Source organism: Malania oleifera, chromosome 10 (genome assembly GCF_029873635.1).
Source record: "Malania oleifera isolate guangnan ecotype guangnan chromosome 10, ASM2987363v1, whole genome shotgun sequence".
Classification (NCBI taxonomy): Eukaryota; Viridiplantae; Streptophyta; class Magnoliopsida; order Santalales; family Ximeniaceae; genus Malania; species Malania oleifera.
Genome location: NC_080426.1, coordinates 67,222,150 through 67,366,328, shown reverse-complemented (window position 1 = coordinate 67,366,328; position 144,179 = coordinate 67,222,150). Strand labels below are relative to the sequence as shown.

General features: G+C 36.2%; 1 protein-coding gene across 2 annotated transcripts; it reads right to left on the bottom strand.

Moving 5' to 3' along the window:
* Positions 1-57,403: 57,403 nt before the first annotated feature.
* Positions 57,404-126,677, bottom strand: LOC131165940 (uncharacterized). 2 transcript variants are annotated; one of them, XM_058124120.1, is made up of 5 exons: positions 126,324-126,677; positions 97,947-98,044; positions 86,264-86,340; positions 57,979-58,058; positions 57,404-57,890 (listed from the first exon to the last, which is right to left on the bottom strand). In XM_058124120.1, exons 1-5 carry the CDS (start codon positions 126,586-126,588, stop codon positions 57,883-57,885), a joined length of 528 nt encoding a protein of 175 aa, XP_057980103.1. In that variant the 5' UTR covers positions 126,589-126,677; the 3' UTR covers positions 57,404-57,882. The 2 variants fall into 2 exon arrangements, with proteins under 2 accessions (XP_057980103.1, XP_057980104.1); XM_058124121.1 differs by having other exon boundaries at positions 57,988-58,058.
* Between the last annotated feature and the right edge of the window lie 17,502 nt (positions 126,678-144,179).

The window sequence follows — 144,179 nt, the reverse complement described above, 5'->3', positions numbered from 1 at the left end:
ATAATCTATTCCCCTTACCTGTTCCTAAAAATCTTCCTACGACATTCCCTAGAACAAACCCTAACTTTTTCCTTAAACTTGCCGAGGAGAGAGGAGCCAGCAAGCTGAGAGGAGGGAGAGAGCGATCAGAGAGCAAGAGAGAGCTCGGGAGGGCTTTAGAGAGGGAGAAACACAAGAAAATTAGAGAGAGAGAGAGAGAGAGAGAGAGAGAGAGAGAGAGAAAGAGAGAGAAAGAGAGTTTTTCTAAAAAAATGAGGTCACTCTTATTTGTAGGTATGCTGGCTCGAACAAAACCGTTAATAGTTTCCTAAAATCGTCGATGATTTGGTCTACACCAAACCAAATTTCCTATTTTCTTTCATATTAGCTCTCAGTTGTTTGTAACCATCGATGGTTTTCCTAAGATTTTCCAAAACTATCGATGGTTTGGTCTCATACCAAACTGTGCTCACCCAAAACCGTCGACGATTTTTCTAAGATTCCTCAAACCGTCAACAGTTTGCTCTTTGTAGCAAACAGTTCCCTTTCTTTTCTTTTCCTTTCTCTTTTCTTTTCTTTTTCTTTTCTTTTCTTTTTATTTTCATGGTTCGAGTTCCTACAACATGTGGTTAGCACACACCCCTAGGAGATTAAAAGATCAGCCAGGTGCTCCTCGGGACCAGCCCTCGCAACTAGAACAGCTATCCAATGATATTATGGCAACCATTGAGAGTCTTGCGATGTCTTTCAATGAGTTCGGGGGATCCATAGATGCTCGCCTTACATCTATGTAAATATAAGTCAAGGAACTTGCAGTTTCTTCAGAGAATAGGTTCATCGATATTCAGAACAATTACATTGAGCTTGAGAATGGAGGCCAACTTCACCATAATGAATGACCGCTTCAATGACTTGGACGACATTGATAATGAGACAGGGAGGTATCCCATGGACATGAGTAGTGATGAGGCGGCATCATCTGATGGAGGGCCCCACGATGGAGAGTCCTAAGAGCTACATCTGAGGGGGAGCAGAACTTTAAAAATTTTCAGCTAATGAACAATTTGAATTTTATTATGGGTCTGTAACTATATACATTTTATCTTGCTTTCTTCTATTTTTACTGCATTGCACTATACATCCTTTTTGCTTATAGTTTATGTTATATGATGGATGGATTTTTTTTTATTTTACTATGAACTGCTAGATTGCATGTCGTTTGATCTAAATGTCACCTGCATGGCTGATGCAGTGACTTGTGAATTGCATGTTGTAGAAACAACTAGGTTATTTGGTGCATACTTTTTGTGATCTGCGGGATGGAAAATGATCTATTTACAGACTACATGCTGCCAAAATTTTGTTAGAATAGATTCTTTCTAAAAATGATCAAATTTCATAAACCATGTGCAAAATGATTATGATATGCTGCATGCTAATTTTTGAAAGGATGAGTGAATGACAAATGAATATTGAACTTTATCCTTATATAGTCATTGCACATTTGGGGAGCTAAGCTCCATTTTATCATTCCTAAGTCTGCTCTGAACACCTCGAACATCATATCTTGTTTTAATTGAATTTAAATTAATATGGATTGTTCTTGGTATGAACACCTAGTATGACTTAACTTCAGTTTTCTGTTGCATGTGTATTCTAAATAAATGATTTTTCTGGTTGGATACAAATAAATTAATAATTATCCAGTAAAATTAGGTTAAAGATTCAAAACCAATTGTTTATACTAATTGACATATTTCAGCACTTAAATGCATCTAAGCTCGTATTCAAATAAAAAGGGGGAGTCTTTTAAAATTAAGTTCTATATGTTTATGCTCACTCACATTTTAGCTTGGATTAGAAGTGTATTATGGCATGGTTATTTAAGCATAATAATTTTCTTGAAAATTTTGATTGAACATTTATTGCTTAGCCTCACATCTTTGGTTCAGTCATACGATCTTGCAATTAAATTGTCTAATATTTAGGATCTACATGGTTGCTCTTTCTGGTTAATATATGAATTGTTCTTAAATTGTTTACCAGAAAAGCATAATTTGTTTGAACCTTTGTGCTAAAGTTTCTTTTTCAGCAAGCATAATCCCTAAAAATTAATGTTGATATTAAAAGGGTAAATTTTTTTTCAAAAATTCATGACATTTGCTACTTGTAATTTCCTAAATCATTTTTTGTCATGAAAGTAAAAAACTTAGCGGCTTTGCTTGCTTAAATAGTCTTCTTTACAAAGGAGATATTTTTTTAGCCCTTTTGTTTATGACAAAAGGAGGAGAAGAATTACGAGCAAAATTCTTAACTCTTTTCTTACAAAAGGGGGAGCAGATACAGTGGCCTTTGCAACTGCCTCCTATTCTTTTATAATTTGGAAAATGATGAACCATGATATTGCAAAATTGAAATCATTTTTGTATCGTGTAAACTTCTTGCTTTAATTGAATATCTTTTATTGTTAGCTTCAATTCTACATGCACATTAAACCAAACTAAACTTAAATGCTAAACTTAAAAAATTCAAGAGTCTTCATTTTGAATATGCTTTGAAAAGTAAGATGTACCCCCAAGAGGGGGGTGAATTGAGATTTAAAATTTTCTTTGGAAACTTTAATCTAGTATAATCCTTTTAAGATAATTACAATCACAACTCAATTTAACTTGATATTGATATAATTATTATCAACCACCTTATTTATATTACCCAACAATCAAGTCAATATATTTGAAAGTCACTGAAGATCTCAACAAACTGGCTTTAATAGAGTAATTTACTTTATAAGATTAAACTAGGCAACTCCACAAGTACAACCAACTATCCTTTGTATGATTAGATAATGTCTCAATCTAATTTAATCTTGTATGGATGAACAATATCAGTTTTTCAAAATTCCTTTCAGTTGTGATATTCAAAATCATAGAATTACTTCTTGAATATGTCAATCCAATCAACAAGATAAGCTTGATTTTACAATATGAAACAAATCAAAAATTTTAGCAAGCTTTTAAATCTAGTTTCTGCAAAGATCAATCAAAGTACTTCCTTTTTGGTTTCCACAAAGATTAATCAACGTACTCTCGTTACAATTCCCAATCACAAGTTAATTTTCTCAAATTAAACATTCATCCACGCAATTTATATATGTGTAGGAAATGAAAAAGATTTAGGGAAAGAGAGAGACATCGGGATTTTTACGAGGTTTGGCCATACTTGCCTACGTCCTCACCTTAGGCAACACACCTAAGGATTCCACTATACCACTTCTTTACGTAAGGAGCAAACCTTTACAACAGTCCTTCAATAGGATAGAGCCTTCCTCTCCAAGCAATACCCCATGCTCGGTACACTTCTTCAAGTAGGGTGAAGCCCCCTCTCCAATCGATACCCCATGCTCGGTACAATGATTCAAACAACCTGAACCGTCAAGAAGACAAGAAACAAATTTGGTGTACAAAGGCACTCTCAAAAGAGCTTATTAGTACAATTGATTAGCACAATATACTTCAATCAAATAACAATATAAAGAATTTGAAGCTTTAAAAGTATATCATCGTGAGCTTCTTTCTTGATGGAAAGAATTTAGAATATGCTCAGAAATTTGAGAGAGTTTCCCAAGACGGGGGTGAATTGGAATTTTAAAAATTCTTCCTAGGTTAAACCAGATATCAGTAATACACAACCTAGGGTCTTTCTAAGCATATACCAATTGTGTAGATAAAAATAATATGTGAAAATTAAATCAAGTGCAGCATTCACAATATATCAAATATAACATATATGTGAAGGAATATAAAGTGTTGGAAATTAAAAGTAAACACACGATATGTTATCAAGGTTCAACCAATACTACCTACACCCTCGCAAACCCAAGGATTACCACTATTGCTCACTTAACAGGTGAAGCGGCACCGTTTACAACACCAGGTCAAATTACTAAGACTAACCTCAACCTTTACAACCTCTTCTTAAAAGGGCAGAGAAGATGTTGAATTTTTGAGTCTGATCCCTAGTTTTGATCATGACAAACCACAAGTTACTTATGTGTGCACTCAGTACTCGAACAGGTCTTTAATTCAAACACACATATAAGACAAGGAAATGTTAGCTAGAAAGGACATATTTTATGAAGTTTCAGAAGAGCAAAGAAGAAGAAGAATTATTATTTATTTTGTATAATGCATTTTGTTTCATTATTTGGTCTGTAATATTGTGGTCTGTAATAACTGCATCACAAGCATGATAGGTTTTTTTGCTCAAAGGTCATAGTCTAACCATAGGGAAATCAATGACCTTGGAAAAGACTTCAGTCGACTGACGCCAGGTTTTTAGGCTAAATTAAAAAGCTTAGGTCATAGAATGACCATAGGTCTCCATGCACATAATGAAAAATGCCTAAAAGATTAAATATCACACTTACAATTATAGGGACAAAACTTATGAGGCCAATCAAAACATAACATGAATTTTGAAAGGGCTTCGAGCGACCGAATTTAGAAGGTTAAAACAGTTCGGGCGACCGAATTTTTAAAGAGTTAAAAAGTTGATTGGGGCTCGGGTGACCGAACCTAAATTGAACTAACTGTTCTTGATCAACCGAATGCTTAAAAGCCACTTTTCCACTGACCCCGGTAGCCTAAACGCTAAGTTCAAAATCACCCTAGGCGACCAAATTATGAAGTTTGGTAGACCAAACTGTTCACCAAGCAACCAAACCTTGAACATTTGGAAAATCACCTTGGCCCAGCCACCCAGACTCACCCTCAGGCACCCGAAGTCAAAAAGTTAACTTTTCTCTATGTGTCTATTCGAGCAACATTCCCTAAGGACCAGGCAACCAAACTCTCAGGTTACCCTATTTTTACCATGGTTAATTAAGTGTAATTAGAATTAAAAACTCAATTAAATATTTTTAAAATCCCTAATTTGTCCCCCAATGGTTATTTTTGGTTAGACTCTATATATACCCCTTCATTACCCATTTTTAAAAAAGAGATTAGGAAGAAAAATCCTCCCAAATAAATCTTGTGTTTTATTCATTATCTTACTCTCTTATCTTTATTATTTTGAAATTTTTTTTAAGAGAGCATACATTTTGGGCATTTATCTTAAAAATCAAAAATCACTTACTCTCCCCTTTGTTCATTTTTACAAATTATTTTTGATAGTGATTCTTGAGTCCTTCCCGGGTTATTTCCTTGATATATATTTGTTAGGAAACTCTTCTTAGCTTGTGAATCTTGAACACTCAATTGCAAGATTCAAAGACTTGTATTGTGCATTATTTGAAAAATATTTTTGGCAAACAAAACCCTAAATATCTGGTTTGCTTTACATTTGATATATATTGTTGAGGTATTTGATTAGGGTTATTAAGATTCTCTGATTATTCATATTTTGAATATATTATCTTGAATCAGAAATCTCACTTACTCACACATAAACATATAGATACACATTTTATTGTGAGTTGATATACTGTATTATCAAGATCTCACTTGAGCTTAAAATCCTATCATACGTGAGTGCACTTTACATTTTCGCAATTTGGATGAACCCTGATAACATATTGTGTGTGCACTTTACATTTTCGCAATTTATTTTTCGCACCTATATGTTATTTTTTAATGCTCTGACTATTTTACACATACACTTTGAATGATTGTGAATCACTGAGAATTGTTTATTTGTTTTAATATCTGCATAGTAATTCATCTATTGAATTGGTTTATGTTCTAGACAGACCCTAGGTTGTGGTATACTGTTGTTGGATTAGTTATACTTAGGCATAAATTTTTTTAAACACCCAATTCACCCCTTGCCCCTCTTGGGAATACACCAATTCCAATAGAAGACCCACCTCAAGCCATGCCTGAATTATAACCGATCCTTATGGGCTAGATCGGCACCCCCTCAGGACATGCCTAGAATACAACAATGATATAACATTTACATACAATTTCAATGCTTCTCCAATAAGCAAATATGTATCGATATGCACAAATAATAACCAATGCACTCACAAATAATAGTATTTAATGCTCAAGTGAGATCTTGAAATTTTGATTTAAGATAATATATTCAACAAGTGAATATTCAAGGTTACCTCAAAACCCTAATCAAGTATCACATAAATATTTTATCAAATATAATCATAGCATATACTTAGGGTTTAAGCTTGCAATAGATTTATCAAAAGAAGTGTGCAAGCTTTCGAATCTAGCAATAATGATGCCAAGACTCAGAAGCCAAAAACACAATTTTCCCAAACATATATTTATATGTGAAATATTGTGGGAAAATCACACAAACAATTACTCTCAAAACTATTTTCAAGACGTATGGTATTGTGAGAGTATTTTACCAAGGAAAATGATTTTGAATTGAAAAGCAAGGTGTAGTCCCAAGAGGGGGGGTGAATTGGATTTTAAAACTTTCTTTTAATTCCTTTTGAGAATTCTTAAACTTATTTTATTTCTTTTAAACAATTCTTGACTTGTTTGTTTAACTCTTTAATCACAAAAGAACTTAGATTCTTTTATCCAATCAACAATATTATTGCTTAGCCAAACAAGTAATCAATCATTCAACCAAATAGCCAAGTCAATCAATCAATCACAAATTAAAGTAAACAACCAAACCAAAATTAACACATACACCACTTTGGCAATGTAAGCACTTAAAATAGTTTGTTTGTTTATATAAGCCCTGTATATATGAAATTTGTACTTGCTCATATAAAGCCTTGTATTGATTGTTTTACTTCTTCAATACGATGTGCAATACAATATCCAATCAACACAATATCTACACTCTTCTCAATATTCAGAACTTAACTAAACTCTCGGTTAATTTATCCTTGGGTTGTTAACCAAGTAACGTACTCCCATATGGTTTCCGCAAGGTATGGTATAACCAACGTACTCCCTTTCAGTTTTCGCAACCCAAATCAAAATTAGACTTCAAGTTTACTTGATTTCTATATTACGTAGTATTTATGATTATCAATTAAACCATCCATGCAATTTAAATATGCTGAAAATAAAGAGTAAGAGAAAGAGAGAGTGAGACAGAGATTTTTACGAGGTTCGGCTTATACCCAACCTACGTCCTCGCCTTTGGCAAACCACCAAAGGATTCACTAAACATGTTCCTTTAACAGGTGGAACAAACCTTTACAACACTCCTTGGTTAAGGCTAGAGTCCACCTTCTCCAGACGATGTCCCCTCGTTCGGTCACTCCTTAACTAGGCTAGAGCCCGCCTCTCTAAACAATATCCCCTTGCTTAGCCAATGATCCAAACAACCCTTGGAATCGTAAATCTACAATATACAAATCAAATATTTGTGTACAAAAAATTTGCTCCTAAAAGAGTTGATTAGTACAACAATTCAGAACTATACTTCAAAGTAAAAAAAAATATGGAAATTAACTTGAAGCTCAATGAAGTATATCACCAATTAATTCTTTCAATGATTGAAAGATTTAGAATTTGTAGCACAATTCTGGTGGAAGACGATCAGCAAAAACTTAGTTGAATTCGTGCAAGTTGAGAGCAAGAGAGAGCCATGAGAATTTGAGAGCAATTGAGAGAGATTTTGAATTTTTGCAGAATTTGAATTCTTGGTGTATTGATTCAGTGATCTTTGAGACTTATTTATAGACTTTAAAAGTTATGTAACTTGATCCCCAAGTGACTTGGAGTATTCCCTAAGTTTTTACAAAGTTCGAGCCCCAAAGCAAACCATTTAAAAAATGTTTTCGTTGAGTTTTTAAAAATTCTGTTCGAGTGGCAGTCGCCAGCCATGTTATTTTTAAAGGGGTTGTAGGGACAATAGGGTGAAATTTTCTTACCAGGACATAGCCAGTCGCCTGTCTTGACCACCCAGGCGCATGTCATGGTTCAGGCAGTCTACTAGTGGAACACAACACTACTATTAGCTTCGAGTACCCTTCTGTATTTTGGTCATAAATTTTTCTATATAACTTGAAATTTGACAAACTTGGTGTCAAACAAAATCTAAGAGAAAATCCTACAACGTTCATGTTGAACACTTTTTAAAATAAGGAGTTTTTGATAGAGAAAAATACACCTCAATGCGAATGTAGAAAAATTAACAACATTTGGAAAATCCTCTTTTTGGTGCTTTTCATTCCAAAAATGATTCTAACCTCTTTGAAATAATTTTTGACCGTATAAAAATATTTTCCAAGTATGTTAAAAGGTATCTAGGTCCAATAAATTAATCTAAGAGCTTCATGAATCGATATTGAAATTCTTTGAAGTACTTACATGAAATTTCAGACTCTTTCGAATTTTTAATTCTTGAATTCCTTGAGGTCTTTATGCTTGCTTCATCTTTCTTTGAGCTTTCATCAAGTTCTCTTTAATCCTCATGCTCTCATGATCTTCATGCTTTATCTTTAAATCCATTTTTGAATCCATGCTTTAAGCTTCATATAATCATCCTTCTTTGAAGTATAAGCTTTCATGAATTCTTTTGAAGACTCGATCTTGCATTCATCATTGAATCCTGAAATAACATCACTTAACCAAATATGTTAATTTCTACTTATTTGTTAGCATCAAAATAAGATGTTAAGCCTTGTAAGGCCAACATGAATGATGCACAATAACACAATCAAATCTTCCTACACCTTACAATTGATTTGCAAGTTAGGAGAACTAGAAAAACAAACTCTCTATTTCAAAATTATATTTGCTAATAAATATGTAAGAGAGTACATAAATAATATGTTTAGAATATTAAGTATATAGAAAAAGAAGTATAAAAGGTTTGAGAGAATTTTTGCTAATTACTTTTGCTAATCTACTTGCTAATCAAGGCAAAATGAGGGGGTATAAATAGATATCCCTCAAATTTTGACCACTGGTGACCTATTGGGGATTTTGAAAAATTTTAATTAAAAATTAACCCCAATTACCCTTAATTAAACACAGTAAAAATAAGGCAACCCGAGAGTTTCGGTCGCCCAGTTCCTCGGGCCATTCACCCGAATAGACACACAGAGAAAAGTCAAGATTTTGAGTTCGAGTGCCTGAGGACGAGTCCGGTTGGCTGAGCTAAGGTGATTTCCTAAACATTCAAGGTTTAGTCACCTGATGAACTATTCGATCTTTCAAACTTCATAATTTGGTCGACCGAGCCTATTTTGAACTAAGCGTTCGGTAACTGGGAATAGTGAAAAAGTACCTTTTAAACATTTGGTCGACCAGGGACAGTTAGGTCAATTTAAGTTAGGTCGGCCGAGCAAAGTCAAAAGTTGATTTCCTAGTCGTTTGGTCTACCAAGGCGTTTATAGAGCTGATGGTTCGGTCGACCGAGGTCTCTTGAAAACTTTTCTTCTTCTTTTGACCTTATATGATTTAATCCCTATTTGTATGAGTTTGCAATTTTGGCTTAAGGGACTTACTCATGATGTGTCCTATGGACAATCATGGCCTTGAGAGCTAACCCCAAAAATTCGATGTCGATCAACCAATCCCTAAGCTTAATCTATGGTCTTGAGCATTAAACCTATCATGCATGATGCAATTATTACAGAACATAATAAATTACAAACCAAAGAATAATAAATGCATTTACAAATAAATATGAACACGTCTTCTTCTTTACTCTTCATATTTCCATGGAATATGCTAGAAGAATGTGCTCTTTAAGTTCCTTCTGGCTTCCATTCCCTTTGTTACATGTGCATGTTAAGATATAGACATGTTCAAAGATTAGATGCACAGGTGAGAAACATGTGCTTTTTCAGCATCAAAATAGGGATCAGACTCAAAAATTTAACACTCTTAAAAGAATTGATTAGTACAATTGATTAGCACAATACACTTCAATCAAATAACAATATAAAGAATTTGAAGCCTTAGAAGTATATCACCGTGAGCTTTTTTCTTGATGGAAAGAATTCAGAATATGCTCATAAGTTTGAGAGAGTTTCACAATAAAACTCAATAGAGAATTTCATAACATATGTGAGCAAGAGAGCTTTCAAGAGTATTGTAGGCAAGGAAGCTTTGATTGTTGTGTCTTCCTTTTTTGTGTATTGAATCCTTTTTCTTGGGGGGTATTTATAGATGTTTACAAAAGAGTATTTCGTCTTCCCCAAGTGACTTGAAGTGTTTCCCAAGTTTTTATAATATTTAGAATTCAAAAACTCAATTTTGGAAACTTCCCGTTATTTTTAAAATTTGAATTCTCGAAGAGTCAGTCAACTACGTACGAAGGGTCAGTCACCTGGATCATTCAAAACACTAATAATTTCAAAGGCAGTAGGGTGTCAGTCGACTGGGTCATTAAGAGTCAGTCTCTTGGGTCCTCTCGGGTTCTCTCAAATTCCTTCTATTTATTTTGTCAGTCGTCTGGGCCATCTCAGTCAAGCACCTGGACAGACCAAAAAAACTGATTTTCCATTTTGTTTCAAAAAAAATTTTGCTCTTTTGCTTTCCCCAAAGTAATTTAAAACTTTTGAAAAATATTTTTCGAGGTTTTTCAAAATGTGGTCTCTAAGTCAATGAGTTTCCTAATAAGTTTCAAATCCAATCATATCATCATTTAAATGAAGTACTTACATAGAAACTCTCTTAAGACTTTAAACATATTCTAAGCTTGGAGTCTTCATGCTTGTCATTGGTTGAGTCCATCTTGTCTTTAAGCTTCAATTTTCTAAGCTTTCATCAAGTCATCTTTGGAATTTATGCTTTCATGTCCTTTAAGCTTTCATTTCCTGTTCATGTATTCTTGCAATGAGCTTCATGATTACTTGAACTTGATCTTTTTATAAGAACTTTTGAGCTTGATCTTTTTATGAAAGCTTTTGAGCCCTGAAATGTATTTTAGCAAAACATATTAAGTTTCTTTAGTCTGTTATCATCAAAATAATATTTTAAGCCTTGTAAGGCCAACAATTTCCTCCTTTTTGATGATGACAAACAAGGAGCAAAAAATTGAGTAAGCCTTAAAAAGGCTCCCCCTTACAATAAGCATCATCTTAACAATATTTGCAATGTAAGATCAATTTCAATATCATCTTCATATATCAAGATTAGCTCAATATCACATTATGTCATAATTCAAGATCAATTATCATGCTCATATATTTTATTTCATAGTTGAGCCAATATACATGCTTAGGTATGTAGTGTCATGCTGAATTTTTGCCCAAAAATTCTCCCCCTTTTGACATCAATCAAAAAGAGTAAGATATTAACAAAAATATATAAATTCTAAGGTAAAGAGCAACCATAAACAAAAGTATATATCTAGTGAAGGCACAAAATAAAAACTTTGCATTCATTATGCATAAAAAGATAGACAATAAGTCCCAAAATAGCATGAAAAAATACAAACAATTATATATCAGAATTTTCAATAATCTCCATAAATCATGATTTCATAGCTTAACAAATCTAACTCCTCCTGAATGAAATGTATTTCATGTTCAATAAATTCATAATTTCATTCTTGAAGGACAAACTATGTATCCATGTATCGTATGAGTGTAAATATCATGTGAAGCTATCATCTTTCTCAATCATGCTTTTAAATTCATCATGTCATGCTCATGGTCAGTTTGCTAAATTTTCTCCCCTTTTTATATCAACAAAAAAATAAACCAAAATAAATATTATGCAAAGGTGATAAGGACCAAAAATTTTGCATTTAAATTACAATAACAAAGTTCATAATCCAACATATATTTCAATCATAACATGATCATCCATCACTAAGATGGTCAAGAGAAAAACAAATAAAAGAGCTAAGCACAACAAAATAATATTTCAACCCAGTTTAGTGTTTGATTTCACAAAAAATATGTACATCTTGCATTTCCATCATATTTGTATGCTCATGCTCATGCTTTCTTCAAACACTTATCCTCATTCCTTATTTGAAATTCTTATGTAATAAGCTCAATTTGTTTCAGATTTTCTTTCTTTTGATTTCAGATAATTCTTTTGCATATGAATGCCAAAATTCATATGGCTTTTCAAATCTCAATACTTTCTAAGTTAAGCCTTGTACAATCCATTCTTGTATTTATTTGTTTCAATATTATAATTGATAATAAGCTCATAAACTCTTCTTTAAGATTTTCCATACCTCGTTTAATATCCTTGTATTAATTTTGATCAAGTGGCTTTCCATATATTGAACAAGGAGAACTTTCTTCTTATATTTGAATTTGGCTATCTTGAATCTTGTAGATTATTCCTAATATCTTTGGAGTCCTTAGTTTTTGAACTAGGCGTTTAATCTAGGCACCCATACTTTCTTGGGTCTTGATGGAGAGTTTTCTTTTACTTTCCAAACTTGTTTAGCTTTCACACCCTTTCTCTTTAATGGACATTCAAACTTTATGTGTCCTTTCTTCTTACATAGGAAGCATGTGGTGTGAGTTTAAGCATTTGAGGAGGTGCTAGGATAGTCTTTGGAGGCTTTTGCAAAGTACCCCATGTAGAGGTTCTTTTTCCTTGTATTCTCAACTCCATTGAATCCTATGCCTTCTTTATCCAAAGACATTCTTTGTGATGCAATCATTTTATCAAAGTTCTCCTTTCCTTTAGAGAAGTTGTAAATTATTTTATTTTGATCCTCAATTTTACTTTCAAGGCAAAGTATTTCTGAATCTTTTATTTCTTTGCAGTTTGCTTGCATACTTACTAGCTCTTTAGCCATCTGATTTATTTTTCTTTCAAGTTCACCAATGACTAGGTCCTTTTCTTTTTTAATAGAAGTTTGAGATCTTGAATCTTCTAGTTCTTTCATTACTTTTTCATTCTTACTTTCCAATCTCTTGATTTTTAAATCCATTTCTCTTTCAGTAAGATTTTTAGATTCTAATTCTTTCATTATAGCTTCATTCTTATTTTTCAATGAAGTGTATCATTTAGTCATATTGACTAGAATCTTATGAGCCTTGAATAATTCTCTTTGAAGTTCTTCATAGGATTGCATACCCTCATTATTGGATTCATCAGATGAATCATCACAAGAATCATTAAATGATTTGGATGAGGAGCTTTGTTCTTCATCGTCATCCCATGCCATAAAGCAAGTATTAGCAACCTCTTGGTCACTTGATTCACTATCTAAACTACTTGTCCTTATATTTTCCCATGTAGTGGCCTTCATTGCCTTTTTCTTAAGTCATGGACAATCCGATTTTATGTGTCCATCTTTCTTACAATTATAACAAGTAGGGAGTTCATTTTTAGTTTCCATTTTACTTGTTTCCTCTTCATCTGATTTGGAGTCCCTGAATTTTCTTGTAAATTTTTTCTTCTTTCTAAGGATTTTTGTAAGTTTCTTGGTTATGAAGGCTATATCATTTACACCCATCACTTCTTCATCTTCATCGCTAGAGTTTTCACTTGAGGCTTTAAATGCAATGAATTCCCTATTTTTAGATTTTCCACTTATCGGCATCTCATAAGCAAGTAGAGAACCTATTTATTCATCTAGGGAGGTGTTTTTCCAATTTCTTCCTTCAGTTATTGTAGTGGCCTTAGGTTTCCAAATCAGTGGAAGTCCTCTAAGAATTTTTTGGATCATTTCATATGTTGAGTAATTCTTTCTTAAGGCATTGAGGGATTTTATTATATGGGTGAATCTAGTGTACATACTAGTGATGGTTTCATCCGGATTCATCCTAAAAGCCTCATACTCGCTTGTGAGCATGTTGATTCTGTTATCTCTAACATCAATTGTTCCTTCATAGGTTACCTCTAGTTTATCCCATATTTCTTTAGCTAATTTACATGCCATGACCCTATTGAAATCATTTACATCAAGAGCACAATATAGAGCATTCATAGCACTTAAATTTACTTACAACATCTTATGGTCATTGTCACATTTTTTTTCCTCTTTAGGTATTTCTTTGTTATCTATGCTTTTGGTAGGGACAAAGTCACCATGTGTGATGACTTTCTAAGTTTCCAATCCATGGTTTGTAGGTATATTCTCATTTGTTGTTTCCAAAAAGTATAGTTGACGCCGTAAAAGAGGGATGGTCTATAAGAGGATTGACATTCGGCAAAGGGAGATACACCTAGGTGTGCCATATAAATCTTTATATAGCTTCTAAATTAAAATTTACTATAACCCCACTCTGATACCAATTGAAAAGTAAGATGTACTCCCAAGAGGGAGGTGAATTGGGATTTAAAATTTTCTTTGGAAACTTTAATCTAGTATAACCCTTTTAAGTTAATTACAATCACAACTCAATTTAACTTCACAACTCAATTTAACTTGATATTGATATAATTATTATCAACCACCTTATTGATATTACCCAACAATCAAGTCAATATATTTGAAAATAACTTAAGATCTCAACAAACTAGCTTTAATAGAGTAATTTACTTTACAATATTAAACCCAGCAACTCCACAAGTACAACAAACTATCCTTTGTATGATTAGATAATGTCTCAATCAAATTTAATCTTGCATGGATGAACAATATCAGTTTGTCAAAATTCCTTTTAGTTGTGAAATTCAAAATCAGAGAATTACTTCTTAAATATGTCAATCCAATCAACAAGATAAAATTGATTTCATAATATGAAACAAATTAGGAATTTTAGCAAGCTTTTAAATCTGGTTTCCGCAAAGATCAATCAACGTACTCCCTTTTTGGTTTTCGCAAAGATTAATCAACGTACTCTCATTACAATTTTTAATCACAAGTTAATTTTCTCAAATTATCCACGCAATTTATATATGTGCATGAAATTAAAGAGATTTATGGAAAGATAGAGACACCGGGATTTTTACGAGGCTCGGTTATACCCACCTACATCCTCGCCTTAGACAACACACCTAAGGATTCCACTATACCACTCCTATATGCGCAGAGCAAATCTTTACAACACTCCTTTAATAGGATAGAGTCTTCCTCTCCAAGCGATACCCCACGCTCGGTATAGTCCTTCAAGTAGGGTGGAGCCTCCTCTCCAAGCGATACCCCATGCTCGTTACAATGATTCAAACAACATAAACCGTCAAGAAAACAAGAAACAAATTTGGTGTACAAAGGCACTCTCAAAAGAGTTGATTAGTACAATTGATTAGCATGATATACTTCAATCAAATAGAAATATAAAGAATTTGAAACTCTAGAAGTATATCACCGTGAGCTTCTTTCTTGATGGAAAGAATTCAGAATATGCTCAGAAATTTAACAGAGTTTCACAGCAAAACTCAGTAGAGAATTTCAGAACATATGTAAGCAAGAGAGCTTTTGAGAGTTCTGTAAGCAAGGAAACTTTGATTGTTGTGTTTTGCTTTTTTGTGTATTGAATCCTTTGTCTTGGGGGGCATTTATAGATGTTTAGAAAAGAGTATTCCATTTTCCCCAAGTGACTTGAAGTGTTTCCCAAGTTTTCATAACGTTTAGAATTCAAAAACTCAATTTTGGAAACTTTCCCTTATTTTTAAAATTTGAATTCTCGAAGACTCATTCGACTGGGTATGAAGATTCAGTCACCTGGATCATTAAAAACACTGAGAATTTCAAAGGCAATAGGGTGTCAGTTGACTGGGTTGTTACGAGTCAGTCGCCTGGGTCCTCTAGAGTTCCCTCAAACTCCTTTTGTTTATTTGTCAGTCACCTGGGCCATCTCAGTTAGGCGCCTGGATAGACCAAAAAAATGATTTTCCATTTTGTGTACAAAAACGTTTTGCTCTTTTGTTTTCCACAGAGTAATTTAAAACTTTTGAAAAATATTTTCTGGGGTTTTCCAAAATGTGGTCTCTAAGTCAATGAGTTTCCTACTAAGCTTCAAATCCAATCAGATCATCATTTGAATAAAGTACTTACATAGAAACTCTCTTAAGACTTTAAACATATTCTAAGCTTGGAGTCTTCATGCTTGTCATTGGTTGAGTTCATCTTGTCTTTAAGCTTTAAATCTCTAAGCTTTCATCAAGTCATCTTTGGAATTTATGCTTTCATGTCCTTTAAGATTTCATTTCCTTTTCATGTATTCTTGCAATGAGCTTCATGATTACTTGAACTTAATCTTTTAGGAACTTGATCTTTTTCTAAGAACTTTTGAGCTTAATCTTTTTATGAAAGCTTTTGAGCCCTGAAATGTATCTTAGCAAAACATGTTAAGTTCCTTTGGTTTATTATAATCAAAATAATATTTTAAGCCTTGTCAGGCCAACATACTTGAAATATATTGAATATCTTTTAGGATTTATGCATATTCTTAGGGGGAACCTTTTCAGGCTAACCCAATTTTGTTTATGTGTTTGTCATCATCAAAAAGGGGGATTATTGACTTTTTTTAGTCCTATCCTTGTTCTGAATATGACAAAGCACAGCATCTTATTTGTTTTTCAAGTGTATACAAGTCTATCTTTACAAAAAGCACAGATGATGATGCAATATGAAAGTCCTAAAAAGCTCATAGATGATTATATTCCATGGCGTATTCCATAAACATTAGGAGAGCAAAGCTTGAAGACTTTTTTTGTTTTAAGTTGTAGTAGTAATTAGGTTTCAATTGTGCATGCATACTCATATGATTTAAATTGAAACTTTATCATGACCATAGATTGACGTCAGGAACCCTGGATTTTAATGAAAACCTTTTTATGCTCAAAGTTAAACTTACGCAAAAGGTTTAAAATGATTTTAAAGTCAAAGAGAGGCCTAAAACTCAATTTTGTTAAGGCCTGATTGACCAGCTGTTAAAGCCCAGTTGATCGAATACTACACTTGGCCAATTTTATAAAGACTTAGCAGACCATATGTTTCATCCCAGTCAATCGGACTAACCACACGGGCAATTTACAAAGGGCCCAGTCGATTGGCCTCTCAAAGGCTTATTTGGCCCAGTCAACCGACCTTATGAAGGTTGATCCGGAAAATCGAATCATAGTGCCTGGTAGATCGAAGTTCGCGTAAAGGAAAAAATCGCCCTTTGTTCGGTCGACCAGACCTCGGGCTTGTCGACCTGACCTCTCGGGTTGAGCCAATTTGAGCTCCCAGCGATCATGAACATTTGAATTATAATATTATTAAAATGCCTAACAGTTATATAACTACCATATTTTGAAATTGCCTATAAGTACTTGGCCAAATCACTTTGCAAAGATGAGAGAAATATATTGAAAATATATTTGATTGTTGTTTGCTTCCCACTTACATATATTTGATTGTTATTTGCTTCCCACTTACACTTTATACGCTTTGTTGAAGATCAAATCTAATTTTTTTATCATACTCTTCTTTTGAAAAAAAATTTTGGCGAAAAACTCTTAAGTTATTCAAAAGGGCTTAAGCATATATCTAAACTCATATATATTGCTTGAAAGCCTTCTTATCTTTCACATTTCAAAAGGTTAATCATTGTTTAAAGAAAACCCTAGTTTCTCCTATTCTTATCCTTGAATACATTATTGGGAGAAAATATTTTGGGTTATTCTTAAAGAGTTTTGATCATATATTCATTTCATATATACTTGCATGACAAGCTTCTCATATTTGATTTTACAAAGTTCGGTTTTAAAATCATTTTCATACTCTCACTTTTTACTTGAAAAATATATTTGAGTGGAAAAACCCTAACTCTACTGACTTCATTTTATAAATCATTTGAGAGTGCATATAATCTTTCAAATTGTACATTTTAGCTTTTGAGAAGCATTTTATTTGTACGAAAAATTTGTTTTCAAAAAGTGCCCTTGGCGGTTCGGGTTGTGAATCGTGCTAAGTGAGGGTACATTAGTTAGAGAGGTGACTCTGCCTTGAAGGTGTGGTGTACGGTGTGATCCGTATGGAGTGAGGGTATATCACTCAAAAATTGGGACACTACCTTATTGAAGGAGTACTAAGCATAGGGTATCACTTAGAGAGGAGGGCTCCATCCTATTTGAAGGAGTGTGTAATGGTTTTGCTCCAACCGGTTAAGGGAACTGGATAGTGGAATCCTTAGGGGGTTTGCCCAAGTGTTGACTTTTTCAGTCCGATCCCTGCTTTTGATAATGACAAATTGCAAGTTACTTATATGTGCACTCAGTACTTGAACATGTCTTTAATTCAAACAAACACATAAGGCAAGGAAATGGAAGCCATAAAGGATGCAAAGCGCCCACACTCCTAGCATATTTTATGAAGTTTCAGAAGAGCAAAGTAGAAGAAGACTTAGTGTTTATTTTGTATAATGCATTTTGTTTCTTTATTTGGTATTTAATATTGTGGTCTATAATATTTCCATCTGCATGCATGATATGAATAAGCTCAACATGACCATAGATTGACCTTAGGGATCACCCTTCGATCAACCTACACCGGATATTTGGGACTAAGTAAAAAGACCTTAGATAGACCCTAGGTCCTTGCACAAACATTTAAAATAATCCTCACTATCAACTATGTAATCAAGGGTGAACTTTAAATCATAAATAGGACTTAATCTTAAAAGTGTAAGGGTTTCGGGCTTGCATGTTGAAAATGCCTAAGTCAACCGAATGTGGAAAATTCAACAGTTTTGATCTGTCTTCGAGCGATCGAACCGATTTGAATTAACTATCCTCGGTCGACCAAACTCAAATCCTCGCTTTTTCCAATGTCCTAAGACACCCGAACTCCATGGTCATTTTGACCTCGGGCGACCAAACTAAGACGTTCAAAAAACCGAACCTAGGTTCAGGCAACCAAACCTCGGACACTTTGAAAATCGCCTTGACGTCAACCACCTGAACTTAACCCCGGGCACCCAAACTTCAAAAGTAGCTTTTTTATATGTGAGTGTTCGGGCGACCATACCTATAGCTCGGTCGACCGAAACTCTCGGGTTGCCATAATTTTACGGCGGTAATTAGGGTTAATTTTTCATTAAACAATTTCTAAAATCCCTAATACGTCCCTAATGGTCAAAAATCTTCCTGACTCTATATATATCCCCTCCTCATTACTCATTTTTATTATCAAGATTAAAGAGAAGATCCTTCCAAAATATTTTTTGATTCTTATTCATTTTTAATACTCTCCCACACATTTTTTTTTGAAAAATCTCTTTTTAAGAGCATATATCTTTTGGACATATTTTTAAGCAATCATTCTCATATACACTTCTCTTTGCAAATTATTTTAGGAGATATTATTTGGGTTTTAGATCTTTGAAAAACACCTATTGAATATCTTGTATTTAGATCAAAGATCATCATTATTATTTTCTCTCACATTTTTACATAAAAATATTTTTGAGAGAAAATCACACATACTTGATCTTATATTTCATATCATGTGTGAATGTATTTGAACTTCATATCGTACATCATCTGCTTTGTAGAGAAGCATGCATTATTGTGCAAAAATTTTTTTATTTGAATTTTGTTGTATGCCCGACATATGATCGGAAGAAAAAGACTAGCCCTGTCAATAGTCTCGAATTGCTAAGACTCAGTTAGGAGAGTACCGGATTGGTTCAGACCCAGTTAGGAGAACTAGGTGCACCAGCCTGTAAGGTGTTGTATTTGGTGTCGCTCCACCCGCAAGTGAGCAACTAGTGGAATCCTTTTTCTTGTTAGCTTGAGGCAGGGACGTAGGCAGTATTGACCGAACCCTGATAACATTTCTTGTGCCTGATTTTAATTTGTGCAATTTATTTTCTGCACTTGAATGCTTATGTTTTTAATATTGTGAATTATTGATAAATACTGAGTCAGCTTTAATTGTTTAAATATTTGCTCAGTTATTTACCAGTGTGATTGGAATTGCACAGACAGACCCTAGGTTGCGTAATACTGCTAATTTGGATAAACCTAGGAGGAAATTTTTTAATATCCAATTCACTCCCCCCCCCCCCCCTCTCTTGGGAATACACCAATTCCAAAAATTGGTATTAGAGCCTCATTGCATAGACTTAAACATTTTTTTGCAAAAGATAAAGATGGCTCACATTGGTGTATCTCCATTCAAAGAGGGACAGTCACCTGCTAGTCTTCCATTATTTTGTGGTGTTAACTACACCCACTAAAAATTTTGAATGAACATTTTCATAAAAGCTATAGACTGGAGGGCTTGGCAGGTGATTGATAAAGAAATTTTTGTGCCAATAGAAAATAATAATAGTTTAATGCATGCAAATTCACATGCCATGGATTTACTGTATTGCGCTTTAGATTCTAATATTTTGCTTGAGACTTTGGCATGTGCAAGTGCAAAGGATATCTAGGATGAACTTGAAAGAAAATATGGAGAATACCGGGAGAATGAGACCACCACTCAGGAAGTGGTAAATAATAGGAAAATTGCATTAATAGACAGAGAGGTATATGTTCCTGTCTTAGCCTCTATAGATGATTCTGTTGTTGAATGCTATGATATGTCAAATGCTGAATCATCTGTTAAATTGCATGATAATTCTTTTGATAATGCATGTGATGATTCTTATGGAAAATATTGCAATATATTGTATGTTGAATCATCTATCAAACTTTGTGATAATACTATAAATGATTCATGTGATGCTTATTGTGAAAAATCTTGTAAGATGAATCATATGTTGAAGTGTTTGATGAAAGCGTGCCCTTGAACAAAGAACTAGAATGTACTTTATTTAAAATGCATAAACTTCTAGTTAGGATGTCTAAGCAATAAACAGTCTTCAAAAATGAGAATAAAAGGATAGCAAAACAATTAGACGAATTAAAATATTATTATGTTATTCTTGAGAAGAAAAAGATAGAGAAGGTTTCAAAAATTATCTGCTTAGAGAAAGAAACAGATTATTATTCTAGAGATACACTTAAAGTTATAAATGAAGAGAATAGTCATAATAAATCCTTAAAATTTAAGAAGAAAAATCTTTTCAAAAAGGATTTAGGATTATCACATGATTCCCACAGTCATGACTCAACGAGCAATCATAAGAATTGTAAGTGTTGGTCTTACAATCCTTAACATCCTATTTTGATGCTAATAAACAAGTAAAACTTAACATATTTGGTTAAGTGATGACATTACAAGACTCAACTATGAGAAAGTAAGGTCAAATGTTCAGAAAGATTCATGAAAGCTTATATTTCAAAGGGGAATGATCATATGGATTCAAGGATGATTTAATAAAGCTTGAAGAAAAGGATCGCATGGAATGTTTCAAAAGCTTACATCAATTCAAGTGATCAAGAATGAAACCAAGATGAAATTCAAGACTTAATGGACTCAAAGCAAACAAGTTCATATATGAAGACTTCAAGGAGTTCAACAATTTAAAGTCTATAGGAACTATTATATAAATACTTCAAGTATACTCCAATATGAATGTCCTTGAAGCTTATTAGGTACAAGAGACCTAGAGACCTAAACTTTAATCTTGGAAAATATTTTTTAAAGCAAACAAATCAAAAATTCAAGATTTGAGAAGCAAACAGAGTTTTTGCAAAGAAATCTTAAAAATAGTGTTTTTGAACTAGACAAAAGTCTCACTGAAAACCCTCAATAGGCTGACATATTTACTGTTTTTAAGATGGACAGACATAAGGTCGTCAGGCTACTGACCAAACCTTGACAGGCCCTGACCAAAAGTGATAGGCTACTGCCACGCAGGAAAATTCAATTTTTTTATAATGGTAAAGTTTTTAAAATTAATTGCTTGGGGCTCAAATTTGTCTAAAACTTGGACACTACTCCAAGTAAACTTGGGGATCAAGTTAAATGCTTTTCTAAATCTACAAATCGCCCCCAAGACCATTTATTTTAAACACCAAGCATCAATTTCAGCCCTTAAACTCTCTAAATTGCTCTCATCTTGCAAAGGCTCTCTTGCTCACATATTGCACACGAATTCTACTGAATTTTGCTGACTTTCAATCACTGAGTTTGTGCTTTAACTTTGAATCTTTCATTCATTGAATTAATCGGTGATAAATTCTCTTGAGCTTCAATTTCATTTTCATATTGTATTACTTTGAAGTATATAGTTTGAAATTGTACTAATCTTCTTTGTGTGACAAAATTATTGTACGCAACACTTGTTTCTTGTTTCTTTGACGAATCCAGGTTGTTGGATCGTTGGCCAAGTGTGGGGTATCACTTGGAGAGGTGCAGCTCTAGCCTATTGAAGGAGTGGCTGAATGTGGGGTATCACATGGAGAGGTGATGCTCTAGCCTATTGAAGGAGTGTGTAACGGTCTTGTTATGCCCGAAAAGGAACTGGTTTAGTGAATCCTTACGTGGTTTGTCTAAGGCGAGGACGTAGGCTGGGGATAAGCCGAACCTCGTAAAAACCGGGTCTCACTCTCTTTCCCTTAGTCTCTTTAAATTCCAACAAACATATAAACTGCGTGGATGATTTAATTTCTTAATCATATATACTACGTAATTTGTAAATTAAGTAAAAGTAAGTTTAATTTGATTTTGGGATTGTAGAAACTGAAAAGTAGTACGTTGGTTGATCAATACTTTGCAAAAACATCAAAGGGAGTACGTTGATTGGTTAACACCCAAAGACAAATTAACTAAGAGTTTATTTAAATTTGAAGTTGTTAGGAATTTGAGTTGTGGCTTGCATTGAAGAAACAAATTACATTCACTACAGGGCTTGAATCAAATACACAGGGCTGCAAAAGCTGAAAGTTGAATCTTATATCTTGTTTAAATGTATTATGGTTAATTGGTTTTGTTGATTGATTGAATGATTGTCTGGTTGTGGATTGAATAAAAGAACATTGAATTTTGTGTGATTGCTAAATCAACATGAAGTCAAGAAAGCTTTGAAAGAATTTAAAAGAGGTTAAGATTTCATAAAAGGTTTAAAAGAAAATTTTAATAACCCAATTCACCCCCCTCCTCTTGGGACTACACCTTGATTTTCAATTGGTATCAGAGCGGGGTTGTAGCAAATCCTAACTAGTAGCTACATAAAAATCTAGATGGCATGAATAGGAGTAGCTCCCTTTGGAGAGGGTCAATCCTCAACTAGGCCTTCTATCTTTTGTGGTTTAAACTACACATTTTGGAAACAGCGCATGAGAATCTATTTGACAAACCATGGATTGGAAAACTTGGAAGGTTGTCACACATTGTGACCTTATCCCCACTAAACTTGTAGATGGCAAAGAAGTACCCAAAGAATAAAAAGAATGGACCGATAATGACCATAGGATGTTACAAGTAAATTCAAGTGTTATGAATGCATTGTATTGTGCCCTTGATATGAATGAATTCAATAGAGTCATGGCATGTATATCAGCAAAAAAAATTTGGGATAAATTAGAAGTAACCTATGAAGGTACTATTGTTGTAAGGGACAATCAAATCGATATGCTCACTAACGAATATAAAGCTTTTAGAATGAACCCGAATGAATCCATCACTAGTATGTACACTAGGTTCACCCACATAATAAACTCCCTAAATGCATTGGGAAAAACATACACCACCTATGAAATGATCCAAAAAATTCTTAGAGGGCTGCCACCTATATGGGAACCAAAAGGCATAACTATAACGAAAAGAAGAAACCTTAAAAACACCTCCCTAGATGAACTCATAGGTTCTCCCCTCACATATGAAATGGCAATGAATGAAAGAAGTAAAAAATCTAAAGCTCAAGAATCTGTTGCATTTAAAGCCTCAAATAAAGACTCTGGTGATGAAGATGAAATGGCAAAGAATGAAAATGAATTAGCCTACGTATCCAAGAAGCTAGCAAGAATTCTTAGAAGGAAGAGCAAATTCACAAGAAAAGTTAGGAACTCAAAATCCGAATCAGATAAAGAAGAAACCAATACAAAGAAATCAAAGAATAAAATCCCCACATGTTATAATTGCAAGAAAGATGGACACATAAAATCGGATTGTCCACTGCTCATGAAGGATTTTAAAAAGAAAAAGAAAAAGGCAATGAAGGCCACTACTTGGGATAATCTAAGTACAAATAGTTCCAATAATGAATCAAGTGACCAAGAGGTTGCTTGCTATATGGATTGGGACAATGAGGAAAGCTCCTCATCCAAATCCTTAAATAGTTCTTGTGATGATTCAGCAGAAGAATCCAATAATGAGAGCATGCCATCTTATGAAGAGTTACAAAATGATTTATTCAAAGTGCATAAGATGCTAGTCAAAGTAACTAAACAATATACTTCATTGAAAAACAAGAATGAAGGAGTTATGAAAGAGTTAGAATCCCTTAAACTTGCTACAAGTGAAAAAGATTTAAAAAACAAGAAAATAAAAAAGAAGAATGAAGCTATGGCGAATGAATTAGAGTCTAAAAATCTTGCTGAAAAGGAAAAAGATTTGAAAATCAAGAAATTAGAGAGTGTTGGCCTTACAAGGCTTAATATTCCTTAATATCCTGTTTTGATGCTAACAAACAAATAGAACTTAACATGCTTTATTTAAGTGATGTATTTTCAGGATTCAATGATGAATGCAAGGTTAAAGAATTCATGAAAGCTTGTACTTCAAATAAGGATGATTATATCAAGCTTGAGGCATGGATTAAATCTTGAAGATCATGAGAGCATTGGCATTAAAGAAAAAGCTTCAAGAATAAAAGCTCAAGTGATCAACATGGAAAGCTCAAAGGTCAATGAAGCTCAAAGTCTGAATTAGTGATGAAAGATCAAGAGAGATAAAGAATTGAAGGATCACATCAAATTCAAGATCTTTGAAGCTCATCAATAAAGAGAAATCAAAGCAAAGAAGAGGCAGATGAGTCTTTAGGACAAGCTTTGTAAGTACTTTAAGTTGATTCAAGTATAAATATTCATTTTGAAGCTCATTAGGCAAAGAGACTAAGAGGCCTTAGTTTTAAGACTTAGAACTTATTTTTCAAGGAAAACCAAATTGAGATTCTAAGTCAAAATAAACAAAGGAAAGAAAATAAAAAATGTCTTAAAATAAGAAACAACTACTTGGCAGATGATTATCTGTCTATGGACATATGGCTGACATATTAAAGGAACTTAAACAAGTAGGCAGAAGCATGACAGACGACTATCAGGTACTTGACAGATGACTGGCAGTGCAAAATGAGACAACTGCGTAGGTTTTGTTAGACGATTGCCACCCTTCTAGTTATGTTTAAAAACTTGATTGTTCAATGACAGACGACTGCCACCTGATGACAGGAAACTGCCACCTTACTGTTTGAGAAATGTATACTTGAAATGCAAGGACAGACAACTGCCAAAGACCACATAATCATTTGGCTCGCGGCAGATTTTAAAATATTCAACGGATATATTTTTGAAATTTCAATTACTTGAGGCCCAAATTAATATAAAACTTGGACCCTACTCCAATTGAACTTGGGGAATGAGCTAGATACCTTTCTACATCTATAAATACACTTAAAATACATTGATTTGAAAACAAAGAGAACGCCAAGAAATCAATTCAGCAATCAAACTCTCTCTTAAGCATTTTGAAATTGTAAAAGATCTATATTGCTTACATCTTGCACGAAGTTACTGAAGTCTTGCTGATTTTCTCATTGAGATTGCGCTTCAAATATAAATTCTTTCTTCCATAGAAAGAATCATATGGTGAAACATTCCTAGAGCGTCAATCTGAATTTCGTATTGTGAATTTACTTTGAAGTATATTAGTTTCTAAATTGTTGTACTAATCAGCTCTTTGAGGAGCAAATTCTTTGTACACAAATATTTGATTTTTATTTTGTAGATTAACGATTCCAAGGATTGTTTGGATCATTGGCTAAGCAAGGGGATATTGCTTAGAGAGGTGAGCTCTAGCCTAGTTAAGGAGTGACCAAACGAGGGTACATCGTTTGGAGAGGTGGGCTCTAGCCTACTGAAGGAGTGTGTAAAGGTATTGTTCTGCCCAGTAAAGGAATAGGTTTAGTGAATCCTTTGGTGGTTTTCCAAAGGCGACGATGTAGGCTGGGTATAAGCTAAACCTCGTAAAAATCTCGGTCTCACTTTCTCTTTCCTTTACTCTTTATTTTCAACACATTTAAATTGTGTGAATGGTTTAATTGATAATCATACAAACTATGTAATTTGGAAGTTAAATAAAGTTAAGGTTTAATATTTGATTTGGGATTGTGGAAACCGAAAGGGAGTACGTTGGTTAAACCATTCTTTGCGGAAACCATACGGGAGTATGTTACTTGGTTAAACACCCAAAGACAAATTAACTAAAAAGTTTATTTAAATTCTGAGTTGTTTGGAAATTAAGTTGAGGTTTGCATTGAAGGAACAATTTCACATTCACTACATGGATTGGTTCAAATTCATATTCACAGGGATTATATAAAAAAAAACAAACCATCTCAAGTTCTTATATTACCAACGTGCTGCGTATTTTAATCTTGGTTTGGTTATTTGTTTACAAATTGTGGTTTGGCTGATTGATTACTTGATGATTGAATGATTGTGTGGTTGTGAATTGAATTAGGAAATAAGCTTTTGCTGAAAGATTAAAAATCAACAAGTTAAGACTTTCTAAAAAGATTTAAAAGAAAATTTTTAAACCCAATTCACTCTCCCCCTTGGGACTACACCATGCTTTTCAATTGGTATCAGAGCGGTGTTATAGCAAATCTTAATTAGTAGCTATAAAAAGATCCTGATGGGTCACTTAGGCGTAGCTCCCTTTGGAGAGGGACAATCTTTAACTAGGTCTCCAATCTTTTGTGGATACAACTATACCTTTTGGAAAAAAAGAACGCAAATCTATCTTCAAACTATGAATTGGAAAGTTTGGGAGGTTGTTATGGATGGTGACCAAATTCCTTTTAAATTAGTAGATGGAAAACAAGTTCCTAAAGAGAAAAATGATATGACATGCTTAGATCATAGATGTTGCAAGTTAACTCAAGTGCCATGAATGCCTTATATTGTGCTTTAGATGTCGATGAATTTAATAGAGTAATGGCTTGCAAATCAGTTAAGGAAATATGGGACAAGTTAGAAGTTACTTACGAAGGCACTATAGATGTTAGGGATGATAGGATTGATATGCTTACAAGTGAATATGAAGCTTTTAAGAAGAAAAACAAAAAGGTCATGAAAGCCACTACTTGGGACAACATGAGTACAAGTAGTTCAGAATATGAATCAAGTGACCAAGAGGTTGCTTATACTTGCTTTATGGCATGGGACGATGAGGGAAGTTCCTCATCCAAATCGGTTAATGGTTATAGTAGTGATGAATCAAATGATGAAAGCATGTCATCTTATGAAAAACTTCAAAATGACTTATTCAAAGTACATAAGATGCTAATCAAAGTAACTAAACAAAATACTTCATTGAAGAATAAGAATAAAGGTATAATGAAAGAGTTAGAATCCCATAAGATTGCTGAATATGATAAAGATTCAAGAATCAAGAAAATAGAAAGTAAGAATGAAGCTATGACAAAAGAGTTAGAATATAAAAATCTTGTTGAAAAAGAAAAAGACTTGAAAATTAAAGAATTAGAAAGCAAGAATGAAAAGATGATCCTTCGATCCCTATCCTCTACGGTATATGAGAAAGACATATATATATATATATATATATATATATTTCTGAATTAGAGGATAAAATAAGAAAATTATCACTAGAATTAGAGAAATCACAAAAGAAGGTTGATAACAAGAAAGACATTGAAATAGATGATCTCAAAAATCAAATTGAAGATAAAGAAAGGATCATTTATAACTTTACAAAAGTAAAAACAAACTTTGACAAAATGATAGGCTCACAAAGAATGTCTCTAAATAAAGAAGGCATTGGTTTTAATGGAATTGAAAGTATAAGGAAAAAGAATCTTTATGTGGGTTATTTTTCGAAAACATCCAAAGATTATACTAGCACATCCTCTAATGCCTACACTAACTCCATATACTATCAATGTAAGAAAAAGGGGCATATAAAGTTTGAATGTTCATTCAAGAGAAAGGGTGTGAAAACTAAACAAGTATGGAGAATTAAAGAAACATCCTTTATTAAACCAACCGGACCCAAGAAAGTATGGGTACCAAGATGAAAGACTATTTCATAAATGAAAAACTCCATGGATTAAGTCATCCCCTTTAAAAATTGAGAAAGTAACTTAATTCATGATCAACAAACAAATTAGTTGAAATACAAAAACTTAAAGATGAGTTTTAGAGCTGATTACAACAAATTCAAAATGGCATTGTTAGCCAAAATCATAGGACTTTTTTTTCAAGGCTTAACTTAAAAAAAAAATATTAAGAAATATCAAATTTAACTTATTACATAATTACCTTGATTAAAAAAAATTATTTGAGAATGAAAGCCTATATGCTTCTTGCTTACATGCCTATATAATATGCTATATGCTACATGTGTATGACTTGACTTGACTTGACTTATATTGACAATTTATGGCTCATTATATTGAAAATTTGAGCATGAGATTATTGAGCATAAGCATGAATTCTGATATGAGATTAATTCTTGACCATGTATGCTATTGATGAATCACATGGATAAATTTACTGCTCTTTATATTAATATCTATGAGTTATGAAAGATATAATAGTTATATTGGTATCCATGAGCTATGCATGATGTGATAATGGCTTTGGTATCTATAGAGTACTTTGGTATCCATGAATATTTTAATTGATATCAAAATTTAAAAGTTCACTTGGTATCACAATCTAAAAGTTAAATTTGTTTTTGAGCATGACAAGCATGATTATATCTATGAGCATGGTATGACATTGGTGATATTAGCATGATATTGATATTTGATACATGATGTGAATCAATGTTTTGAAACATAGGATGATAGAAGCATAATTAGTAACAAAACTGAATGTATTGAATTCAAGGGGAGTGTTATGACTTATTGCTTATATTATGATCGTTACCCTATTAATCAATTGATATCATGAATTAATAAAATTTTAAATTGATATCATAAATTAAATTTTAAATTGGTATCATAAAATCAACAATTGGTATCTTGAATAATGTCAAATGGGAAAAAGCTGTTAGTAAAGATATTACAACTCATACACATGACTATTAAAATACACTACAAATGCTATATTGAAAAATAATAAATTGAGTGTGTACATATGTTTGATATGCATGTTTGATGATATGCACAAAATGTTATTTTATTTGAACTTAATCATTTTTTTCTCTTTTTGATTGATGTCAAAAGGGTGAGAAGTTTTAAGCAAAAATTGAGCATGATATTGTAAACATTGAGCATGAACATAATATATATATATATATATATATATATATATATATATATATATATATATATCAAAAGGAGCAGAAGTATTTGATATTGATTGATAAAGATGAACTTGAATGAAGTAATGAGCATGATTGTAAAATGAAGTGATGAGCATGAATTTAAAAGAGTTTTTTAAAATTAATATTGATCTTGTAAATATTGTTAAGATGATGCTTATTGAAAGGGAGAGTCTTTTTAAGGCTCACTCCAATTTTTGCTCCTTGTTTGTCATCATAAAAAAGGGGGAGATTGTTAGCCTTACAAGGCTTAATATTCCTTAATATCCTATTTTGATGCTAACAAACAAATAGAACTTAACATGCTTTGTTTAAGTACTGTATTTTCAGGACTCAATGATGAATGTAAGGTTAAAGAATTCATGAAAGTTTGTACTTCAAATAAGGATGATTATATCAAGCTTGAGGCATGGATTAAATCTTGAAGATCATGAAAGCATTGGCATTAAAGAAAAAGCTTCAAGAATAAAAGCTCAAGTGATCAACATGGAAAGCTCAAAGGTCAATGAAGCTCAAAGTCTGAATAAGTGATGAAAGATCGGGAGAGATAAAGAATTGAAAGCTCACATCAAATTCAGGATCTTTGAAGCTCATCAATAAAGAGAACTCAAAGCAAAGAAGAGGCAGATGATTCTTTAAGACAAGCTTTGTAAGTACATCAAGTTGATTCAAGTATGAATATTCATTTTGAAGCTCATTAGGCAAAAAGACAAAGAGGCCTTAGTTTTAAGACTTAGAACTTATTTTTCAAGGAAAACCAAATTAAGATTCTAAGTCAAAATAAACAAAGGAGAGAGAAATTAAAAATGTCTTAAAATAAGAAACAACTACTTGGCATACGACTGTCTGTCTATGGACAGACAGCTGACATATTAAAGGAACTTAAACAAGTAGGCAGAAGCATGACAGACGACTGTCAGGTACTTGACAGACGACTGGTAGTGCAAAATAAGATGACTACGTAGGTTTTTTCAGACGACTGTCATCCTTCTAGTTATGTTTAAAAACTTGGTTGTTCGGTGACAGACGACTGCCACCCCTGATGATAGGCGACTGTCACCTTACTGTTTGAGAAATATATACTTGAAATGAATGGCTAGATGACTGCCAAAGACCACATAGTCATCTGGCTCGCAGCAAATTTTAAAATACTCAACAGATATATTTTTGAAATTTCAATTACTTGAGGCCCAAATTAATATAAAACTTGGACCCTACTCCAAGTAAACTTGGGGAACGATCTAGATACCTTTCTACATCTATAAATACCCTCAAAATACATTGATTTGAAAACCAAGAGAACACCAAGAAATCAATTCAACAATCAAACTCTCTCTCAAGCATTCTGAAATTGTAAAAGATCTATATTGCTTACATCTTGCACGAAGTTACTGAAGTCTTGCTGATTTTCTCACTGAGATTGCGCTTCAAATATGAATTATTTTTTCAATAGAAAGAATCATATGGTGAAACATTCCTAGAGCTTCAATATGAATTTTGTATTGTGAATTTACTTTGAAGTATATTAGTTTCTAAATTGTTGTACTAATCAGCTCTTTGAGGAGCAAATTCTTTGTACACAAATATTTGATTTTTACTTTGTAGATTGACGATTCCAAGGATTGTTTGGATCGTTGTCTAAGTAAGGGGATATTGCTTAGAGAGGCAAGCTCTAGCCTAATTAAGGAGTGACCAAACGAGGGTACATCGTTTGGAGAGGCGGGCTCTAGCCTACTGAAGGAGTGTGTAAAGGTATTGTTCCGCCCGGTAAAGGAACAGGTTTAGTGAATCCTTTGGTGGTTTGCCAAAGGCGAGGATGTAGGTTGGGTATAAGTCGAACCTCGTAAAAATCTTGGCCTCACTTTCTCTTTCCTTTACTCTTTATTTTCAGCACATTTAAATTGCGTGGATGGTTTAATTGATAATCATACAAACTACGTAATTTGGAAGTTAAATAAAGTTAAGGTTTAATATTTGATTTGGGATTGTGGAAACCGAAAGGGAGTACGTTGGTTAAACCATTCTTTGCGGAAACCATACGGGAGTACGTTACTTGGTTAAACACCCAAAGACAAATTAACTAAAGAGTTTATTTAAATTCTGAGTTGTTTGGAAATTAAGGTTAGGTTTGCATTGAAGGAACAATTTCACATTCACTATAGGGATTGGTTCAAATTCATATTCATAAGGATTATATAAAAAAAAAATCATCTCAAGTTCTTATATTACCAACGTGCTGCATATTTTAATCTTAGTTTGGTTGTTTGTTTACAAATTGTGGTTTGACTGATTGATTACTTGATTGAATGATTGTGTGGTTGTGAATTGAATTAAGAAATAAGCTTTTGCTGAAAGATTGAAAAATCAACAACAAGTTAAGAATTTCTAAAAATATTTAAAAGAAAATTTTTAAACCCAATTCACCCCATCCCCTCTTGGGACTACACCTTACTTTTCAGAGAGTAAGAATGAAAAGTTAATGAAAGAATTAGAAGACTTAAGATTCCAATCTCCTATAGAAAATGAGAAAGATCTATACATTTCTGAATTAGAAAATAAAATCAACAAAATATCTCAAAATCAAGAAAAGGGCAAAAGTATACCAAATTCAGAAATTTATGATCTTAAGAAAGAAATTGAGGATCAAACCAAAATCATTTACAATTTCACTAAAGGAAAAGAAAATTTTGACAAAATGATTGGCTTACAAAGAATGTCCTTAACTAAAGAAGGCATAGGATTCAATGGAGTTGAAAATACAAAGAAAAAGAATCTCTACATGGGATACTTTACAAAAGCATCGAAAAATTATGCTAGTACTTCTTCAAATGCTTACACTCACACCACATGCTACCTATGTAAAAAGGAGGGACATATAAAGTTTGAATGTCCATTAAAGAGAAAGGGTGTGAAAACTAAACAAATATGGAGAATTATATCCAAGAAAGAATGGGTACCAAGATGAAATAAGAAAAATCTCAAATGAAAATAATATTGTTGGCCTTAATCAATGAATATATCATACAAGGCTTAACTTAGAAGGTATTAAGTTTTGAAAAGAAATATGAATATTGAGAATCCATATGAAGTCAAAAGTAAGAAAATATAAGCTTATTGCGTGAATATTTGGATTAAGAAAAAGTCATTGAACAAAATGAGAAATATTTAAAAATGAGAACAATTTGAGCAATATTGTAGCACAATGCACATGATAATGTGATATTTGCATTAGTATCTATGAACTATATTGGTATCCTTGAATATATCAATTAATATTTGAGCATGACAAGCATAATTATATCCATGAGCATGTTATGACATTGATATGATATTGGTATTTGATATTAGTATCCATGAGCACATACATGATATGAATGAATGTTTGAAACATGGGATGATAAATTTAAAAACATAATTGGTATCAAATCTAAATGTATTAAATTCGGGGGGAGTCATATGACTTATTGCTTGTACTATGTTTTGTTTCTCCCTAATTTTTCAACTGATATCATGAACTAATGAAATGATCAATTAGTATTATTTTTTAATGTTTTAATTGGTATCACAAATTCAAAAGTTCAATTGGTATCATGAATTAATGAAACTTTCAAAGGCGGATAATGTTGTTAGTAAAGATGTTACAACACATATATGAATTACAAATATGAAATATACATGACTATTTGACTATTGAAGCACACTACACATGCCATATTGAAAAATAATGAATTGCGTGTGTACATATGGTTGATATGTATGTTTGATATTCATATGCTCAAAATATAATTTTATTTGAACTTAATCATTTTTGGTATCCTACTCTTTTTTATTGATGTCAAAAGGGGGAGAAGTTTTGAGCAAAATTTGAGAATGGTGTTAAAAAAAAATTGAACATGATATATGTATCAAAAGAAGGATGAGTATTTGAACTTGAATGATGATCTTGAACTTGAATAATGTGATGAGCATAATAGTTAAAGAGTTTTTGACATTGATCTTAATATTGTTAAGTTTGCTGAAATTATGCTTATTGTAAGGGGGAGTCTTTTTAAGGCTCACTCAAGTTTTTGCTCCTTATTTGTCATCATCAAAAAGAGGGAGATTATTGGCCTTACAAGGCTTAACATCCTGTTTTGATGCTAATAAACAAGTAGAACTTAACATATTTGGTTACGTGATGACATTTCAGGACTCAACTATGAGAAAGTAAGGTCAAGTGTTCAGAAGAATTCATGAAAGCTTATATTTTAAAGGATGATGATCATATGAATTCAAGGATGATTTAATAAAGCTTGAAGAAAATGATCACATGGAATGCTTTCAAAAGTTTACATCAATTCAAGTGATCAAGAATGAAAGCAAGCTGAAATTCAGGGCTTAATGGACTCAAAGCAAACAAGCTCATATATGAAGACTTCAAGGACTTCAACAATTGAAAGTCTATAGGAACTATTATGTAAGTACTACAAGTATACTCCAATATGAAATTCCTTGAAGCTCATTAGGTATGAGAGACCTAGAGACCTAAACTTTAATCTTGGAAAATATTTTTTAAAGTAAACAAATCAAAAATTAGAGATTTGAGAACCAAATAGAGTTTTTGCAAAGAAATCTTAAAAACAGTGTTTTTGAACTAGAAAGAAGCCTGACTGAAAACCCTCAATAGGCTGACATATTTAGTGTTTTTAAGATGGACATACAGAAGGTCGTCAAGCTACTGACTAGACCTTGACAGGTGCCTGACGCAGTAAATTGAGAAGCCTGACTGGGTTTTGCCAAACGATTGCCACCTTTCTGCCTTTGATTTACAACTGAGTTTTAAAGTGACAGGTGCCTGACCAAAAGTGACAGGCTACTGCCACGCAAGAAAAATCAAATTTTTTATAATAGTAAATTTTTTAAAATTAATTACTTGGGGCTCAAATTTGTCTAAAACTTGGACACTACTCCAAGTAAACTTGGGCATCAAGTTAAATGCTTTTCTAAATCTATACATAGCCCCTAAAGCCATTTATTTTAAACACCAAGCATCAATTTCAACCCTCAAACTCTGTAAATCTCTCACATCTTGCAAAGGCTCTCTTGCTCACATATAGCTCATGAATTCTACTGAGTTTTGCTGACTTTCAATCATTAAGTTTGTGCTTCAACTCTGAATCTTTCATTCACTGAAAGAATTAATCGATGATAAATTCCCTTGAGCTTCAATTTCAATTTCATATGGTTTTACTTTGAAGTATATAGTTTGAAATTGTACTAATCTACTTTGTGTAAAAGCATTATTGTACGCAGTTTTTGTTTCTTGTTTCTTAGACAATTCCAAGTTGTTGGATCGTTGACCAAGTGTGGGGTATCACTTGGAGAGGTGCAGCTCTAGCCTATTGAAGGAGTGTGTAATGGTCTTGTTCCGCCCGAAAAGGAACTAGTTTAGTGAATCCTTAGGTGGTTTGCCTAAGGTGAGGATGTAGATTGGGGATAAGCCAAACCTTGTAAAAACCTAGTGTCACTCTCTTTCCCTTACTCTCTTCAAATTCCATCAAACATATAAAATGCGTGGATGATTTAATTTCTTAATCATATATACTATGTAATTTGGAAATTAAGTAAACTTAAGTTTAATTTGGTTTTGGGATTGCGGAAACTGAAAGGGAGTACGTTGGTTGATCAATACTTTGCGGAAACCTCAAAGGGAGTACGTTGATTGGTTAACACCCAAAGACAAATTAACTAAGAGTTTATTTAAATTCTGAGTTGTTGGAAATTTGAGTTGTGGTTTACATTGAAGAAACAAATTACATTCACTATAGGGCCTGAATCAAATACACAGGGCTACAAAAGCTGAAAGCTAAATCTTATATCTTGTTTAAATATATCGTGGTTAATTGGTTTGGTTGATTGATTGAATGATTGTGTGGTTGTGGATTGAATAAAAGAACATTGAATTTTGTGTGATTGCTAAATCAACAAGAACTCAAGAATGTTTTAAAAGAATTTAAAAGAGGTTAAGATTTCATAAAAGAGAAAATTTTAATAACCAAATTCACCCCCCCCCCTCTTAGGACTACACCTTGGTTTTCGATAAGCATAATCTTTCATGTATTTACAAAACTTGCTTACATTGTAAAAGAAAAAGGCACATTTGATTTACTTGCTCATCCAGAAGTGCCAGGAGCTTAGATAAAGAAATGATATGGGTAATCATGAAGGCAAACTCCATAGGATCTAAGGAAGATCATATTCAAATAGAAATTATATAAATATTTCAATCTTCCCTTAGTTTCTAGGTTTAGGAGGTGTGATGACTGTAGGCTTAGGGAGTGGTTCAGGGTTAAAATATATAAACCTAGTATCTGCATCCACTTCCAATTGGACATGGCATCCTTGCCCAGTAATTAATTTGAAATGCTTAACCTATGCTTAAATATAACACCTTTAGTTAAGCCACTATTGTCCATTACACAAGATTGAGTTTTTAGGGATCCATCTTATATAATATATCATTATACCCTAAACTCATTTTTGAATTTGAAAAGCCTATATCAAAATCTAGTCATCACTCTAGGTATAAGCACTGATGATAATTAATTTCTATTCTACTAGTGCTAATTAAAAATAATCCCTCTCGTTATCAAAATTAGAGGTATCCACTAAGGGATTTATATTTTATTGTTAAATCACATTATTCCCTTTGATTTTAATATTTAAATCCTCTAATCTTGATTCACCTATCTCCTTCATAGGAAATCCTTACTAAACCATGATCATATTCGATAAGGTTTCACCTATTAGACTACTTGTATCCTTGCTCCAAATCATGACCATATTTAAAGGATACTGTTCAATCACCAAAGAGCATCTTTGAGAACGTTTATATACTCATAATGTTTCCTTTTGCTCAATATTTCTAGAGATATTCTTTTCCATGAAAATATTTTGAATCATGTCCACTCATTCTAAATACTCTTCTAAACATAATAAAACTTTAATCTTTAAGAGTATTTATTCTTTTCACTTCATAAGCTCTCAAACATTAAATCAAATCTATTAGAGCTTCGTAACCTTCATGATGAGTTGAATGGCTAAGTTAGTTGCAGCGGGTCTCAAGCACAAAATTCAAGTAGACCTATGTGCATGCAGTTTAAATCGAAAGTCATTCCATTTTGTGCCCCTTATGCATTGAAAATCATAAAGAGATAGACATTTGCTTGTCACTTTAATGACTATTCATTGTGACTTTTTGGTCTGATAAGTCTAATGCAATCATCACCAAGATTAAACCATTGAAAATTTTAAGAACTTGGGCTAAATTATTTAGAGATGAAAAAGGCATAAAATGATTAAGTGCATAACTCAAGGGGAGCATTACTATTTATATATTAAATGCTCTAATGATTTTATCTTTTATGCCCATATGCCTTCATATGAAAAGCATTGAATTCCTACTATTCATTATGCGTTAAATGAGTATATCTTCTAATGGATAGTTTATCTTTTGTATCATTTGTTGATTGCTACCTAATTGCATGCTTAGTCTAGAATGCCTCTTGTATGGCGGATCCAGTTGATGTGAATTGCATGCTGGTAGTAGATTTTAGGTCATTGCATGATTTCTATGAATATTCTATTGAGAACAACCAACTATCAGGTACAGGTTTTATGGAAAAATATCTTATTCACAAACGGCATGCTGCCAAAATTTACATAGATGATTATGATAAAATTAATGTTAAAATATTTTTGAAAGGACGAGTGAAAATAAAATGAATATTAAATTTCATCCTAACATAATCATCAGGTATTTAGAGGTAATCATTAGGTATTTAGAGGAGCCTAGCTCCATCCCTATAAAAAGAGCATAAATGATCGTCATGCATCACTTTCATCTATCGAAATATTGAGGCTCTTCTGATATCCTTGAACATTATATCCTGGATTTGATATGGAATGTTCTTGGGTCATGAACTACATAGCATGCCTTAATATATATCCTCTAATGCATCTATGGTCTATAGGGACAACTATACTGATAAGGATAAATATAGTTGATTAATAATCAGTATGGTTGGTTTAAAAGTTTCAAAATGATGGCTTATACTACTAGGCATAATGAAATAATTCTCTATCTGGTATAAGCAGTTTATTGCATCTAAGGTAGAATTCAAATTGATAAGGGGAGCATCTAAAATTAAAATGTCTATCATATTGTGCTCACAAACTTTTTAGCTTAGATATGTTATTGAATCAAGTGTGGCATGTGCATAAATGAAATTTTTTATTGAAAATCATAATCAGAAACATGTTGATTTGCCATAGTCATTTGATTTGTCATATGATCTTGTATGTGATTGTTAAATTTTTAGAATCATTATGGTTGTGGTTTTCTCGTTATATTTTAGTATGTGCTTAATTGACAAACCAGAAAATTTGTGCTTACTTGCTTTAAATTAAAATCTTCTATTTCAGCAAGCACAACCCCAGTACCTTTTTGTAAACAACAAAGGCGGATATATATACACATATTTTTTTATTATTTGGAAAAAAATGATTTCACATGTGACATATCTTATTTTCATGCTTACGTGTTTAAATGTTATATCTTTGTTGATCAACTTTTATATGCCCATATACAATATGATAAAGGGGGAGAATTTTTTTCGTGCACTTAAACGTTAAAAAGGGGGGTAATCAATTTTTAAAGGGGAGTTCTTCTTACTAAGCTTTTTTTTAAATGACCAAATTTTTTTTAACTTGGCCTAACCCTTTTGGTAATGCCAAAAGGGGGAGATTTTCTGTGAGCAAAATGTTAAATCTTTTTGTTGAACAAAATGCATGTGTGACTGTGCTTCAATGCTAAAACTAAATGCATAATCATTTGAAATGTCTTTCTTTCTAGATATGCTTGATCTATATTGTCCTTATATTAAATTATGCATATTCTTGAGGGCGACTTTTTAGGCTAAACCCCATTTTGCTCTAATGCGTTTGTCATCATAAAAAAAGGGGAGATTGTTGACTTTTTCAGTTTGATCCTTGGTTTTGATAATGACAAACCGCGAGTTACTTATGTGTGCACTCGATACTTGAACTGGTCTTTAATTCAAACACACACAAAAGACAAGGAAATGGAAGCCAGAAAGGACGCAAAGCGCACATACTCCTCGCATATTTTATGAAGTTTCAGAAGAGCAAAGTAGAAGAAGACTTAGTGTTTATTTTGTATAATGCATTTTGTTTCTTTATTTGGCTTGTAATATTGTGGTCTATAATATTTGCATCTGCATGCATGATATGAATAAGCTCAACATGACCATAGATTGACCTTAGGATCACCCTTTGGTCAACCCATACCAGATTTTTGGGACTAAGTAAAAAGACCTTAGATAGACCTTAGGTCCTTGCACAAACACCTAGAATAATCCCCACTATCAACTATGTGATCAGGGGTGAACTTTAAATCATAAATAGGACCTAATCTTAAAAGTTTAAGGGTTTCAAGCGACCGAACTTGCGAGTTGAAAATGCCTCGGTCTACCGAATGTGGAAAAGTCAACAACGTTGACCTGTCTTCGGGCGATCAAACCGATTTGAACTAAGTGACCTCGGTCGACCGAACTCAAATCCTCAGCGCCCAAACTCCACGGTCATTTTGACCTCGAGCAACCGAACTAAGAGGTTCAGCAAACTGAACTTAGGTTCAGACAACTGAACCTCGGACATTTTGAAAATTGCCTTGACCTGAGCCACCCAAACTTAACTCCGGACACTCGAACCTCAAAAGTAGATTTTATGTATGTGAATGATCGGGCAATCGAACCTATAGCTTGGTCGACCGAAACTCTCAATTACCATAATTTTACAGAAGTAATTAGGGTTAATTTTTCATTAAACAATTTCTAAAATTCCTAATATGTTCCTAACGGTCAAAAATCTTCCTGAGTCTATATATACCCCCTCCATTACTCATTTTTATTATAAAGATTAGAGAGAAAATCCTCCCAAAATATTTTTTGATTCTTATTCATTTTTTATACTCTCCCACACATTTTTATTTGAAAAATCTCTTTTGGAGAGAATATATCTTTTTAGCATATTTTTAAGCAATCATTCTCATGTACACTTCTCTTTGCAAAATATTTTAGGAGATATTATTTGGGTTTTAGATCTTTGAAAAACACCTGTTGAATATCTTGTATTTAGATCAAAGATCATCATTATTATTTTCTCTCACATTTTTACATAAAAATATTTTTGAGAGAAAATCACACATACTCACTTGATCTTATATTTCATATCATGTGTGAGTGTATTTGAACTTCATATCGTACATCATATGCTTTGTAGAGAAGCATGCATTATTATGCAAAAAAAAATTTATTTGAATTTTGTTGTATGCCCGACATATGATCGAAAGAAGTAGACTAGCCCTATCAATAGTCTCGAATTGCTCAAACTCGGTTAGGAGAGTACCGAATTGGTTCAAACCCAGTTAGGAGAACTAGGTGCACCAGCCTGTAAGGTGTTATATTTGGTGTCGCTCCACCCGCAAGTGAGCAACTAGTGGAATCCTGTTTCTTGTTAGCTTGAGGCAGGGACGTAGGTAATATTGGTCGAATCCCGATAATATTTCTTGTGCCTGATTTTAATTTGCACAATTTATTTTCTACACTTGAATGCTTATGTTTTTAATATTTTGAATGATTGAGAAATACTGAGTCAGCTTTAATTGTTTAAATATTTGCTCAGTTACTTGCCAGTGTGATTGGGATTGCATAGACAGACCTTAGGTTGTGTAAAATTGCTTATTTGGATAAACCTTGAAGGAAATTTTTTAATATCCAATTCACCCTCCCTCTTGGGAATACACCAATTCCAACACCAAGGCAAGGACGTAGGTGGATATAGCTGAACCTTGTTAAAAATCTCATCATCAATCTCTCTCTCTCTCTCTCTTTTTTATCTTCTTTAAATTTTTGCACATGTATGATTGCTTATATTGTTGTGATTGTTTTTACATACCTTCCATACATTTTGATTGGGATATTGTTTGGGTGAATCGTTTATATAATTCTCAAAATTTTTTAAATTTCCAATTCACCACCCTCTTGGGATTACACCTTTCCCCTCACTTGCATATTGCATTCCAACCAGCATGCAATAGCCAGCAAGGCTATACTCAATCGACATGCAATAACTATGCAGTAACCAGCATTAACTATCCAGCATTCAATAGAATCCATCATAAAAATGGTATGCAATCAGCATGTAGAAGCTAGAAGTATTTAATAGTGACAATATGCAAACAATTGTCTGCATCTAGCTTGTAGAAGAGTTCTTATACCTATCCAACCAACATGCATAAACAATAATCAATACGAGCACGACCATGCATGAATCAAAGCATGTTGACTTTTTGAGTCCAATCCCTAGTTTTGATAATGACAAACCGCAAGTTACTTATGTGTCTATCTAGTGATTGAATATGTTATAATTCAACACACACATAAGCGGACTAAGAATGGAAGCCAAAGATGTAACGCCCCAACCCGCCAAGTGGGCTCGGGGTGCTACTTTAGTGACGTCCGTGTACCTGATGTCATCTCATAACAATAAACATGTAGCAGAAGTAATGAAACATTCTCCATATATACATTACCAGAGTTCTAAGTTTTTTCATACATAAAAGTTTCCCAAACATCCATATTACAATTTGACCCAAAACTGGACAACTAGTTCGGTCCAATAACCATAATACATATCCATCAACTTACAACATAACTTACATACACTTGAGATCATATAGATCTTCCCAAAGAGACTATTCTAACTTTCACCCCCCTGACGCAGCTAAGCACAATACTTGTAATTTCCTAAAAAGATGATTTGTATATTGGGGTGAGATACTTCTCAGTAAGGGTAATCAAGTTGATATTAGTGTGTGGGCAGCATGCATTAGTGTTTACAGAAAACTTACATTCTTCATATAACCAAAAATAACCGTATTTATATCATACGTACTTAAACAATTGAAAATATTCGTTTCATTTTCCTGACATAAATAGTTCATTAATCACGTAATCATTTACATAAATATACAAATATGCATAAAAGACACCTCCTGGGACTAATCGCCATATATAAACCCCCGTGGTAAGGGTTGTGCTGCGCAAAGGCTAGACTAAGCCTGGGGTGATCAACTCAGACAAAGTCAAACATACATCCGTTCCTAACACCGTCCACGCAGGCATCCCCAAATTCTTGCATGCTCTGGTTGCCCTACCATGTCCTGAAAGTCCAGGCTTCTAGGTCAGGTACACCCTCTACCGAGGCTAATCGTCTGAAACCACCCACACCACTCCCACAGTATAGTTTGGGCACACATGGCCACATATATAAATCCTAGCAACGGTACTGTGCTTATAACATAATGGTCCTCAGGGTACCTAAAGCATATCATGCAATTTAAGTAATAAAAAACCATATTTCATGTTCATTTCATATAAAACATGTCATTTAAAAACTCCGGCTCTCATCCGTCATATAAAACTCGACTTACAGCCATTAAAAATAATCCTGGCATAACAACCGTAAACATTATCTTGGCCCTCACGGCCATAAACAGAATCCTGTATTTTCATAAGCAGTTCCAGTATTTCACAAACATTCATCATTTTGGTAACAAAGGATATATACATATCATTTACCTGGCACATAATTTCCTGTACTTTGAATATAGCCCGTAAGCAACCAAGAAAACATAACATATACAGTTTAAAACATAAAACCTAGCTTCCCACTGTTTGTTTATATTGAAAATACCATAACATATATCCTAGGTTTGAAAACAGATCCTTTGAATAGTTGGTTTTAGAAATCTCAACTGAAAACATAAATATACTTACTTCATAAACATTTCAAATGGTTCAATTTCATTAAAAAAGCTTACTTAACTTAATGCCCTTACCTTTTTCCTAAAAACAACCCCAGACGCTCAAAAACCAAATCCTGACTTTTTCCCGAAATCAAGAATCTACTCCGCTACAATTGTAGATATTCGCTCTCTGATCCCCGTGGTAACTTTCGATCATTGATTCGGGCGATGAATGGTGAAGAAACCGCAGAGAGAAAGAGAGTATGGTTCGTGATTCTAGAGAGAGAGAGAGAAATAGAGGGGGGGAAAGAGAGAGAGAGAGAGAGAGAGAGAGAGAGAGAGAGAGAGAGAGAGATTTAGCTTTCTTAATGAAGAAGCAAACAAAAATCCTATTTATAGACTCTTGACCCAGTCAAATTCTTTGATGAAGTGAACCCTTCGTCAACGAGCTACAGAAGGCCATTCGTCGACAAAACAAAAGCTTCATTGACGAACCCTAAACCTAATATTTTTTGTCATTCTGGATCTCTTCATCGATGAGACTCTGAATTTTGGTGACGAAACACCTAAGGGCCTTCGTCGATGAGAACCTGGACCTCGTCGACGAAGCCTGCTGTTCTACTTTTGAAATTTTCCTTTCTTATTTAATTTTCCTTATTCTTTCAGTTTGGGTCTCTACAATTTCCCCTCCTTATAAAAATTTTGTACTCGAAATTTGCTAACTATTTTCTATCACATCATCTGAACTGTAACTGCTCCAACTCTAGAAAGAGTTGGCGGCCACCCACATAGCAGCCCCGTCCCAAATTTATTATCTGCTCTTTCTTATGGCGGAGGAATACCATGGTTACACATAGTGTCTTGGGAATTTAAAATACCATACATAATTCTCTCAGAGACCATCCATACATAAACTCATAAATAACTAACAAACTAAACATACTTACCTTACTTGACCTACATATAAAATTAACACGTACTTGTTCAACCATACCAGTCTATCTAATACTGATCAGCATATAAAAGTTGTGGGTACTTCTGGCATATTTCTATCTCTAGTTCCCAAGAAGCCTCTTCGATCGCAAGATTGCACCACAGTACCTTTACTAATGGTATTTCCTTTGTACGCAGCTTCTATACCTTCTAATCCAGAATCTAAACTGGTACCTCCTCATAAGTCAAAACATCCCCAATCTCTAATGGTTCATAGCTGATCACGTGCGTAGGATCTGACACGTACTTCGTCAGCACTGATACATGGAAGATGTTATGAACTCTAGACAATGTTGGTGGTAACGCCACTCGATAAGCAACTGGACCAATCCTTTCCAAGATCTCAAATGGCCCAATGTACCGAGGACTCAACTTGCCTTTATTTCTGAACCTCATCACTCCCTTCATTGGAGCAATTCTCAAGAATACCATATCCCCGATCTCGAACTCTACCACTCGTCGGCAAATATCTGCATAACTCTTTTGTTGACTCTTTACTGCCTTTATCCTCTCCCTGATAAATTCAACCTTTGCAGAGGTCTTATGAACTAATTTCGGTCCCAACACCTACCGTTCACCTACTTCATCCCAGTACAGTGGAGATCGAAACTGACGACCATACAAGGCCTCATATGGTGTCATCTCAATACTGGCCTGATAACTATTATTATACGCAAACTCGACTAACAGCAGATATCTTATCCAACTACCACTGAAATCCAATGCACATGACTGCAGCATATCCTCTAAAATCTAAATGGTCCTCTCGGACTATCCGTCTGTCTGTGGGTGAAACGCAGTACTGAAGGTGAGTTTAGATCCTAAGGCATCCTGCAAACTCTTCTAGAAATGAGAGGTGAATCGTGGATCTTGATCTGAAACTAAAGAAATCAAGACACCATGAAACCATACTATCTCCTTCATATAAAACTCTACCAGCTTATCCATGGAATAACTGACCCTAATCGGAACGAAGTGTGCAATCTTCGTCAGCCAATCCACTATGACCCAAATAGTGTTCTGCCCATGCACCGCCGATGGCAATCCAAACACAAAATCCATCGAGATATGCTCCCACATCCACTTTGGGATGTTAAGTGGCTATAGTGGTTTTGTTGGCCTCCAGTGCTCAGCTTTCACCTGCTAACACGTCAGGCACTGCTCTACAAACTGGGCGATCTCTCTGTTCATGTTAGACCACCAGAAAGATCCTTGTAGATCCCTATACATCTTTGTGCTTCCTGGATGTACCGTATATAAAGAGCGATGTGCCTCCTTCATGATGATTCGTTTAATCTCATCATCATTCGATACGTAGATCTGGGTGTGAAATCTCAACACCTCGTCATTAGAGACATTAAAGTCTGCATTCAACTCATCCTGTATTCCACTCATAATCTTTGCCAGCTCTACATCTTTCATATGAGCTAATCTAATCCTCTCATGTAAAGTTGGTTGCACTACCAGACCAGCAATGAATGCCTGGTGATTTCCTTCTACTAAATCTACCCCCAACCTTTCCAGGTCCATTCTGATCTCACGCTAAATCCCAATTGCTGAGACTGATGTAGGCACTGACTTATGACTCAACGCATTAGCTACCACATTAATTTTCCCATGATGGTAACTAATAGTACAGTTGTTGGCCTTACAAGGCTTAACATCTTGTTTTGATGCTAACAAACAAGTTAAACTTAACATACTTTGTTTAAATGATGTATTTTCAGGACTCAATGATGAATGCAAGGTTAAAGAATTCAGGAAAGCTTATATTTCAAATAATGATGATTTATATCAAGATTGAAGCATGGATTCAAAAATGAATTTAAAGATAAAGCTTGAAGATCATGAGAGCATGAGGATTAATGAGAACTTTATGAAAGCTCAAAGAAAGATGAAGCAAGCATAAAGACCTCAAGGAATTCAAGAATTGGAAATTTGAAGGAGTTTATAGGAAATTTCATGTAAGTACTTCAAATAATTTCAATATGGATACATGAAACTCTTAGGTTAATTTATTGGACCTAGATACCTTTAAACATACTTAGAAAATATTTTTATAAGGTCAAAAATTATTTCAAAAAGGTTAGAATCATTTTTGGAATGAAAAGCATCAAAAAGAGGATTTTCAAAATGCTGATAATTTTTCTACATCTGCATTGAGGTACATTTTCCTCTATAAAATCCTATTTATTTTAAAAAATGTTCAACATGAAAGTTGTATTATTTTATCTTAGCTTTCATTTTATACCAATATCATCAAATTTCGAGTTATACAGAAAAAGTTATGAGCAAAAAACAGAAGGGTGCACGAAGCTGACAGCAGCATGTGTGCGACCAGTAGACTGCCTGAACTAGGACAGGTGCTTGGGTGGTCGTGGCAGGCGACTGGCTTTATTCTAGCAGGCGACTGCCAGGCTACTGCCCCTACTATTCCTTTAAAATAAACATGGCAGGCGATTGGAGGTTTGGGGCAGGCGGCTGTTCTGATTTTTCTCACAACGGTCAAATTTTTAAATGGGGTTATTTATGGCTCGAAATTTATGGAATCTTGGGGGATATTTCAACACACTTGGGGACCAATTTACTCACATTTTAAAGTCTATAAATAAGCCTCAAAGATGATAGAATCAAATAGATCAAGAATTCAAATTCAGCCAAAATTCAAAATCTCTCTCAAATTGCTCTCAAATTTTCAAGGCTCTCTCTTGATCTCAACTTGCACGAAACTTACTGAGTTCTTGTTGATTTTACTCACCAAGTTTGTGCTACAATTCTAAAATCTTTCATTCATTGAAAGAATTAAATTGGTGATATACTTCATTGAGCTTCAATTTGAATATTCATATTGTTATTTACTTTGAAGTATATAGTTCTGAATTGTTGTATTAATCAGCTCTTTTAGGAGCAAATTATTTGTACACAAATATTTGATTTGTTTCTTGTAGATTGACAATTCCAAGGGTTGTTTGGATCGTTGACTAAGCAAGGGGACATTGCTTAGAGAGGCGGGCTCTAGCCTATGTAAGCAGTGACCGGACGAGGGAATATTGTTTGGAGAAGGCGGGCTCTAGCCTTAACCAAGGAGTTCTGTAAAGGTATTGTTCCGCCCGTTAAAGGAACAAGTTTAGTGAATCCTTTGGTGATTTGCCAAAGGCGAGGACGTAGGCTTGGTATAAGCCGAACCTCGTAAAAATCTCGGTCTCACTCTCTCTTTTTCTATTCTTTATTTTGAGAGCATATTTAAATTGCGTGGTTGGTTTAATTTGACAATCATATATACTACGTAATATAGAAATCAAGTAAACTAAAGTTTAATTTTGATTTGGGTTGCGAAAACTGAAAGGGAGTACATTGGTTATACCATATTTTGCGGAAACCATACGGGAGTACGTTACTTGGTTAACAGCTCAAGGATAAATTAACTGAGAGTTTAATTGAGTTTTGAATATTGAGAAAAGTGTGAATGTGTTGTTGAAAAACATATTGAAGAAGTAAATACTATATCATCTAAGTATAAATTATAAACTATAGGGCTTACAAATTCATAACCACAGGGCTTATATAAACAAACAAACTATCTCCAGATCTTATATTACCAAAGTGCTGAATACTTTATATCTTGGTTTGGTTGTTTGTTGTTTGATTTGTACTTGGCAAATAAATTGACTGTTTGGTTTGAAGATTGTGTTTAATTGATTGGTTGTTTAATTAAGTTGTTGTGTGATTGGTGAAATTAAACAAACAAGTTAAAGAATTGGTTAAGTGTTTAAAGAAGTTAAGGATTCTTAAAAGAAGTTAAAAGAAATTTTTAAAAGCCAATTCACCCCCCCCCCTCTTGGGAAGCTATTCCTAATTTCAACAGTCATAGTCTTTAATCAGTTCAAGCCACCTGCGTTGCCTCATATTCAACTCCTTCTGGGTGAAGAAGTATTTGAGACTCTTATGATTAGTAAAGATCTCACAATGTTCACCATATAGGTAGTGCCGCAAATCTTTACTACAAATACTACTGCTTCTAACTCTAAGTCATGAGTAGGGTAATTCTTCTTGTACTCCTTGAGTTGGTGAGAAGCATACACAATAACTTTATCCTGTTGCATTAAAACACACCCGAGCCCTTTCTGGGATGCGCCACTATAGATCACGTCATCACCGTCCCCTAATGGAATGGTCAACATTGGGGCTGTAACTAGATTGCTTCAACTTCTGGAAGCTCTGCTCACACTCGCTAGTCCAGTCAAACCTACTATTCTTTTTCGTAAACTGGGTCAAAGGACCTGACAGCCTAGAAAAACCCTCGATGAATCGGTGATAGTACCCTGGCAGACCCAAGAAACTCCTAATCTCATGTATGTTCTTCGGTCTCACCCAGTTTACTACTACTTCTACTTTGCCCAAGTCTACTGATATTCCTTCCTTGGACACTACATGTCCTAGAAACGCAAACTGTTCTAGTCAGAACTCGCATTTCTTGAATTTAGAAAACAATCTCTTCTCTCTGAGTACCTAAAGTACCATCCTCAAATGAACTTCGTGCTCTGCAAGACTCCTCACATATATCAAGATGGCATCAATAAATACCACCATGAACTGATCTAAGTACGCATGGAACACCCTATTCATCATATCAATGAATGTTGCAGGCACATTTGTCAAACCAAATGGCATAACCAAAAATTCATAATGGTCACACCGAGTTTGAAAGGCTATCTTCGATACATCCTCTAACTTCACCTCCAACTGGTGATACCTGGATTGCAAATCGATCTTAAAGAAAACCTAAGTACCCTTTAGCTAGTCAAACATGTCGTTAATATGCAATAATGGTTATTTATTCTTTACCATTACCTTGTTAATTTCTCTGTAGTCGATGCACATCCTCATTGACCCATCTTTCTTCTTCACAACCAACACCGGCGCTTTCCAGGGTGATACGGTCGATCTAATGAAACCATTATCTAGAAGTTCCTACAGCTGCTCCTTTAGCTCTTTTAGTTCAGTCGAAGCCATTCAAAATGGAGCCTTAGAGATGGGCGTCATCCCTGGAGTCAACTCAATGGCGAACTCCACTTCACAATCAGGAGGTAACCTCGGTAAGTCCTCTGGAAACACGCTTGAGAACTCCCTTATCACTAGGATATCCTCCAGCTTCTGTTCTTCCTTTGGTGCTTCTTTCACATATGCAAGGTACCCTTGACAACCCCCCAAAAAGTAATCTCCTTGCCTGTATCGATGAAAGGATCCATGGTGTAAAGTGCACACACGACCCTACAAACTTAAATCCTTGCTCCCTTGGAGGCCTAAATACCACCTCCTTCTTATGATAGTCTATACTTGCGTAGCTGGATGCTAGCCAATCCATCCATAGAATAATGTCTAATTCATGCATACTGAAGATAATTAAATTAGCAGGTTGCCTTTTCCCCTGAATCCCAACTGGGTAGTCTCTAACCACTTTACTGCATACAACAACAAACCATGTCGGCATGACCACGCCTAACTCAACGCCTAACGAATGAGCCTCTAATTCACATACTTTAACAAACCCCTTGGATATAAACAAGTGGGTTGCACTTGAATCAAAAAGCATGACAGCTTTATGGGAAAACATATAATTATTACCTGTAACTACACCCTATGCGTGCTCGGCTTCATCCGGCATCATAGAATACACCCACGCCTGGATAGTGTTTCCCTAGTGACCACTGCAGGGTGCCTGATTCCTCTCCGATTATACTGCTACTGAGGTGTGTAATTCACTATCACGGGATAGTCCGCACCTGATGCCCTACTACACCACAGCGGTAGCAAATCGTCGTTCCAACCCTACACTCACCCTAATGTTTCTTATGTCATCTGGGACAAATGGCACTCTGAGAACTCCTTTGAGAGGCTTGAGATTCCATCTCCTGCTACTGACTCGTAAAATTACTAGGTCGCTTCCATGTACTATAGCTGGAGCTAGACTGAGACCCATGAGACAAGGGCCTCTTCTTTTGGTTCGTCTCTCTCTCCCCTTCCTGAATACTGGCCTCCACCGCCATGGCTCTATCCACTAGCTCAGTAAAGTTTTGGACCAATAATGCTGCCACCTGCACACATATTTCCTGTCTCAGTCCTTTCTCAAACATCTTAGCCTTCTTTGACTCATCTGGTACATATATGGAGCGAATCGGGATAGCTCCATAAACCAGGCCGCATACTGCGGCACCAACATGGACCCTTGCATCAAACGTAAGAACTCCTCAGCCTTTACCTCCTGAGTTGCTATAGGGAAGTATCTGCTAAAGAATATCTCCCTGAAACAGCTCCAGATGACAAACACATACCCTAGACGTTGTTCTTCCACCAACCTAGCCGATCTCCACCACCTCTTTACCTCCCCCACTAGTTTGAAGGCAACAAACCGAACCTTCTGCTCCTTTGCGCATTCCAGCACACCCAACAGTTCCTCCATCTCCTAAATCCAATCTTCCGCCGCAATCAGGTTCGGTCCTTCTGAGAATGCAGATGGATTCATCCAAGAAAACTACTAGAACATGCAACCTTTATCAGCCACTAATTGACCCTGTTCTCGAGAATTCATTTGAGCTTCTTTCTTAGCCTGTCGTGCTATACTGCACAGCACAGCCGAGGCCTTATTGTCATCTTTGCTGGAGGTATTCACATGATTGTCCCCTCCATTCATAACCTCCTTTCCCTTGGGATCCATCCTGAAGATAGGATAGAAACCGACTTAGATATTCCATATTTATCATGATCGATACAAAAAGATAATTTATATATTGGGGTGAGACACTTCTCAATAAGGGTGATCAAGTAAATATCAGTGTGTGGGCAGCATGCATTAGTATTTACAGAAAACAACCATTCTTCATATAAACAAAAATAATTGTCTTTACAGTCATTTACATATATATACAGATATGCATAAAAGACACCTCCTGGGACTAATCACCATGTATAAACTCCCATGGTTAGGGTTGTGCTGCCCGAAGGCTGGACTAAGCCTAGGGTGATCAACTCAGACAAAGTTAAATATACATCTGTGTCTAACACTGTCCATGCAGACATCCGAAATTTCTTGCGTGCTCCGATTGCCCTACCATGTCCTGAAAGTTTGGGCTTCTAGGTCAGGTACACCCTTTACCAAGGCTAATCGGCTGAAACCACCCACACCACTCTCGCAGTACAATGTGGGCACACATAGCCACATATATAAATCCTACCAACGGTACCATGCTCATAACATAATGGTCCTCAGGGTTCCTAAAGCATATCGTGCAATTTAAGTAATAAAAAATCATATTTCATACTCATTTCATATAAAACCTGTCATTTAAAACCTCTAGCCCTCGGTCATCATATAAAACTCGGCTCACAGCCGTTAAACATAATCCTAGCCCTCGCAGCTGTAAACATTATCTTGGCGCTCGTGGTCGTAAACATAATCCTGTATTTTCATAAGCAGTTCCAATATTTCACAAACATTCATCATTTCAGTTACAAAGGAATACATACATATCATTTTCCTGCTACACAATTTCCTATACTTTGAATATGGGCCCGTAGGCAACCAAGAAAACATAACATATATAGTTTAAAACATAAAACCTAGCTTCCCACCTTTTGTTTATACTAAAAATATCATAACATATATCCTAGGTTTGAAAATAGATCCTTTGAACGGTTGGTCTTAGAAATCTCAACTAAAAACATAAGTATACTTACTTCATAAACATTTTAAACGGTTCAATTTCATTAAAAAGCTGACTTAACTTAATCCCCTTACCTTTTTTCTGGAAACAACCCAAGACGCTCAAAAACCAAATCCGAGATTTTTCCCAAAATCAAGAATCTACTCTGCTACAATTGTAGATATTCGCTCCCTAATCCCTGTGGTAACTTTTGATCGTTGATTCGGGCAACGAATGACAAGGAAATCGAAGAGAAAGAGAGTATGGTTCGTGGTTCTAGAGAGAGAGAGAGAGATTTAGCTTCCTTAATGAAGAACCAAACAAAAATCCTATTTATAGACTCTTGACCCGGTCAAATTCATCAACGAAGTGGTGCCTTCATCAACGAGCTACAAAAGGTCGTTCATCAACAAAAGAAAAGATTCGTCGACGAACCCTAAACTTGATAATTTTTTGTCATTCTAGATCTCTTCGTCAACAAGACTCTGAATTTCGGCGACGAAACATCAAAGGGCCTTCGTCCACGAGAACCTGGACCTCGTCGATGAAGCCTGCTGTTCTACTTTTGAAATTTTCCTTTCTTATTTAATTTTCCTGATTTTTCCTGTTTGGGTCTCTACAAAAGACATATAAAGCTCATATGATCAGGGGTTTTCCACGAAGATTAAAGAGCAAAGAACATCAAGAAGAAGACATTTTGATTTTATTTGTATAATGCATTTATGTTTTTATTGTTTGGTCTGTAATAATGCATACATCTTGCATGATATATCTAAATGCTCAAAAGACCATAGACTGACTTTAGGTCCCAAATTATTGCATAAAAAAACCCTCTATAACTTAGAAGTAACAATTATGTAAAAAATGGTGTATTTGAAAGAGAGTTAGGAATTAAATGCATAAAGTTAGTCTATTTGGTCAACCGAACTAGAACACACATAGACCTTCGGTCAACTGAACCTCCCCAAGGTCAACAATTGACCATTTGGTCAACCAAGTTTGAAGTGAACTTCAACACTCTGGTCGACCAAACTGGCACGTGGGAAATCCCAACGCTCTGGTCGACCGAACCTCTAGTTATAATATGACCTGGTCAACCAAACCTCTAAATTCGATCAACCGAACTTGGCCCGGTTGACCGATCCTATAGTTCAAAAATGCCCTGGTCGACCGAACTCAATAATATGGTCGACCAAACCTTGAATATGGTTGATCGAACCTCTCGGGTTCGTCAATTTTTTACCGCAGGTAAACTGGATTATTTTTAATTAAACTCAATTAATCATTTTTCCAAAATACCTAGCGTGTCCCCAATGGCTATAATTTTTCCCAGATCTATAAATACCCCCCCCCCCCCATTTGCTTTGATTAGCAACTTTGATTAACCTTACTTTTCTCTCAAATCTTTTTCCTAATCAAAGTTCCCCCATATACTCTTTTACTTGAAAAATCATTTTGGAGTCAAATTTTTCATACTCTCCAAACTCCCTTTCATTTATTTTTGCAAATCATTTTTAAGAAAGTATTTTGTTTGGGCATTTTTTTGTGTATTCATAGCATAAATATCTTTGAACTTAACTCCTAGATTCTCCAAATATTTTTCATTTACATAAATCTTTGTTGGAGAACACAATACTCATTTTCCCATATATTATAATTGTGTAAAAACTATTTGAAAACCAAACCCTAGGTTCTCCTGCTTAGTACTTAAAATATTTTTTGGAGAAGTATTTTATTAGGGTTCAAATATTTGATACATTTTATCATATATGTCCTTCATCAAAGATTGGAATATTTGTTTTACACACTTTCTCTACTGAGGATTATTGCATATCATATGAGAGTGCATTTGAGCTTAAATGTGTACATTTCAGCTTGTATTTTTCAGAAGTATTTTCATGTATAAAAATATTTTTATTGTATCGGTTGGATTCAGCTCAGAATTGAACTGGGGAGTCTCAACCCCGCAAGTGAGACCGGTTTTGGTTCAACCCGAAAATTTAACTGGGGAGTCTTAGTCTTGTAAGTGAGACCGGTTCGGTTCAACTCGAAAAATTGAACTGGAGTTTTTCTCACCCTGTATGGAGAGGATGTAAACAGCTTCTGCTCTACCCATTTAAGTGAGCAGGGATAGTGTAATCCTTGGGGGGTATGCCCAAGGCGGGGACGTAGGTCGGTTTGGCCAAACCTCGATAACAAATATTTTGTGTCGCTCTCTCCCTATCTCATTTAAATTACTGCACTTTAAATTCAGTATGTGTATGCCTATTTATTTACTATTATATTATTTGCATACACACCTTTATTTTAAATGAGATATGCTACACACGTGTATGCTTTTACTCACAATTCAACTATTTTACATACACATTTGCATTATGAATAAGATATGATTTGTGGTGAATCAGCAAAATGCTTAATTAGCCAAAAAGTTTTTAAAACCAATTCAACCCCCCCCCCCCTTTCTCTTGGGATCACACCATTTCCAATAGAGCATCAACTAGCAAGCATATTCAAGTATCATCCAGCAAGGGTTACAAACGTACAGCAAGAGCAAACATAGGTTTGCTAACAACTAGCATGCAGTTCACAAACAGTCAGCATTACTAACATAGAATGCAAAGTGGTTGCAAACATACATGAATCATCATAGACGATTTTGCCAACATTCATCAAGTCAAAAGTATAATCAATCCAAGATAATCATGGATATAGAATATAACACTTAATACCAAGTCAAATATATAGTTTTCATCAATCTTTAATAACAATCCATATATATTCATAAATTCTTAAAATTTCAAGCCATATATGATGTTTATCATTCTATTAAGTTTCTTCCCCCTAAGATTAATTTCTCATTCTTTTTTGCATTTTGCTTTACTTTCCCCCCTTTTTGATCTTAGATCATTCATTTTGCATTTTTGTTCAAACTTCTCCCCTTTTTTATCTCAAAATAAGATCTCCATTTTTCCAAACTTTATTTAGCATTCAGTTCTTCCTATTACTAAAAGGAGTCTTATCATTATTTGCATTTAACCAAAAGTTTGAAGCCTAAAACACTTTCAATGCAACCAGTCTCCATGTAAGTCCAATAATAACTAACTCTTATAATCCTTGGTTTTAGGTTTCCCATTTATCAGTTGGTGTGTTTCATGGGAATTAAATCAATTCCTATATACGGGTCAAACTTTGCAAGAGAGACTTGCTATGTTGTAATATGATGCATCATTTTTAAGACTTTTTAAATATAACCACCTCTTTTGTTTTCCTTTGCCTAATTTCCTCAAATTTAGCAACATAATATTAAGATTTGAGTGTTTGAGTGATTCAGGTGGATTTGAGGAGATAAAGAGAGAATGACCTGCTTCTGAAGTCATAATGGATTTGGTCGACTGGATGAGTCATTCGGTCACCTGAATGTCCTGAACTTTTCCAATAACTTAGATTTAGCTTGGAATACTGAAGGTAATGAACCAAATATCTTTAAAAAAATTTCCTTAACATTTGATAAGCTTGATTTACTTCAAATTCTCTTTTTTTTTTAATAAAAAATCATCCTTTTTGCATATGAATGGCCAAATTTCAAATGGCTGTCCAAATTAGCTATTAGTGCATAGGTTTCTTTGAATTCAATGCTACCATCTTTATTGAAACCTTGTGCAATCCAACCTTGCTTGGTTGCATCCAACAATGTCATTTTCATATTCATTTAGTTCCAATACTTTTGTCATCAATAGGCCTAGGAACTAATCTCCAAGATTGTCTTAACCCATTTCAACTTTGACTTGCACAAGATAAATTTTCTGGGTTTTAAGGGCAGAATAATTATCTATGTTTTAGAGTGAAGAGCCAGTAGTTGCCCTATATAGAGATTTACCAAGTGTTTGATAAAAATTTGAGGGCTGAGTGGGGAGTATGAACTTTTATAAAAATAAAAAAAAAAAACATGTTCTAATCATTTAGGCAATGAGCACTTAGGAGTATCTAAATTTTTCTTAATCAATGCTCTTGTATTAACAATGACTAAGGAATTTTTATAGATCGAGTAAAGAAGAATCTTCTACTTTGAGTTAATGAAACCTTTGATTCCTTAGTAGAAGCTTCTAACATATGATCAATCATTTAAAGCTTTTAAGGGATTATGAATGGCACACTTAATAAAAAGTTCATAAGAGTATTTAGAAGCATTTTTCTTTTTGAATCAACCATATGTTGTAAGTGTTCAAAACAATTGCATTGGCCTAACACTTCATGGTTGAGTGCGGGTTTCTTAGATAAGCATGATTGTTCATTTAGAGAAACCATCATTGCTTTGAGATATTGATGAATCTTATGTTTATTCAATGTTTGACACGAATGAGTATAAGGATTTAAAAGATTTCCTTCTATCCTATGAGGTTTCATATTTGAATCTCAAAGCTACACTTATCTTTATCAAAAATATTACGAGGCTCTTCTTGCAATAAGAGTGCAGAATGATTAAATATATTTTTACAATGAAGAGCGAGAAGTTGCCCTATGTAAAGATTTACTAAATATTTGATCTTTAGGGTGGTCCTATGTTAAGATAACTTCTCTCTGAATTACTTTGGTATTACTTTCCTAATTAGCATCCAAATGATAAGTTATGTATTCTTTGGCAAGGGATGCTCAATAGGTCGAATATAGCCTGAGTGTTATTTTTCAATTTAGTATGTAATTCCAAAGTAATTATAAGTGAACATTTTCATAATAAGCATAATGTTTTCATGCTTGGGGATTAAGCATGACAAATATGTCCTAACTATTTTGGCAATGTGCATTTAAGAGTATATGAATCTTTCATGAACAATGCTCTTGGTAATAGGAAGCATTTTCTCCTAATTTACCACTAATGGAAAGATATCCTACAAATATGTTCATAACTTTGAGCAAGGATATGAAACTATGGAATGGATGATTCTTTACCGAATTTGATCGTGATTTGGTAAAGTTTTCCTATGGAAGAGAAAGCTTTTACATTAGCAACAATTAGGGAATTTTTTACATGTTAAGCACAGAGGGAATATTCTATTACAACTTGAATTCCTTCTCAGAAGCCTTTAATTTGATCATGATAGGATGTCTTTTAATAAGTACTAACAGATTAAGAATTGATAATGATAATTTGTGCTTATGACTAGGTTTGAGAAGGTTTTACTGGAAGAGTTTGACATGCTAAATAATAAGTGATGACTGAATTTTCATTTTTGAATGTCTTTGAATTTTGATTAATCATTAAAGTTCCAATATGAGTTTAGGGTTGGATGGTACATAATACTTATGTTGTTATGATTGATTCCCCTAAAACTCAATTTTGTGTGATGGACAGAATATGCTAAACATTTGAAATTCCTATTTAAATATGCATAAAGCATTTAGAAATGTCTAAGTAAGAAAAACACCTTTGTCCATTGGAAGTGGATTTTCTAGAGCATGCTTCTGAGATTTTATTCAAGAGTAGTTGATATATGATATTCATCTCCGAAATACAAGGTTCCCAAAGAAAATTTCTTATTGAAATCCTCGAATCGGTTAGTTGAGCCCTTAACCTTTACTTTGGACATTTTAGAGGAATGATATCTTTAGCATTTATGTGGAGTCCAATGTCCCATTAGAGCAGATGCTTTTGCATTCCTTTCTAGTTAGGTTAGTATGCTATCTCATCCCTTAAACTTAGTAAATGGCTACTTAAAAATTTTATGAAAATTGCATCTAATAGGCATTTTTTTCATATTATAAATACTAGGCATTTTTATGATTTATTAGTTATTTTTATTTTTTCATATACTGTTGAAAAAAAAAATTAAAATAATAATTATTTTATTATAATGACGTCAATTGGTTGATCTAAAACAATTGAACCAAATAAACTAGTTAATTTGAGAATCAATTAGATGTTTGAGTCGCTTAATTAGTTTTCAAGACATTATATAGGCCAATTTTTTAATTAAATTTATTAAATAGGTGTCATTTTAAAAATATCATTTTATTATGGTTTAAATTATTTTTTTTTTCACATATACATAATGATTAACTAACACTCAACTAAAGGAAGATTCATTTTATCAATAAAATTAAATTTTAGAGGGTTCTTTGGTAAAGTTGTCTTTATATAACCTAAAGGTCATGAGTTCAATAAATCTACGTACTATACACCCATCATGGTTAACCCCTTGCCCAAACTCCATATACGCAATAATTTTGTACACCAGACAACCCTTTTCCAGAATCATTTTTATTGTGTAATCAAAACACACCAAATCCAAACTAAACAACATAATATAACCCACCTCCCTTGCCATTCATCGAGCTTGCAGCATAAAAATCCCTCCCAACTTCTAACGTGGTGCTCCGCCGCGGGGGGTGGGGGAGGAGATGCCAAACACCCCCTCAAAGCATGAACTGAGGAGATGCCAAACACCCCCTCAAAGCATGAACTCTGGCAAATGGTAAGAAAGCTCTCGTGGCTCATGGAATCCTAACCTATACATCCAACGGTGCTCAAAGGCATAGCATACTCTTATCCTTTACACACCAGGACTCCCTGCTTTTCTCCCATGGAAATGCAGTTGGGATTCACGCATTTAAACAAATTTTAATATAATTTTATATTATATTTTGTACATAAATCCATATTCAAGTTTTCTCCCAAAAAGAGTATATGGAGACAATAAAATAAAACAAGCAGGACCCAATAGAGACGGGCTTTTTCCCCAAAGAGTTAACTAGGAACGGATGCTGTGCTTTACACAGCGACTTTCCCAACACCAGGATTGTAACATTAATCCAAGTCAAGTGGTAGTACATTGAAGGAGATTCCAAACAACAAAAACACCAAAAGGGATTACCAATTAAAAAAGAAAAGAAAAAATGGTAATCATATGGCTGATAATCTACTACATAATTATACAACCAGCCTTTCCAACACCTGCTGCGGGTAAAGAATAGCAACAAGCAAAACTAAAGAGGATTGCACCAAATCTTCACGCATGCTGGGATGCATATAGTTCCGCCATATACATAGACACAGTCAAAAAGACAACTGCAGGCAGCTTCACTTGTTCAAGAACCTGTACCAACAATTTCCAAGTTTTAAGTACATAGAACACTATTCAGCAAAATAAAACCTGGATGAAAAAATAAAAAATAAAAAATTACCATTTTCACCTGCCGAAAGAAACCAGTTAAACACACTCTGCTTTATTGGATATTTCTTTTGCTTTGGCATCTTCCTTTCCCTGCATTGGATGAATTTGGAGTTAAAACCAAACCAAAGGATGACAAGAATTTACACGACTCCGATGAGCATCAAGAAAGTAAATGGGCATTTAGACAGACTAAATCATCAGATCATGGAAAACAATTCTTTTTTTGGTAGTATAGAAAACTGAGGCATACCCATATGAAACCCCACTATCCCTACCCCAAGTCCCCTCCTCCCTTTTCGAAAATTGCGAGGAATACTCACCCGAGGGGACTTGAACCCTGGACCTCCCCCAAAGGGGGCCAGGACATGAACCACTGGGGCAAAGCCCAGGTTCAGATCATGAAAAACAATTATTTATGCCCTGTTTTATCAACAGACACAAGTTCACTTGAATAAGCCTAGCTGATTTCCATGTAATTAGAGGGGATTCAATATTACAGCCCACAATACTTTGCCAGAGATTTTATAAATAAAAGATGAAACTTAAAATAAAATCCAATAAAAAATGAAATACAAATCAAAATCAAAAGATAAATTGTTATGAAATCCAGCAAAGGCTATCATGACAGCCAGGAAAAAAAAAAGGTAAAGACCACTCAAGCAGGAATAGGTTGACACAGATTTCATCTAACTGCCACTGTGAAGCCTGCAACAAAAAGAAATTTTAAAACTACTGATAGCATTTATGATATCAAAGCAAAGAAGCAACTGTCGTCAAAGGGCCAAACACATTCAGCACCACTTAGAAGGTTATTCATGTTTGTTTCAGTAGTTAGCACACAACAGATACAACCACATGATCCAATTAATATGGTAGACAGTAATCATAGAGCTGCAGCATCTTTTGGTGCATTGAGCTGTCTAACCAGATGATTAGCAATTACAAATTTACAATGTTCCTGCTCAGAATCAAAGTTGCATCAGGACATCACACACCCAAGCCAAATGGTTTACACATGCCATTTGCCACATGTATCGATCCTCTTTTCCAAATTATCCATGTCACTATGTCAATTGCCAAGTAAAACACTCCCATTTGTTAGAGCCTTGCATGACATTTTCCCATTGTAAGATGGTCCCGCTCTCAAGTCTCAACACCAACAACCTCTTCTTTCACCTCATTGGGAAGCTTTTTGCCATTATTTTCACCCGAGGCTTTCTTCATCTAACCCATAACTTTTCTCTTTAAAAACTTTACACCCCCTATGTACTTTCTTTCTGCTACGTCATCATCCTTGGAGTAAAGATGTTGTACCTCCACCCTTACAAGTTACACCACTTGAGATCCCTGCATGGACCATGAAACAGTTGAGCTTTGCTTGATTCTTCTCTCATGCTCTCAACTTCCTCTCCATTACCTGGATGTTCAGAAAAGAAAGGGGAAGAAAGGGCAACATAAATTATCAAATTTGTAGTGCTCTGTTAATTATGATGCAAAGAATTCCAAGAAGGGTTTTCTTATTTAATTTTTTGTTAGATTCTTTCTTCCTGTTTCTTTTGTTGATTTTTCCTCTTTTTAGGATTTCCCCTCTTCTCCTGGGTCATAATCTCTTTATCTTCATTTTCTTCTATTATCTTTAAAAAGAAAAGAAGGCAAATGGCTAGCTGAACACATTTTTAGCACATCTTAGCATGTTTATAGCTTTATTTGACAAACACTCAAAGATGACTTCTCCTTTTTAGCAGTTCTTTTGTCAAAGGGGCTAGACAATTTTTGCAACTAACCTTTTCATCAAGCACAGAACCAAACAAAGCCTAAGGGTACTAAAATAATTTATGGATTTTTTTTTTCTTTTTAAGCCCAGCAGAAACATAACAAGAGAGGCAATTTCATCGAGAGACAACAAAAGATATTCTGAAGTTCCAATCTGCTATTGAGATTTGAGACTAAAAATAGGCAAGGTTTTCTCTAAAGTTCAACTATGAAAACAAGTACAACAATGGAAATAATTGAAAAGCAACTGGTCAGAAACTACATCACATGTAATAACAAAAAAGGCTCATAACTAGAAAATACACCATTAGCTAGCATTTACATGCAACCAAAGCAACCACTGTCATAATAAGCAGACACTATTTATACTTCAAGAAACACAGAAGATTTCAATAAATTGAAATGCATCATTGTTTCTAACATAAGATAATGCACGTTAACTGACCCAAAATGCACCATTGTTTCCATAAAATTGCTCATCTTCTTTGAGTGGCAATGACAAACAATATGGGGCTATCCCTTTTAGGTGGGAAGCTGAGAGATCAGGAAGTAAGAAATCGGCTTTCAACAGTCTTCCAAAGCTGACAGAAAGGTTATAAATCTGGATTGATTGTCAGGAAAATACTTTATTTTGCATTTCCAAATTTGAGGGAAGGCGCATTGCTTATATGTTGTTGAACTATGAGGAAGTGCAGTGAACATCACAAAAGATTATGTCATTCTGGCCAGGCCTTTGTGAATTAGGTAAGGGTTCAGGAGGTGGAGGTTCATTATTGGGAGTAGCAGGTTGCTTCATCTCTGTGAGGGTGCTTTGTCAATAAGTGGGACGATTCATATGCCTCAACAAAGTAAGTTAAAATGGTGGAAGCTGTCCAATTCGAGTTCTGGAGACGGAGAGGCTTGAGGTTGGTGGAAGTTGCACTTGGCTTTGAAGGAAATTTTGAATATCAAGGAAGATGACCATGCAAAGGGAATAGGGGATGGACTCCTTTGCTGCAATTGTGGGTCAAAAATATACGAAGGACTGAATTGAAGGGATGGTGCAGTGTGTTTTGGAGATTGCTGAAGGGCTTGTATACCAGTGTCAGTCAATTTCCGGCGAGCGACTCAGTGACTATTGGGGAGGGGGTGGTCCACAACCATGGAGATTTGGTAGCAGTTAAACAAAGAAGAGGCTCCTCCATTTCAGCAATATGCAAGGGGTTTGAAGTTTGGAGGACTGAATAACCTGATTTCTAAAGAGGAGGGCTTGATTGTTTTTGGCCTAATAATAATGGGCCTGAGGGGAACAGAGTAAAAGTTTTGCACAAGGGAGGGGATTTTCGTAAGCACGGGAAAAGAATGAGGCAGCAAATTCTGGAGACGTACGTAGACCTAGGTCTTCCCTCTCATTTATATATTAATAGTAATATAAGTCTTTGGGACAAAAATAACCCCACTCACACAACCTAATTGCTGAAATAACCTACTCGCTTCTAACACTCCCCCTCCAGTCGGAGGTGCTTAAATATCACCCATCCCCAGCTTGTTACAGCCACTAGAAAAGGCAGGCTTAAATAAAGGCTTTGAGAAAACATCGCCTAACTGATCTGAAAACTTCACAAAAGGATTCCTCACGACCTTCTTCAATACAACATCCCTCACAAAATGACAATCAACTTCAATGTGCTTTATCCTCTTATGGAATACTAGATTGCTAGCAATATAATTGGCGGCGGGTTCATTATCACAAAACATATTCATTGGCTTTGTTACTGAAAACCCTATCTTTGATATAAGAAATCTTAGCCAAAAAATAAGCTGCCTCACAGTATGAGCCATAGCTTGGTATTCTGCTTCAACACTAGATCATGCTACAGTAGTTTGTTTTCTGTTACGCCAGATAACAAGATTAACTCCCACAAATGTTAAGTATCTAGTAGTAGATATTCGATCATCAATAGGGTCAGCCCAATCTGCGTCAAAGTATCCCATGATCTCACTATTTTTATTGCATTTATATATTAAATGATCTCACTATTTTTATTGCATTTATATATTAAACCTTTCTCAATGGAGCCTTTGAGATACCGCAAAATCCCACAAACAACATCCCAATGTGGTTGCTTGGGATTTTCCATAAATTGACTCACCAACCCTATTGCAAAAGATATGTTAGGTCTAATGACAGTCAAGTAGATAAACTTTCCAACCAGTTGCTTGTATCGACGCTTGTTTTCAAATTCCGATACAACATCCTTAAATAGCTTCATGTTAGGATCCATAGGAGTGTCAGTTGGTTTAACTCCTAACAAACTACTTTACTTAGCAAGTCCAAAGTATATTTTCACTACAAAAGACTCAATCCTTTCCTGCACCGTACAATCTCAATACCAAGAAAGTAACGCAAAGTACCCAAGTCCTTGATTTGAAATTTAGCCTGAAACCACTGCTTAACATCTACAGTTCTGCTCTAGTCATTCCCAGTAATGAAGATATCATCAACATAAACTACCACATCTACCTTTATTTTGCGGACAAAGACTGAATGATCATAGTAACCCTGGATGAAGCCAAATGTCAAGACCACCACACTAATTTTGTCAAACTAGGCTCAAGGCGACTTCTTAAGACCATAAATGGCCTTATGCAACCTATATACTTCAGCATCCTCCCCCCTGAGCAACATACCCCAGAGGTTGCTCCATGTATACCTTCTCCTGAAAATCTCCATGTAAAAAATTCACATCCAACTAGCATAAGGGCCAATTAGAATTAACTACCAATGAGATCAACACATGAACAAAATTTAGTTAAGCAACAAGAGAGAAGGTCTTAAAATAATCAATATCATATGTTTGGGGGTACCCCTTGACAACCAAACGAGCCTTAAGCCATTCAATAGTCATCAATAAGATATTTAATAGTACAGACCCAAATACATCTTACCAACTCTTTACTGGGTGGAAGATCCACCAAGTCCCATGTCCCTCAAGTGGTCAAAGCATCCATATCTACATCCATCACATGCTACCACCCACGGTTGGCAAGCGCTTCAACATGCAAGGAAGGAATAGAAACAGAGGAAATAGACAAGGCAAAAGAATACATGTTCAATAGGATAAGTAACTAAGGATCGTGTACATGTTCAAGTACCTTTCTAATGAGCAATGGGCAAATCCAAGTCACATAGGGATGTATCTCCAGAACTAAAAGTCGAAATAGTGATGGGCAAAATAGGCGGCTGCATGGTGGTAATGATGTATGTGCTTGCTTACCGTCATTCATAAACCCTTAATATTTATCTTTGCTTGTAAATGATGGATTTGGAGGTGCAGAAGATTTTTGAAGAGGGATAACAAAAGCCATCGGAGGATCAGCACATGAGGGGGAATCAAAAAAATGTTGATGGAATCAAAATAGATTCATCCAAGAAGGATTCGGCGCTAGAGAAATAAGGTATCCCTTCAAAAGGAAAAAGTGACATTTGCTCTATCATATTTCTTACGAGTGTGAGGATCATAACATCTATAACCTTTCTGAGTTCTCAAGTACCCAACAAAGACACATTTAGTAGCATAAGGATAGAAGTTGTCTTGTCCAATATGTGGAACATGAACAAAACATGTGCAACCAAAGACATGGTGCACAATAGAGAATATGGATGCTTTTGGATACACAATGGAGAAGGGTATTTGTCTCCCTAGAGCACTATAGGGCATCTTGTTGAGCAAAAAAAAAATTGTAAGAATAGTATTAGTCCAAAAGTTTTAGGACCATGCATATGGAGGAGGAGAGACCATGCTATGTCGAGCAAATGTCTGTTTCTTCTTTCAGCTACTCCATTCTTTAGAGGGGTATGCATACATGATGTTTGAGGAATAATCCCTTTGGCCAAGCAAAAGGATTGAAACTCATTTTGGACAAATTCAAGTGCATTATTAGATCAAAAAATTTGAATACCAATGCCAAATCGAGTTTTTATTTCTTGGTAGAATTGAGTAAATACATTCGAAATTTCATATCTATCTTTTAACCAAAATAAAACTAGGTCATACTCGAAAAATCATTTGCAAAGAACACAAAATATTGATAATTAATCAAATCTTGACTCTGCATGGATCATGAATATTTGAATGTATAAAAGAAAGCTATGATTTACTATGAGACTCAATTCTAGACAGAACAAATGTCCTAACATGCTTTCCCAACTTGCACGCAATACACTCAAAATGAGAAACAGACTTGAAGATAAGAACAAGTTTTTGTAGATTTTGAAGGGATGGATGACCCACACAAGCATGCCACTGATCAAGAGAAACACGACGACTAGAAATTGAGGAAGCAGTATGAAAAGAATTTGATCAACCACCACCACCATTAAAATAGTACAAGCCATCCTTCTTAAGCCCTCCACCAATCCTCTTCTTTATCTGGAGATCCTGAATAACACAATGAGAAGGGAAGAAGGTCACAAAACAGTTATGAGATTTTGTTAGTTGACTAACTGATAAAAGGTTCAAAGGAAATTTTGGCGCATATAAGACAAAGGAAAAAAGGCAAAGAAAGAAATGAGAGACTATTATCAGAATGGTCACTGAACCATCAACATAAGTATCCATAGAGTGTATCAGGTTTCAAGAACTTAAAACAAATTAGGACTACCTATCATATAGGAAGAGTTGAAGAGGCACCATAATCAATAACCTAGGGTGAAGAAGATGAAGAGGCAAGAAGCCTAATTGTACCTAAATGGGCCACAGTAGCATTAGATGTAGAAGAATGAGTTTGGAGTTATTAAACCATGTGGACAAGATAATACTCGCCTCAAAATACAGTTGATCATGTACCCAACTCCCAGTGGAGTGGCTAGGTGCACTTAAACTTTCAAATGGAGTCACTCTCATCAACAAACTTGTTAGCCCAAGTTGGTTTCCCGAGGAGATCCCAACAACGATCAATAGTATGGCTTTGCTTGCCCCAATGTGTGCAAATGCGAGAATTGCCACCATGGGCTCCTTAGCCAAATATACTGTCTCTACCTTCCAAACCCCGTCCTCATCGTCCAACACTTCCCTCACTATGGTTGGAGGTGATGCTAAACATAGATGAACTATCACAGAAAGAAGCTTGAGGGGACGATTGAGAGCCATCTTTGGTGATATGTTGGATTCTAGCGTTTGCTTCATTCATGGATGGAAATGGAATGGATTCAATGGCAAGAATCTTATCATTGATGGGTTGAAGCTTAGAACTCGACCCATACAAAAATTTGGCAGCCAAAGTTCTACCCTTTGCCTCTTAATCATCTCATAGTCGGAACTAATTGGTTGATAGATCTTTAGTTCCTCCCACATGCCCTTCAAAGTGCTATAATACTCACTAATGGACCTACTTTTTCTTGGCCATATTTGAAAAACTTCTCATATAAGTCAAAAATGTGAGTTAGAGTTTGATAGATCTTATATTTTCATGAGGATGATCCCATACAACCTTGGCTGTTATATGAAACATCAAGTTTGTAGCAATTTGTGGCTCCATGTCATTCCACAACCACACAAGCAATATTTCATTCTCTTTGATCCAATCATCATAATCCTTGAAGTCTAGAGACGGAGGAGAATGCAGCAAATACTTGGACTTCCCTTTCACATTAGTAACTCAATATACACGTGCACCACCTAAGACCACAAGTAGTTGGAGAATCCAACCAATTTAATTGGTTGTGATCTGTATGTTAACAGCATCAACCAAAGATCTCTCTATAAAGGCCATCAAAACCACCCCTACAAACTATCGACATCGGGTTTTGAAGACCTATTTCGAATTGCTAACGTTTAATGACTTATATAATTCGAAGTAACATAACCATCCTTAAGCTATCTTACTTACCTATTTTATTTAAAACGGAGTCACCACTTTGTTTTATTTTTTAAAAGGTAAAATAAGAAAAATCTTTGTTTTCCAAAAGATTCGGTTCAGGAGTACCATTGTGAATAGAGAAGCTAGACTTGTAAATCTCTTAAATTTGAGATTTAAAAGAACTAACACCCTAAAGCACTCATTCGAAGAATGGTTGCAACACTTACCCCTATGTGAGTGTGTCTATGTTCCACTTAAAAATGAGAATTTTCAAGAAAACGTTGAAAAATAGCCCAAAATGAGGCTTGCAACATTAGGTGATTGACCGCTTGGAGAGAGTGGTCAACCGACCTATGTTGGTTTTTTTTTTTTTTTTCCTATTCGCTCCAAATTTGGAGATTCTCACTCCTTTTCCCCATTTGAAAAGGCTTTCATTGAATTCATACAAAGGCATAAGCCCTATGGGAATCCCACTACTTGGTACCTTAACAAATTCTCAAACAAAAGAAAAGAAAGAAAAAAATATGAAAGAAACAAAGAAAACATGGAATTTTTTCAGTTGTGGTTGGAAGAATAAATCCACTTATAGTTCCAAAAACAATTTCAAAAAAAAAATTTGATAATATTTTTTATGAAAGAAATCATTTGAAATCACTTGAAAACTTTTTGAAAATACTTGAAACCTTATTGAACAATCATTTATTCTTAATTAGAAAACCAATTTTTCGATGTATGCTCTGTAAAATAGAGATTGAAATCAAGTTTAAACATTAAAGAAATCCTTTTTCCCACACTCAAGCCACTTCATGAGTGATTACTTTCAAAAAATGATTTTTTGGCTGTAAAAACTTGAAAAGACTTAATGATTTTTTGGTGGCAGAACCTGCTTTGAATACATGTTTAAAAACTTGGAAGACATCCAAAAGTTGCTTCATGGATGTATGACTCCAAGGAAGTTTGAAAAACTTTAGTGAAACTTGATGATTGAAAAAATTTGAGTAAATTTTCTTTTGTAGTGAAAAAATGATTTTTATATGGAAAAACTATAAAACCTTTCATTTAAACAGCAAGCAAACTTGACCAACTACAATCCAATGAATGTAGAGACTCAAAACATGAAGAATCCAGGAAGAAATCATGAGAAAAGTGTAAAAAATGCACTCTCGGGATTCGGCGGTTGACCACATGCAAAGTGGTGGATGATTACTTGGTAGCCCAATTTTTCAAAAAACCGGGGGCCGGTCAATAGCCTAAATGACCGCTAACCGCCTGCAGGGCAAAAACCACTATACATGCAATTTTTTGACATTCTATCACGCTTTTATTTATGGAATTGGAAAATAAACATCCTAACACTACTAATATACAATTCTTAACATGAAATGATATCAAGAACACAACAAATCTAATTACAAACATGGAAGAATCTTCATACATCATGCATTCTAACATTTATTAAAATGAATGAAATTTAAAAAAAGAAGGGATAAGTATTGAACTTGATGAAAATTTTCACTCTGTAGGTCAAATGGAGGACCCCTCTCTCTAAAATCACTCCCCAAATGCTCTAAGCAAATCAATAGGCAATAAATTCCTTTCTCTTTTCTTTCCAACAAATCCCTATGCAAAACCCCTTATCTCACTTCAAAAATCTCTCCTTGCCCCCCACTTGAATATGCCCATTTCTCTCCATAAGGAAGTCCTTTAATAGACCTCTAATGGTAAGTAGGAAAAACCCCTGTTAAATTTGAAATTTGAAAATTCAAATTCTAAAATAACTTCCATTAACTACCAACCATCAACTATCAATGTCATTGCTTGACATGTGGCATCAATGATACATGTGGCATGTCCAAATTCCCCAGCCAATCACAAGTAAACAACTCAAATATTTGAATTTTTTTGGGGCTAGTCAACCACTTGAAGAAGTCAGTCGACCGCCTATTAGAGCACCAAGCTGAATTTGGTGGAAAAGGGGTTGGTCGACTGCCCAAAGTAGTCGGTCAACCATCTTAGCTGATTTTTTATTCCTTTTTCATTTTGCCTTAACTTTTTCATATGTTCAACTTAGCCTTTGTATTGTAAGGTAAAAAATGACTATCAATAGCTACCCCTCTTTTACTAACATTTTTGGTATAAAATGCTAGGAAAAGATACCAAAAATGTTAGTAAAAGATAGAAATGTCATTTTTTGTCCCAATCATTACTTGAGCTGGAATTCAGCTGCATATACAAATGTCTTTCATAAAATCCTTCGTCCAATATATTCTTTCTTAAATTTGCATCATTTTGTAACACATTTTGCTAAACAAATTGGGTATTTGATTTGGGAAAGGTTTGAAAAGAGGTGAAGGATTATCAAAATGAAAATGAAATCATCATTGGTTGCATTTAAAAACCCTTTTGCCCTTCCTTATCCCTCCCTAGTCCTTGATTATCCCAAAACCTTATTTTTATGCAACTCATTTCCCTTAAACCCAAGCTTGTGATTGTTTGGACTAAACCTCTCATTTCTTTTGAAAGGTTGCCTACGTACCTCATTTTTTAGGATCAAATCCATCTGCAATTTCAAAGAGACTTTTTATAAGGTCACAAGGTAGTAAATAAAGAAACTTGCACTTTACTAATTAATAAAATAATTATTACATTATTTCATGGGTGCAATACAGGACTTAAGGATAAAACTTCTTTATTACATCTTAATTACACGGTTGATCAATCACCCCGTTATCCATGTCAGCTAAGATCACTGCACCTCCGGAGAAAACTTTTTTCACTATATAGGGCCCTTCGTAGTTCTGAGTCTCTAGGGTCATTTTTATTATCAAGGATTTTCCTTTGGTGTCAATTATGTTATTAGGGATTTTCTTCAACACCAAGTCCCCTTGGAAATTTCGAGGGCGAACTTTCTAGTTGTAAGCTCTAGCAATCCTCTGCTTATACAATTGTCCATGATATATAGCTTTCAACCTTTATTCATCAATGAAGTTTAACTGCTCCAATCTATTTTGAACCCATTCAGCTTAAATCAATTTATACTCTATAAGGATTCTGAGAGATGGTATTTCTACCTCCAAATTCATATTCTATAAGGACTCTGAGAGATAATGTTTCTACCTCTATTGGAATGACAACATCCATCCCATATACCAATGAGTATGGAGTTGCCCTTGTTGAAGTCCCGATGGCTATACGATAAGCATGTAGTGCAAATGACATCTCATGCCAATATTTGCAGGTAACTATCATTTTCTCCAAAGTCTTCTTAATGTTTTTATTTGCAGTTTTAACAGCTCCATTCATCTTGGAACAATAAATGGATTGAGTTGTGATATTGGTTCTTGAATTACTCTCACATAATTCCATCATCTTGTTATTCAAATTCTTGGCATTGTTTGAGAGAATCTATTCGGGTAAACCATATCAACATATTATTTCTCTTTTGATGAACTTGACCACCTCATTTCTTGTTATGCTTGCATACGATGTAGCTTCATTTTGTAAAGCAGTCAATAGTGGTCCAAATAGTAACATCTACTGACGAGGTCGATATAGTCAATTTCCATAGTGGTCCGATAGTAACCAACTTTTAGGATCCTTTTTGCCAACATATGTTTGTATGGGTGAGTAGAGCATGACCCTCCATGAACTTCCTCCATAATCTGAGTTGCTGCTTTGGCATCCACACATCTCAATAAAGTCATATCTAATTGTATAATGTATCTACAATGAGTTAGAATCCCATGGATAGTGTTCGAATTGTTCTTCGGTCATTATTAGATGCATGCGACAAATAATGTTGAGTTTGTAGATATTGCTTGATATCATAGTACTATGGCTTCCCATCTGCTTCTTCTTTAATGACCATACAATGTGCAAGATCACCATGTACATCCATACTCAAAGGTTGGATTATTTCTTTACCGGTAATTCTTATCATAGAAGCCAAAGTTTCTAGTACATCCATAAATCTGTTCGCTAACCTTAGTCAGCGTTCGAAGGATATGAATTTGAACTACTAGACAAGTTTCTCGATGAACTATTGATAAGGTATCAACTTTCGGTGTTTGGTTTTTCAACACCCCACTGCTTGACATATGATAACAGTCAAATCCCTATGTACTTCAAGATCTCAAATTCCCATTTCTTGTGCAGCTTTCAATCTAGTTATGCAAGTCTCATATTCGATAACATTGTTAGTATAAGGAAAAGTTAGCTTTGTTGCAATAGGAAATTGTTCCCCTTGAGGTGATACCAACATTGCCCCCCACTCCACATCCATAAGTGTTTGCTACTCTGTCAAAGTACATCTTCCATCTGTTCTCTATTTCTTCCACAGCTAAGACATCTTTATCAGGGAAACTCATATTAGACATCCCCTCTTCTTCTATTGCATAGTTGGCTAAATGGTCAGCTACCACTTGTCCCCTGTTCGCCTTTTCTGATTTGTAAACAATGTTATACTTAGACAGTAGCATGCTCCACCGAGCTATTCTTCATAACAATGCTGCCTTTTTAAAGATATATTTCAATGGATTCATCCGAGAGATCAATAGAGTCAAATGGTACAGCATGCATCCCATGGATTCCTCTGAGAGAGTCAAATAGAGGATCAACGGTTTCCCAGGTACTAGTGGCATCAACACTGGTGGATTTTTTAAATATTCTTTGATTTTGTCAATATTTGTTGGCATTATTCATTTCAAATACAAGGATTATCCTTCTTTAATAACTTGAAGTTTGGTTCACAACTAGCTATTAACTAAGCTATAAACTAAGCAATGTAGTTTAGTCTTTCTAGAAATCCTCATACTTGCTTTCTAGAGGATGGAGGCTCCAACTTCTCTATGGTTGAGACCTTAGCTGGATTTTCCTTCCTTTGACTTACTACAAATCCCAGTAGCTTTCTGAGAGTTGCTCCAGAAGTGCAGTTAGCCAAATTTAACTTCAGCTTGTACTTTCTTAATTTTTCAAATAACTTTTTCAGCACTTGCTGGTGTTCTTCGTTGGTCTTTGACTTTGCAATCATGTCATCTACATAAACTTCAACTTCCTTGCACATAATGTCATAGAATAGCGTAACCATGACTCTCTAATATGTAGCACCAACATTCTTTAACCCAAAAGGCATTACTTTATAACATAATTTGCTCCATTAAGTAATGAATGTAGTTTTTGCTTTATCCTTTTCTACCATTTTGACTTGATTATATCTAGAGAAACCATCCACGATTAAAAATAAATTATGTCCACCTATATTATCCACCAACATGTCAATGTGGGGTAAAGGAAAATCATCCTTTGGGTCAGCTTTGTTCAAATCCCGATAATCAACACAGATTCATACTTTTCCATTATTTTCAAGAACTAGAACAATGTTAGCTACCCATTCCAAATAGGTGCATACTTCTAAGAAACCTTCAAATTGTTTCTTAACCTCTTCTTTGATTTTCACTTGTCATTTTGGACGCATTCTTCTGAACTTTTTTTTCACATGCTTACAATTTGGTCATACCAGTATCTGATAAGTTACCATATCGATATCCAAACTTGGCATATCTTGGTAATACCAAGCAAATATGTCCAAGGTTGTTAGAATCATGATTCTAAGTGGGATCGTTGGAGGGGTCTGCAGGATCGAATCGTAGAATCAGATCGAGATTCGTAAGATTCTACTTTCAATGTAAAATAAATATTAAAAACTTATATATGTGGAACTTTATCACACCTTAAGACTAAAAACTTGGTTAGTAACTTAGCAAGTATAAGAAGTTGAAAATACAATGAAAAGTTCAAACAATAAAATGAAGAAAAAGAAGAAGAGCAAGAAAAGGAGAAGAAGGACAAAAACAGTGCTCAATATTGAGTCTTTTCAAGAAGCAAATCTGTTTCAAAGCATACCTCTATAGCTCTGTTGAGCTTGCTAGCTTGGCTCTTTTCTAAGTTGTTGCTAATCAAACAAGAACTCTGTGTTGAAGAGGACTGACGTGTTCTTGTCGAACACCAAAGAAGGAAGAGGGTTGAGGACTAAGGACTAAATTCTTCTCGAACCCCACGAACTTTGGTTGAACACCAAAGAACTGTTGATCAAACAGTAAGAATGCTAGTTGCTGCTGATCAAACACTAGTCACCAAATGGTGATTCTCTAGTTGTCCAAAAGGAGAGTAATTCAGGTGCTGGGTTGCTAAATTTCAATGAGTAGAGGACTGAGGTGTCGAACTCCAGAGAAGTCAAGTGCAGATTCTACTAAATCAGTTCATTGATGGGAGGTCGGGAGCCATTTTGCCCTAGTTTTAGAAGAATTTGGACCAAACAAAAACCTTCTGGGGCCTTTGGGTGAATAAAAACATGTATTGGACCACATTATTGAAGCCTAAAAGGGGAAAAAAATCCCAATCAAGGTAACAAAGTAGGATTTGTACGATTCTACTTACGATTCTATAATTCCGATTCTACAATTCTACCGATTCTTTTACAATTCTATCATGATTCTACTTGATTTCGATTTTTGTTGCGACTTTGATCGTTTGGGTGAATTTGGATCGTGGAATCATACGATCCTACGATCCGGATCGCGATTTTAATAACCATGAATATTTCATGTCCTTGTATTCATGGGGCAAATCACTACTTGTCTTGTGGACTCATCAGGGTACCAATTTTTACTTCTTCCGAACCTTTCTTTATTCCCAAATTCACCACTTCTATTCCATCTGTGTGTGGCTTAATCTTCTTTTCTTCATGCTCCAACAATCTTATAAGCTCTTCTAATGGTCCCAACTCCTCATCCCCTTCACTAATGTTTGACAAGGCATTTTCATTGCAATCAACTATGTTCTCAAGGTTCAAGATGGGTATTCTGCGGGGATAAAAGGAACTATTAAAAGATCAAGTAAGAAAGATAAGTAGGTTAATGAATTATCTATCTATGGCCACAGGTCAAACCAAAAAAAAGTTTTGTTCAATGAATTATGCATACATTGGTAGAACCTCAGAGGTCCAATTATCAAGCAGCACTGATGCACTCGATCAACCATGTTGATGGATAGCTGATCTTGAAACAACTCTGCTAGCTCAATCTCTTCCTCAAGAATCATCTCCAATCCATGGTGCATCATGCATGATGGCTTTGAAAATGTATAATGGATGTGTAGGATGACTAGTCTGGGCTCATTGGGATTTCTCCCTTTAATTTTGGTCAGTCTTCTTTTTTGCATCAAAAGTACGCTTTTGTCTGGTTCTTTCTGGCTAGCTGGATACCTAATCCAAATGTATCCTGGTGGCTCTTCAATGTAATTGATTCTATTATGCCTTATAGATGTTTTCCTAATCCTTTTCCAAGTTTTTATTCTTGCTTCATCATTTGTCTCATAGTCATCATGTTAACTTTTTCGAATTTAGGTTTAGGTGCCAATTCATGATCTCCTTCAGTCTTTGGAGATGTAATTTCAGCCATGTTGAAAAGACAATCTGTTTCGGTTCCAATATATAGTACTATCCCAGGTTTAACCATCTTAATGCTCTCTCCACCTTTCACTATAATCAAGTGGTTTTCTAAAAAAAAATTTAATTTCTGATAAAGAGATGAAGGGACTATCCCAGTTGTATGGATCCACGACCTTCCCAACATATTAAATGAAGGTGTGATCTCTAGTACTTGAAATGCTACTTCAAAGGTACAAGGTCCAATTTCAATATTGAAATCAATTTCTCCTACTATCTCTCTCATGGGCCCATCAAAGGCTCTGACCATTAGATTGCTGCTCTTCATTGTTGACTTATCAATTCCCAATTTTAACAGTGTAGAGCATGGACACACATTCAATGCTGAACCATTATCAACTAGCACTTTCTGTATGATTATCTAACCATGTTCTATTACAATATATAAAGGACTCACATGACCTCTTCCTTTTACTATTATTTCATCATCACTATATACTATATTGTTAACCGTTAATATGGAGTTAACCAAGTCCTCAACTTGTTCAAAGGGTATATTTTGAGGCACATGAGCTTCATTTAAAACCTTTATCAATGTATTTCTGTGACTTTCAAAAGATATGATCAAAATGAGTATGAAGATTTTGGCTGGAGTCTTGTTCAATTGTTCCACTATATTGTAGTCACTGATCTTGAGTTGTTGTAAGAACTTGACCACTTCCTCATCACTGACTTCTTTAGTCTTTTCCTTCTCAAGTTCCTTTTCTTTGTCTTCAACATCCTTATCTTTTCCTTCCCTCCATTCCAGCTCTTCTGGTGTTTAACATCATCCGCTTTTGGTCATGCCTCCCACAGCTAACAAATTAGCTATATTAGCTTCCACATCTAAACTTGTTACCTTTGCTTCATATTTCCACAGCACAGCTTAGTTTGAGGAACATGGAAATGGTATGGGTTGTTTGATGGTGATGGATTCCACACTAGTTGGAGACGGTACATTTTATTAGATATACACTAGTGTAGGTAATGGTTACAGATGGTGTAGGATTTTCGAGTTCACAGACTTCCAAGGCATTAATGGAAGAACATCCATGATCTGGCAATGGATTGGTTATAATGTTAGGATTAGCAGCATCTCCAATGAGTTAGAAATTTAGAATATAGGCATCAATAAGATCGTGTACTCTATGTTTGGGAGCTAGGTAGGCATTTGTGCCATGCCGAGGTGCATTCATGCGATACTCACATGAAACATTTGGATTATGGAACCTCATGTTCTACCCCGATTTCATGGGTACAAAAACAATCATTCCTTAGGATACCAATTGTTCGTACAAATTGACCAAGGGTATTGCAAGTGTTGTAAATTCTCTTCTGGGTCGAGGATTGGAATTATTTTGGTTAGGATTAAGGTTTGATGGCTTTGCAATGTTGGCTGGTTGACCGATGATGGGCTAAGTTGCATAGGTGCAAACAGTTTGGATAGTTTGATTCTATGCCTTTCCTTGAGATACCAGACTAACTTCCACTTCCTTCTCTTTCTTGATGAATGCCTTCTTTACAATGACTTGCTCATCCATTTCAGTGCAGGATCAGTTAACTTTCCTAATTTCAGACCACTTTCAATTCTCTCACCAATTGTCACTATTGTTAAGAAGTTGGATAAGCTTTGTAGGATTAACTTATCATAATACATTCCCTTCAGTGTCCCTACAAAGGTAATCGTGGATTCACTTGTGCTACAGCCTCTCCATCTCTGTGTGTCTTTGAAGGTTTCAAAACTTTTCTTCTCCATATTCTACAAACTCATTTGGTCTATCACAACATCAACATTGAATCAGTCTTGTTTCAGAAAAAAGTCAACTAAATCCCTCCATTTCTGAACTTTACTTATACCCAACATAGTGTACCACCTCAATGTAGGTCCAGTCAAGCTTTCATGGAAGACGTGCATGAGTAACTTTTGGTTCTTTGCATGTGGTTCCATTTTCCTCGCATACACCTGTAAATGTATCTTGGAACAACCCGTGCCATTATACTTGTCAAAGTCTGGAACGTTGAACTTCTCTGGAAGTACAACATCCGTGAAGAGACAAAGATCTTCAAACTCACCTACTCCCCTATCTTGTATTCCTTGGTTTGATCTCAATTGCTAATCAATATATGTCGGGCAGTCTTTGTCTCCTTGTTATTTGCTCTCTTCTTCCTTTGTCTTAGTTGAATTAGCTAGTTCAATGTAGGTTCCTTATATGATTATGTTAATGAATATTGGCTGTTGTGGAATTGGTTGTGCGGCTACATGTTGAGTTTCATCAACAAGGGGTGACTTTTCCTTGATGAGCTGGACTAGGTCCACTACCGAATTTCCCAAAGCCTCAATTCTTTTGTCCATCTAAAACTCTTAATGTTGGCTAAATTCTAGTATCTCCATGTTTTGTGATCGAGCTCTTGTAATGATTGGGTCACAAGTTGTTTGATCATTTTTCTTCCTTCGTTGAATTTTGATTGACATTGTTGAACATATGACATAAATTAAGACATATGCAAAGAAAGAAAATATAACATAAGGCACACAACACATAAAATTGAATTGCATAATAGACACAACATGTCAAGTGGATCCTTGCTTTGGTGAGACGCAAATGTCATTTTATTTAATTAGAAATTCAAGTACAACATTTATTCATTGTAGGGGAGAGATTTTGCCCTCTCCACCTGACAAACATCACTAGCCTTTTTGAAATAGGCTAACATGTGAGTCAATACATCATATGCATCTGAGGTCCTAGTCTGAATCATCCTATCCACTGCATCTTTGACCACAAGTCATAGCTCTTGAGCTAATTTGCTGACTTACTGAAGGATGGGGTCTAAGGCAAGGAGCCTCTCCTTTATGGCATTATAAATTGGACTAATGATTTGGAGCTTGCCCCAAGACAACTCCTCATATGCCAAAAACTGTGATAGTTACTCCTTATGCATGATGACCCATTCCAGCTTCTGCACGTGTATCTGCTAAGCTACCATCTCCTGTCGTTGTCCATGTATGTATGTGTTAGCTTCCCATAGCTTGTTTTCTAAGACTTGGCTCAAAGCTAGAAGTCAGCGAATTTGTCTTTTTGAGTCTTCTATCTTTGATGTCTTCTTTACTAATTCAATCTTTTCTACTTCCCACTCAGTCTTTTGTCCCTTTAACTCCTAATTTGCATCGGTTATAACTTATTCACCTCGACTTGAAGCTTCCCCTTAGCTGCCTTGTATCTCATCTTCTTTCCCACAGCTATCTTCCAATCTTTCTACAAACCATCAACTATGATATCTAACTCAAAGACTCGAGCTTATAGAGCTTCTGTACTTTAGCTTCCTTCCTCGATATATCAGTCATCCTCCTCTTTGATTCCTTCAACCGGGTCGCCTTTCCTTTCCATTCCTAGTGATAATGCTGCTGCCCAGCCCAGAACTACTCACAGTAATCCTCCAACTCATTGGGGCAAGGCATACGTCTATCCAATCCTTGAGCACGTCGGACCCTTATAGCATGTGCCTCTACACAGCTGCCAAGTAGGATAACCAAATGAGGTACGGAAGGTGGTTCCTTATTTCTCCAAGATCCTAGGATTTAGCCAAGCCCTTTTAGTCTGCTCAATGGAGGGAATAGTTATACTATGCCGATATGGACAATGAAATTGGTGAAGTCCCATAGTCCGATGTATGAACTGAAAATGGCTGAACTGATGTAGAAGTAAGGTGGGTGCATAGCTAATGCACCCCCTAGCTCCGAATAATGGGATCCAAGGAATGTCTCCACATTGCAGAAGCATGGACCGTATGGGCATCCATTTTGCAAGCCATTGAACCATCTTCCCTTCCAAACTCTCAAGGGCAGCTACTACATCTATACATTTTCCTGTCTAATTGCACAATCTAGCAATGGGTTCCTTCCTCCCATGAAGGCACTTTTGAATAGATGAGGAGCAACATGATCAAGGAACCACACATACAAGAGCTAAGTACAGCATAGAAAAGCACCCTTTCCTTTCTCCCTGAAAAAGTTGAGTGATGACAAAGTCTCATCAATGATGGCAAGAACCAATGCTTGCCCCTTATGCTGAATCTCTGCAAAGACCATAGCAGCTCCATGATCAATGATATGTGCAGCTGAAGGTAGGAGGGCAAGTCCATACACTGCTAAGGCCAATAGTTGGAGTCTGAACTTCAAATCCGGGTCATCAAGATGGTTCTTGAAGAGCTTCTTTATTTCAACCCAATATGCAAGCTGAAGGAGAAATTGAAGATGATGTAATGCATAGAGTTAAAGCGGGTTGGGTAAAATGGAGAAGTGCTTCAAGTGTTCTATGTGATCATAGAATACCCTTAAAATTGAAATGGAAGTTTTATAGGATAGCTATAAGACTAGCTATGCTATATGGATCAGAATGTTGGGCGACGAAGAAACATAATATCCAAAAAGTAAAAGTTGCCAAGATGAGGATGCTTAGATGGATGAGTGGTATAACATTGAAAGATAAATTAAGGAATGAACATTTTCGTGGTAAGTTAGGTGTAGCTCTTATAGAAATAAGATAAGGGAGGGACGACTCAGATGGTATGGACACTTGCAACGTAGACCTTATAGTGCACCTGTGAGGAAGAGTGACTTAGTTATTGTGGGGGGCAGTAGAAGGGGTAGGGGTAGACCTAAAATAAATTGGGAGGAGATAGTGAGTAAGCATTAATATCCTTGAATCTATCAAAAGAAATGGTCCATGATCGCATAAATTGGCGGAAAAGGATTCATATAGCCGACCCCACTTAGTGGGACTAAGGCTTGGTTTTGTTGTTGTTGTTGTTGTTGTTGTTGTTGTTGTTGTACCAATCCTCGATCTCACCTTTTTTTTTGAGTCTTCCCATCTAACTCTTTTGCTTTTCCCCCTATGGCTCGCATTAGTGCACAGACCAAATTGGTATTAGGATCATATATGAAGACCTTGTCAAGAGCGAACCTGGGAATTTGTAGCAACTCTTCATATTCTTCAATAAGAGGGACCATATCGGTTGGTCCAAATGTAAAGCATCGATAGATTGGATCCTGTTGGGGATGTGGCTCATATTCAGAGCGGATCACATGTACTGGAGAAAGCTACATGAAGCAAGGGACAATTGCATGAGAGGAGTTTGCAGGGCTGAGGGCCAACCGTCGACGGTTTCAGGCAGTACATAGGAGGTTTTTTTCTCAGCACCAAACCGTCGACAATTTAGCTAAACCGTCAACAGTTACCGTCAGCGCAGATTACGTAATTTAAAATCAGGGGGTTGTAGATTGGGCTTATTTGGAGGATTTTCCTCCGAGGGGTTGCTACAGATGTAGTTTAGGTACTAGAACACTTCTATACGCATTGGGTTCATACTTAAACAATATTGTAACCTAAAGATTGTAGCTTTGAAATTGTTCATAGTGAAAACCGAAGTGCTACGCCCGTAGACGTAGGCTATTGCCAAACCACGCATATCTTGTACATTCTAGTTGTGTTTTTTATTGCTTCTTGAGTATATTTCATTATCAAGTGTTTGCATTGGTGTTGCTAATTGATTCGTATTCGAATGTGTGCTTCTGCTGCGCGTGTTCAAGTTGAACGAACATCAATAGATCCCAATGTTGGATTATGACATCTAGGACCTTCCAATCTACATCCACTCTAAGAACATCCATGATGCGCCCAAATGTCATAGTGAATTTCCTTTTATCATCCTCTAATAAGAAATTCCAACACCCCAATATTTGGACTACATCTTGTTTCTTCACCTAGAGGTTCATCTTGTCCAGTAGTGTTCTTTGAAACATAGTAGTCGAAAGCGCAACTGAGGCATGCCTAGGTGCGAGGCGCAGTGTCACGGTCCGCCTTTTTCACACCGTTGTGAAGGGCTGTGCGGCGCTAGCTAAAGCACTCTTGCTTAACTAGCCAGCCTTTTGTTTACCAACATTCATCCACGAAGCACTTTCATTAACATTCAATCAGATAGCAGCGGAAATAATAATCAATTCATGAAAGCCGTGGCAACCAAGCAGTAAATATTGAAGCAAACGTAATTCATTAACAAATCCTCCGTTGACATGTTGTACTTAGCGAGGGAGGCAAGTAGGCTAAGCACGTTGACAATTGCTAGTGAGTTTTACAATGATTGATGAACACTCACCCTCCCCTAAAGAGCTTTCTAGGCCATTCTCACTCTAGCACTAGGAAACATCAAAGTGACCGAGGAGTCATACTGCCTTATTTGGCTTACAATGAAATAAATACTAGAAAATAACCCTACACTAGTATTTACATGATGGAAACCCATCCCAAACACACGAGATAAGCGGTCATAGGCAAGCATAATGCCCTGAACAAGCTTAGCCCGTGACATTCTCCCCCACTTATGCGGTCGACGTCCTCGTAGACTTTTGGCGGTAGGTACACTTCAAATTTGTCCACGAACAGTTGAATATCTTCCGCAGAAATCCAGCTGATTTCTTTGTCATTAAGGCATTTCCACTCCACTAGGAACTTCTGCCGCTTCTTCCTTGAGGATATGAACTTTCTGTCTGCAAGGATCTCTTCAACATCATGTCTGTCAGGTGGCACTGTCTTCAAATCTGCGCTATTTGACTGACTTCTTCTTAGGCCTTTAGTGTTGGCGTTGAATGGCTTGAAGCGGTTGACATGAAATTGCGGTCTCCTCTCCTGATCTGCCCACTTCATCATCTGCTTAGAGGCTTTCTCCAAATAGGCTTGGGCAAACTCTGCATTCTTTCTCCCTTCACTGGTGAAGATGTACGCCCTGGGACTCTTTCGTCTGTACGGCTCGCCCACTGTGTGAGGTAACAGCGGCAGCTGGCCTGTATCAAGCTCAAAAGGGCTCTTGTTGGTTGTTGAGCGCCTTTGGGCGTTGCCACAGAATGGAGCCACATCAAGTAGTTGCACGCCATTCTTCTGGTTGTCGTTGACACAATGGCACAAGTACTCATCTAGTAGCTCTCTGAATCTCTTCATCTGTTCGTCTATCTGTCGATGATAACTCGAAGAGATGTCAAGATGTGACCTGAATATCCTGAAAAACCCTGTTAAGAAGTTGTCAGTGAACATTAAATCTTGGTCACAAATAATAACTTGGGGAACACCCCAATGTTTCACAACAGTCACATGGAACAATTGTGTCGTCCCCTCTGCCGAACAGTACTTTGGTGCGGCCATGAAAGTACCATACTTCTTCCGCTCCCCTTTGTCTTGTTGGCAAGTGAGACAAGTTTTGGTATAATCAACCACATCATCCCGCGTGTGCGGCCAATAATACCTCCCCAGTAGTCCTGTCATTGGAGTCATTCTCCGCGAATACCCCTTAACGAACTTCCTGTAGAAACTAGTAAGGCCAAGAAAGGAACGCAACTCCTTCACTGTCGTGGGGATCTTCCGTTCTTGATTCATCCTTACCTTCTCCATACCCCTCCAAATACGACCTTGTTCAACGACTTGACCAAGGAATTTGTTGCTCCGCCGAGCGAAAGAGAAATTCTCCTTCTTCAAATTCAGACTGTTTCCCTTCAGCCTGTCGAACACCTTCCGTAGATGCTCTTCATGTTTCCTCTGAAACAACACCGATACTCCCAACGGTGTTTTGGAAGGGCGAACACATCCCGCTTCCACTTCATCAAGCTGTTTCCCCAACTCTACTATCTCTCTAGGCACAATCCAACATGGCCCTTTAGCAGGTGGTTTCACTCCTGATAACAACTTGATCTCTTGCTCCACAGTCCGTCGTGAAGGCAAATTTTGAGGCAGCTTATCCGGCAACACCTCCTTATCCTCATCCAACACCGCTTGGATGGTCGTAGGCTCCAGCTCTTGGCCTACTTCTTTGTCTACCACCACCGTGGCTAGACGTGTCTGCTCACCCTGACCCAATCCTTCATTGAGTTGTATGGCTGAAAGGGACTTCCCTTTGTCCCCTTTCGTTGCAACGACTTGCACCATGCACGAGTGATCTCCCATCAGACACAGGGAACCAGCCGAAGGCATCAGCACTGCCCTCGTCCCCATTAGGAACTCCGTTCCTAGAATGACTGGATAGTCATCCAATGGCACTGCTGTGAAATTCGCATGACCTTCCCACTGTCCAAGCTTTACAACCACTTGCTTGGCTACTCCCAGAGTAGGCTAGGCTACAGAGTTAACTGCTTTCACGCGTCCTGTATCCTTCTCTAAGGATAAGTTGAGTCTTCCTGCTTCCAACTGCGAAACAAAATTATGAGTAGCTCCCGTATCCACCATAGCGCGAGTACTCTTCCCATTTATCCTCAAGTCCACAAACATTAACCCTTTTGCTCGTGTAACTTTCGGTATTTTGGCCTGCTTTTCCAATGCGTTCACTAACCGCACTGAACCCACCCTCGGGGCATCATCCTCTTCCCCATCGTCTTCCACTGCCTGTTCTGCAATAGAAGCCTGTAAGGCATTAAGTAATGCTTTGTGAGGGCACTCAAAAACTCTATGAGGACCTCGACACAAGAAACACTCAATTTTACTCTTCCCCTTTCCATTGGGTGTGTTGAACCCTCGAGACGACGAAGCTTCCTGTGAGGTTGATGAATTAGGGTCGGCTCCCCCACTCTTGGGTTTGCCATTCTTGAAAGACTTTCCACCGTTTCCCTCTCCGCCAAACCGTTTGGACGAAGAGGTCTCATCACCAGCGTAGTCTGTCAAGCGCTCTGCAGCCGCTTGTGCAGTTGACAAGTCTTGAACCCTTTGCCTATGAAGTTCAGTTCTTGCCCACGGTTTCATCCCCTCAAGAAAATAGAACAACTTGTCCTTCTCCGACATATCCCGAATATCCAACATTAAAGCAGAAAATTGTTTCACATAGTCACTGATTGACCCCGTATGCTTGAGATCTCTCAGTTTTCTCCTTGCATTATACTCAACGTTCTCAGGAAAGAATTGGGCCTTGAGCTCTCTCCTCAAGTCTGCCCAACTATCAATCACACAAGTTCCATTCTCAATTTCTCTGTACTTGGTACGCCACCACAGTTTGGCATCACCAACCAAGTACATGGTCGCAGTATCCACCTTTGCCTGTTCTGAGGCCATCCTCACAACGCGAAAGTACTGCTCCACATCAAACAAGAAGTTCTCTAACTCCTTGGCATCTCGGGCACCCCCATACGTCCTGGGTTCTGGCACCTTGGTTTTGCTAACTCCCGGAGTGTTGGAGTTCCCCATAGCAAGAACCATCACATTTACCTTTGCATCCAGATCTGCCATCCGGGCTTGCAAAGTTTCCACAATGTGGCAAAAGTCCTCTGACATGTCGCCTATCAAACCTGCTTGATGTTTTTGTGATCCCCTCACTTCATCAACAAGTTCTCTCATCTGGGCCACCTCCGCGGCCATAGTGTTGGTTGACTCTTCAACCTGTGCTTCCAGCACGCTGATCCTCTCAGCATTGTTTGGTGCCATGGTCACTTACCAAAGCTTTCCAAACCCAACAACGAAGGCAATCGAATTCACGTAGCAACTCAACCTTGGGCTCTCACCAAGTGTCACCGACTTGGGCTCTGATACCAAATGTCACGGTCCGCCTTTTTCACACCGTTGTGAAGGGCCGTGCGGCACTAGCTAAAGCACTCTTACTTAACTAGCCAGCCTTTTGTTTACCAACATTCATCCACGAAGCACTTTCATTAACATTCAATCAGATAGCAGCGGAAATAATAATCAATTCATGAAAGCCGTGGCAACCAAGCAGTAAATATTGAAGCAAACGTAATTCATTAACAAATCCTCCGTTGACATGTTGTACTTAGCGAGGGAGGCAAGTAGGTTAAGCACGTTGACAATTGCTAGTGAGTTTTACAATGATTGATGAACACTCACTCTCCCCTAAAGAGCTTTCTAGGCCATTCTCACTCTAGCACTAGGAAACATCAAAGTGACCGAGGAGTCATACTGCCTTATTTGGCTTACAATGAAATAAATACTAGAAAATAACCCTACCCTAGTATTTACATGATGGAAACCCATCCCAAACACACGAGATAAGCGGTCATAGGCAAGCATAATGCCCTGAACAAGCTTAGCCCGTGACACGCAGTGAGGTGCACTAAGGCTCCATGCACAATGAATCGCAACTTAGATATTTGACCTCTTAACTTCATTTTTTTTTTCAACCTTTTAAGAAAGAAAACATAGCCAAACTCGAATTAGCCCTAGCCCTAGCCCTAGCTTTATCTGGAGGCTTCAACTCAAACCAGTAGGTCCAGGCGTCCAGGGTTCATCTTCGAGCCTTCAAACCAACACGAAACCAGCAGTCCAAGCTTCGTCTTCAAGTCTTTGAGTCTTTAGAGCCTTCACCAACAAGAGAACCGCCGTAGGAGCCCTTCGTCTTTGAGGTTGGAGCCTCCGAACCAGCACGAAACACCTTCATCTTCAAGCCTGCAAGTCTTCGAGCCTTCACCACAAGAAAGCCTTCGCAAAAGCTCTTCGTCTTCGAGGTTCAAGCCTTTGAACCAACACGACCTTTTTCTTTGAGTCTTCAAACCTTCCCCCAACCAAAGAGCCTTCGCCAGAGCTATCAAACAAGTAGGAGGCTTCGAGCCATTAAGTTGTCATCGCCAATCTTTGTTATTCGTCAAGCTGCTTGAAACTAGCAAGTCTTCTTCTTGTTTTTCACTTCTTCTTCGTCTTCTTTAGTTTTTCTTCTTATTCTTCTTTGTGTTCCTCAGGGCTCAATATTTTGCTTATGCTACTTGCTGGTGGTTGGCAGGCTGCCCTGTTCTTGGCAAGTTGTAGATAACCTTGCATTAAGCCACTATGTTGATGCTTTTGGGCCTTTGGCTTGGCAATTTGAACTCCTTTCTAATTTGAAGCTAGAACTCATGCAATTACTTATGTTCAACTATGTTAGTGTGTCAACAGGTTTGCATTTTAGCACGGACATAAGATACGAGAAAATGAAAGCCTAATGGACTTAAAGATTATGCCTTTTAGGCGAATTCCAAGTAGAAGAGCAAAGAAGAAAGAATTCATTTATTTATTTCAGTTGTATTTGCATTTAGTTTCTATATCTTTGGTCTATAATAATGCATACATCTAAATGATATGTTTAAAGCTCAAAACGACCTTAGGCTGACCATAGGGACCCAACCATAGCACCAAAAATCTTTTCTAAAAGGTTAAAATTAAACAAGGATTTTTGGAATATCTTTAGGGTCAAAGGGAGGCATAACCTTGATTCTTCAAGGGGCTGGTCGACCGAACAGGGCTGAAGTCAATATGTTGACTATGCCTTGGGCGACCGAATGTCTTTGAACGTATCTTTCCCGGTCGACTGAACATTAATTTCATATTTTTCCACCGGACTCAGCCGATCGAATTAATAGTTCAAAATAAGCACAATCGACCGAACTTCAAGGTTCGGCAGACCAAACCACTCACCGGGCGACCGAAAGCACGAACGATTGGAAAATCGTCTGGCTCAGCCGACCGAGAATGTCCACAGTCAACCGAACCCAAAAAGTAGCTTTGAATTTGTGTGAGTGCTCGGGCGACCGAACCTATCCGCCGTTCGACCAAACCTCTCGGGTTGGCGCATTTTTATCGTGGTAATTAGGGGGTAATTTTCAATTAAACATGGTTTAACTTTTTCTAAAATTCCTCCAATGTCCCCAACAGTCATAATTTGTTGAAAACCTATATATACCCCTTCATTTTCTTTGATTAGTAACTTTGATTAGCATTAAAATTCTCACAAATTTTTTCTTAATCAAGGTTCCCCCAAACAACCTTTTTATTGCAAAAATCATTTTGGGGTCATTTTTTTATACTCACCAAACTCTCTTTCATTTTTTTCCAGGAAATCATTTGTTACAAGAGAGTATTTTTATTTGGGCATTCATTTCATTCAAGAGTTTTACTCTCTCTTGCTTGCATGTTTGAGAAACATTTTTGAGAGTAAATCTTTGGGATTTCTCCACATATTTCCATGGTAAATATTTTGTTGGAGAAATATATCCTTGCTTTGATTTGCACATAAAGTTTTAAATGCTTGTATTTTGTTTTGAGTGTGCAAAGTTTTTGAAAGTAAAACCCTAAGCTCACCTATTTCTTATTGCAAATATTTTCAGAGAAATATTTGATTTAGGGTTTAAATCTTTGAGGTCTTCATCATACATATTATATTCAAAGATTACAAAAATTATTTTTGAAACCCTTTCTCCACTGAGCATTATTGCATATCATAAGAGAGTGCATTGTAGAGCTTAAACGTGTACATCTTTGCTTGTATTTTCAGAAGCATTATTATGTACAAAAATATTTTTTAATGTATCGGTTGGGTTCAACCCGGAATTGAACTGGGGAGTCAGCCCTGTAAGTGAGACCGATTCGGTTTATCCTGGAAATTGAACTAAGGTGTCTCCGCCCCGTAAGGGAGACCAATTGGGCTCAGCCTGGTAATTGAGTTGGGGCTTTTCTCATCCCGTAAGGAGAGGATGTAAACGGCTTTTGCTCCACCCATTTAAGTGAGCAATGATAGTGTAATCCTTGGGAAGTGTGCCCAAGGCGGGGACGTAGGCTGGTTTAACCGAAGCTCGATAACAAATCTGTGTGTCACTCTCACTCTATCTTATTTAATTCCTGTACTTTAATTTCAACATGTGTATGAATGGTCATTTAATGTCATAATTATTTGCATACACACATTTGATTTATAAAAGATATACTGCACACGTGCATGTTTACTTTCATTATTAAAATTATTTTACATACACGCATGTACATTGAATAAGATATAATATGTGGTGAATCGGCGTAAATGCTTAATTAGCCGAAAAGTTTTTAAAACCCAATTCACCCCTCCCCCCCCCTCTTCTTGGGATCACACCAAAGTCAACACCTTTCTATGGCATATTCTTTTTTCCCGAAAGGTAAGCCTCTTCTATTATATTTATTGGTCTCACCAACATATTGTATGCCCATGCAATTTAATTCTACAACGAGTAAGGCAAGATGCAATGACATGACATGTTAGCATGCCCCTAGGGATCATGTCTATAGCCCTTTGTGTCTTTAACATTTGCTCATCTCCAAACACTAGATAAAAGCTTTCTCCTAAAGTATAGGACAAAACTATCTAGTGCATGAGTAGGCTCTACATATCACAAACTCTAAAGGTTCCCAGATTGTCTTCAAAGAGAACAAACCGAGTGAAAGAATTTCCATAAGGCCTATACAGAGGAGAAAGCCCCACGAACGACCTCACTGCTTCTTCCTTCCCATCCTACAAGGTAAGGAGTCTTAGTATAGGATTCCTGTGGTGTAGAGAGGTGTGTGAATAAAGCACTTATTAAAACACAAAAAATGCATGAACATGGCAAGGTACTCATATCATGGCATATCATTTCACAAACACAATACAAATACATAACATAGAGGAAGAAACACATGCAACACACTTATCATAAGACCCACATACACAAACATACATAAGAGGCAGCCCGACTCTAAAATGTCCTCAGCAGAGTCACCAAAGCTATCGACATCAAATTTTGAAAACCCATTTTAGATTGCCAACATTTGGTTATTTGTATAAATCAAAGAAACATAACCATCCTTAGGTTATCTTCCTTATTTTATTTAAAACGAAGTTGCCACTTTATTTTATTTTTCAAAAGGTAAAATAAAGGAAAACATATCTATTTCAAAAGATCCGATTTGGGAGCACCCTTGTGAATAGGGAAAGGTAGACTTTTAAATCCCTTGAATTTGAGATTTAAAGACCTAACATCCTAAAGCACCCATTCTAAAAACTGTTGCAGCACTTACACTATGTGATTGTGTCTGTGTTCCACTTATAAATGAGAATTTTGAAGAAAAGGGAGAAAAATAGCCCAAAATAAGGCTTGCAGCATTACGCTGCTGACCACTTGTAGAGAGCAGGCGACTGGCCTTTGTTGATTTTTTTTTTTTTTTTTTCCCCATTTGCTACAAATTTCGAGATTCTCACTCCTTTTCTTCATTTGAATAGGCTTTCATGAAATTCATACAAAGGCATAAGCCCCATGGGAATCCCAATACTTGATGTCATAACAAATCCTCAAACAAAACAAAACAAACAAAGAAAAAATGAAAGAAATAAAGAAAACATAGAAGTTTTTTGGTTGTGGCTGAATCTACTAAAGTAGATTGCCTACATATCTTCCATTATAGGAATCAAGCCACTTCTAGCTCCAAAAACACTTCAAAAACAAAAGGGTTTAGAAAATATTTTTGATGAAAGAAATCCTTTGAAATCACTTGAAAACTCTTTAAAAATACTTGAAACCTTATTGAAAAATCAATTATTCTAAAACTAGAAAACTGATTTTTCAACGAATCCTCTATAAAACCAAGATTGAAACCAAGTTTAAATATGAAGAAATCCTTTTTCCACCCTCAATTCACTTCATGGGTGATTACTTTGAAAAAATAATTTTTCATTGTAAAAACTTGAAAAACCTATGTGGATTTTTGGTGGGAGAACCACAAACCTACCTTGAAATCATATTTAAAAACTTGGAGAACATCCAAAAGCCGCATCATGGATGTATGATTCCAAGAAAGTTTGAAAAACTGAGTAAAACTTGAAAATTTTGAAAGCATTTGAGTGAATTTTCTTTTGAAGTGAAAAAGATGGTTTATATATGGAAAAACCACAAAAACCTTCATCTAAACAGCAAGCAAACTCGACCATCTGCACTTGAACGAGTGTAAAGACTAAAAAACACAAAGAATCCCAGAAGAAATCGTGAGAAAAGTGCAAAAAATGCACTCTTGGGATTCGGTGGTCAACCACTTGCAGAGGGGCGGTCGACCGCCTAATAGCCCAAAGACTACTTTTTCAAAAGACAGGGGGCTGGTCGACCGCCTGAATGGGCCAGTCGACTGCGTATAGGACAAAAACCACTATAGATGTGATTTTTTAACGTTTTATCATGCTTTTACTTACGAAATTGGAAATGAAACATCCTAGCACTACTCATATTCAATTATTAATATCAAATGATATCAAGGACACAACAAATCTAATTACAAACATGGAAGAATCTTCAAACATCATGCATTTTAACATCTATGGAAATGAATGAAATTTTAAAAGGAGAAGGGATAGGCACTGACCTGGATGAAAATTTTCACTCTATAGGTCAAGTGGAGGACCCCTCTCTCTCAAAAAACTCCCCAAATGCTCTAAGCAAACCAATAAGCAATGAATTCCTTTCTATTTTCTTTCCAACAAATCTCTATGCAAACCCGCTTATCTCACTTGAAAAATTTCTCCTTGCCCCCACTTGGACATACCCAATTCTCTTCCTAAGGAGGTTCTTTTATAGAACTCCAATGGAAGGGAGGGAAAACCCCTTTTAAATTCAAAATATGAAAATAACTTCCATTAACTACTAACCATCAACTATCAATGTCGTTGCTTGACGTGTGGCATCAATGGGACACACGGCATGCCCCATTTCCCTAGCCAATCACAAGTAAGCAACTCAAATTTTTAAATTTTTTCAAGGCCAGTCGACCGCCTTGGCTGATCTTTTCTTCCTTTTTATATTTTACCTTTTCATATGTTTAACTTGGTCTTTGTCTTGTAGGTAAAAAATGATTATCGATGCAAACTACAATCAGCGCACACCAATGTCGGAAATGAAGAACACAGCAACTATGGAAAATCAGGCAGCACAGACAAGAAGAACAGGCACTTAATAAACTACAAGATAGCACAGCTGCTACATGAACTGTTGCTGGCAGCAACTGGAAGAAGGTGCAAAGTCATTGAACACCAATCAGAACCACCAACAACTGAAACAAGATTGCAAGAAAGGAAGCAATCATGAATTATCAAATTAAAATAGCTTCATCATGCCTACACCAGCTAGAACAACAAAACAGCACAAGTTGTATACCCAAAACAAAGCATAACTGTTTCACAATGGCAAAGCACCACAAACAGACAACATCGTATCAAGGATGCTCCAAAGCCAAACCACAATGAAAAAGGAGTGCCTTTAAACCAACCATAAAATCAAATTTGAGAATTAATTAGGAGAAGATAAGAGAAAAAATGAAAAATAGAGTATCTAAGGAAACAATTGTGATAAATCAGATTTAGAGGTGATTAATGCTCTGATACCATGTTGTAAAGTTAGAGATGGATAAGAGAAGAAGAGAAGATAGGAAGAGAAGAAAAGAAGAAGAAAGGGGAAAAGAATGAGGCCGTAGTTTCTAGAGACTTGAGTACAACTTTGGATCTGCCCTCCTATATATTCATAATAAAAATTTCTGGTGATCAAAGGTATTTAATCATGCTCGGGCAAGGTCTTAAATTTCAATTTCAACTAAAATCTCGAAGCTTCAAAAATACAGAAGGGGGTAGGATTACTTCAAGTATGCAGCATTTTGATAGTTTTATTAGGAAGTGTAGTTTAAGGGATATAATCAAAGGATAATGCTTTATTCTCTTCGTTAATAGGTGGAGAAAGGGAGGTGGCTAGTTGCCTAGATAGGTTTTTGTTTTGCAGCGAGTGGGAGGATAAATTTCTTGATCTTTCTCAAGGTATGTTAGACCTATGTTAGATCATTTCCCTATTTTGTTAAGAGTCAAGAAAGGTTAAGTGGGAACTACTCCTTTTTATTTTAAAATGTGGCCTGACCATCAATCATTTTATCCAATGGTTGAAAAGACATGGGGTTAAAGGTTTTAATTCATGAAAAAGTTGAATTGTCTTAAAAAGGTTGAGAAAGTGAAATGTTGAAGCTGTTGGGAATTATAGGGTGAAAAAGATGAGCATTTTAGGTGAGCTGGATTTTTTGGATACCAATCTTCCACATCTAGTGCTACTATGGCCCATTCAGGCACAACCAAGCTTCTTGCCTCATCCTCCTCACTATGGGTTATTGACTTTGGTGCCTCCTCATATGTGACAAGTGATCCTAATTTATTTCAGTCCATAAAACCCACAACTTTACACTCCAAGGTTGCTCTTGTCGATGGTTCGATTACACCATTCTCTAGTGGTGGCTGTAGACACCCTATTTTTGCCCTAGCCAAATAGAACAAGGGGTTCCCTTTTATTATTTTATTATTATTAGTATTTTTATTATCATTATTTTATTATTACTTTCTTATAATTATTTTTATTATTTATTATTATTATTATTATTAATTTACTATAATTATTTTGGATTATTATTACTATTACTTTTATTTATTTATTTTACCTTATTATTATTATTATTATTATTATTATTATTAGCATTAGTATCTTATTTTGGTTATTATTATTTTTATTATCTTCATTTTTATTAGTAATGTTATCATTATTATTATTATTATTATTATTAATTTTTACTTTTAATATTAGTATTGTTACTTTATTTTTATTAGTATAATTATTATTATTATTTTACTGATAGCATCTTTATTATTTTTATTTTTACTATAATTATTATTATTTACTATTAGTAGTAGTATTATTATTATTTATTATTATTATTACCTTATTGATGTTATTATTATTATTATCCTTATATTATTACTATAATAATTATTATTATTATTATTTCTATTTTCATTATTACCATAAGAATAAAAGCAAAAACAAAAAAAGAAAAAGAAAAATAAAATCAAAAAAGGAAGTTTTTTTTTAGGATTTTCAAAAAAAATTTTTATATAAGGGCAGGGGGCGCTGCGTGCAGGAGGCGGAGGCCAAGAGAACAAAAGCAATAGAAAAATAAAAAAAAAGGGTCCGGCTTCTTCTTCTTCTTCTCCTTCCTGATCCCCTCTGCTCTCTGCCAGCTCCGACTACCCCTCCCTCCATTCTCCCTATCTCTGTTCTTTCTCCACGTTGCCGCCACAGCAGCCAACCACCAGAAACCTGAGCACCACCGTGAAGCCCCCTGCCTCGGCAGCCGCCTCCCCGCTCCGCCTTCTGCCCCACAGTCCAGCCACATCTGCTCCGTTCTCCGGCAGAACCCACGGTGAGTCCCCTGCCTCCCTCTGCCTTTCTACAACTCCACCACAGAACCACGCGCTGCCGCACCACCGGACCTCTACAGCACCAACGGTTCTCCTCTGCAACACCCAACCTCCACAGCACAGCAACGCCACCCCCAGCGACTTCGGCCACCCCAAGCGGCCCTGCTACAACCGCCACACCCGAAGATCCTCTGCAACTCCATCGCCGCCTACAACTACAGTCGCAAAAACCAGCCACGCCGTCGCTGTCGCTCGCTCTTGCCGCCCTCGCCATTGTCGTCACCGTCTCCTAGCAAGACCTCAACTCTACAGTAGAAACCGAACCCCTGTCTTCCTCAGTCCCGGCGGCACCCCCCTCTGTAAGTCCCTTTGCTTATACATATATATTTATACATATGTACATATATATATACACACGCGCGCGCGCGCGCGCACATGCACAGAACACATACACACACATGCAATTTCATTTTATTTTTGTCATTTTGTTTTATTTTATTTTTATTCATTTCTCTTCTAGTTTTGGTAATTAACAATATCTAATATTCGGTTTTTTTTTTTTGTTTTGTTTTTTTTTTTTGTTTTTATTTATTTATACAGGTATGTGTAATATTTCATGTTTTTTTTTTATTGTAATATATAGTTTTCATGTTTAGGCTTTTATTATATATATATATATATATGTACAAATATTAATATTATTGTTGTAGGTTTTGGATTATATTATTTAATTTTTTTTATCCATAGTTATTGTTTGTATATTTGTTTAAAGTGCTTATATAATCGTTGTATTTTTTTTTGTAATCATTGTAATATATTCATTTATTATTTAGGGTGTCTATGTTATTGTTGTATATTATCCTATGGTATGTTATTTATGTATTGTGTATTTAGGGTTTAAATTACTAAATTTTGTATTTAGGGTTTTGATGGTATATTTAGGGTTTTGTTCATTATATGTTTTATTTAGGGTTCGATTGGTCTCTCATATTGTCATGATATATTAATGGTAAAGTTTTAAATTATTTCCATAATTACTGTCGCGTGTTTTATTTGTTAGCTTTAGGGTTTAAATTGCTTCCCGTAATATTACTTGTGTGATAGTTTCCATTGTTGTACATATTGCATGTGTATTATAGGGTTTTTTTTTTCCACATTATTAATATTTTTAGGGTTTAATTGCCTCTATATAGATTGTTTATTAATTTTAGGGTTATGAATGTTTCCATATTATTATCACATTTCAACTTTAGGGTCTAATATGTTTCCAAATTGTTAGTACATATTTTTTAGGATTTTTGATTTATTTCCATATTATTGCGCGTTTGATTATTTCCATATTATTGTATATATTATTGCGGGTCTGATTAACATTGTATATTTATTTTAGGGTTTGTCTAATTCCATAATTTCGTCTTATTTGTTTCCATGTTTGTTTATATTACCTTTAACTTTTAGGGTTTGATTTATTGTCATGTTCTCAAATGTTTCCTTTATTGTTAACATTAGGGTCTTATTAGTGTTATGTTAAAGTTTTGATTATTTATAGTTAGGGTTTTTTGCATATATTTGTTAAGATATATTATCATATTGTATAGTTATTAAAATTATGATATATATGTATTATTAGTCTAGTAGTATTATTATGGTATAATATTAATATTTACGTGTTATGATGTATATATATTAAAGTGGTATTATAATATTTGTATTGGTATTAATGTGTTATTAATATTATGAGATATATGTGTGTTATTATTATAGTAGTATTATTATTACAGGTATTGTATTATCATTATAATGTATTAAGGCTATTATTTTCACATATTTCTGGAATTTTCAACTATATCCTATGTTTATATTTTGTATTGCGATATCCATTATTTATAGTATTTTGGTATTATTTTAATAAGTATTTTTGTGTGGGTGTATCCCTATGATTTTATTGCGGGGGTATGAGCCTTCGGGCATCACGTACCTTAAGCTCTGAGGGAATATATATGTATATATTATATTTATTTGTTTGTTTGTTTATTTATTTTTCATATGTATTTATAAATTCATAAAAATAAGTAATTTAAAGACTTATTAGATTAACTTAGGGATAATTTCAAATTAATTAGGTACCGTTCGTAAGAACGGGCGCGTAGGGGGTGCTTGTACCTTCCCCTCGCGAAAACCGAACTCCCGAGCCTAACTCTGATAACGTAGACCCATTCTACTCCTAACGGGGTAGTAATCATGTATTCTAACCACACTAAAAGGTTAGTGGCGACTCCGATATTCCCATTTTTCCTGAAAATATTAAAATTTATTTTTATTTCGCCGCCCGGGCACACGCGCTCCCAGGACGTCGCAACAGTGGCAATATTTTTTCATTTCCTTTTGTTCCTTATCTTTTATATTAGATGTGCCTAAATTTCCCTTCAACCTGTTATCAATTAGTAAATTAACTAAATCTCATAATTGTTCTGTGAACTTCTTACTTTCTCATTGTGTTATTCAGGATCTTCAGACAAAAAAGAGGATTGGGGGAGAGCTTCAGAAGGATGGTCTGTATTATTTTGATGGTTGTGGTGGTAGATCCAATTCTTGTCATACAACTTCTTCAATTTCTATTTCTATGGATCAATGGCATGCTTGCTTGGGTAATCCATCACTTCAAAAATTGCAACAAGTTTTTAATATGTTCAAGTCTATCTCCATTTTCGAGTGTTTTGCGTATCGATTAGGAAAACATTCTAGGACATCTTTTCCATCTAAAGTTGAGTCTTGTAGTAAATCATTATTTTCTTTTATTCATTCAGATATTTGGGGTCCATGTAGAGCCAAAAATTTTACTAAATATTTTGTGTCTTTTGTGGATGATTTTTCACATATGACCTAGATCTAGTTGTTAAAAGACAGGTCCAAATTTATTCATGTATTTACTTAGTTCTACGAGGAAATAAAAGCCAACTTGGCATTAGTATTCAAATTTTTCAATTTGATAAACCACTTTAATTTGTTCAAAATGACCTAATTTTTGCTTGGCCAAAGGAATTATTCATCAAACATCATGTGTACATACCCCTCAACAAAATGGAGTAGTTGAATGGAGAAATAGACATTTACTTGACATAGCAAGGTCTTTACTCTTTCATATGCATATTCCTAAAATCCTTTGGACCAATGTTTCTTCTTACTGCTTGTTTTTTTCTTAAAAGGATGCCTTGTGGTGTTCTAGGAGAACAATTCCCTTCTCTATCATGTATCTAAAAACATCCATGCCCTCTGTAGTGCCTCGTGGCTTTGGGTGCACATGTTTTGCTCATGTTCCACACACAAGTCAGGACAAATTCCCTCCGCATGCTATTAATTGCGACTTTGTTGGCTACTCAAGAACTCAGAAAGGATATAGATGTTATGATCCCCCCCCCACCCCACTCGCAACAAATATGTTAGTGCATATGTTACCTTTTTTGAGAGGACACCTTATTTCTCTAGTGTTGGGTCCTCATCGGATGAATACATTTTGAGTCCATTAGTGATTTTTGTCTCCCCCTCATTTTGGCTACAAAGGAGTTGAGTCGAACTGAATTGTGGCCAGCTAGAGCTCAGCTCATTTATTTATAAGCGAGCTTAAGCTTAGCTCAAGCTCGACTCAAGCTTAAAGATTTCTATTTGAGCTCGGCTCATTTAGCATATATATAACTCGAGCTCAACTCAACTAAACCTCATTTCACATTAATAAACGAGTCGAGCTCAAGCTCGAGCTCAAACAACTCAATTGAAGCTCATTTCAAACAAATAAACGAGTCAAGCCACTAAGCTAATTAAATTAATTGATATTCAATAAATGTAATTTTAGAAAAAATATATTTTAAAGTAAAAAATTTAAATCAAATATTTAATGAGATTAACATCAAGATCATTCATGAACCTAATATCGAGTTAGTTCATAAGTTACTAACAAACTAGTAAACGAGCTAATAAACGAGTCGGATCCCGAGCTATTAAACGAGCTAGCTCGCGAGCCTAACAATCCAAGTTTGAGTGATCAATTATCGACTCGAGCACCAAGTAGCCCACAAGCGGCTCAGCTCATTTGCAGCCCTACCCCTCGTGCATCAATCCTACAATCCCTACCCTCATCCCTTTGGAGAAAAATCTTGATCCCCTCCAAAACCATCAATTATTGATCCGAAGAAACAATTAGTGGTTTTTAAACAATAGAGAACAAACATAGACATCACTATGCAGCCACCTCTTCTGCCCTACATTGTTTCAAATTCTAGTTTTGGAGATCCATCCTAGTGTGATTTGGATTTGTCAATTGCACAATAAAAAGGTACTCAAAACATGTACTCAACATTCATTAATTGCTCATCCTACTATTCATTTTGTTTCAAATTCAACACCCTATTAGTCCCATGCGTTCTTTTGCCTTGTCAATGACCTCTATCCTTATCCCTTCTTCACATGCTAAAGCACTTGCAAACCTTGGGCGGAAGCATGCAATGGAAGTAGAAATGGATTCCTTGACCACTCAAGGGACATAGGATTTGGTGGATCTTCCTCCTAGTAAGGAATTGGTCAGTTTTCATTGGGTCTACGCCATCAAATATCTTCCTAACAGCTCTATTGAACGGCCAAAGGCTCAATTGGCTGCCAAAGGGTACACTCAAATATATGGCATTGATTATTTTGAGACCTTCTCTCTTCTTGCTAGACTCAAGTTTGTTCGTGTATTGATCTCATTGGCAGTTAATTTTGATTGGCCCTTATACCAATTGGATGTAAAGAATGCCTTCTTTTATGGAGATCTGCAGGAAGAGAGGTATACATGGAGCAACCTCCTACATATGCAGCTATGCTCAAGAGAGTATGGTAAGTTATATAGGTTGCATAAAGTCATTTATGGTCTTAAGCAGCCTCCTGTAGCCTAGTTTGACAAATTTAGTGAGGTCTCTGCATTCGGTTTCATTTAGTACTACTCCGATCATTCAGTCTTCATTCGCCAAAACGAGATAGGTGTGGTACTTCTAGTAGTTTATGTTGATGACATCATCATTACTAGCAATAACTAAAGTGAGATTGTAGATGTCGAGTAATGGCTTCAAGAAAAATTTCAAATCAAGGACTTGGGTACTCCACATTACTTAGTATTGAGATTGTAAGGTGTAACAAAGGGTTGAATCTATCTTAGTGAAAATATACCTTGGACTTGATTAGTGTGTCTCGTATGTTGGGAGCTAAACCAGTTGATTCTGCATGGATCTCAATGTGAAGTTGTCTACGGACGTTGGACCAAACTTTGAAGATAAATATCAATATAGGTTGTTGGTTGGCAAGTTGATAAACCTAACTATCACTACATCCGACACATCCTTTGCTGTTGGGGTGGTGAATCATTTTATGGAAAATCCCAACCAACCACACTAGGATGCTGTTTGTAAGATTCTAAGGTATCTCAAAGGATCTCTTGGTAAAGGTTTAATATATAAATATAATAGAAACAGTGAGATGGGGGCGATATTTTGATGCAAATTAGGCTGGCTCAATTGATGGTCGAAGGTCTACTACTAGATACTGCACATTTATGAGAGATAATCTTGTTACATGACATAGCAAGAAGCAAACCACTATAGCTAGATCTAGTACCGAAGCATAATACGGAGCTATGGCTCATACTGTGAGTGAGTTTATGCGGTTGAAGTCTCTTACGTCAAAGATGGGAATCATGTTAAGAAGCCCATTAGATATGTTTTTTGATAATCAAGCTGCCATTTATATTGCTAGCAACTTAGTGTTTCATGAGAGGACAAAGCACATTGAAGTTGACCATCATTTTATGAGAATGTTGTGCTGAAGAAGGTTGTACAAGCTTCATTTGTGAAATCTATGGATCAAGTAGGCATTGTTTTCATGAAGGCCTTAAGCCTGCCTTGTCTAGTGGTTGTAACAAGCTGGAGTTACGTGATATTTATAAACACCTCAGCTTGAGGGGGCGTGCTAGAAGAAATAGAGGCTATTTTAGTAATTATGTGGTGTAAGTAGGGGTATTTTTATCTTTCAAGATTTTCTATTATTAATATATAAAAGAGCAGACCTGAAGTTGAACTTAACTCTAGGAAACTGCCGCCCCCCCCCCCCCCTTTCTCTTTCTTTCTTCTCTTCTTTTCCTCTTTTCTTCTGCTCACCTCCATCTCTAACTTTACATTTCTTCCTTCGCCAAAACCCCTAAAAAGTAATGATATAAAACGCCTTCAAAGTGTATGGACAGACCCAATTTTCACCAAATATACCAAACAACTTATTCCAAATGGCCAACATGAAAGGGCAATGAAGAAACAGATGTGCACAAGTCTCTCCACTCCTCATACAAAGGACACAAATGACAGGATAGGGAGATGGATCAGCATTATGGAGATGTGGTTTTCCTTTCTTTTATTTTATTTTATTTTATTTTTTGTTGGCAGTGTTGTGGGTATTTGGTTGGAACAGAATCTTCATGGGTTTAAGGGAAAGAAGATGACATTTTCCTTGCTCTAGAACAAGAACATTATTTGGCATCCGCTTTGGTCTGTTGCGACCGGTTGTTTTACAGGGTTATGTTTCTCTTATGTACAGTGAGATTGGCAGACTCTGTTCTTTGATTTAATAAATTTTATTCTTGCTTCTTCTACTCTTTTCTTTTGAGTACTTCTTTATCCTCTTTTTTGTATTTCATTTCCTGTTATTGAAATTTCTTCTCTTTCTATCAAAAAATATCAGAAATGCTCAAAAATACAAAGGGAGGCTCTCATAAATCTAGTAACATAATATCCAACAGCAAAAAATGCGGATTTTCACAATACACCAAACCATGTATATATAATCAAGCTTACCACTCCCTTGCTTTCAAAATAATCATCCAATGCCCACTGATACTTGGATTGATTCAACCCAAACCACCACGCCAGATGCTCATCTAAACTTGAATGTGCTGCAAACCATAAAGCCCTCATGCTCAGTTCAATCATCAAAATTTTGAAGTAAAGCAAAGCAGAACATATTAAAACTCTGAACAAAAAAAAAAGATGATACAAGCACTTTTTATGGAGGAAGTTAGGAAGTAAGTTGAAGTAGCTAGTTGAATCTTTGCTTGTTAGGTTGTGACCTATAAGGGGATTGTATAAAAGGAAGAACTGTTCAAAATAAAGCAGCTACGTAAAATGAGCATTCAATCCTTTCTTTAATCTTCCCTAATACTGTAAATTGAATAAGTGAAGGTAACAAATGGTAAAATATCTCAATTATGGCACCTATGGTCATAGTCTCAAATTTCACCAGCTTCTGCAATTTTGGTTAAAATTACAGGATCTGATTGGCATTATTTCCATTTTCTATTTTTGTTTTTGTACAGTGAAGAAACAAATTATAAAACATATTTGTCCATGTCAGTTTTGTCAAAAAACTGAAAACAATATTTTATGATTTTTAGTTGTTTTCGCAACGTATTGTTAAAATAATTTAATATCCAAAATTCACCTTTTTTTATTAAATCATTCATTTTACATGTACTTCTTAATTAAATTAAAATAAGATGGTTGCATAAATTTAAAATATAATTAAATTATACATAAATTTTCAAAAAATAAATAAATAAAAAGATGATAAAAGTAATTACAAATTTTTTTTTACTATTTTTGAACAGTCATGCACAATAACATTGTCCTTGTAAAGTGAATTTTGAAATAAAATAATTAGGTAAAATAATTATAATAATTTTTTTACTATAGTAACTTTAGTTCTTATTATTTTGTACTCGATTTTCGGTTTTTAGTTTCGATTTATAGTTTTTAGTTTTCATTTTTGGTTTTTATTTTCATAGGTTTTTACAGCGATAACAAACGGCCCCTCAGAGATTTCACGAGGGTTCAAAACAAATCAAGGCTCTATTTATTTATTTTTTTGAAGATGTCAAAATTTCCAAAATTTTTGACAAAAGTCCAAAATTTCAAACAAATTTCAGATATATCAAGCAAAATAATGGGGGTATTTAAAGTAAAACAAAACAAAAAAAAAAAAATTTGAAGCATTTTATTTTGTTTCTAAATTAATACAATCATCTATTTTAATATTTCTTGAAGTTTCATTCAAAATTTTCATTATAAGTTTGTTTCTTTAATCAAAATTGAATTCTCCATCAAAAGCAAAATTTCCATCAAAATCTCCATAATTTGATACCCTCAAAATTCCAATTGAAAGTGAAAATATTAGTCCTTCCCTATGGCTCAAGACGAAAGATCAATGATTTTAAAAAATTAGAAGAATATCGAGAATTTGAGACAGCTGGTTCTTGATTGTGGTCAAAAGCATGCAAGGGTCTCTGTGGATTTGAACCACAAGCATGAGCAGTTAATTGTGAACTTAGGAAGTATTTGGAACCACTTACAAAGAAGTGCTTCTCTCAAGAAATATTGAGTTTAAAAAGTACCAATAGTAAGTGTTTGAAACCAAAAATGCACTGAAAGTCATAAGTACTGCTCGGTGGTGTCTAAAATAAGTGTCAATTATAGGTATTCATAAAATAAGTGGTGTTTGGATACTCACTTTTGTTATAAGTTCTATATGGATCTATATTTTTATCATAAGTACTTTCTCTTTTCTCTTTTCGTACCAAGTTTAAAGTCGGATGGTTGCAGAGTTCATTTTTGGGAAGATCATTTGCTAAGAACATGGTCTTAAATTTCCGCAAAATTGTCATCATTTCCATCAAAGATTCTACTTTCCATCGCTCTCGAAATCAAAATTGCAGTTGATTTCTGTTTTGCACAATTTCCGTCAGAATTTCAACAAATCATCCAAAATTTATAGAAATCTCAAAATTTCAGCGAAATTTGTCGAAACTTTAGCTACAAAATGAAATTTCATTGGAATTCAAATGTGAGATTTAGGCACAAAATGAAATTCCTCTCTTAATTTATCTTATTTTCTTATTAAAACAAAAGATCATTACAATGGCATTTGAAATTATATGAAGAATTAGACTTAAAACAATATTTATTTAATCATTCATGTCAAATATGCGAGGGTTCCTACATCATTTTGGACGTGGGCAGGTATAGACATCAGTTCAAGAAAATTAGGATTAGATTAGCAACTTGGAATATAGGGACACTTACGGGTAAAAGCATGCAAATTGTGTACACAATGATCAAAAGAAGAATTAATATAATTTGCCTACAAGAAACTAAGTGAGTGGGGGAGAAAGCTAGAGAAATTGATAAATCAAGATTTAAACTTTGGTACACTAGAAAAGAAAAACATAAGAATGGAGTAGGAATTATTATAGACAAAAACTTAAAAATAGCGTTGTTGATGTAAATAGAGTAGGAGACAAAATTATAAAAATCAAGATGGTATTAGGACAAGAGATAATAAATATCATTAGTGCTTATGCTCCTCAAGTCGGCTTAGCAGAAAATCTTAAGAGACAATTTTGGGAAGATATGGATAGTGCTATACCAAGGCATACCAGGGACTGAGAAAATATTTATAGAAGGAGATCTGAATAGACACGTTGAAAGGGATAATAAAAATTATGAGAGGATACAAGAGGATATGGATATGGAGATAAAAATGAGCTTGGAAGATGATCTTAGACGTCGCTATGTCATATGATTTTAGTATATTGAATACTTGTTTTAAGAAAGAAGAACACTTAATAACCTTTAAAAGTGGACAAAATAGAAGTCAAATAGATTTTTTTTTAACTAGAAGGGTAGATCATTTATCATGCAAGGATTGTAAAGTTATTCCAGGTGAAAACCTAACCACACAACATAGAGTCTTAGTGTTAGATATATGTATTAAAAATGGAAGAAAAAGGATAAAATAAATCAGTGTAAGAGAACTAGGTGGTGGAACCTACAAGGAGAAAATATAATAAAATTTAAAGATAATAATCAAAGATGGGGATTGGACTATAAAGGATGGGATAGATACAAATACTCTTTGAAGTAGATTAGTTAGCTCTATTATAAAGATAGCAAAAGAGATTTTAGGTGAATCAAGGGGAAGATTCTCGAATAACAAAGAAAGTTGGTGGTGGGTAAAGATGTACAAAAAGTCGTAAAGATAAAAAGAATTTGGCATAAAACGTGGCAAAAATGTAGAAACATGGATAAATTTTAAAAGTATAAAGAGATGAGAAAATATGCAAAAAAGGTCGTTAGTGAAGCTAAATACAAATCATTTAATAGTTTGTATGATAGATTAGATACAAAAAAAGGGGAAAGAGATAAATTTAAACTTACTAAAGCTAGAAAAAGGAAGAGTAAAAACTTAGGAAATGTAAAATGTATAAAAAGTGAGGATGATATTGTCTTGGTTAAGGACGAAGACATTAAAGAAAGATGGCGAAATTACTTTAGTAAGTTGTGTAATGAAAACCAAATAGAAGGCTTAAGCTGAAAATTGTCAAATGAATAAAAGACTAAAACTATGAGATTTATTCGCAAAATTAGAGTTAACAAAGTTAAGTTTGCACTAAAAAAGATGAAAAATGGGGCAATTATAAGACCAAATAACATCCCAATTGAAGTTTCGAAATACTTAGGTGATAATGGAATTATATGGTTAACTAATTTATTTAATACAATTATAAAAACTAAGAAAATGTCAAATGAATGAAGGAAAAGTACTTGAATACCTATATACAAAAATAAAGGAGATATTCAAAATTGTAATAACTATCGTGGAATTAAACTTACGAGTCATACAATGAAACTATGGAAAAGAGTAGTTGAACAAAGATTAAGGTTAGAAACGAAGGTTTCAGAAAATCAATTTGGTTTTATGCCTTGAAGATCTACCACAGAAGCTATATATCTTTTAAGAAGATTAATGGAAAAGTTTAGGGAAAAGAAGAAGGACTTGCATATGATATTTATTGAGCTAGAGAAAGCATATGATAGGGATACCTAAGGAAGTTCTACGGTGGGTTTTAGAAAAAAAAAAAAAAAAAGGTATATGCAGTAGGTATACTGATGTCATTAAGGATATGTACGATGGAGTAATGACTAGTGTAAGGACTATAGATATAGAAACTAGAGAATTTCCAATCACCATAGGTGTACATCAAGGATTTGCTTTGAGCCCTTATCTTTTTGCTTTTGTGATGGACCAATTGACTAAGAGTATTCAAAATGAGGTTCCATGGTGTATGTTGTTTGCAAATGATATTGTATTAATTGATGAAACCAGGGATGAAGTAGAGACTGAATTAAAATTATGGAGAGAAGCTTTGGAATCTAAAGGCTTTAGGATAAGTAGAAATAAGACAAAATATATGAAATGTAATTTTAGTAATGGTAGGAGGAATATTGGAGATAAAGTTAAACTTGATGATGAAGAAATAAAGAACACATGTAGATTTTGATACCTTGGATCTATTATGCAAGCTGAAGGAGAAATTAAAGATGATGTAATGCATAGAGTTAAAGCAGATTGGGTAAAATGAAGAAGTGCTTCAAGTGTGCTCTGTGATCATAGAATACCCTTAAAATTAAAAGGGAAGTTTTATAGGACAGCTATAAGACCAGCTATGCTATATGGATCAGAATGTTTGGCAACGAAGAAACAGAATATCCAAAAAGTAAAAGTTGCCGAGATGAGAATGCTTAGATAGATGAGTGGTATAACATTGAAAGATAAATTAAGGAATGAACATATTCGCGGTACGTTAGGTGTAGCTCCTATAGAAGATAAGATAAGGGAGGGACGACTCAGATGGTATGGACCCTTGCAACGTACGCCACATAGTGCGCCAGTGAGGACAAGTGAGTTAGTTACTGTGGCGGGCAGTAGAAAGTGTAGGAGTAGATCTAAAATAACTTGGAAGGAGATAGTAAGGATTTAATATCCCTGAATCTGTCAAAAGAAATGGTAGCCAACCCCACCTAGTGGGACTTAAGGCTTGGTTTTGTTGTTTGTTTGTTGTTGTACAATAAATATTTAATTGATTTACTAATTTCATTTATATTAACTAAATATCTTTAATACACATATTATATTACAAATGTGTTTAATAGTTAATACACATTATATTACAACTGTTGCACCTTATACACAACATAGATGTGTTTAAACTATAATGTTAGTCATAAAACTTACATTATTATGCCTATTAACTAATTTTTTAAGGTTTCATAAGAGAATTCCATGTTGTCACCAATTTCCATTGTTTTTCTTCAAATTGAAATTGAAATCAAAATTTTGATATTTTGGAGCTTTGAAATTTTAGTCGAAATCAAAATTTAAGACCTTGTTCGAGAGAACAATTCTTCTCCCTCACTTTTCCTCCCTTTTTTAGCTTTTCTTCCTATCATAAAGCTCCTATTTCGTCTTTCTTGACTGTTGTTGATGATGTTGTCTCTTAGCAATCTCACTTTCATAGAAATTTTAACCATAGGGAAGTAGAGGTTTCTTCTCTTATCTCTTTGTAAGGTTTGTTTCGGTATTCCTATAGAAGGGAAGTTAGAATTTGGAATTTGGATGCTTCCAAATTTATCTTGTAGCTCCTTTATCCATCTAACTTATTCCATATTTTTTCCTTTTTCTATTTGTTTGTGTTAAACCAAGATCCCTTTTAATGTTAAGGCTCTTGTGTGGATGGTCATACTTAAGAAAGTTAACGCCAACAATATGTCTACCAAAAACACTAACAATATGCTACAAACCAAAAGGCCTTATAAGGCTTTGTCTCCTTATGTGCATGTGAAGTGTAATGCCGACAGTGAAACACATGATCATTTGTTTCTCCATGTTCCATGACTTGATTATCATGGAATGGGCTTTTTGGTCCATTTGGTAGGGGTGTGTACAAAAATTACCAAAAAACCAAAAACCGGCCCAAAACCAAACCAAAATAAGTAACAATTTGGTTTTTCAATTTTTGATTTTGATTTTAGTTCTTAGAAATGAACATTTTTGGTTTCAGTTTCGGTTTCAGTTTTTAACCCAAAATCATACCAAAAAACCAAAAACCGAACTAATTGATAATAAAAATATATGACTTTTAATATATGATATTCATGTTCAAGTCTAATTGTATATTTTACAAATATATTTCTTTAAAATCTGATTATTTTATTATTATATTTCTTTTTTTTATAGCAAAAGAAATTCATTAGATGGAATAAGCACGTACAATCAAGAGAAAAGACATCTTCGTAAGAAAGTTTGGGCAACCCCAAGGAAAACAAAATAATAGAACCAAAAATTGTAAAAGACAGCCTCAAGAAATCAGTACAGCCTAAGAAGTCAACAGAGAATGCTGAATATCTAAGAAGCATATACCCTTGATATTACCATTATACATGCACCACAGAGAAGCCAAAAAATGAATCTTCTCCCACACTAACAAAAACACTAATTTCTTCACTGAAAATAAAAGCTAGTTTCGTTCCTTCCCCAAACCCCAAAATACTGTAAACAAAGCATTAATCCATAGTGCTTTTCCTTCCTTCTTCCTACCAAACCCAACAAAAATTACCAAAAATTCCTCCACTGTCCCTAGACAAACCCAACTTTCTCCAAAATATCTGAATAACTTGTTCCAAACCTTCCATGCAAAATTACAATGCAAGAAAAGATGCGGTGCAGATTTTCAACAGTTAAAACGAAGCACGCATATATCTGGAGAGAGAGTCTTTAAAGGCCTCCTAATCTGCAGCAAGTTATTAGTATTTATCTTATTAAGAACCAACCAACCAAATAAAAGCTTTGATTTTGGAGGGAGTTTTGGCCTTCCAAATAGTTTTGAAGAGAGGGAAGGAAAAGTCGGTGCTAACAAAGAATTCACAAAAAACAAAAATTTGCAAGAATCAACCCCCAAGAGATGTAACAGCAACGATTGGTTATCAGCTTTCGAGGATACCCGACAATTATTCAACAAGACCAACAATGAATATAACTCATTTGTTTCTCTATCATTCAAGGATCTCCTAAAATGAAAATTATAAGAAGGTAAAGGACCATCTGGATCAACAAGGAAAGAGTAAATGGGATCATTTCCTCTTCAGCTCAATCGAAATAGACAAGGAAAAGAGGTGGAGAAGACAATATTCCCCAATCAAAGGTCTTTCCAGAAACAAAATAGCTTTCCATGGACTTTTCAAAGAATATCTATGCCCAAATTGGTACCCACCCATTCCCCCCAAGTCCAAACTTGCCTTTAATAAATTTTAAGCCACAAAGAAGAATCCTCAAAAGGGAACAACCAAAGCTATTTGCCCAAGAGAGCCGTGTTAATAGACACCAAATTTCAAAGACCCAAACCGGCCTCCTATTTAGACCTACAAACTACCTCCCAACTCACCAAATGATTCCTTAAACCCCCTACCCCTAACCAAAAAAATCTTTTATAATCCCCTCAATCTTACTAGCAACACCCACTGGAATTTTAAAAATAGAAAGAAAATTCAACAAGATACGAGAAATACAAGCCTAGATTAGAGTAATCCTACCTCCCAACGAAAAAAGAGCTCCCTTCCACCCATCTAGACACTTGGACACTCTCTCAACTAGTGGGTCCCAAAAGCTAACTAACCTAGGATTACCCCCAAAAGAACCCTAGATAAGACAACCGCCACTCCAACTCAATGCACCCTATCTCCAAAGATAACTCTCTAACACGCTCTACAAGCACGTTAATTGCCATGATACCATTCTTCCCCATTTTAATCTTAAGCCCCAAAATCCTTCCAAAAATATGGAGAAGCCCCATAATATTCAGAAAAAAGGTCTACGATCCTCCACAAAAGAGATGGTACCATCAGCAAACTAAAGGTGTGAGACCGTAATCTCCTCCCTTCCCACTTCCAAACCATTCACTAAACCTCTATCCACCGCCCTATCAATGAACCTATTCAAAACGTCCGCCACTAAAACAAACAAAAAAATGGGGAAAGATGATCCCCTTGTCTAATCCCTTTCGTGGCCCTAAACCAAGATTTAGGTTTGCCATTTACTATCGCCGAGTAAACACGTTAGACATACAGCCTTCCATCCGTCTTCGCCATCTCTCTCCAAACTCCTCCTTCATAAAAATCTTGTCCAAAAAGCTCCAACTCACCCTGCTATAAGCCTTTTCAAAATCCAACTTAAACATGAAGCCCTTCTTCTTCCTTCTAATATCCTCAACAACTTCATTTGCAACCAAAATGGCATCCATAATTTGTCTCCCCCCCCCACCCCCCCCCCCAACAAAAAGCACTTTGGGCCTTGGAAATAATCTTGTCATGCGCCCTACTCAACCTATTAGCTAGTACTTTGATGATTATCTTATAAACACTAGATACTAAACTGATAGGTCTATAATTATAAAAAGTTTAATCAACCTACTTTCTTCGGCACCAAAGTAATGAAGGCAGAATTAATACTCTTAAAACCCTATTCCCACTAAAATTCATTGAAAACCCTCATCAAGTCATTCTTCACAACTGGCCAACAATCATGATAAAAAGCTAAACTAAACCATCCATCCTAGGAGCTTTGTCCTTCTCCATTCCAAAAACTATAGATCTAACTTCCTTTTCCTCAAAACGTCTCTCTAACTAGGCTATCTTGTCAACAGATAAAGGATCCAACTCCAACCATTCCTCCTTGGGTCTACTCTTATCCTCCTCAAAAAACTAGTTATGATAGAAATCAGTGATCTTAGAGCTAATCCTGGTAGTATCCGAGATAATCACACCCTCTTGCCCACCTCCAACTCCTAATTAAATTCTTTCTCATTTTTTCACTAGCTATACTATGAAAAAAATCTAGATTTACAATCACCCTCTCTTACCTATTTAAACTTCATCTTCTACCTCCAACTTCTTATTTCCTTGTAAATCATATCTTCCAACTCATTCTTCAAGGAAACCCTTCTAGCCTCCTTCTCCCTTAAAAAAAAAATGCTTTCTTCCTTTCTATCTCATTCAATTCACCTAAAATGCAAGTCTTTATAATCCTAATATCTCCAAACACCACCTTATTCCAATCTTTCAATTTTTCTTTAAGCCTCTTCAACTTCTTCATAATTCTGAACCCCTCACAACCCCTCTCCATAACCTCAAACCACGAATTTCCTACCAAATTATGTAAGGAGCCATGATCTTACCAAACATTCTCAAACCTAAACGAAGTGGAACACTAAGGCACCTTCCTAGATTCTAATAAGATGTGAAAATGATCGAAGGTGGGTCTAGATAGCACAACTTAGGAGAGATTAGGGAACACCTCCTCCCACACCAATGTACGCAAGAACCTATCAATTCTACTAGCCACCTCCCTAGCTTCCCCCACAAACCACGTAAAATTAGCATTGTCCAATGAAAGGTCCCTCAAGCCACACTCCCTAATAACCAAATCAAACTTCTCCATAGTGCCAATAATGCTTCCACCCCCCTCCTTTTCCCTCGGGAACCTCGCCGCATTAAAATCGCCAGCTATAAAGCACCTAAGCAAACAAAAACTGGAGACAAAATAAATATTATCCCATAAAGAACCCCTAAGACTCGATCTAGAAGGGCCATACACTGAGGAAAACCACTATTTGACCCTTGTCTCTAACTTCTAGCAAGACAAAAAGAGAAAAAAATCCCACTAGACTATCCACTCTAGTAACAAAATGAGCACTCCCCCTATTGTCATTCGATTTCCTGGATGACACAATACAATAAATGTATATATATTTCTATAGATCCGATATGATGCAAATCCTTTCTATAATAATAGAACCTTACTTTATTGGTATCTCATCAATTTTTTTTGTAAGTTCATATTGAAAATGTTCTATTTGTTCAATAAATCTATTGTTTGTTCACCATGTAAGTAAATATGTTTAAAAAGGAAGGTTCGGAGGATAACCCTAGGAGTGTACATAAACCCAATCCTCATTGCATCCATTCCAAATCCCTCTACCAACCTCCCCATCAGCAAAGTCAGGCTTCATGTCCTGGATTAACCCAATATCAAGAGAATTCCTAAGAAAAACCTCCCTAACCAAACTTCTCTTCCTAACATCCCCTAGGCCCCTAATGTTCCAACTTATAATCTTCATAACCTAACACATTTGCCTGCTTTCTCAATACCCATACGCCTCCATAATTGATGGAAGAGACCAAATTATTTAATTCTTTTTGCACCACCTTTTTTTTCTGCTTATATGTTTTAGGACTCATCCTCAACTTAACCTCAGCCCCAGCGAGACTCACTAATTTCAAACCCATGTCATTCAGAAGTTCTATTGGGTCTTTGTAGTCCCTCTCACTATTCCCTAGACCAAATCAAAGGCACTAGCCCCAGAAAATCCCTCTTTATTGCATAAAGCATCAAAATGAGAAAAGGGTTGAATACAAAGAGGAAGAATATCTTTTCCAGCTTCCGACGAATTCATATCATTCGAAGGGTCTCTTCATCATTACCCTTTCCAATATTAGCAGGAATAGCAACAACATCCACCTAATTAGTAATAGGCTTGAGAACAAGGGTACCCCCCATCAAACAAAGCTGTATTTTGATTTGAATTGTGCTTAGCAAAATCTTCTAACCCTTGCCCAATGTCAAAGGACATTAGAAAGCTCTCTTCTCCTATATGCTGACTTACATGTAAGGGAATTTCACTCCTGACATTTCTCCCTGTCTTTCATATAAACAAAGATTTCTTGAAGGTTCTGCCCATTTGTCTTCTTCTTCCATATTTAACTCACCTCTCAACTAGTCAACTAGCAAACCATTGTCAAAATCGCAAAAGTTGCAAGTCATCTTCTAATCTGAACTCACCTCATCTTCCCTAATCTTTTCCCCTTGAGTCTCTTCAATTTCTATTGAATATTAAGAGCCAATTTTTGAATGAAAATAATCCTCTTTCTACTGTGTCATTTTTCATTCCTTTCTTCCAGCGCTATCCGTGGCTCTCCCAGGTTGGTTAAATGATTATACCTATCCATCTTCACATGATCTTCCTCCCCCTTAGAGAACACTGGCATCTCCACTTCCCTATTCTCCTTACTGGGTACCTTCATCGAGTCAGGTCCCCCATACATTTCTGAGTGTCTTTTTGAAATGGACTTCCCCTTTTCTACCCAAGCTAGACTTGTTAATCCAGCTCATTTAAAATCTCTTGGGCCTCCCAAAAAATCAAACTTCAAAACTAAGCCTCCAGCTCCTAATCGAGCAACATACAGCTTCCTGTCCACTTTCACTATCTTCGCCGCAAGATTCATTCCAGTAATAGTAGTAGGCAGGACCTTTTTTAGAGTTTGAATGAGGATCAGTCCTAATTAATGCCCAAGGGTTTCTCTCCCACAACCGTGTTCTTTTTATATATGCAGTTTGCCTTTCTAAAAATTTCGACTAGACCCGCCGGAGGTTCCCCGTAACCGACCGAGTGCAGCTCCTTTCTTCACCATCTCTGCATAACTAGGCTCATTAGGTAGCCCATTATCTACATCTCACTGCTCTATGTCTATAGAACCAAACTTTTTGCACGACCGACCCAAAGCTTTCTGATTTCTTTACTGACTTTTAACTTCATCCCCTTTCAATGAATTACAAAAGACCGACCAGCCTAATGTTTCTTTACCCTCTAGAATTCTCGAAGAAAATCTGCCCCCATAATACAACAATTTCTCAACAAAAATCATCCTGCCGAAATAATTTGACACAAATCCGATAATCAATGATCCTCTTGAAAATTTTATTTTCTTATCCAAGGAAATCAGCATTTTGGGTCCAAATTTCCGAAAATTGTTCCTAGGTCCTCTGAATCTCATTACCTAGCAAAACACAGCAAGAAAACATATTCCCAGCCTGCTCCATAATTCTTAGAGCTCACATTGAAGGGATGGTGATACCTTGACAAGCAGAAGAATGACAGGAAAAAGATTTCAATGAGTAGGATAATGGTTTACTGGGCGTAGCAAAAGATTGTGATGGTGGTCCAGAGGTTGCCATATTGAAATAGTTTAATAGGAAAGGTTCTGAATGTGACAAACAATGGAAACAATTAGGTTTTTGTTTAGGTGAAGAAGACAGGATGCCTGTGGGTTTGCAATCCTGCTTCTTTCGGCCAAGTTCTACTGGTCGAGACAGATTCTGGATGGTACAACTGATTTCAGCTGGCAGGAAAAGGCTATAAGATGAAAGGCAACTGCTCTAGTATATTGCGAGCCTGCTTCTGGTGTTACTGTTGATATTCACAAAATGATCTTGATGGAGCGATATAGGACAAGAAGAAAGACTTTGGGAAGATCCCTGTTGGAGACTACTTAAGAACAATTGTATCAAGAATTATTAGGTTGAATTACTAGTTTACTTTGTGTATAGTTTAATTAAGAAGTATTATATGTATCCAGGGACTTGTTTGTAGTATTAGTAATTTAGTGTATTCAAGAGGCTGGTTTGTAATTCATATTGTTTTAGGGGTATATGTGTAATTTCTTGTGTTTAGAGGCTTTCTTATAAATAGTGTATGAAAGCATTGTCGTAGGCAGCTGTTGATGAATTTGAATTGAATTGAACATGAGTTTTTCCCCCGGTATCTCCTCTCTCCTCCCTTCCCCTTCCTCTCTTCCAATTTCTCCATGGCTGCAGAACCTTGATGCTGCCCCTACATCATTTGGTATCAGAGCCCAACCACGGGTCCACGATGTCCATTCTTCCATTTCATTCCACCCATTCTCCCTCACTCATCTCCTCTCCTCTTCTTCTTCCTTCTCTTCTTCTTCTTTCTTCTCTGTTCTGATCTCCTGTTCCATCCATAATCCCTTGCTGCCTAGCAGCATTCTGCCCTCTTTTTCTTGTCTGTTTCTCTTCTCCTTCTCTTCTTCTTCTCTTAATTCTCTCCCATAGCATTCTCAACTCTCTGATTTCTAAATTCTGTTGCTGTCTCCTCTACTTGCAGCAGTCTCTGTCCAGCAATTCCTCCAATCTTCCATCTTCTTCTTTTCTTCTTCTTCATTCTTCCTTCTTGTCTTCTTCTCTCTCTGTTTCCCTTCCAACATTCTCTCTGATTCTTCTCTGTTCATAAATTTCAGTTAAAAAAAACAAACACAAAAGCAGTTCTGCAGTTTCTGAACAAATTCCAAAATTCCAGTCATCTGACTCATCTCCTATTTTTCAAAACCCTAATTTATATTATATATTTTACAACACCACCCACACCAACAAAAACAGAACCCCCCGAAACCCTAGACCCTGAAGTTTCTTCGCCATCTGACCACTGGAGGACTCCCATACGCCAGCAAAATATTCCTAGCTGTCGGCCCTTCAAAACTCTAACTTCCTGATCTTTCTCATCACACAACCATCACTGCAATCCTCACACTCTCTGATCCACCCTCGCCTGGAGTTTCATTGCCGGAGGAGCCTCACTGGCAGCGCATGCACCCCACGCGCCAGCGACCAGCAACTGGGAAACTTCCACATTTTTTTGCACTTTCCAGTCTCACTAAAAATTTCTTCAGCCACGAGATTTTAGGTTTCTCCACAATATTTTGATCTGCCGCATGGTATTTTGATCGTGGACACAACATAATGCAAGCAAGTGCAATAATTTGACACAAAACACTAGGAATTGAAGATTTATTGCACATCAGCACTTTCGAGTGTGGATTGGCCACTGCCAGCAATAACAAATCAGTTTGCATCACTGTTTTTGCAAGTTTTCTTTGTGACTTTGTTTCATTTCAGCACGACAATCAATATCAGAAGTGAATTGAAGATAGTATTGGAGAAATTAGAACATAGGTTTGGGGCAAATTTAGTTAAGGCTTTCAGTGATATATAGTTGCAATATATATGAATAAAAATCCAGCAACATGGTGACAGCTTACTGGAAAAATGAAAAGCTTTTGTCATACTCTGAGCATAATATCAAGCAATTCCATACCTTTCTTACAGGGGAAAATATGCAAATTCATTTTTTATGGTAGATGTCCTATGAATGTCATTTCTAGAAACAGAGTCATCCTTACGCAACTTCATCTGGAACCCCATCCAAATCCTCATGACATATCTTGGGTTGATCACACTACCATATATGTTTGTGAAAAATGTTTGATTCCTATCCAAATGGGTGACTATGATGCAGGGGAAGCATCAAGGTTCTGCAGCCATTAAGAAATTAGAAGAGAGGAAGGAAAAGGGAGGAGAGAAGAGATACCAAGGGAAAAGCTCACGTACAATTCAATTCAAATTCATCAACAACTACCTACAACATGGTTTTCATACACCATTTATAAGAAAGTCTCTAAACACAAGAAATTACACATATACCCCTAAAACAACATGAATTACAAACAAACCTCTAGAATACACATACTACAAACAAGCCCCAAGATACACATAATACTATCTTAATTAAACTAAACACATAGTAAACTACTAATTAAACCCAATAATTCTTGATACAATTCTTCTTTAGTAGTCTCCAACATGGATCTTCCCAAAGTCTTGCTTCTTGTCCTACATCATGGAGGTATTAGGGTGCGGCAATGCATCACAGGGAAGACACTTGGGGGGATAGGGTTCTCAAAGGAAGGGGGGAAGAAATATCACATGCTTTCAGTCTAGGAGAGAGGAGCTGCTAGGAGCAGAGCAACATGAAAAACCTCAATTCTCCCATCATGCGAAGAACCCTAGAGAGGTCAGTGTAACTTCACATAAAAAGAGAGATTGCCTGGACGAAAATGGAACTTTAAACCCTACTGTACAGCTTCAAGCAATGCAGAATAATCGATGGCACTTTGAAACCCTTGCGGGAGCTTCCAGCCGAGAGCCTAAAACAAGACCATTTATTATTATATTCTTTTAAAATCTGAATTTTTAAAATATATTTCAATTTTCAATTAGATAATTACAGAACAGAAGGGACGGGGTGCCTTTTAGAGTCCGGAAGGCTCTCCCAATTTTCAACTTTTCGCTATGAGACATGGAGGCTCAATTCAATTGCCACCTGCTTGCAAAGTTGCAATTCCCCACCCCAACCCCCTATTTCAATCCCAACATCAGAGAAAAAAACTTCTGGCTCCCAGCGTGTTATAAATGACCACTGCCCTTACAAACAATTCCTTGCACCTCACTCTTCCGCCTGCATGCACTTGTTTACGAGCCAACTGCTGAGCTCATCTTTACTAATAAGAGGAAAAAAGGTTTTTGGTGAAAATTTCCTGTGGTGTTTGGCAATTGGTTGAAACACCAAACCATTAAACCACTAACTTTTTTGGTAATAAATCCATCGGATTTGGTTTGGTACTGGTTTGTAGTTTTATAAAACCAAATTTTTCAGTTTGGTTTTCGGTTTCAGTCAGATTACACCCCTACTATTTGGAGAGTGTTGGGTGTGTCATAGCACATCGGAGGATTTTTGTTGAAAGACAACACAGGGATTGGGAGGTGCAAAGATGTGAGGATTTTATAGCGATGTGCAGATTTTGCTGCTTTCCGGGGGCTTTGACTAGAGAAGAATGCCTGTATTTTTTGAGATCAAGCATTGTTTATTTGATATGTGATCTTATTTTTTTTTAGCTTTATTGTGGGTTTTTCATTGGGATCTTCTTTGGGAGTGTGAATTTGTTCGATATTCAGCTCGATTGGTTGGCCCTGCTGGCTTGAATTGGGCCTGTTTCTTTTTTGTTTTGCGTTTGGAGGATGACTTATCTTCCTTGCATGTTCTTCCTTTTCTTAATATACATAGAGATTCTTTTCCCATTAAAAAAAAACTGCCAAAGCAACAGCAGCCAATGAAAATTTGTTAATATCTAATACAGCTACAAGGATTTATGTTGGAAGACGCAAGGGAAAGAATTTTAAGCTGACGTTTTGATTTTAGCATTATAAAATCATCATATGGTGCAGGGAGGGCAGTGGTTGAGCACTTAGGAGATATACTTGAAATTTCAGTATGGTACAGATGAGATGAAGTCTCTGGAAGTACAGATACAACAACTCAGGATGTAGCAAAACTTTTGTGTACAATCTATCATGTCCTTTGCATTACATTAGTAAAATTTGAATGCATAATTGACAATATAGGAAATGGGTACAAATTGGCGACACCACTTCCGGTCACCATTTCCTTTCCTGTGATTTAAGGGGATGATTTCTTTTGCTATGGTATATGATTTTCAATCTCAGCACTCAATTTCACACAGTTCAGAATCCGTTTGGTATCATTTCTGTTTCTTATTATTTATTTTCTATTTTAGTTTATGTACAGTGGAGAAAATGATTCTAACAACACATTTGTTTACGCTGCTAGTTTTCTATTTTTATTGTCAATCTTCGTTTTCAAAAATACTGAAAACCAGATTTTTTATTTTAGTTGTTTCGGCAACCTACCAAAATACTTAATATCTAGAATTAATTCTAGTGGATTAAACATTCATTTTATAAATACTTTTTATTAAAATTAAAATAAAATGACCATGCGAATTTCAAATATAAGTGAAATAAAAATATCTAATTTCAAATATAATTGAAATAAAAATATCCATAAATTTCTAAAAATTTGGAAAAAAATATAATGTCATTTTAAAAATATTTTTACTAGTTCTATTGTCATGTACAATAAGGTTGTTATAGGAGCGCTAAAACATGAGTTTAGAAAAATAATAATTAAGTAAAATAGTTGTAATAATTTCTATCTTTATTATTTTTTTTTTTTAATTTGTATTTTTTTTGTAATGTTATTTTTTTGATCATATTTTTTTAATTGTTATTTGATTCAAAGACAAAAATGAGTATTTGTTCAATCAAGTTTTTTTTGTTTTAGTTTTAGAAATATTAACCAAAGAGGATGCTAGTTTTTGGTTTTTAACTTTTTGTTTTTGGTTTTCATTTTCATAATTTGATGGTGTAACCATATAGCTCCTTAGGGTTTCATGCAACGTCGTCCTCTTATGGGTTCACAGAGGAGATCCCCACTACTACTCATAAAAAATAGTTTTCAGCTTTGGAAAAGGGTTAATTTTTAAACATCACAAAATTGCTTCAACAATTGAAGAAATACAATATGTAGCAACCATGGTCTTAAATTTCCATGAAATTGTCGAAATTTCCGTCGAAATTTTTGGTTTCCGTCACCCTCAAAATCGAAATGGCAGTTGATTTCCGTATTTCATAATTTCTGTCGAAAATTCAATGAATCATCCGAAATTTATCAAAATCTCGAAATTTTAGCGAAACTTATCGAAATTTGAACTATGCAATGAAATTTTCCTGGAATGCAAATGAGAGATTTAGGAGTGAAGAGAAATTTCTCTTTTAATTTATTTTATTTATTTTTTATCGAAATAAAAGATTATTACAAGTGCTTTTGAAATTTATGAAGAAGTAAACTTACAGCAACATTTTATTTAACCATTCATGTATTTATCATTATTTGCATAATAAATAATATTTAAATGATTTATGAATTTCATTTGTATTAACTGATTCACTAAATATGTTTAATGGACATTATCTTACAAATATGTTTGATGCACATATTATATTACACCTTCTCCACCTCATACAAAGCATAGATGTATTTACTTGTAATATATTAGTCCTAAAACTTACATTGTATGTCTATTAATCATTTCTAAAGCTTTGTAAAAGAAGTCCAAGTTTTACCACTTATTTTCATTATTTTTTCAAATCGAAATCGAAATTGACATCAAAATAAAAATTTCTGTCGAGTTTACTTTTGGAGCTTCGAAATTTGAGTCGAAATCGAAATTTAAGACCTTGGTAGCAACGCAGTCGAGTTTATTTCTTTTCACAAAGAAGACAAATCCTTGGGTGAAAATTCTAGGGCACCCAACCATTTATCCTTGTTTTGTTTGAGAGATAATAACTACAAATATTTTCTTTCACTGGAGAAGAATCCACACACATGCAATTCAAAGTATATGCATCCCATATGACAACAAGACTTCGGGTTGGAAATGTTTTTTGAGTTGCTGAATGGTTGCACAGAGCGTAGTGGTCCTTCTGGAATCAAGCCTAAGGACTGTGATATCGAACGTGAAAAGATGCTGCGATGACTAGACTGCGTCTCCAAGAATGTGAGATAAGGAGTATTACAGCTGGACACCCCCAACACATGCCATCAGAAGTTGATGTTCTCAAGATTACAATTTCCATATCACCGGCAATGGCAGAATTCTGATGATTGGAGACAGGATAGGAAATAGTTCATTTATGGAAACTTCAGTCAAGGAAAGAAATCAAGAAATCATGGTCTGATGCCCATCTTTTCAAAGGAAATCAATTTAAATTTCACTTCCAATTTAAGAAGCTGGGCACAATGAAATTCCAGCCAAGGCATTAAATCAATCAACCACCCATCTCAGCCCAACTCTAAACAGGACCTGAATGGTGTCATGAGCTAAGCTTGTTCAAGGCATTATGCTTGCCTGTGACCGCTTGTCTTGTGTGCTTGCGATAGGTTTCCATCATGTAAATACTAGTGTAGGGTTATTTTCTGCTAGTAGTTTCTTTGTATGCCAAATAAGATAGTATGAACCCTTGGTCACTTTGATATTTCCTAGTGCCAGGATGATAATTACATAAAAACCTCTTTAGGGGAGGGTGAGTGTTCATCAGTCTTGTAAATCTCACTAGCTATTGTCAATGTGTTTACCCTACTCGCCTCCCTCGCTAAACACACAATGTCAACGGAGGTGTTGTTAATGAATTGCGTTGCTTCAATGTTTACTGCTTGCTTGCCACTGCTTTCATAATTGCTTACTGTTTCCCTTGCCATTTGATTGAATGCTAATGAAAGTGTTTCGTGGATGAATGTTGGTAAAAGATAGGCTCGCTAGTTAAGCAAGAGCGCTTTAGCTAGTGCCGCACAGCCCTTTCACAAAGGTGTGAAAATAGTCGGCCCCTAACACCTGGTATCAGAGCAAAGGTTCAATTGCTACGGAAATTCAATTACCTTCGTTGTGGGATTTGAAAAGCTTTGGTAAGTGACCACGGCACCAAACAATACTAAGAGGATCAGTGTGCTGGAAGCACAGGCTGAGCCAACAGCCAACACTGTGGCCGCAGAGGTGGCCCAAATGAGGGAACTTGTTGATGAAGTGATGGGATCACAAAAGCATCAAGCAAGTTTGATAGGCGACATGCCAGAGGACTTTCTCCACACAGTGGGAACTTTACAGTCTCGGATGGTTGATCTAGATGCAAAGATGAATTTGATGGTTCTTGCTATGGGGAACCCCAACACTCCAGGAGCTAGTAGGACCAAGATACCAAAACCCAAGACGTATGGGGGTGCCCGTGATGCCAAGGAGTTAGAGAACTTCTTGTTTGATGCGGAGCAGTACTTTCGCGCTGTGAGGATGGCCTCAGAACTGGAAAAAGTGGACACTGCGGCCATGTACTTGGTTGGTGACACCAAACTGTGTTGGCGTACTAAGTATAAAGAAATTGAAAATAGAAGTTGTGTAGTGGATAATTGGGCAAACTTGAAGAGAGAGCTCAAGGCCCAATTCTTTCCTGAGAATGTTGAGTATAATGCAAAGAAAAAGCTAAGAAACCTCAAGCATACTGGGTCAATCAGGGAATACGTGAAACAATTTTATGCTTTGATGTTGGATATCAGGGACATGTCGGAGAAGGAGAAGGAGAAGTTGTTCTATTTTCTAGAGGGGATGAAACCGTGGGCAAGAACTGAACTTCATAGACAAAGAGTTCAAGACTTGTCTACTGCACAAGCTGCTGTAGAACGCTTGACTAACTACGCTGGTGATAATACCGCTTCGTCCAAAGGGATTTGCGGAGAGGGAAACAGTGGAAAATCTTTCAAGAAAGGCAAACCCAAGAGTGGGGGAGCTGACTATAGAGCATCAACCTCAAAGGAAGCTTCATCGTCTAAAGGAATCAACACACCTAATGGAAAGGGGAAATTTTCATGTTTCTTGTGTTGAGGGCCTCACAGAGTGAATGAGTGTCCACACAAGGGATTACTCAATGCCTTACAAGCTTCCACTTCAAAACAAGTGGTGGAAAGCAAGGGGGAAGAGGATGATGCCCCGAGGGTGGGTGCAATGCGGCAGGTGAACGCATTGGAAAAGCAGGCAAAAGCACCGAAAGTTACACGAGCAAAAGGATTAATGTTTGTGGACTTGAGGATCAATGGGAAGAGTACTTGCGCTATGGTGGATACGGGGGCTACTCATAATTTTGTTTTGCATCTGAAAGCATGGAGACTCAACTTATCCTTAAAGAAGGATACAGGACGTATGAAAACATTTAATTCTGTAGCCCAACCTACTCTGGGAATAGCCAAGCAAGTGAATGTGAAGCTTGGACAGTGGAAAGGTCATGTGAATTTCACAGCGGTGCCATTGGATGACTTTCCAATCATTCTAGGAATGGAGTTCCCAAGGGGGACGAAGGCAGTGTTGATGCTTTCGATTGGTTCCTTATGTCTAATGGGAGATTACTCGTGCATGGTGCAAGTCGTTGCAACGAAAGGAGACGATGGGAAGTCCCTTTCAGCCATACAACTCAATGAGAGATTGAGAAACAATGAACAGATGCATCTAGCCATGGTGGTGGTAGATGAACAAGTAGACAAAGAGCTAGTGCCTGCAACCATCCAAGTGGTATTGGATGAGTACAAGGAGGTGTTACCAAATAAGCTACCTCACAATTGGCCTTCACGATGGACTGTGAAGCATGAGATCGAGTTGTTGCTAGGAGTGAAACCGCCTGCTAAAGGGCAATGTCGGATGGCACCTCTAGAGATAGTAGAGTTGGGGAAACAGTTTGATGAATTGGAAGCAGGATGTATTCGCCCTTCCAAAGCACCGTTGGGGGCATTGGTGTTGTTTCATAGGAAACATGAAGAGCATCTACGGAAGGTGTTCGACAAGCTGAGAGGAAACAATTGTATATGAAGAAATAGAAGTGCTCTTTCGCTCAACGGGGCAACAAATTCCTTGGTCATATAGTTGAACACGGTCGTATCCGGAGGGATATGGAGAAGGTAAGGATAATTCAAGAATGAAAGATCCCCACGACAGTGAAGGAGTTGTGTTCCTTTCTTGACCTTACTAGCTATTACAGGAAGTTCGTTGAGGGGTATTTGCGGGGAATGATTCCAATGACAAGACTACTGAAGCAGAGGTATTATTGGCCGCACATGTGGGATGATGTGATTGATTATACCCAAACTTGTCTCACTTGCCAGCAAGACAAGGTGGAGCGGAGGAATATTGTAGGGCTACAGGAGTTCTTATCATTACCATCCAAACCGTGGGCAAGTGTCTCACAAGACTTCGTCACCAACCTACCCAGGGTGGGAGATACAAGGTCTATGATTGTGGTCAGACAGGTTTTCGAAGTATGATACGTTCATAGCCGCACCGAAGTACTGTTCAGCAGAAGATACGACACAATTGTTCCTTGTGAATGTTGTGAGATATTGGGGTGTTCCCCAAGACACTGGTTGTGATAGAGACTTATTATTCACTGACAATTTCTTAACAGAACTTTTCAGGATCCTTAGTTCACATCTTGACATCTCTTCGAGTTATCACCGACAGACAGACAGAGAGATTCAGAGAGCTACTAGAAGAGTACTTGTGCCAACTCGTCAACGACAACCAGAAGAATGGCAAGCAACTACTTGATGTGGCTCTGTTCTGTTGCAATGCCCAAAGGAGTTCAACAACCAACAAAAGCCCTTTTGGGCTTGTTACAGGCCAGTAGTTGTTGTTACCTCACACAATGGGCAAGCCGTATAAAGGAAAAAGTCCCGGGGCGTACGTCTACCAAAGAATAAAGACAGAATGCAGAGTTTGCCCGAGCTTATATGGAGAAAGCTTCTAAGTAGATGAAGAAGTGGGCATATCAAGGGAGAAGATTGCAGCACTTCAACTAGATGAAAGTGCACCATGTGTTTCATGTCAGCTGCCTCAAGCCGTTCAACGTCGACACCGATGATCTAAACAGAAGTAAGTCAAACAAAGCAAAGTTGAAGATAGTGCCACTTGACAAACGTGAAGTTGAAGATATCATTGCAAACAGAGAGTTCATATCTTCAAGGAAGAAGCAGCAGGAGTTCTTAGTGAAGTGGAAAGGCCTTGATGATGAAGAAATCAGCTAGATTTCTACAGAAGATATGCAACCGTTCGTGGACAAAGTTGAAGTGTACCTAGCGCTAAAGTCTACGAGGACGTCAACCGCATAAGTGGTCGAGTGTCACGAGCTAAGCTTGTTCATGGCATTATGCTTGCATGTGACCGCTTGTCTCGTGTGCTTGGGATGGGTTGTCATCATGTAAATACTAGTGTAGGATTATTTTCTGCTAGTAGTTTCTTTGTATGCCAAATAAGACTATATGACTCTTCGGTCACTTTGATGTTTCCTAGTGCCAGGATGATAATTACATAAAAACCTCATTATGGGAGGGTGAGTGTTCATCAGTCTTGTAAAACTCACTAGCTATTGTCAACATGTTTAGCCTACTTTCCTCTCTCCCTAAACAAACAATGTCAACGGAGGTGTTATTAATGAATTGTGTTACTTCAATGTTTACTGCTTGCTTGCCACTGCCTTCATGATTGCTAACTGTTTCTGCTGCCATTTGATTGAAAGCTAATGAAAGTGTTTCGTGGATAAATGTTGGTAAACGATAGGCTAGCTAGTTAAGCAAGAGTGCTTTAGCTAGCGCCGCACAGCCATTTCACAATGGTGTGAAAATAGTCGGCCCGTGACACAAGGCACATCACTAATTTAAAGTCTTGGGCCTAAGGAAGGTTACTTTGTGGAGGCCCAAAACTCAAATATTGGCCCAAAATTGGCTTGAACATTCCTGTCAAAGCTAAACTGAACGAGCCCTCTTCTTCATGGGCTTGATTCACTTGGGCTCACAAGAATTGAGTGAGCTCTTAGCTGAATTTGTTTATGGATGTTAGCCCTCAACTAGACAACCAAGCACAACTTGATACTTGAATCTTATAACTCTCCAATGAATCAACAAGAAATGAGAAAACCATTGGTACCTAAAGAAGCCATAGAAGAAAACAGGAAAGAAAGGGTTCTGAGAGTAGAACACAATACCTAAGTGCAAAGCATATTGCAGCAGCAACACCATTTGGAGGAGATGGACTCAATCAACAGCAGCAAGCCTTACGAAGGTTGTCAGAGGTTTAATATCAAATGAAACTAGGAAGCATTGATACCGACACGAGACATAAATATGACACGATACTGACACAGTAATACAACAATTTCAAAAAAAATAAGGACACGACTCGGCAGAGATACGTTGATTAATTAATATAAATAGGCATGTTACAAATATGTGGAAATTTTGATTTAAAATTAAGCAAAATTCGCGCAAAATTATCAATTACACATTTTACAAACTACAATTATACAATCATCAACTACGTTCATATTATAGAATATTGGTTGAACAACGAAAAAGAAACAATTCAAGGGCATGGCTGATTGTGGACAAAGGGCGACACTTATCAAGAAATTAAAAATAATAATAATAACAATAACATATTAACACAGAGTGGCGAACCCACAATGACTTTATAGCGCCCCGGGGGGGTGGTATGAAATTTTGGGACCTAGGAGGTCCAACGGTAGTCTACAAGACTAGTGTAGTGGCGCTAGCACTCCAAAGTCCAACCACTCTAATCTCAGAGAACCTGACTCTTGATTTCTTGACCAATCCTTATTTTCTTTTTTTGGGTTTTGTTAACAGAATTAATAAGGCAACATAAATGCAATGTGAAGTGCAAGAAGTGTCTCAGAAGCGTTGTTGTTGTGTCAAGAGGAGTCTCAGTCATGTCCAAAAATAAAAATTAATTAATTAATTTGGTGTCGAGAAGTGTTGGTATCTGATACATGCTGAACACCGACATTTCAGGCTTCCAAAGTTTCTGTGTTTCCTAGGATGAAAATGAAGATGAATTTGGGGTTGTATTAAAAAAGGAAAGAAGCATGAATGTCAAAACTAAGAAGCCAGGTATATCAACTCTCTATCCTCTTATGACTTAAAAGGATGATTAGTTGCTCAAACAACTTCAGGAGGAGGAGGGAGTAGTACATAACATAGAAGGGGTAACAATGGATGATAGATTTGTGAAAATTTGAGGGGCTACAACAAGAAAAGGTGCAACTGTAGAGTCATTGAATTCAAAATCCCCATTATCTAATGAATGTTGTATTAATCCAAAACATAGTGGATGTGAGGCTTGGATCTTCGAAAGGCTTAGCCCAATTCTTTAGAGTTTGATCACATTGACTTTTTTGGATAATTATACCTAAACCCCTTCTAATTACCTTGGCACTAAACCTTGAAATTGATTAATTAAGGAATCAATAGAAAAAATATTGCAGCTTTCATATGTATCTCGAATTTCGATGCAAAATACAAACTTTGAGTCACCATTACACCATGGGGTTTGTTGCTATAGGGAATTTTCAAAATTCCTGGTCTTCAAAGGACTTGAGCAGAACAACCAAGCCGCTAAAAACCTCCTTGATGAGTTCGGCCTCAATCAGGGGAGCCCTAGTGAGGAAGTTGCTAGGCTTGGTAAAAAGTCTATAGAGAATAGAAAGAGGGTTAAGAAATTGTTTAGAAAGTTTGCGAGACTTTCTTCCTTTGTTAATTATGATGAAGGAGGCAAATATTCAAGTGCTAATAGTGTGATTAAATGAGGATTCCATCTTGGAATGTACAGGGGTTAGGGGAAGGTAAAAGGATAAAGGTGAGTAAGCAGTTGATCAATAAGGTTGGTGCTAGCACTCTGCTTCTTCAAGAATCTAAAATGGGCAAAGTGGATGCTTCTTCAATTACAGTATTTGGGATTCTAGTTTCAAGATTGATAAGCCGAGGGGACTATGGTGACTAGTAGTGTGGAGGAAGTTTGATTCTTTTCATTCAAGATTGTAGTCCCAAGGATGTTCCTTTGATATGTCATTTCAGTTAGGTAACATTAAAAGATAGACAAGATTCCTCTTGTGTAGATAAATTTTTGTTTGCCAATGATTGGGAAGATATTTTCCAAAATGTTGTTCAGGATGTTCTAGTTAGGCCTACTTCTCATCATTATCTGGTGCTTTTAAATTCTAACCCATTCTAGTGTGGCCCTAGGAAGCATTGATACCGACATGATACATGGATACGACGCGACACTGACACCGTAATATGACAATTTCGGAAAAAATAAAGATACGACTCAGTAGGGATATGTTCCTTAAATAATATAAATACATAAATATATATATATATATATGTGTGTGTGTGTGTGTGTGTGTGTGTGTGTGTGTGTGTGTGTGTAAATATATATATATACACAATGGAGGATCCAAAAATTACATTTAGGGGGGGCCAAAGTATTATATATAAAAATTTTATACAGATTGCTTTAATATGTTTGTAATTATTATGACTTTTATTAATTTTTAACTAAATTACCTACATGTAAAAATTAAAAAATATATATATTAATTAGAATCGTGAATATTTTAACTATAAAAAATAAAATAATATATATGCCACCATGAGTATGGCCTATACAAAAAAAAAAATTCAAAACATCAAATATGCACAAATAATTTAACTTGAGTAATGACCTTATGGTTGTGTTTGCTACTTCTTTCATAGTACAAAAGTCATCAATCATTGAATAGTATAAAAATTTGGCACAATTTCTTTCTTACTATATATAATAAAGTAATTCACAAGATAGTCATCTTTCATTTATTGCAAGTTTGGTTTTGAGAAAATTCATTACTGAGAAGAAGAAACACACCTGATTACAATTTTAGAAATAGGGATAATTAAAATAAATTGAGTCAATCTAGCAACAAGAGGATAAATTACTAATTTTATTGTTTCCACCAACTCTCAACATAATTTTAAAATGATTGACACTTCTTAAAAATTTTAGACACTGACAAACATCGAGTTGATAATGTTGTAATTTATGTCTGAAAACTTCTCTTTTTAGTAAAGTCTTTGGAATAAAATAACATATTTTTATGATGAATATTTCTGTCATTTTTTATTCTTTAGAAATTTTCTTTTAAAAATTATCAAATTGTTGTATCCATATGCATAAGTAATTTATGCATTGGTATTAGTAATCCTTAGTTTTTAACCCTTCTAACGTTAATTTTTATACTATTGGGCAAGAAATTTTGCATTGTATATTACTTTTAATAAATGCAATTACCAATTTTTAAATTATGACATAAAAAATTTAGGTGCATGTCCTTGCTTTTTTTTAAATATGTATATAAATATATTTGGTATAACATAAAATAAAATAATAGTGGAAATATCATTATTCTCTTTATGATTTAATCCTTCATATGATCTTGGTGATTTTTTCTTTTTTATTCTATGGAAAAGGTATGATGGAAGCCATATACATATATATATAGATGATGGAAGCCATACATATGTATGTATGTATAACGTGTCCTTCAGCTGAGGGTGGGGGGAATTAATTGGAAGGGGTAGAGGAGCCTTAAAGATGCATTCAATATATATTTTTTCAAATTGAACCAAAAAAATGAGAAACATCTGGGGATCTTTGGGGGGGGGGACAGCCGCCCCCTCCAGCCCCCTTTGCATCTGCCACGGTGTGTATATATATATATTCAGGCATGTTACAAATATGTGGAAACTTTGATTTAAAATAAAATTATCAATTACACATTTTACAAACTACACTTATACAATATGTTCATATTATAGAATATTGCTTGAACAACAAAACAAAACAAAAAAAAAAAAAAACCAATTCAAGGGCATGGCTGATTGTGAGCAATTGGCGTCACTTGCAAAGAAATTAAAAAAAAAATAACATATTAACAAAGAGTGGCAAAATGGCAATGACTTTAAGCCGCAGCGGGCCCAGGGGGGCAGGAATTTCCTAGTCCAACGGTAGTCTACAGAGCTGGTGTAGTTGCGCTAGCGCTCCAAGGTCCAACTAAATCTGACTCTTTATCTATTCTTATTTTCTTTTTTAGGTTTTATTAACAGAATTATAAGGCAACATAAAAGCGACATTTCAGTGCAAGAAGTGTCTCAGCAGCATCCTTGCTGTGTCAAGAAGTGTCTCGGTCATGTCCAAAAAAATAATTAATTAATTAATTACCAATACGTATTGGATAAATGTTGAGGAGTGTTGGCCATATGTGTCGCACACCGACGCTTCAGGATTCTAGAAGTGTCTGTGTTTCCTAGTTGAGGACCCACTCCATTTAGACTAAAGAATGTGGCTGATGCACCCTTCTTTTAGAGAGTATGTTAAGACTTGGAGGGATAGAAGGTCAGTTTCAAGGGTGAGAGGATTCAAAATTGATGAAAAAATTGAAGTTTGAGAAAATTATGAACAAATTTATAATGTAGAATAGGGCGGGAAGGGAGGTTATAGCTTAAAAGAGCGGAAAAATGATATTTCTTTCTGTGATTGAAGGCCTGGAAATATTGGTGGAGTCTGGGTTGTTGGCAGAGGAGGATAAGACTAGAAGGGTTCAGAGGATATCAGTTGGAGACCAAATTCCAGGATAAAATGGGTGAAGGAGGGGGACTGTAAGGCTTGATTGTTTCTTATGGTGACTAATGGGGGAAGGAGTGCAAGTTTCATTAAGGACTGTAACGCTTGATTGTTTCTTATGGTGACTAATGGGGGAAGGAGTGCAAGTTTCATTAAGGAGTTGGAACCAGATTCGGATTGGTTAGTACTAGATAACAAGCAATTAGGTGAAGCCATTACGGATTTTGTAGGAACATATATACCAAGGATTGCCAAAATAAATTGATGAGAAAGATTTTACCTAAGTTCAACAGAGAGTGCTTTCATTAGGATGGACAGATTTTAGATGCAGTGCTGGTTGCTAATGCAGTGCTGCAATTTTCAAATTGGATTGAGAAAAAGCTTGTGGCGTGGTGAACTAAGGTTTTCCTGGATAGGACAATGATTAAGAGGGGTTTTGTGGGGCGGAAGAAATGGATTAAAGATTGTACGTGTTTGTAGGGATAGGGTTTTAGGATGAGAAGGAAGGAGGTTAAAATGTCTCACCTCTAGTAGTACGCAAATGATAAAAGTCAAACAAATTGACTCGACAATATAAACCCCCCCCCCCCCCTTTGGCCCAACCAAGCAAAATGAATTGCGCTTCTAAATTCCTACCAACAAGCCAGAAAACAGAACAAAACAACGGTTACAGAAGAGGCGGGTCAGAAACGGTACCATTTTGGATTTTGGAGACGGCGTTCCAGAAGAAGCCAGGCTTCAAAGCACCACCACCGGAGGGAGATTGAGAGACATGAGATACGTTGTCGAACTGAAGAGGCGGAGGGCGGACGGGAGGGGGGACGATCTTCTGCGGCTGAGGGTGGTCTGCTTCCGGGGATTTAGGAGTGTGGGGAGGAGTGATGAAGACCGTGTACGGGCCGATTTTGCCGATCACCGGCGGAGGCTTCGACGGGGACTCCTTGGAGATTGGCATTAGCATCGAGAGAGAGAAAGAGAGGGGGGGAGAGCGAACGCGATTACGATTTCAGGTGTGGCACTGCAGGGGAGAAAAGGAAGGAAGTGTTTTCCAGTTTATTATCATTTTATAATAATATATAAAATAATACTATGTTTGGGGAAAATTTCCCCGATGCTGGCGTAATCTTACTATTTAGTCTAGTAAGATTTGAATAAATTGTGTTGAATCAACCAACGAAATTTGCCACATGTAAGTACCAACTTATTTTCAAAGTAAATCTTATTATATCATTCAGCGAAATTTATTTGTCACACATCACTCAATCGATTAAGCTATTATTTAAATCTTGTTGGACCAAGACCAAACAGCGAGATTTATTATGCATGCAATTTTTTTTTATTTTTAAGAAATCTTAAGTATTCCATTTTCTTTTTATTTTTTTAACAACAATTTGTAACATGGACTATTTCTAAACTCTGAAACATCATCCCCACAGCGTGTTAATGGTTTTTTTTTTTTTTTCTTTTCTCAAAGAGCATGTTAGTGAGTTTGAGTCGGTACCACCCAACTACAAGCTGCTATATGTTCTTAATGTTGTCATCAGTCGCTCCTCACTAAGAACAATGATATTTATGTGGACTAATTGTAATTTGTCATTTTCTAACAGAACCAACATAGCCTTTCTGTGAAATTATTTAATAAGCTAGCAACTGACTTCCCTTGGTTGCAAGCCCTAGTGCACCCTAACTTCATACTCCTAACCAGTCCATTTGGGCTACTGGGACAAATACTGAACTTAACACTAAGGTTACAATTAGAAGGGCTACTGGATGTCAATCTTAAAAGTGCAGGTAACAAAATATTTTATTTGTTTTTTACTGTTGTAGTGTTGTATCTTCCAAGGGCACTTTTGAAAGTCTAAAATGTCGGTGTTGTATCAAATGTTGAACTGACCCAACACACCCTAATATATATTCAACATGTATAAAAATTTTATTAATTTATTTTTATTTATGAACACGACTGAGGCACTTTCGATGCGATAAGGATGCGATAAGGACACTTTGTAACGACCTACTTATCTTATCATTTAATAAACATATCAAATAAAATAGTCAACTCGAAACCCGTGGGTAGCGGGGACACCTATCATACACAGCGGAACCTAGTCAGCAGTAAATGTAAATCATCATTCTCATAACTATAAAATATAAAATACCAGAGCCAACTACAATCCACAGTGATACTGTATTCATATACAACCTCAAAATATCAAAAATACATCTAGGATCCCACAACAAAAATCTCCTGATCCTAGTACAAGACTTACCCTCCTAACGAGGTAGCACAACAGATTCAATGGCGGTCACGACCCGCGGGTCCTTCTAGGTTTCCTGAAAATCATTTAATGTGCGGGGGTGAGACACTTCTCAGTAAGGGAAAATAAACTAAATACAGTTGCGTGACAACATGAATATTTAATGATAATATAGATATATAGTATATTCTTCATATCAGAAAACATTAATCATTTAACAACTGCATAAACATATACCTTCATATTTTTAATAAATCATACTAATCATAACTGTCTGGTATAACTAATAATATTAATAGCTAGCTAATGTCATGTATACCCCCCATCACGGGTTGTGCAACCCGAAGGTGGGACCCAACAATGGCTAGCCGACCACTGCTGAGTTAAAAATGTCTGTAAGTACAATGGGTCCGCCACACCCTGGTCTGAACTGCCAGGTGAACGCCTACAACTCTACACTGAAAGTCACATCGATTGTCCATCTCCCACCCCCTCGTGGGGTGGTTAGCAACAATCTGAACATAGATATATAATCTATATAGCTACGGTACCGTGCTCCTGAAACTGAAATACACTAACATCCGGGTTCTGATAACATATAATACATGATAATATAGCATCTAACACAAATGGATTGATAGCATTTTCTATAATTTCATAAATACAGCCTTGCGTCGAAATTATACATAAAACACGGTCTTGCGCCAGCTATCAATCACGGTCTTGCGCCAAATATCTCATACATATCATTCTGAATAAATAAATCAATTATCATTTATTTTCAAAATCATAATATACTATATTATTTCATAATTCTTGAAAATATGCTTTACTCGTAAAATTTTCCATAGTATAATACATATCATGTAAAATAATATTCATGTCACACACTGCTGAGTAAAATCATACATTTCATTCTAAAATCATATCTTCTATATAACAACAGTATTTTCCCAAATGTGCATTTTCTCAATAATATTCAAATATAATACATGCTTCCCTGAAAATTAATCTGCTGATATATAATAATAATTTACATGGAAAATAACTGCTTTAGTTTATTCCCTTACCTGACACTAAAAAGAAACCCCCTAAAACGTGTTCATCTTGCACCCGCAGGGTTCCCCGTTCAACACCCTAAAAATAACAACTCTTAGAACTAAACTTTAGTATTTCTCCATGAATAACCTTTCCTATAACTACGGGAAGACCAAATTCTGAATATTTAGCCTTACCTTGAATCAGGGATGAACTTCAACTCAAACCCACCAACGATCCGCTCTGGCAGATATGCAAAGAACTTCTCCAGGAGCGTCGTGGTGGCTTCAGATCGTCGAACCAACATAAATCCGACCCGAGCTCGTAAAGAGAAGGTAGGAGGGACATAGAGGAGAGAGAGAGAGAGAGAAAGAGAGAAGTCTGCGCGTCAAATTTCAGTCTGAAAATGAAGTTTAAGCAATTTATACTATGGGCTTCATAGATGAGCCACGTCACCTCATCGACGAGGTCATGAAGAAATTCGTCGATGAACTCCCCCTTCGTTAATGAAATTCAAAGTCGCCTAAAAACATCTTTTCAGTATTTTCTCGTCGACGAAACGCACCTTCATCGACGAGCTCATAACGCAACGTCATCGACGAACAAAGCCTGCTGCCCCCTTTTCTTTTCTGTTTCCATTTTCTACTCTCTTAATTATTTAAATGTCATTATTCTTCAGGTCATTACATTCTCCCCTCTTTATAAAATTTCTTCCTCGAAAGTTACTATTCATATAACTCATCATCCCTTAAAGTAAAACAATTTACTTATTTTATTACTTACCCTCACTTATGGCGGAGGAATACTGTGGTTACACTTCAAGTCCTGGGAGATTACATATACCAAAAGAAAATTTTCCCCAAAACTAAAATATCATTTACTAACTAAAGTATTACATGTACCTGCAAAAGAAATACTACATATTTATTTACAATTCCTAATTACACCTAAACTTCTTGGAACAATTGCGGGTATTTTTGTCTGATCTATTCCTCGAGCTCCCAAGAAGCCTCTTCTATTGCATGATTCCTCCATAGAACCTTTACTAGAGGAATCTTCTTATTACGTAATTCTTGTTCTCTTCTATCCAGAATCTACACGGGTACCTCCTCATAAACTAACGAATCACTGAGCTCTAATTCACCATAATTGATAATATGAGAAGGGTTTGGGACATATTTCCTCAATATAGAAACGTGGAATACGTCGTGCATCTTAGATAACATGGCCGGTAAAGTTAACCTATAGGCAATCGGTCCCATTTTCTCTAAAATCTCAAATGGACCAATGAACCTTGGGCTAAGTTTACCCTTCCTTCCAAACCTCATAACTCCCTTTAACGGAGCTATCTTCAAAAATACATGATCACCAACATCAAATTCTAACTTTCTGCGGTGATTATCGGCATAACTCTTCTGTCAGCTCTGAGCTGCACTGAATCTATCCCTGATAAGCCGAACTTTATCATACGCCTGCTGCACAAGCTTTGGTCCCACAACTCGCCGCTCACCCATCTCATCCCAATACAAAGGAGATTAGCATATCCTACCGTATAAAGCCTCAAACGGTGTCATGCCAATACTGGACTAGTAACTATTATTATACGCGAACTCCACTAGTGGCATGAACTGAGTCCAACTACCCCCAAAATCTAATACATATGCTTAGAACATATCTTCTAGTATTTGTATCGCCCTCTTAGCCTACCCACCTGACTGAGGATGTAATGTCATGCTAAACGATAGCTGAGACCCTAAGGCTTCCTACAAGCTTCTCCAAAGACGTAACGTGAAACGCGGGTCTCGATCTGACACAATAGATATTGGCATCCCATGAGAATGAACTATATCTTGAATATAAATTTTCTCCAAACGGTTGAGGGAATAACTGATCTTGATAGGGAGAAAATGGGCGATTTTAGTTAATCGATCTACTATCACCCAAATTGCATTCTAGCCATGTGATGTCGACGGCAGCCCTAAGACAAAATCCATAGATATATGATCCCACTTCCACTCTAGGATAAATAGCAACTGCAACTGATCCGCTGACCTCTAGTGCTCAGCTTTTACCTGCTGGCACGTCAGACACTAGGCTACATACTTTGCAATGTCCTTCTTCATACCACTCCACCAGTAAAGCCCTTGTAGATCCCTATACATTTTCGTACTTCTAGGATGAACTGTATACAAAGATTTGTGAGCCTCCTCCAAAATAGTCTTCCTGATATCAACATCAGCAGGAACACACAGTTTGGAATGGAACAGTAAAGCTCAATCATCTGAAATACAGAATTCCTCTCCCTAACCAGTCTGCACTCTATCTATCACCTCTGCTAATTCTGGATCTTCCTTATGAGCAACTTTAATTCTTATTTGCTTTCCCTGGGTGGTAACTGATAGTACAATCAAAATCCTTAATAAGCTCCAACCATCTTCTCTGTATCATATTCAATTCCTTTTGGGTGAAGAAATACTTTAAACTCTTATGGTCGGAGAAAATCTCACACCTCTCGCCATATGAGTAATGCCTCCAAATCTTCAATGCGTGTACCACTGCAGCTAATTCAAGATCATGGGTAGGGTAGTTCTTCTTATACTCTTTCAACTGTCTAGACGCATACGCCACCACCCTACCATGCTGCATCAATACATAGCCAAGTCCCTTCAAAGACGCATCACTGTAAATGACATAACCTTCACCCCCTAACGGGATGATCAGTACTGGTGCTATAACTAGCCTCTGCTTCAATTCTTGAAAACTCTGCTCACAACTGTCGTCCCACTCAAATATGGCATTTTTCCTGGTCAATCGTGTCAGAGGCTCTGATAAAGCAAAGAATCAACGAAACGACGGTAATTACCAGCTAACCCCAAGAAACTCCTGATCTCCTAGATGTTCCTCGGTCTAACCCAATTCACCACTGCCTCAATCTTATTGGGATCCACAGAAATTCTGTCTCTTGAGATAACATGCCCCAAAAACGCAACTTTCTCGAGCTCGAAATCACATTTACTGAACTTTACATACAGCTTCTTCTCCCTAAGCATCTGCAAAACTCGCCTTAAATGTATCTCGTGCTCCTCATAGTTCCTCGAATATACCAGTACATCATCAATAAAACAACAACAAACTGATCTAAATATGGATGAAAAATCCTATTCATCAAATCCATAAATTGTAGGAGCATTCGTCAGATCAAATGGCATAATAAGGAACTCGTAATGTCCATATCTGGTTTTGAAGGCCGTTTTTGTTACATCTTCTACCCTTACCTTTACTTGATGGTAGTCTGATTTGAGTTCGATCTTAGAATATACCCGTGTACCCTAGAGCTGGTCAAACAAGTTATCGATACGGGGTAGAAGATATTTGTTCTTGATTGTCACTTTATTAATCTCCCTATAATCTATGCACATCATCATAGACCCGTCCTTCTTCTTCACAAAAATACTAGAGCTCCCCACGGAGATACACTAGGTCATATGAAAACCTTATCAAGCAAATCCTGCAACTGATCTTTTAGTTCTGCTAACTCTATCGGCGCCATTCGATACGGTGCTTTAGAGATCGGTGCCGTACCTGGAAGTAGATCAATGGTAAAATCTACCTCATGATCCGATGGCAAACCCGATAATTTATTCGGAAACACATCAGTAAACTCCTTTACCACTGGCGTACTAGTGAGCTTCACTTCATTCCTTGCGGTTTCCTTCACGAAGGTCATAAATCCCTGACAACCACTCAGAAGTAGCCTCCTCACCTGAACAGCTGAGACCATCTGAGGTAGAGATTGCACTCGTGACCCTGTAAATCTGAATTCTAGTCTTCCTGGAGGTCTGAATATCACTTCTTTTGCATGGCAATCAATATTGGCAAAATTAGCTGCTAGCCAATCCATACCGAAAATGATATCAAACCCATGCATTACCAATACTACCGAATCAATAGATAAAATTCTCCCCTGAATATCTACTAGACAACCACGGAGCATTCTACTACACCTCACTGCTGACCCAGTCAGTGTAGTCACTAGTAGTTTAACATCAAATATTTGTGTGTCTACCCCACATAATTTAACACACCCCAAAGACACGAACAAGTGTGTGGCACCTGAATCAAATAATGTAATAACTTTAAATATAAACATACTAACCGTACCTATCACCACGTTGTCGGCTACCTTAGCATCACCCGGCGTCAGAGCGAAAACCCTGGCTGGAGCCATATTCCTCTACTGGCCTCCACGTGGCACCTGATAACCTCTTTAAGCAGGTCTAGGAGTAGGAGCAACATCAATATGTGCCTGACAATCCCTCATCATATGCCCTAACTCCCCACACCGGTAGCAAACACCTCGCCCCGCATGACACTCCCCCAGGTGTCTCTTCCCGCAAGACGGGCAAGCTGTAGATGGCTGCACACACTAGAAACCGCGATTCTCAGTCTCTAGCTTCTGATCTCTGTAGTAGCCACCTCTCTTCCATGAACCACAGTTGACTCCCTGTTGGGAACCAGAAGGTGTGGATCTCTTCTTCTATCTCTGCTCCTTGGCCTCTAACCACTTTCTATTCTCTAGTATAGTGGCTCTATCCACCAATTTAGTAAAATCCTGTAACTTCAATATCAACACCTGCTTATGTATTTTTCTCCTTAGGCCTTTTTCAAATTGTCGTACCTTTTTTACCTCATCTGGTATAATGTACGGGGCGAAGCAAAATAGTTCGATGAACCTCACTGTGTATTGTTGTACTGTCTGCTGTCCCTACTTCATATTCAGTAACTCCTTAATCTTCGCTTCCCCAAATGAGGCTAGGAGATACCTATCTAAAAATATCTCCTTAAATCGCTCCCACATCATCTCCACAGGTACTGTCTTTTGCTGCTCTAAGAGTTTCACCGCCGACCACCATCTCTCGGCCTCTCCAGTCAGTTTATATGTAGCGAATAGTACCCTATGCTCCTCTAAATACTGCAGCACTGCAAATATTTTCTCCATCTCCTGCACCCACTTTTCAGCGATTACAGGATCAATTCCTCCTAAGAAAGCCAGAGGATTCATCTTAATGAATTTCTCTATCAAGCTGCCGTGTCCTGCAGACGAACCACCCAGCTCCCTGGAATTCCTGGCAATCTCAGCCATGACTTGTTGTGTCACGCTGCGCAAAACTGCATCTGAATCTCCACCCGCAGAGCTTGAGGGTCCAACACCCTCATTCCCACTAGCATGAGCACTACTGCCACCAGAGTCCATCCTGAAAAACAAATAACTTATCTCAGAACCCCTTCACTATACATATCACCCAACTAATATAATATTTACTTCTAATTAATTCATCTCTCCAGATCTTAATTCAAGGTTCAATCCTGCAACCTAAATACCCAACCCGACGATAGTTTACCATGACTTTCTTAAAATCGTCATCTTAGGAAAATCACACAAACCACCACTAAAGTCTTGCATCTAGACTACAAAATCAGACCTCAAATTCCCTTATCTTATACTTTAATATTATTACTGCTGCATTTTAGAGTCTACAAAACCTAGTATCCTAGGCTCTGATACCAAAATGTAATGACATGCTTATCTTATCATTTAATAAACATACCACATAAAATAGTCAACCCAAAACCCATGGGTAGCGGGGACACCTGTCATACACAGTGGTACCTAGGCAGTAGTAAATGTAAATCATCATTCTCATAACCACAAAATATAAAATACCAGAGCCAACTACAATCCACAGTGATACTGTATTCATATGCAATCTCAAAATATCAAAAATACATCTAGGATCCCACAACAAAAATCTCTTGATCCTAGTACAAGACTTACCCTCCTAACAGGGTAGCACAACAGATTCAACGGCAGTCACGCCCCGCCAATCCTTCTGGGTTTCTTGAAAATCATTTAATGTTCTAGGGTGAGACACTTCTCAGTAAGGGAAAATAAATTAAATACAGTTGTGTGGCAACATGAATATTTAATGATAATGTAGATATACAATACATTCTTCATATTAGAAAACATTAATTATTTAACAACTGCATAAACGTATACCTTCATATTTTTAATAAATCATACTAATCATAACTGTCTTGTATAGCTAATAATACTAAAAACATACCCAAGATGAATAACTAGCTGATGTCATGTATTACCCCTCATGACAGGTTGTGCATCCCGAAGATGGGACCCGACAATGGCTAGCAAACCACTGCCGAGTTAAAAGTGTCCGTAAGTACAATGGGCCCGGCCACACCCTGGTCCAAACTGCCAAGTGGACGTCTACAACTCTACACTGAAAGCCACATCGACTATCCATCTCCAACCCCCTTATGGGGTGGTTAGCACCAATTTAAACATAGATTTCTAATCTATATAACTACGGTACCGTGCTCCTGAAACTGAATTAAACTAACGTTTGGGTTCTAATAACATATAATACATGATAATATAGCATTAACATAAATGAATTGATAGCATTTTCTATAATTTCATAAATACGACCTTACACCGAAATCATACGTAAAACACGGCCTTGCGCCGAATATCTCATACATGTCATTCTGAATAAATAAATTAATTATCATGCATTTTCAAAATCATAATGTATTGTATTATTTCATAATTCCTGAAAACATGCTTTCCTCGTAAAATTTGCCATAACATAATACTTATCATAAAAAAAAAAATATATTACTGCCACACATTGTTGAGTAAAATTGTACATTTCATTCTAAAATCATATCTCCTGTATAACAGCAGTATTTTTCCAAATGTACATTTTCTCAATAATATTCAAATATAATGCATGCCTCCCTAAAAATTAATTTGCTGATATATAATAATATTTTGTATGGAAAATAACTGCTTTAATTTATTCCCTTACCTGACACTGAAAAGAAACCCCCTAAAACGTGTTTGTCCTGCACCCGCAGGGTTCCCCGTTCAGCGCCTGAAAATAACAATTCCTAGAACTAAACTTTAGTATTTCTTTGTGAATAACTTTTCCTATAACTACGGGAAGACCAAATTTTGAATAGTTAGCCTTACCTTGAATCAAGGATGAACTTCAACTCAAACCCACCAACGATCCGCTTCGGCAAATATGCAGAGAACTTCTCTAGGAGTGTCGTGGTTGCTTCAGATTGTCGAACCAACGTAAATTCGACCCAAGATCATAGAGAGAAGGTAGGAGGGACGTAGAGGAGAGAGAGAGAGAGAAGTATGCGCGTCAAATTTTAGTCTGAAAATAAAGTTTGAGCAATTTATACTATGGGCTTCATTGATGAGCCTCGCCACCTCGTCGACAAGGTCATGAAGAAATTCATCAACGAACTCCCCCTTCATCGACGAAATTCAGAGTTGCCCAAAAACATCTTTTTGGTATTTTCTCGTCGACAAAACACACCTTCGTCGATGAGCTCATAACGCGACATTACGTTCGTCGACGAAGCCTGTTGCCCCCTTTTCTTTTATGTTTCCATTTTCTACTCTCTTAATTATTAAAATGCCATTATTCTTCGGGTCATTACACACTTATTATACCGAAACACTATACTCATGTTTCCTTTAATTCTATAAACAAATTAAAAAAAGAAAAAGAAAATAGGGATAGGTCAATAGATCGAGAGTGAGGTTCTTTGAAATTGAAGTTGTTGGACTTTGGAACTCTAATGTCACTACACTAGCCTTATAAACCATGTTAGACCTCCCAGCTCCCAAAATTCCCTTCTCTCTATAAGGTCATCATGATTTTGTCACTCTTCATTAAAAAATGTTTATTTTAATACATTTTTTGACTAGTGACTCCCATTGTCCATATTCAGCCATGCACTTTAAGTTATTTATTTGTTGTTGAACCAATATTTTATAATATGAATAATATCAAGTAAGTATTGGAGCTCAAAATTTGATATACATATCCACCTTGCAACTTACAAGCTCATGTTCTAGTTAAAGAACATAATGTAAAAATTTCGGCGGAGTCTCATTTTAAAAAATGACCATATCCCATCCATGCATCTATTCAAAGAAAACATTTTTCCTAAACAATTGATACCAATATGTTCACAAATTTTATTCACCACATTTTTCCTAAACAATCGATACCAATATGTTCACAAATTTTATTCACAACTTTCATACACATTCAAAGTATCTAATTAATGTAAAAAATTCGGCAGAGTACCCTTTTAAAAATGATCATATCCATCCATGCACCTGTTTAAAGAAAACATTTATCATCAGCAATCGATACTAGTATATTCACAAATTTCATTCAAAAGTTTCATATACATGGGAAACAATACATAAAAGCACTTGTTCAAATCCATGCAACTATTAAAAGAAAATAATTTTAATCGGGAATACCAGTATGGTCACAACATTCATTTACAACTTTTATTCACACTTGTCATACACAACTTTCATTCACATATACATGTTGTGGAAAATCAATAAATATTCCTAATTATACATAAATAATGCAACGATGCTATACAAATGAAAAAAAAAAGAGATGTTGAACAAATGAAATAAAAATAATTGATCCTACTACTCTATGCCACATGGAGGTCATCTCCGGTTTTGGGGTGGCTGTCGTCTGCATTTTCCCTCTCCTGGCTGCTCATCTGCATCTGGTAGCCTGTCTCGTCGACATGTTGTATGTCTAGCATCTCCGCCAATAGGTACTGCATCATATACATCCATGCAAAGCAGATGGGGAGATAATGCATATGAAGACTTTAGACGAGACCGAGGTGGCATGGCGGGTGGGTGCATCCACCTCCTCCACATTGAGAATGTCGTTGAATAGGTATGACATCGATGGGGTAGCAGCAGAGTTAGACGAGGCGTCTACCTGTCTACTAGATGGACCCGCAATATCGGCCCCTGGCGAAGGCACATACAGTGCGGATGGGCCGAACACGTACTCCACCTGTACAACGAACGGCGAGAAGGCCAAACTCAATGGACGACTGGAGGAAGCTATTTGACCTCCTTGTACTATAGCTAGTTGACCTCCTTGTGTAGGCAAGGCATGTCGACGTATATGGATCCATCAATCATCCTTGTGGACAAGGTAAAAAAAATTTGTTAGTCGTTTCACATCGTAACGTAGACATTAAAAAAGTAGGTGTGGGTTAAAGTCTTCTTACAAGGCTCATATATACAATAGCGGTCTTGTCGACAAAGCGTCGTGTGATGAACCTATACTAGGTAAAGTATGGGTCATCCAGATGCATCGGACCGTCCTCCGCCTCCCTCGGTATAATATACTTTCACTGATGCTCCCAGGTAGTCACGTACATCTCGTGCTCGGTCACTCAGTTTGTGAACCCTTGACTGCGTCCATCGATGTCATGTAGGTCTTGCCCATGTACATCTACCCCTGATGTCAAAAAGCAGTTGGGAATGCCCTGCCGATAGTCAAACTGACGCATAACTTAGTGTAGGAGATACCTCTCGATAATATAAAAGCATATAAGTGACACTCGGGCTACCCACAAGTCACTTCCAACTACATAATCGGTGGGTAGGTCAACAATGACGTCTTATGTGTAGGGCCTCCAAATGAACTTCGGATAAACAAGTAAAATGTAAGCAAACTATACGTAGCTTGTAGAAAAATAAAACTATGATGTGCTACACTTTAATCGGACTATACCTCATGTGCCCGGTGCATGTCCAACTCGAACCTGTATTAGGGTCATGTGTGTTGTGCAACTGATGGCACCCTTAAATCATCCCTCTATCTGTACAAAATAAAACGTAAGTTGTCAAATATAACGACTAGTAACTACTACGAATTAGAATTCGTAGTACTTATAGCATAAATGCATTGTAAATGAAGTTGTTACTAACTGAAAAGTGAGAGGGACTAGGTCAATTGGAAGACCATCCTTGTCCCTCTCAATCTACAGCAAATTGAGGCACATAGGAGCTAAGGTGGGGAATCTCTCCCAGACCCAAACATGTAGTAAGTGGAGTGGGCTAGAGATCTCCTCCCAATCTTGGTCAACGGTGCGACACATCTCCCTATAAAGCCACACCAATGTCGCAGACCCCCAACTGTGTGAGTGAATCTCTCATGGGTCCACAAGGAGTGGAAGGAACATCAAATGCGCGTAACTCCCCGAAAGGTCACAAAATAGCATCCCACATATCAAATGCAATAGGTGGGCTCGTTTTTGGTACACTACAGTATGCGCATCTACATCTATTGGGAGTTGGCGAAACATCTCCCCCTCAAGAAACCGCATACGGATGCGGGCATCAACCAACTCGCTAGTAGGTGGCACCGCCCCTAACAATCGCTCGCACATATGGCACAGTGCGAGTCCTCCTTGATGATCTACAGGGCCCTCTACTGGTCTAGTTGAATGACTAGTGACGAGTCTCCCATCAATCGGCAGTCCAAATAAAACCGCAATGTCTTTGAGTGTGATAGTCGCCACCCTGCGTGGTAGGTGGAACGTGTGCGTCTCCGATTTCCATTGCTCCATTAAAGCAATCACTAGATATCAATCCAACTGGATATAACCAATCCAATATATACCGTAGAAGCCCACATCACGTATCCATCTAACGATGCGGTCATTTGCATCTATCCAGAGCTCGACAAACTACGTGCCCCCTTAGCCCACTTTTGATTGGACCAGTGGGCATCACCCATCATCAAGACACTACAATCAGACGGCCCTAGATCGATCCTGCAAAAGGTACCAGTGAAATACAGTAAATACATGAATAATAGGATATGTAGACAAAACAAATTTAAGTGCATAATAAGTCTGTGCGAAGGCCCAGCTGCATCCTTAGGTTGTGTCCTTCACGGAAACCTTGTGCGGTTATGTCCTTCTTAATGACATATGCTGCACGTGATTTTCTTCCTACCTTCCCTTGCGTCCATCTCATTATGTAGATGTAAGCTCCTAGGCCGTCCTTTATGTCAAGCATATGCAAGATTTGCCTGCAAAGTCAGTAACGAGGATACTGACCAATATGCCTCGTGCATAATCGGATGAAAATTTATGGTATATGTCGCATAGTGCTCGGCTGTGCTCCAACATGATTCAACATACTGTACAACGTTCAGCCATGTCTCTACACATGTAGCAAGAATGTGGAAGCAGGGAAAGTGTAAAGTTTGCCACTTCCCACATGAGCATTCACGTCTACTTATGCTTAAAGTTTGGACATTATTTCCTTTATGTGGCCCCAATTGCGTGGTTTTGATGCTAAAGGTACCCCTAGACCGGTTGAATGTCGTAACTCGATGTTTGGTCGCCTTCAACTTCCTTCTTTCCATCGCTAGCAAGATATGCAGAGTAAATGCATTTCCTCCAGATATTACATTACTAGCAGCCTCCCATCGGCTATTGAAATAATGTGCAATGCGATAAAATGTTAGTTGCACAAGGGCCGTTATTGGGAGGCTACGAACTCCTTTTAAAATGGTGTTAAAACATTCCACAAGGTTAATGGTCATGTTCCCATACTTCATCCACCGTTATGGCACTGAGTCCATATATGAGGAGGGATCTTGTCGAAAAACAAATTTACTGGTTCTCCACCCTCATCGAATATCTTCTCTATCCACTGGTCAAATTTTATTACCTAATGCTTCCTTCCTGCTCACTTTGCCATACGCTTAAGATTGACACTCTATACTTTCGTATTAAAATTGCTGACCAAGTGTTAAAGGTAGAATCGGTGGTAGGAACATGGTGGTAGCCAATCAGGATTGCGTTGCACTGCAATGAGAATTCCCGGATGACGATCTAATATGAGGCAAATTTTGTCCCTATCAGTAATGGAACGAAGACAACACAGAAACCAATTCCATGTGTCTAGGCTTTCCTTTTGGAAAATAGCAAATGCAAGGAAAAATATTTGCCCATTTGCATTTGGGCACGTCGCAATAAGAAGTTTATCCTTGTACTTATAGTATAGGTGTGTCCCGTCCACACATATAATGGAAGGGCGGTGACAAAAATCCTGAATAGATGCTACAAACGACCAAAATGCAGATACAAATGTTGTGGTGTTCTCGCAACCTGGAACAGGAATCCACCTCCACTTGACTAAAGTACCAGGATTGTACGTGTACATCGCTTCCATCCACTTTGACAAAGTTTGATAGGACATCTCCCAATCATCGAATACTTGGGCAATTGCCTTCTGTTTGCCCAACCAGACCTTCCTATATGGGATTGAATAGATGAAGTGATGATCTATGAACTCTTTCAATGTAGCGATTGATGTTGATGCATCTCCCCTTATCATATTTAGTATCTCCCTAGCAATGAAGGACGATATGATTTGGTTATGGTCCTGCGAGAGAAGTTCGTTCAAAATGTGTGCGGACTACTATATTGGGTGATTTCAAATAATTGGTGTTTCATCTGATACATTGCACGCACTCTCCATCCGCAAGCGAACTCTTTACACCTAGCAACCCATAACACTGGGGTAGACTACAAAACATGGAAGTCATTGTGGGTTCGAGCGTGATATATTCACATTGCCGCTATTAGCTAATCCTTCAACCCAAATAGCATCCCCCTACCCAGCTCAAACGATTCATCCCAACGAGTCGCCCATATAGGAAGCTCCTTTTCACATGACAAATCTGCTACATCTACATCAATTTGATCGTACATTGGAGGTTTATCTGTAAACTGGGTGTCGTACGTGGTATCATTCATTTCACCGGGGGTGGGTTCACATCATCGACGAACTCATTTAACCCTTCACCCATTTCCTGCTCGTACGTGTCTTCATCTTGTAAATTTATATCATTCGTAATATTCATGCCCTCATCTAATGCGTTGTTCGCAATGGCAAACAACGATCCTAGACCTTCTACCGAAACTTCTTCTCAACCTCCCTGATCATTCAAAGAACAGGTCTTTCGTACGTCGGTGGTTTGAACGACAATCCCGAACATTTATTGAAATCCACCGTAGGAATAACACCAACCTCCGCACTTGTGTATGGTTCAATACCTTCATCTGCAGTCATTTCATAATGACGTGTTTGTTGGGTGTCTTCCCCCACTTCAACCACATGCTTGGCAGGTGCCCCCATCTGCCTATTTGTGGCAACGCCTATTTGATGAATGGTTTTGGCATATAACTGAACAGTTAAATATGTCGGACCTACGCAATGTGCATCCAACATAATGCGCAGACCATAATCATCATTTATGGGAATAGCCTCATAGAGGATTGTATCATTGAACCCTCACATAGGGTATCTTGTGGTCACCCGTAATGCATATTGATATGGATCAATATGCAAATATTTGTATATCTTCGTATACAATTTATTTAATTCAGTCATATGGCCAATTCGAATTGGTCAAACCGACTTAGTACTATAACTAACACCTTCTACACCAGTGATAATTCCCCCCCACCCCCATACACAACGACACCGTCACCGGAACATTGCTTGAGCTTCCTGCCATTTAGATCAACCCTCAAGAAATAGTAAAGACTTACAAAAAATAGAATTGTTTATAAAAGCACATCGCATAACACATATATTCATTCATGCTAAGCTAATAAACTATATCACGACTCCATTCATTATGCATTAATCCTTTAAAATAAAGTTTAGTGTGTAGCATTTGTTAATCATTCTTTTTTTTTTTTTTTTAATTTGTCTAACTATTAACCAACTAACTAAAAAAAAACTCAATGATTGAAGTGTTCTACTTGAAAATCTTAGGTGTTTCAAATTTTACTAATGAAAAACTATATAACGAATATTTAATAAACTAATCTTATTAATTTTGCGCAGCAAGCAAATAATGAGTTTTAAATACTACCTAAATTTTAGTACATTAGAATATAATGAAATTGTGAGGACATGATAAGAATATTATAAAAATTACTATCACGACTTTCCCAAATGCGAACTTGGGACGACTAAATGATATGAAGCGTGTGGATTTTGAAAATGTGATTTTCGTGGAAAACAAAGTGTATGGAGTCGCCACTAACCTTTTGAAGTGTGGTTAGAACACTTGATTACTACTCAATTAAGGGTAGAATCGGTCTACATTATCAGAGTCAGGCTTAGGAGTTCAGTTACGCGAGAGGAATGAATTAGCACCCCTATGCGCCCGTTCTTACGAATGATACCTAATTAATTGAAAATTATCCTAAAATAAATCTAATAAGCCTTCTTATTTTACTCCTTTCAAAAAGTGAAGAAAATGCACAAAATACAATACTATATAAGTATTCCCTCAGAACCAGGGCATATCGTGCTCCGAAGAGCTCATGCCTCCCTTTTAAATCATCGGGATCGGAAAATCAAGAAAATAGGGTTTTACAAAAATAGCTCCCAAGTCTTTGAAATTTGTAGGACTTTTCCAAGTACGAAAATAATATTCTGGGAGGTTTTTGGAACTCAAATGGTGTTAAAAAATATTTTACAAATCTCAAAATATTTTTCTTGATTTTTCTATTTTTCTGAATTTTTTACATTTTTCATATTTTTCAGAATTTTGCAATAACAAAAAGACAGTTAAACCAAAATAATGAAAATCAAGTCCCAAAAATATTTTTAAAATTTTCTCTTGAGTATTCTGAATTTTATGATTTTTTAGAATTTTTTGTGAATTTTTATGATTTTTCAAGTACAAAAATTAATTTTCTAGCTTAGAAATATTTTTGTATTTTTGTAGCTTTTTCACAAGTTTTATGATTTTTCAAGTGCCAAAAATAATTTTCTAACCTTAAAATATTTTTTAGAATTTTTCTACAATTTTTATGAATTTTTTTGTATTTTTTAAATGATTTTTGTTGATTTTATTTGATAGTTTAAATAAAAATAAAAATAAAAATTAAAACGGTTCCATACCGGTTTAAAGGACCTAAACCAGATTGAAGAAGAACCGGTTCGCAAAGGGGGTCAACCTGTTTAAGGTCTGGTCAAGACCAATGGATTAGACACATGCAACCTTTCGGGTGAGGCCACGCGTCCGTGCAGCTACACACACACACACACACACACACACACACACACACATGTATGTATATATGTATATATATATATCAATACATCACAACCAAGCCTAACATCATTAATAGATGTAATCATCGCAATGAATTAAACATAAAAGGTGATATGACATGCAAAATGCAAACTCGTGTAGAACCAGGAATCCTCATTTTCAAATGTGAAATCACACAGCAGATGAAATTGTCAAGCAAACATAGAATTGGGAAACCG

What these genes read in the sequence shown, in the direction of transcription:
- LOC131165940 (XM_058124120.1), bottom strand. Translation starts at nt 126,588, where the DNA reads ATGCTAATGCCAATCTCCAAGGAGTCCCCGTCGAAGCCTCCGCCGGTG. An exon ending in CGTCTCCAAAATCCAAAATG is followed by an intron (nt 98,045 to 126,323) that starts GTACCGTTTCTG and finishes TATGGTTTGCAG; the next exon opens with CACATTCAAGTTTAGATGAG. An exon ending in ATTTTGAAAGCAAGGGAGTG is followed by an intron (nt 86,341 to 97,946) that starts GTAAGCTTGATT and finishes CTTACCTTGTAG; the next exon opens with GATGGGAAGGAAGAAGCAGT.